This window comes from Ziziphus jujuba, chromosome 8 (genome assembly GCF_031755915.1).
Source record: "Ziziphus jujuba cultivar Dongzao chromosome 8, ASM3175591v1".
Classification (NCBI taxonomy): Eukaryota; Viridiplantae; Streptophyta; class Magnoliopsida; order Rosales; family Rhamnaceae; genus Ziziphus; species Ziziphus jujuba.
This window is the reverse complement of record NC_083386.1, coordinates 7,556,791-7,700,969: the sequence shown is the minus strand read 5'-3', so window position 1 is coordinate 7,700,969 and position 144,179 is coordinate 7,556,791. Positions and strand designations below refer to the sequence as shown.

Sequence of the window (144,179 nt, the reverse complement as noted above, 5' to 3'; positions counted from 1 at the left end):
AAAAAATTGTAATTCATTATTTTTTCTACATTGGCTGTGGTTTGTAACTGAAAACATATACCAAACCAAAACCAGTTCTTGTGGTACCTATTTTCTTGGGTTTGTGTGAGCCTTAATATTGCTCATCGGTTTGGTTATACTCAAAGTCGAACCCAACCGGCTGAAACCCAACTATTTATATGTAAGAATAAGAGAGAAGGAAGTTTCAATGTCTTGGTGATGTGGGACTCTTGGTGTTTTCCCTTCTAATTTATTAACATGAAAATTATATAAAATTCTCTTAAAAATAAAAATAAAAATCCAGTACCAGTTATTGTTTTCTAAACCTTAAGCAATGATTTTCCATTTAAAAAAAAAAAGAAGAAAAAAACTCAACAAAAAATCTTGAATTTAAATTTCTCTATCAAAATAAATAAAAAATATAAATTTTATTTGTATTTTTAACAAATAAATGTGCAGTTTGGTCGTGCGGGACTCGAGGTGTTTTCCCTTATAGTATATTAACATGTATATTATATAAAATTCTCTAAAAGAAAATTCAGCACCAATTATTGTTTTCTAAACCTTAAGTAATAATTTTGAATTTGAATTTCCCCATCAAAATAAATTAAAAAAACAAATAAATATAAAAATAAAAAAATATTTATATTTTTAACAAATAAATGCGCAGCCTGGAAGAAAAAGATCATGATACAGATTCTTTTGCACGTATCTGCAAAGGTTCTTACACATGATGTATTAATGAAATTGAAAGTGGGGTTCCATCATTTAGTCGTATTTTGCAACATTTATGTAGCTATCAAATGGTTATTTAAAAACGAATATGATCGAAATCTGGTGGTCCAAAATAAATTAACTAAAACAGTAAGCGAATTATTTGAATACTTTGAACCCTTTTTTTTTTTTTTTGTCTTTTCTTTTTATTTTTGTACTTCCGTGATTACTTTGAACTTTGAAATGATGCAGAAGCCGACAGTATATTAATTAATTAAAAGACTTGTCCACAAGATCAGACAGGGCACGGACATCATCAACTGGCTAGACAAGAAAGAGAAGTCGTCGACTGGGCACCACACTTGAGGATTTCTAAACCATTCAAGCATTGATGGGTTTTTGAGTCACTGTGGTTGGGGTTCATTAACCCTTACAACTAGATTGGCGATGATCCCAGATAGCATCAAATTTGGTGTTCCAATTATAGGCAACTCCAATGCAATCTGAACAGCCATGGAATGCTAATACTAATTGAGGAGTGTGGGATTGGTTTTGTAGGTTTAGGAGGAACATTAATGGTTATCAAACAGGTGGTGATGGAAAAAACAGGGGAAGATATTGAAGGAAAGCAAAAGCGTTGAGTGACAACATTAAAGAAAAGGCGACCAAGAGATTGATGAGATGTCAAGCTTTTGTGAATTTAAATCATTAGCTTAATGCAAAACTTTTTGAGAAACAAAATTAAATTTGTATTTACATTTTTATATAGCTCATATAATTGAGAATATTATGCTTAATTTTGTAGGATTCATATGTGGAACCCACATTATTGGGAACTGGAACTTAGGTAGTATAGAAATATTGTAAATTTAAGTGTCTATCATGTGGGAACCCCAAGTGTTCTCGGTTAAACAAGTACACATATATAATATCTATAAAATTTCCACATCTATTTTAACAAATTGTTATACATCTATGCAGCTTGGATCCTGACGCCCAGCTATCTAAAATATATTTTACCATCGCCCAAAAAAAAACAAAATTCTAAAATATATTTTATAATATGCTAGATTCGTGTGGGAAAACGTAATAATATTTTTTACCCTGTTTATTATAAGGCCTCTGGTTGGTACCCTCTTTATTATAAGGAATTTGTTAACTGGAATGATTCCCGCATTGGCCGGCCCTGTTCATGAGTCATGACAAAGAAAAAAGAAAACAAAAGAAAATGACATTTTATTTTTTTGGTTTTGTGAAATTAATCCTACTATCATCAAATTCACTCACACAACTACAAAGTATAAAATATCCAATTCAGCTTGTAAAGGTGGCAGCCTATACTTGGAAAGTTCAATATCCACCAAATAAAAAATAAAATATAGATGATTCAATATAATGAATTTTAAAATTGAGAACTTAAATTGCAATATCTTGAAACTAGAAGGTATCAATATAATTAACTAATATATATATATATATACTCGGTAATTGGTTTGTATTATACATAATTATTGACTGTTAAACAGTGATGTATAACCCATAGAAAACAGAATGTGTGACAATGGTCGAAAAATTAAATATGCATGATTGAACAACCAATTGTTGATTTACTTTCAACTTTGAAATGAACATATATATACTAATTTAAATTTCTCGTCGGCCACAAAAGAAACAACTCTGTACTGCCACAAAAGAAACAACTCTGTACTATCTTCTATTTGTTTCATATATGTGTACATAAACATATTAAATACTGCCAATTGTATATATATGTATATATTTTTACAATTTTTACAATTTCAACTTTCAATACCTTGGAATGAACAGAGAATATATTAATTTAATTTGCAAGCTGGCCATAAGAGAAAAACTTTTTCTACTATCTTCTATTGGTTTTATATAAACATCAACTAATACTAGAACTAAAACCAGCCTCTAATCTATTCTAAAGATAGAGAATCGAAGAGGGAGGGAGAGAGAGAGAGAGAGAGAGAGAGAGAGAGCATAATGGAAGATACAAGGCAGAGGAATAATATCAGAGTTCTAATATTTCCATGGTTGGCTCATGGTCACATAACACCATTCCTAGAGCTTGCCAAGAAGCTCACTCAGAGAAATTTCCACATCTATTTTTGTTCCACCACTGTAAATCTCAATTCCATTAAACCAAAGCTCGTCATTGATCCAAAGTACTCAACTTGTATAGAATTAGTGGAGCTCCATCTTCCTTCACTTCCTGAACTTCCTCCTCACCACCACACAACCAAAGGCCTCTCTCCACACCTCCTGTCCACCCTTCACAAATCTTTGGACATGTCAAGGCCTAATTTCTCCAATATCCTTGAAACCCTAAAACCAGATTTGCTCATTCATGATTTTTTCCCACCATGGGTACCCCTTGTAGCGTCTTCTATGAATATCCCATCTGTTGTTTTTATTAACAGTGGAGCCAACTTGATGTCTTGTTTCCTTCATGGCTGCAAGAAAAATGGTTACCATGACTATCCTTATCCACAAATCTTCCCTGATGATATGGAAACAAAGATTGCGAAAGTGCTTGAAAGTGCTTCAACTGACTATGAAACTATTTTTCGATTCTACGACACATGTGGTGATATCATGTTGGTAAAGTCTTTTAAAGAGCTCGATGGGAAATATATGGATCATGCTTCTCATCTTTTAGGCAAGAAGTTAGTCCCAATGGGAATCCTTGTTCCAGATCCCGAAGACAATGACGAAGAAGGCATGGACATCATCAACTGGCTTGACAGGAAAGAAAGGTTGTCTACCGTGTTCGTGTCATTTGGAAGTGAGTGTTATCTTTCTAAGGAAGATATTGAGGAGGTGGCTCACGGATTGGAGCTTAGCAAGGTGAATTTTATTTGGGTTATTAGGTTTCCAGAAGGAGAGAAATTGAAGCTTGAAGAAGCTCTTCCAAATGGGTTTTTAGAGAAGGTAAAAGAAAAGGGTTTGGTTGTTGAGAATTGGGCATCACAAATGAAGATTCTAAACCATTCAAGCATTGGTGGGTTTGTGAGTCACTGTGGATGGGGTTCACTCACCGAGAGCATCAAATTTGGTGTTCCAATCATAGCAACTCCTATGCAATTTGAACAGCCATGGAATGCTAGACTTATAGTGGAGTGTGGGATAGGTTTGGAGGTTAAGAGGAGCATAAATGGTGGTCTTCAAAGGGAAGATATAGCACAAGTTATCAAACATGTGATGGTGGAAAAAATTGGGGATGATATTCGAAGGAAAGTAAAAGAAATGAGTGATAACATACAAAGAAAAGGTGATGGAGAGATTATTGATGAGGTGGCGAAAGAACTTATACAACTATTATGAAATATTAATGTAATTTAATCCAACTTGTGAGAATCCAATAAAACTTCAATGGATATATAATTATTTTATATGAAATATTAATGATCATGATGGATATCCTTTATCATAACAAAATCAAGCCAATGGTCTAATGCTTTTTAGCAGGCGAAAGTGTCTTTTTATTTAATAAAGCTTTTTCCCCACTTTACAAGTTGTATTAAATTTTTTGAATTAAAGTCGACGCATAATCGTATGCTTGATCAATTTTGGAAGATTGTGCGAAGAAATAATTAATTATAGCATGAAATATTAAAAAAAAAAAATGCTTAGATTGATAGGGATATCCATAATTGATCGATATTTGGACATTTTTTTTGTTTTTTGGTTACATTGATAAGGATATCCATAATTGATCTATATATGGACTTTTTTTCGTTAGTTATGTTTTACCTTATTATTCGTACATTTTACACTCTACCCCCTAATTTATAGACTTTTATATTTCCCTTTGAATATTATTATATTATCAGATTAGTCCAATTATACTTTGTAAAATTTACAAATAAAATTAGTGAGACTATTCTTGAAAAAAAAAAAAAAAAGAAACTAGTGAGACTATCTATATGCCTTTAGAAACATTTTTATGCTATTCTATTTCATTATTCCTAAGCAATAGAAATACATGGCCAAATTTTTCAAAATTTAATAGCAGGTATCGTATAAATTAGAATCAACAAAAAGCTTTTTTCTTTAGTCGGCATTAATATATGCAAGGGTTTCCATAATTTTGAAGGTAAAAATACAAAATAAATAGTAATATTTTATTGCAAAAACCAACATTCAAATACCTAAGAGTAAAGTAAATGCAATTTTTATGAAGAAACCAAAAAATTGGTTGTTTTATAATTGAACATTTCTAAAGTTGAGCCAGGAATTTTTTTTTTTCTTTTTTCCCAAAGGGGGCACCATTAGATAATATTTTTTTGGGAAAAGATATTAGTTAAAATAATCAACCCAAAAAATAATTATTAATAAGATTCATAAAAACATTTTAAAAAAATCAATGTTTCTTTTGGAGGCATTTTTAGTTTTTATGTTGGCTTTCATTTTAAAATACTTTCAATTATTCATATAAAAAAAAAACATATTTCCAATGAAAGTATGAAATAATTCCATGTGACATAATAAAATTTATAAATTAAGATTAATTATAACCTAAAGTAAGGTTTAAAATATCTTATATTTCTTTAATATTTCTATTTTTTGAAAGGGTCAAAATAAAATTTAAGTTCGACATGTAAATTGATAGAATTTCCATAATATCCATTGAAATTTCTGAAATTTCGGCAAAATTTCCATGGAAATTTCTATAAAATATCTACATAAAATCCTTAGCGATTTGGTTAAAAAATCTATACTTTTCATGGAAATTTCCACTGAAATTTCAAAAATATCCAATATTTTTTTAATTTTTTTTAAAAATTTCATAAATATTATTGATATTTAGTAAAACTTTTTATCAAATTAACTTCATTGATAATTTTTTTATCCTTTAATTGCTTTTTAGACATTTAGTGATATAAACAAAATAAAATGAATTGAATAACATTAATAAATTCTATTTATTTATTGAATATCGATAAAACAAAAATACAAAAATTGTGGATTATATTTTTGAACCTTGGAAATCTTAATATTTGAAACTATAATAGAAGATGATGATGAAGAGGGCAATCAAATGTACCAATGGATAAATATGAAGGGAATCATGATTCAAAGATTGCTCAACAAGCTGAAAAAAATGGAATAAATGTTCAAAAGTGATTGCTGAAGAAGTAAACTTTAGTAGTGATAATTCATTTCAAAGGCTTATGAGAGAGCTAACTAAAACTACTAGTGCTTCAGCTTTATCAGGTGGTATACATTCACAATTTGAGACTCAGGGAATTCTAATCCAAAGATTGCTCAACAAGCTAAAAAAGACGGAATAAATGTTTAAAAAGTGATTGCTGAATAAGTAAATTCTAATAGTAGTGATTCATTTCAAAGGCTTATGAGAGAGCTAACTAGAATTACTAGTACTTCAGCTCTATTAGGTGGTATACATTCACAATTTAAGACTCTTAGTAGTCACTCTAGCTCCAGTGGTGATGAAGATAATTTCAATAAATTATCTAAATTAGAAGTTAGAAGAGGTAATAGCCAAAGAGAATCACCAAATTAAGAAGTTGGATTAAGCCCATTTACTGGTGAATAATATTACACACATGCAACACAAGATGAAGATCATGGGAGTAAAGATGCAGGTGAAGGATTCGGTGTTATTGGAAAAAACTATATATGTAAAGAAAAATTTATGATGGAGATGTTACAACAAGAACAAGATTTAATTTCTATGAATTTTGGATCTATAAGGGTTGGAAGTCATTTTCATAATCCTTATTCAATGGATATGTATAGAATGTCATCAAGTAGCAACTCATGATTACCATCTCAAACTCAACCATTAGAGAGTAATAGTTATGCACATAGTCAACCAATAATGCAAAATCCATATGGTTGACATATTAATAATTATATGCAAAATTATCAGGGAGATACATCTTTTCATAACTACTTCTCACATTTCACATCTCAAAATCAAAATGAGGAAAAAACCGATGATTTTCAACTATCCAGAAGTTCTATGTGGTATTAAGATGACATTTATGAACTATAATATAATTGTACTAATCATTTTATATATTTTAGTTAATAAATAATTTTATCATATATGTATTTTTTGATATATTTTTATTAATAATAATTCATCTATGATCATTAATGCTTATATAAATCAATTCACTAAGAATAATATAACATCCATTCAATATTTTAGAAAGTTTTATAATCAATTTGATAATCAATGGATCAAATAAGCTAATTCTAAAGTTTCCATAAAAATTTTCACTTTTTAAAACAAATTTTTTTCAATTTTTATAATTTTTTATCGATATTCGATATTTTTCGATATTTTTATGAAAATTTTCATATTTTAAATTCTTTATATTTACATCGATATTGATTTTTTGAACCTTGATTAGACATACTAGAAGGAAAACATTAGGGGCATAGTTATATACTCGGAAAAATGAGAGTAAATACACATTAAAAAGAAAAAAAGAAAAAATTGGAAACACAAAACTTGAAAGGGGGCACAGTTATAAACTTGGGAGCATAAAGGTAAGTACACATAAAATATTAAAAAATAGAAAGAAAAAACAAAAAAGCAAAAAACAAAAACAGAAACAAAAATTTAGTAGGTACGGGGAGGGGGCATGGCCGGCTGTGAGTCCGTCGGTGGCAGTAGAGCTATTAATTCCTCAAATAACGTCCTGAGTTTTAATTTCTCAAAAACGAAAACAAAAACAAAAAGACAAAAAACAAAAAACAAAAAACAAAACAAACAAAAACAAAATTTGTTAGCTAAGATGAATTGGATAATAAAATAATATTATGATTTCTTTTTATGAATAATAAATAATAATATGGTAGCAATTCACATCCAAATAAAATATTCTAATATTTTTTAAATTATTTAACTTCAGGTACTCCACAAATGAAAACGAAATTTTGCACTTCTAGGCAATTTGGAACTCAAGGTATATTTTCAGTTTTCAAATGTTTTAACATGAAAAATTAATCTATAAAACTTACACGTACGTCGTCTATTTAAGAAATTACGAACACGTTATAGCTTGACCAAGTCGAAAGATCTAAGATATTTTACTGCTTTGTGTAACAATGGGTGAGAAAATTAGGGAGGGAATTCGGGAGGCCAAAAAAAAAAAAAAAAAAAAGAAGAAGACAACATTGAAAGAAAAGAGGACGAAGAGAGGGTAAAATAAATTTTAATGCTCCTTTTTTTTGGGTTGTGAATAGAACTTAATTTTACTACTGTTTTGTGAAATGTAAAGTAATGGATTTGGGGTACCCAAATAAATAACATATGCAAGAATATACTCTTTTTTTTTTCTTTTTCATTTTCATTTTCTTTTTTATTTATTAATTCCGATTTGCGGTTCATTCTGTTGTCTATTTTTATATTTTTTGCCCAATAAAGAAAGAGAGCTTATTGACCAGGTTGCCTACTATTTATTTTTAATAGAACTAACAATGTTTGCTCGATCGTCCTAATCCAAACCGTTCATATACATTGAAAATAACACACACACACACACAAAAACATATATATATATATTTTGTGGTGTGAATATTCATATATTTTTATTATATGGATATCCATAACAACTACGGTTTATTAAAAAATTATCATATTTACGGACTTCCGTACTATAAAAATATATGTAAATCCACACCACACACAAACCTTATTGTTGGTGTAAATAAGGTTAGTGGTATACGAAATTCTATAAAGATACAGCAGATTCTATTTAAAATTATTTAAATCCAAAAACTAATTTCACATCTCAACATACCCGTAAAATAATCCAAGATGAATTCTCCTTAATTTAAATTGCCGGTTGGCCACTAGAGAAACAACCACTACTATCTTCTATTTGTTTTATATACACACACACACACACACATATAAACATTAACTAAAAGTTAGCCAGCCTCTATTATATAGGCTATAGAAATAGAAATAGAGAGAGAGAGAGAGATCACCATGGAAGATAATAAGCAGAGAAATATGATCGTCAGAGTTGTAATATTTCCATGGTTGGCTTATGGTCACATAACTCCATTGCTAGAGCTAGCCAAGAAGCTTACTCAAAGAAATTTCCACATCTATTTTTGTTCTACTCCTGTAAATCTCAATTCCATTAAACCTAAACTTTTCTCTGATCCAAAATACTCAACTTGTATAGAACTAGTGGAGCTTCATCTTCCATCGCTTCCTCAGCTTCCACCTCACCACCACACAACCAAAGGCCTCCCTCCACACCTCTTGTCATTCCTCCATAAAGCTTTGGACATGTCAAGGCCAAATTTCTCCAATATCCTTGAAACCCTAAAGCCTGATTTGCTTATCCATGATTTTTTCCCACCATGGGTACCCCTTGTAGCTTCTTCTATGAATATTCCATCTGTTCTTTTTGTTATTAGTGGAGCCAACTTGATCTCTTGTTTGATTCATCGTTGCAAGCACAAAGGTTATCATGACTACCCATATCCACAAATCTTCCCTGATTCTATGGAAAAAAAAAATCACCATAGCCCTTGAAAGTGCTTCAACAAGCTATGAAACTATTATGCGATTCTATGAAAGTTGCGGTGATATCATTTTGATGAAGTCTTTTAAAGAGCTCGACGGGAAATATATAGATTATCTCACTGCTCTTTTAGGCAAGAAGATTGTCCCAGTGGGAATCCTTGTTCCAGACCCCATCAATGATGATGAAGAAGGCATGGACATCATCAACTGGCTTGACAAGAAAGAAAAGTGGTCGACAGTGTTCGTGTCCTTTGGAAGTGAGTGTTATCTCTCTAAGGAAGACATGGAGGAGATGGCTCACGGATTGGAGCTTAGCAAGGCAAATTTTATATGGGCTATTAGGTTCCCAGAGGGAGAAAAAATGAAACTTGAAGAAGCTCTACCGAATGGGTTTTTAGAAAGTGTAGAAGACAAGGGATTGGTTGTTGAGAATTGGGCACCACAAATTAAGATTCTAAACCATTCAAGCATTGGTGGATTTGTGAGTCATTGTGGATGGGGTTCACTGACCGAGAGCATAAAATTTGGTGTTCCGATTATAGCAACTCCAATGCAATTTGAACAGCCATGGAATGCTAGACTTGTAGAGGAGTGTGGGATTGGTTTGGAGGTTAAGGCGAACATAAATGGTGGTCTTCAAAGGGAAAATATAGCACAAGTTATCAAACAAGTGGTGATGGAAAAAATTGGGGATGATATTCGAAGGAAAGTAAAAGAAATGAGTAATAATATAAAACGAAAAGCTGATGGAGAGATTATTGATGAGGTGGTGAAAGAACTTTTACACCTTTTGTGAATTATTAATGTAACTTAGTTGTGCAACTTGTGAGAGTCCAATAAAATTTGTCTGCATCAGATTATTATACTAAGTTTGGTAACATTATTGATGATTATTATTTTTATCATAATAAAATCAAGCCAACAGGATGGATATATTAATGATAATATGCTTAGCATAGTGTAAATGACATTTGAAGTAATAAAGCATTTTTTCACTTTTAAAACTTGTATTTAATTTTTTAATGTAAAGCCTAGTTACCTATCTGATCAGTTTTGTAAGATTGTGCGAGAGAAAACATTAACTAGTATGAAATATTAAAAGATTGACCAGGATGTGAATAATTGACCTATATGTGGACTTTTTTTGTTGTTGTTTGCATTGCTTTTGTATCTTCTTACTTGTTTTACATTTTACCATGTGCATGTAAATTATGAACCTCTTATTGCCCTTTGAAATGCTCGTTTCCTATCAAATAAGCAAAATTATACTTTTTATAATTTATAGATGAATTTAGTGAGATTAACCAAACAAAAGTTATTTATATAACTGTCTTTACAAATATTTTTGTGCAATTTTATTTCATTTTTTCAGCAATGTACATGGCCAAATTATTCAAAAAAAATTTGAGCGAGTATTACATAATTGGATTTTAATTAACAACAACTTTAGTTTGGTTGGCACTGTAAGAATTTTTTTTTCTTTGAATTTAAAAGAGTTTTTTTTCTTTCTATGAATTTAAAACGTAATTACATAATAAAGAACAATAATTTAGAGACATGGTGGTGTGCAAAAACCTATGTCCAAATGGCCAAACTTAACTAGTAAGGTCATAGATGCATAGTGTGATGGTATGCACCTTTGGAATGGTCTAATGACATTTTTGTAAATATTTGAAGGTAGGGATCTTCGATCCCGGGCCATGAGAATCTTTTAAGAATGTCACTAGGATGGTGCATGTCGAATAGCGAGCCAAGATATGAAGGTTTGCTAGAGAAAACCTCATTATGATTCCTCGCACAAAGTGACATCTGTTGTTGCCAAAAAGGAAATGACTAAATAAGCTATTTAGAGGGGTGATCCATGTCTAGCTCTCCACGGCCCCGACTCCGGCTTCGAGCTTGGGCTAAGCGAGCCTTCCATGGGGGATGGCAAGCTATGGGGCAGGCATAAAATGCCATGGAGGTGGGCTTATGTCTCCAAGGGACATGAAGTCCCAAGGACAGTACCAGTAGGGGCTATGAGCTGGTATTGCGTGTCACTCCTGTGCTAGAGGCTGAGTGTAGCATTTGCTATGCCATTTTCTATCGGCTATGCCACGAACACATGTAGGCCTTTGTTACAAGGTTGTGACAAATGTGCCATTGAGAGAGGGCTCGAGTTCTGCCTCGCTCAAAGGGGGGGGGGGGGGGGGGGGAGGGGTCGGAAGCTAAATAGGTACAAATGGGGTGACATCGTGCCATCGGGTGGCATTCATATGTGGGCTTCCGATCTTGTATTGCTACCTTGGGTGGCATGTTAGCACGATGCTGGCATGCATGTTCCAAGGTCATATGCTATTCAAGATGTGTATGGACCAAGGCCCGAATGGAGAGTTGGGTTGCTGGCTAGATCTTGGTACAAGGTCGAGCTGCAAGCTACTGAGTGGGCGTGAGGCCATCGGGGTTAGCTTGTTGGGCGGCATGAGCCTTGATGACTATGAGAACCTATAGATGAAGCAAGCGTCTAGGCTAATAGCTGTGATGCCGGGAAGCAATCATAGTCACCTATGTGTGAGACTCGCGAGAATAGTTCTCATTGGTGAACCTCAGGGGCGTACAATTGATATCAGATGGGTCATTATATGAACTCGGATAGTGAGAAGGCTGGCTTTGATTAGAGAGTTTTGGTGCCGCACGGTCTATTTCCGCTATAAAAAATGTAGGACCGTGACACACAATGATGTAACTACACTTTGGCTTGAGGGGCCACGACCACTGGACTTTTTTATTTTTATTTTTATCATATATATTTTATACGGTTATTTTGTATTTTACATATTTGACTCCCATATTTTATTTAGTTTTCATGACTATCATATAGAGTTTCTAATTATCTATTACGTATAATTAAAACAGTTGAAATAATAGAGTAATTATATAAAGGAAATTAAATGGTTACGTAGAGGTGACTAAATTATATATGTTATAATTGTTTAATCTAAATTAATTTTTTTATAGAATATACGACTGACTATTAAAGTATTTTATCATCACATTGACAAATAAGAAAGTAAAAATCTATTACTTTTTATACATGATTGCTAGCAACTTAGCATTTTATATTATGCTTTAAAAAAAAAAAAACTTACATTTTTATATTTTTTATGGTATTTTTCTCTTCTAACATATTTTTACTTATATCAATAAAATAAATAATTTAATTTTATGCTTGTTTTATTTATTTTCAAAGAAAATAAGATATATATATATATATATATATATATATATATATATACATATATATGAAGAACATTTAACTTTTTAAAATAACTTGATTTTAAATATTACTTTTTTTTATAAATGAAGATTATACACAGTATAAAATTATAAGATAATCATTATTTTATAATTAAATGTTTTAAAAATTATTATAGACTCGCATGGGAGCTCGGTGATCATAAAACCACAGTCAGGTCAATGGACGCTGGTTCGAGTCTTGGGGAGGGGAAGGCCTGGGGGCACAGCCAAAAACAAAAAATGTTTTAAAAATTATTTGATAATATGAAATCGGATGATAAGGCCTTAAAACTTTGGTTAATAACTACTCACAACCAATAACTACTCACAACCAACTAAAATATTGTAAAATTATTTAACTTCGGGTCCACAAATGAAGGAGGTATGGCTGTACAACTATATAAGTAGGGTGATTTTATATAATACTACAAATCATATTTGGTGCACTACGATAAATACATATCTACTACAAAATTTATTTTTGCTAGATGTTCTAATAATTTGTATCTATTTTACCGTGTATAATTTAAAATTTAACATGCATACATTACTACTCATAGTTTCCTTAATAACTTTAATGAAATAAGACAATAAAGTCAAGAAAATCAATTTTTTTCTTCTTATTCTTATATTAAGCATGTAAACTACACTGCTTGTTTTTAAAATTGTTTTTTTCTTTCTTCTTCTTCCTTTTCTGAAGCTACATTTGATTTATGGTTTCCAAAAAAAACTTAAAAGTAGAAAAAAAGAGATCGAACAAATTTTGAAGGAAAAAAAAAAAAAAAAAGAGTTTTCTTTTTTTTTTCTTTTTTTCTTTTTTTTTTGTGGGTCCAATCCCAAATTGCAAACCACGGTTTTCTTAGTTCCGGTAGCTGCTCTTTTAACTCCACCACTTGCAGAGACCCTCCATTCCATAAATCTTTGCAAGATCAGAAACCGCCTTCTCTCCGTCCTTTTCTCCACCAGCTCATCTCTTTTCTTTAATTTTTTATTTTTATTTTTATTTTCATTCACTCTACATATGGTCTGCATCTTATTTGTTTTTTTCTTTTCCAATTTATTTTTTTTCTCTTCTTTTGTTTTGAACAGATTAGAATCCTACCCACACATCACTTTCTGTATATCCGAGTTTGTAATATGGAAATAAAAGGAAGTAGAAAAAGCAGACCCATTGAAAAATAATTAAACATTACCCAAAAAATTACACATCATCATCGTTTAATTCCATTGTGAACAAAATTCATTGGAAAATAATTGTTAATAAACACTGTTTATTATATAGATAGGTTCTATATCACATCCTATATAAATTTTGATTGATAGAATTATTAGCCATATAAACAGCTTCTGTATCACATCCTATATAAATTTTGATTGATAGAATTATTAGCCATACTTTTACGATAGTCACTTAATTTATTTTATTTTTCCTAAATCATCAATATAGTTAGGCTTTATGTTTTTCCTAAATAGTAAAAAGATATTATAGCCTAATTGTAAAAATAAAAAATAAAAAATAAATATCCGGTTGCATTATATCTAGTAATTTCTACTTTTCCTCTTCTTTTCTTTTTATTTAATATTCAAGGCTATTTAACACTTTTATCTATGAGTATTATTGGAATACTAAAAAATCATTAAAATTATAGTACTAGCATATTTTGTAGTATAAACAGAATTACTTATATAAATATGATCATTTCATCTAAAAAAGGAACTATTTATTTATGATATTACCAAATGAAAACTATTTAAGTATGAGAGAACAAATTTTGCACTTCTAGGCGCCTTGGAACTGGAGGTATTGTCGGTTTTCAATATTTTAACATGTAAATATATAAAACTTATACGTCTCTTTTAACAATTGTCTCTTTTAACAATTATTAACATTTAGGTTGGCCAAGTCCAAGCTGTATATCTAAAATACTTTATAATATGCTCGGTTTTGGATTGGGAAACATAATGATAATATTCACCTTATTTAATTAATTGCCTTGACTTATTTTAGTCGTCTCTCAATTCCTGTATTAGCCGGCCAAAGAGAAAAAAAAAATTAAAAAAAATGACAAATTCTTGGGATATAAATCTACAAACGGTCTTTGTACATGGGACAAATTAATATGCTACTATCTATTTATATAAATTAAGTGCATGCGAAAAAGAAATTGAAGGTGGTTCCATCATTTTATTGGTCTTACTTAAGTAACATTAAAAAATTAATGACATTAATAATATTAAAGGGAAAAAAAAAAAGTAAATAAAAACATAAGTTTTACACGATTCGTGAAATTCTTGAGCGACATGTCCCAACATATTATAGCATATTATAGTGCGGTCCACTCTCATCACTCTCACCAAAGAAAGCTGAACACGTGACCCATGAAATAAATTAGATAAATATCATGTATGATGTGTCACTTTTAAATGAAAAATACCATGCCTTACTAAATGGAGTAGGAATAATATGCCATGATTCATTGAAAAAAAAAAAAAAAAAAGAATATGGCATGCAATAATTTAAATAATAGTTTTAAAAGGATTGACATTTTAATATTAAATTTTTAATTTAAAAAATCAATGTTCAATTGGATGCACCAAATTTATATTTAACATTTCAGCACGAATTTTATTTGTGCTATTACAAAGACCAAATTGAATTTCCTTTGAATTAGTTGAATGATAAAAATTCACTAAGTAATTCTACAACCATAACATTCAACAGTAAAACCAAACCTTCTTTTTTTGGGATGGGGATCTTCTTCCCCTCTTTCCCCCCCATTTTCTCCATCCGTTTTCTTCTCTCTTTTCTATTTTTTTTTTTTTTTTTTTTTGGTTGAAACCTGGCCTCCCAATTTCTGTAAATCAAAGAAAGAGGAATCAAAACCCCAGTTGAAAGAATCGAGAAGAAAATAAATATTACGTGGAATTTAAGAATAGACCCAAACCTATTTAAAAAAGATGGGTATTTATTATGTACCCTACCAAATTAAATGTTCGAGATTATTTCGCTTTTATATATATATATATATATATATATAAATAGAAAGGGGGTTTGTTTTCATGGAGTTTTGACCACTTTTGAAGAATAGCATTCTTGATTTTTCTAGTGGAAGAAGGCTTTGGTTTTTTTTTTTTTTCAAAAAAAAAAAAAAAAAAAGGGAAACTGTTCTTTGATCAGGTTGTGGACATTAGCACTGAAATTTTTGGAGTTGTTTGTGAGTTTTTTTGTTTCATTTGCTCTATGGGTTTTCAATATTCAACTCAATTGTGGCTTGTGATCTCTCAGGGACTTTGAATGAAATGTTTTTGAAATTTAATATAAACATCGAGGAGAAAGAGACTGTTCTAAGATAGACAACAACCAATGTTTCCAGAAGATGATTTTGGTTGTTTGCTTTACTTTCATCCCAATTTTTTCAACTGGATTTATTTTTTTTTTTTTTCATCTCATTTCTTGCAACTGGATTTTGATTTATTTTTCTATGATTCACAGAAATTAGGAGGCTTGCCATATTGGGCAAGCTTTAGTGTTTTACTGTGTGTTGGGATTTCAGGAGTCGTGAATTGTTCTGTTTTGTTCTATGTGGAGGCCAGGTTTGGAAAAAATAAAATTAATAATAATAATAATTTGTTTTTCGTGTTGTAGACATGGATTAGTGTGCACCTTGTTATATGACCGAGGGAGGAAACGTCGGTAAAAGAGAATAGCCAAATAGTTTTTTTAAGAAAAGAAAGCATGAAACTGGCATGAAAATAAAATAACAAATTGTTGAAACTTTTTATTTTTATATATATATTTTGGTCAAAAAAGAAATTGTAATTGGTTATGTACTTTTAACTTTGACAATAACATGAAGGCTGGCGCAAAAGTATATTAATTTAAATGAATCGTCGGTCACACATGAGGGAAAAGGGCAAAAACAAAAAAAAATAAAAAAATAAAAAAAATTGTGGCAACTCTTTGCCATTACCATCTTCTGTTTGTATTTTATACTAACACAAACTACTATACTCCCAAACAAAGCAAAAATTATACCATCCTCTATCTTGGCTAGCTTGACACAGAGAGTGAACACCATGGGAGATCCAAACCAACTGAGAAATAATCTCAGAGTTCTAATATTTCCATGGTTAGCTCATGGTCACATAACTCCATTGCTAGAGCTAGCCCAGAAGCTCACTCAAAAAAATTTCCACATATATTTCTGTTCTACTCCTGTAAATCTCAATTCCATCAAGCCCAAACTTGTTTCTGATCCAAAATTTCCAAATTCTATAGAACTAGTTGAGCTACATCTTCCATCACTTCCTGATCTCCCTCCTCACCACCACACAACCAAAGGCCTCCCACTCCATCTCTTGCCCACTCTTCACAGAGCTTTGGGCATGGCGAAGCCTAACTTATCCAACATCCTTGAAACCCTCAAACCAGATTTAGTCATCTATGAAGTTTTTTCACCATGGGTGCCTGATTTAACTTCTTCCTTGAATATTCCATCTGTTGCCTTTGTTAATACAGGAGCAACCTTTATCACTTGTTTGATTCATCGCGCCAAGAAAAAAAGTGATCATGAATATCCATATCCCCAAATCTTCCCAGATGATATGGATGCCAAGATTTCCACAATCCTTGAAATTTCTGTTACTGACTATGAAACTATTTTCCGATTGTATGAAAAATCTCGGGATATCATTTTGATAAAGTCCTTTGAAGAGCTTGAAGGGAAATACATAGATTATCTCTCTGCTCTTTTAGGCAAGAAGGTTGTCCCAACCGGTGTTCTTGTTCCAAACACCAGCAACGATGATGAAGAAGGCATGCACATCATCAACTGGCTCAACAAGAAAGAGAAGGCGTCGACGGTGTTCGTGTCGTTTGGAAGTGAGTGTTATCTCTCCAAGGAAGATTTGGAGGAGGTGGCTCATGGGTTGGAGCTTAGCAAGGTGAATTTTATTTGGGTTATTAGGTTTCCTGAGGGAGGAAAAGTGAAGCTTGAAGAAGCTCTTCCAAATGGATTTTTGGAAAGGGTAAAAGAAAATGGCTTGATCGTTGAGAATTGGGCACCACAATTGAAGATTCTAAACCATTCAAGCATTGGTGGGTTTGTGAGTCACTGTGGATGGGGTTCACTCACTGAGAGCATCAAATTTGGTGTTCCAATTATAGCAACTCCAATACAATATGAACAGCCATGGAATGCTAGACTAATAGAGGAGTGTGGGATTGGTTTGGAGGTTGAGAGGAACATTAATGGTGGTCTTCGAAGGGAAAATGTAGCAGAAGTCATCAAACATGTGTTGATTGACAAAACAGGCGAGGGTATTCTAAGGAAAGCAAAGGAAATGAGTGACGACATAAATAGAAAAGGTGAGCAATTGATTGAAGAGGTTGTAAAAGAACTTTTACAGATTGTATGAATTTATGTAACTTAATTGATATGAAACTTTATATTTTGAGAATCTAATAAACAAAATTTGTATGGATAGTAGATATAAATATATATATATATATATCTATGTTGCTCAGACTTGGGTGCGGGAGTCGGAAGATACGGAGACATATCTAAAAGTTCGATTTATAAATTTTTAAAATTTAAGATACGGGAATATGAATAATAAATATTCAAAATTTAAATATGGATGCGGAGTACGTTTGAAATGATATTTGTTTAGTGATATGGGCATTTTAATCCCTTTAAATATTATATTTTTTCACAGTTAATATGTAACATCCCACATCGGTTGGAAAGGGAACGAAGCATGGTTTATAAGTGTGTGGATACTTTTTCCTTCAAAAGGCATTTTCCTGTGACCCACCATTGTACTGGGGTCGGGAAGAGCAAAACCGTGCGGTCGGGCCCAAAGCGGACAATATCTTGATGCGCGTGGTCTGGGCTGTTACAGTGGTGTTACCAAAACCGTACTGGCCGGGCCCAAAGCGGACAATATCTTGATGCGCGTGGTCTGGGCTGTTACAGTGGTGTTACAGTGGTATCAGAGCAGGACTCGGACTCGGATCGGTGTGCCAGCGAGGACGCTGGGCCCTAAGGAGGGTAGATTGTAACATCCCACATCGGTTGGAAAGGGAAACGAAGCATGGCTTATAAGCGTGTGACATCCCACATCGGTTGGATAAGGGGGGCCCTAAGGAGGGTAGATTGTAACATCCCACATCGGTTGGGAAGAGCAAAACCGTGTGGACCGGGTCCAAAGCGGACAATATCTTGATGCGGGTGGTATGAGCTGTTACATATATAGTTATACAAAAGTTTCCATGGTTAATTTCGCTAAATTTGTCTTAATTTTTAGATTCCATGATTTTGAAAAACTATCATTAACCTCTTATGTATCAATTTTTACCAGTTAAATTATATTTTTACAATATAATTTAATCACAAAAGACAGTTTTTAAGTTAATGTTTGCCTTTAACTAAATGATACAAATTAATAAATAAGTCTATTTTGATAGATATAGAAAACTAAAAAGTTTAGAATCTAAATATAATTATAGCAAAAGTTTAGAATCTATCGAGATCCTTATAATCAAAGCAATTTTTTAATATTTCATCCTAATTATTGCTTTCTCGCACAATCTTACAAAATTGATCACAACAACTTTATTTCAAAATATTAATATAATTTATAAAGTGGAAAGAAGATTTATTAAAATTAATGTCACTTTAATAGTGTCAACTTCACCTGCTGCCGTCAGGTAGTGATGGAAGATGAAGCTCTGTTAGTTGAATAGAATTGGAAAAGTTTGGACCAGAAACAATTTTGGGTTGATGGAATTGAAATTTACAGGAAAAGAACAAAAAAGGATGTGGAAATTTCTGAGCGAGCTTCTTGGATAGCTCTAACAAATGAGTTATACAGGCATGGCCTCTGATATTATTCCTCCTCAGCTGATTTGGATTTCCATGGTTATCTCTCTCATTCTCTTTCTAGCTAGACAAGATGGAGGATGGTTTACTTTTAGCTTTGTATAGGAGTATATTAGTCTATGTTTATGGATATAAAAACAAATTGAAGATGGTAGAGAGTTGTTGTAGTGAACCATCTAAATTAATATAAACCCACTTTTTAATTTTAATATTCAAAGTACATATTACAAACAACAATTTTATTGAGCAAAACCATAAAAATAAAAAGTTTTGAATAAATTTTATTATTTTATTTTCCACCAGTTTCATGCCTTTAAAAAAAAAATAATAAAGGTATTGAGATTTTTGTGCAGTGTTTCCTTTTGATAAAATATAAAAAAACAAATAGATTATAATAACGAGATAGATATATATATATATATATATATATCTGTGATGCTCGGACTTGTCAAAATCACCTAAGCATCTGTGTCGACATGACACAACACGGATACGGGTGCAGAATCCGTTCCAGATATGCCATGGGAAAAATGGATGCGGCTGTTTCACAACAACCAACATCTACAGAACTTCCATGAAAAAAATAAGGAATCTATCCATGGAGGAGAAAAAAAAAAGAGAGAAAATCATTGATAAAGAGAAGAAAAAATAATAGAGACGGAAAAGAGATATAAAAAGAAAAGAAAAGAGATATTAAATAAAGGATTCGAGCATCCATGGCATAAAGAGAAAGAACAGAGTTTCCTGCCTGCTAAGTTTCCATGGTGGAACTGGAAAGAGAAAAGAGAGGAGAAAAGTTTGAAGAAAAGCATAGGGAAGAGAAGAAAAGCATTGGGCAGTGCAGAGATGTGCAGAGTCCAATCTATCTGCTATACATTTCCCAATGTGATTTTAAAAGAATTAAGAAGAAAACACAGATCTAAGCTATTAATAACTCTATTTTTACTATTATTTTATTAATTTTATATTAAATAAAAAATTGATGTTTTTAATTTTTTATTATTATTTTTTTATTATTAGGGTATTATGTAACAGTTCAGACCACCCGCATCAAGATATTGTCCGTTTTGGATCCAGCCGATACTGTTTTGCTCTTCCTGACCCCAGTACAACGGTAGATCACAGAAAAAGGCCTCTTGAAGGGAAAGATATACACACGCTTATAAGCCATGTTTCGTTCCCCTTTCCAACCGATGTGAGATGTTACAATATATCTTTATATAATTTTTTTACATTTCATTTCATTTTCAAGCAATTTATATGGCTAATTTTTTTTAAAATTTATTAGCTAGGATGGCATAAATTTTATTTTAATTAAGAAAAATTTAGTTCATAGACAAGGCAAGATTCTTAGGCAAAGTACAAAATAGATAATATTTTTTTAAGTATGCACATCTTCTTACCCAAAACCAAAATAAAATAAAATAAAATAAAAAAAGCTATGCACTTCCAGGTATTTTCAGTTGAACTAGGCAAAGTAATTCATTTTAGACTCTTTTAATTTTATTATAATTACATTTAGATCTCAAATTTTTGAAAAATTATCATTATTAATCTATCTTTAATTTTTTATATCAATCAAAATAAATTTATTTATCAGTTCCCATTTGTTATTTTAATAGTTAGAGACAAAGTTAAGAATCAATATTTTATGATAAAATTATATTGTTAAAATATAATTCTTGCCTTTAATTGGTAAAAATGACACATGGATATTGAAAATTAAAGCAAAACTGAAGAGCCCTAAATGAAATTTTCCCCTTCAAACCTTTACAGCCTTTTGAATATTCTTTTTATATTATATTAACACAATTATACTTTTCACATTAAGAGACGAATTTAGTGAAATTAACCACACGAAATTTTGTATAGCTATATATCTTTATAATTTTTTATAATTTATTTCATTTTCAGGCAATTTACAAGGCTAAATTTTTCGAAATTTATTAGCTAGGATGGCATAAATTTTATTTTAATTGACAAAACATTTAGTTCATAGACAAGGCAAGAGTCTAAGGCAAAGTACAAAATAGATAACGATATTTTAAGGATGCACTTCGTACCCCAAAAAAAAAAAAAAAAGCACTTCTGTCTTTTCTATTTTTAAAGCTTTAACATATGAATATATATATATATATAAGAGTTTTTTCTTAGAGAAATTTCTGTTTGGGACAGAATTCCTCCCCGGAACTCTAGACAAGCCCTGATCCCAGGGAAATACCATCGAACCTTCCAACGGAAAATCCGACAGCACCTCCCCTAAAGGTAGGACTTACCAAAAATTACTTGCACTGAAAACACACTTCTATATTCATCCCCTTATTCCTCCCACAATACTACAAATTGATACCACAATTTACAGCACTTCACAACAATAACAGCAATCCAGTACATAATTAAAACATAAGTGTCCAGAATAGTATACAGAGCTTCATGAAGTGCTATTCAATAGAAAATACAACAAAGATGAAAGAAATAATACAATTGAAATGGACGAGTACAAAAGTACTTCTCGAGACACGATAGCGGCGGAGAATTGGTTCGCTCCAGAAGGAAGTCTACCACCCCTTGCACCTAAGGAAACAGAATTTAAAAACGTGAGATGCTAATCATCTCAGTGAGGTACCTTAGCTACTGAACACCTTTAATATTAACAATAATAATAATACAAATAAGGGAATTTAAGTAATACCGGCAATTAAATAGGTAAATAAATAATAGCAGTTGGAAATAATAATTTCCCTTAAAACTCTCACTAACCACTCCGTTGGAAATGTTTCCTTTTTAAAACATTTTCACAAAACCCGATATTCGTATTTTCCGAAAACCAAGGGATCAAACAATTTAATACACAATAAATAAATAAATACCCCAATGTAATTAAAGTGTAAATAAATATAATAAATAACTTTTGAACACTTTGGGGTTTGGAACTTTATCTGAAAATTTACACTTGACGCACCACATCATATACCGGTGATGCCCTCTGATACCCAGCATCCTGACCACCGACTAACAGAGAGATTAAAGAGAGAAACTTGCAAACGGCACTTCGGCGTCCTGACAGTACCGCTGCTGAAACCGTCATCCCGGCCAAGGAGGGGGCGGCTGTGGCCAATATCAAACTTGCCTGCCCACAGTCCAATGGCAGCTCACGGAAGACATAATACTTGCGCGCTAACCACATATACATACACCAGAACACCAATACTGTATGAATGCGTCTAAAATAATTATTAAATCAATCGTACCGTTCTTTCCAAAATTACCGTGGAAAATATACCAAATTTTCACACTTACCATCCCACATATTTTCATTTAACAAACCGGTATGAAAACATCGATAACCAATAAAACCATAATTTTTCTCGTAATACGAGGTCCAACAAATAAAATACCATGGGCATAATTATAAAAATTAAACCACCACTTTAAACAAATATTTTCATAAAATATTTAAACCAATTATGCCCAAAAATAATATTTAAAACCACATACGATTTATTACTGAAAATACCTTACTCATGCATAATAATTAAAATTAAATCACCATAAAATAATAATTAAATCGCACCACTTGAGCATAATTCAAATATCAAATAAACACCAATTAAATATAATTAATTGCCCCAAAATATTTTTAAAGGTGGGCTCACCTTAAGCGCATATATCAACTAAGATCCTCCACAGGATCAACTCCACTACTCGCACGCGCACCTAAAACATCCACAGTACACCAACCAAATATATTAATATTTTGATTGGTTAACTCCCAAATGGGTACCCGGGGAGCGAACACAAACGACAACTAAAAATTACGAGTGATATACTGAATCGAAGCTTGAGTGATGAGGATCACGGATTCGGTCTCACTTTCCGGAAATCGGACCCGAGGTGGCCGGAATCTCGTCGGAAAGCTTTCGGGGTTCGACTCCTCAATTCTCCCAAACCGTCGCGAATTGGAGGAAAAGGATGCCAGATTTGGATTCAAGAGGTCGGAATCAGTGGACAGGGACCTGCGGTGCAACTGGGTACTCGCCGGAATAGTGACTTCCGGCGAGCCACCGCGGTCACCGGCAACCATCGCCAACGGTGGCGAGTGCGGTGGCCGTTGGCTGAGATTTTTGGCGGTTTTGTAGATCGAGGGGAGAGGATTCCAACGGGACCGGCGATGAGGCAAACGAAGGCCGGACGGCGGAGAGATCGGGTTTTGAAGATTTTCGCTGCCTCACCGGAAAACGCTCCGATCCTGAAATTTGGTGGGTAGGCCGGAATTTCCACGGGTGAGGGACCGGTCAGGCGCGTGTGGCTTAAAAGTGGCCGAAAACGGGTCAAACTGCGGTGGAGGGGAAAATCGCCGTCGAGCTTCGCCAGCTCAATCTGGGCGCGTCTGGCGATTGACGGTCGTGAGATTTTGGGGTTTGGCCAGAAATGGGAAGGCGCTCCCGTCTGGCCGGTGTGTGTAGCAAGGGTCGGCCGAAAAATTGGACGATTCCGGCGGCCGGTCGTCTCTCTTTCTCTCTCTCTCTCCTCTCTCTTTCTTTCTCTTCCCCGGCGTTTTTGCCAAATAAAAGCCACCGTGGGTGATACTGTTCATCCAAGTGGACCAATCAGGTGGTGACACAGATATAATAAAATATTATGGTATCCGACGAACTTCAAACGTCCATAACTTTTTAACCAGATGTCCAATTTAAGCATGCCGCTAGTCTATGAACTCGTATTGACGAGTACTTTACAACCATACAAGAGTCAAAACAAAATTACACAACAACAAAAAGTCAACTCCCGGCACCTTTTGGACATTTTGCACCTCGACTTGTTTTGCCCATAATTTTCAAACCGTAGCTCCGTTTTCGACGTGCTACTAGTCTACGAACTCCGGGCATCATGCACTTCGCCATGGTACCATGGTCAACTAAAAATTTCAACTGGAACAAAAAGTCAACTTTTGACCCACTTGGTCAACGGTCAACCTCGGTCAACATGCACGAATTCCAATGTGATTCGGGACGGGGTGTTACAACATTCCCCTCTCATAAGAATTTCGCCCTCGAAATTCTGCACGTCACTGGAACAGATAAGGATACTGATCACGCATCTGCGCTTCGGGCTCCCACGTTGCTTCCTCGACTAAATGGTTCCGCCATAAAACTTTAACTAGAGGAATAGTCTTGTTACGTAGCACCCGCTCCTCGCGATCCAAAATCTGCACTGGTTGCTCCACATACGAAAGGTCTTCCCTTAATTCTATGTCAGGACTCTCGAGTACGTGTGAGGGGTCTGCAATATACTTCCGTAGCATCGAAACATGAAACACGTTGTGCACTCGGGCTAGCTCTTCCGGTAATGCCAATCTATAAGCCACAGGGCCAATCCTCTCAGTAATCTCGTAAGGTCCAATATAACGAGGACCCAACTTACCTCATCGACCAAAGCATACGACTCCTTTCCATGGAGATAGCTTTAGGAATACCCAATCTCCTACTTCGAATTCTAAATCCTTCCTACGCACATCTGCGTAACTCTTTTGTCGATCTTGAGAAACCTTCAATCGGTCTTTAATGATCTTCACCTTGTCCAAGGTCAACCTTAAATATTCAGATCTAGCCGCATTATTCGTTGCAAGGAGTCTCTCTTCTCCTACCTCACTCCAACACAAAGGTGTCCGACACTGCCTCCCATATAAAGCTTCATACGGGGACATCCCAATACTCGCCTGATAACTGTTGTTGTAGACAAATTCTATTAATGGCAATTGTTCATCCCAGCTACCGCGAAATTGCATAACACAAGACCTTAGCATGTCTTCTAATGTCTGAATTGTGTGCTCAGCTTGTCCATCAGATTGCGGGTGAAAAGCGGTGCTGCAGTTAAGTCTTGCCCCTAGTGCATCAGCCAACTTTCGCCATAGTCGTGAAGTAAAACGCGGATCGCGATCAGATACGATGGCTAACGGTACTCCATGAAGACTTACAATACGTTGCACGAACAACTGGGCTAACTTCTCAGGTGAGAAGTGCTCTCTTACAGGTAGAAAGTGTGCTGACTTGGTAAGACGATCTATGATTACCCAAATGCCGTCGTACCTTCTAGGTGTGGAGGAAGCTTGAATACGAAGTCCATGTTGAGTTCTTCCCACTTCCACACGGGAATAGGTAGGGATTGGAGTAGTCCCGAAGGCTTCTGTCTTTCTGCCTTCACCTGTTGACAGATCAAACACTTTGATACAAAATCTGCCATTTCTTTCTTCATGCCAATCCACCAATAATACTTAACAAGCGTTCGGTACATTTTGGTACTTCCAGGATGCATCGCATACATCGAGCTATACGCCTCTTCTAAGATCTCCTTCTTGAGTTCTGGGATATCAGGAACGCAAAGTCGTCCTTTATACACGAGGGCTCCATCCCTCCTTATGGAAAACTCCGGATCAAGACCTTCTTTTACCTTGCCCTTAATTGTTCTCAATTTAGGATCTTCCATTTGAGTCTCCACTATACGATCCACCAACACCGGTCGCACCTGGAAACTAGCCATAAGAACTCCCGAAGGATGCATATGCATTAACACCCCTATCTTCTTCAACTCCACCATGAGAGGTAGTTGGATGGCTTGGATGTGAGAAAGAGATCCGATAGCCTTCCTACTCAAAGCATCTGCCACTACATTCGCCTTGCCTTGGTGATAATCAATCACACAGTCATAATCCTTCAATAACTCCATCCATCTCCTTTGTCTCATATTTAACTCCTTCTGAGTGAAAATGTACTTGAGGCTTTTGTGGTCGGTATAAATTTGGCATGTGGCCCCATACAAGTAGTGTCTCCATTTCTTTAAAGCAAAGACTACCGCCACCAATTCTAAGTCATGCGTAGGGTAATTCTGTTCGTGCTGCTTCAATTGCCGTGATGCGTATGCTACCACCCTTTGATTCTGCATTAGCACGCAACCCAAGCCTTGATGGGATGCATCACAATAGACTTTAAAACCTTCATTCCCATTAGGTAAAGTTAAGACAGGTGCGGATGTTAACCTTTGCTTCAACTCCTGAAAACTCTGTTCACACCTGTCTATCCAACTAAATTCAACCTTCTTTCGGGTTAAGTTATGAAGCGATCCAGCAATTCTCGAAAACCCTTCTATAAAACGACGGTAGTATCCCGCTAATCCAAGAAAACTTCGTACTTCCCTCACCGTGGTAGGGCGTTCCCAACTCAACACTGCCTTCACCTTATCGGGATCCACATAGATGCCTTCGGCTGACACGATATGTCCAAGAAAACCCACTTGATTCAACCAGAATTCACACTTGTCGAACTTAGCATATAACTGATGCTGCCTTAGAGTTTGGAGCACTCTCTTCAAATGCCTCACGTGCTCTTCTTGGCTCCTTGAATAGATCAGGATGTCATTTATAAATATAATGACAAAACGATCCAAGTACAGACGAAATACCCGGTTCATCAAATCCATAAAAGCTGCTGGGGCATTGGTGAGTCTGAACGACATCACTAGGAATTCATAATGTCCATACCTCGTCCTAAAGGCAGTCTTAGGAATGTCCGACTCTCGGATCCTTAACTGATGGTATACAGACCTCAAGTCGATCTTGGAAAACACCTTGGCACCTTGGAGTTGGTCAAATAGATCATCTATCCTTGGCAACGGATAGCGATTAGGGATGGTTACCCTATAAGTTGTCGGTAGTCGATGCACAGTCTTAGACTACCATCCTTCTTCTTCACAAACAAAACTGGAGCTCCCCATGGCGATATGCTTGGTCTAATAAACCCCTTATCTACCAAGTCTTGCAATTGGACCTTTAGCTCCCTTAACTCCGCTGGAGCCATCCGATACGGTGGTAGAGAAATAGGCATAGTACCCGGAATTAATTCAATGGGAAAGTCGACTTCCCTTTCCGGAGGCAATCTTGGTAACTCCTCAGGAAACACATCCGGAAAATCCCGCACAATGGGCATGTCTTCCAACCTGACCCCACTTACTCGAGTATCTATTACATGAGCCAAATACCCTTGGCAACCCTTATTCAGTAGCTTCTTGGCGGTAAGGGTAGATATCAACCTCAGCAAAAGCCTTCCAACTTCCCCACGGAATACCACTTCAGGCAAACATGGCCTCCTGAATGTAACTTCTTTGCTAAAGCAATCTACGGATGCATGGTTCCTTGCCAACCAATCCATGCCCAAGATTACATCAAGTCTGGATAGATCCAACAGGATCAAGTTCACTTCAATCACTTGATCTTCGATGCAGAAGAAACACTCCTTGATCAACTAGCTAGGCCACAAGGATTCTCCTGCAGGAATGGCTATTTCTAACAGACATTCTAAAGGAGTAGGGTTCATACCAACCCGAACGACAAATTCTCTTGAGATAAACGAATGTGTTGCTCCCGGATCTATAAGCACACGTGCGTCATTACCAAAAATATTCAAAGTACTTGTGACAACGTCAGGTGTGGTCCTGGCTTCCTGCTGCGTCATAGCAAACACCCGACCTTGACCTGTCTGCTGGGGTTTCCTTCCTCTACCTCGACTCGATCCTACAGACGGTTGAGCTGATCCCGAAGAAGCTCCTACTGCCTGAATCCCCTGGGAACTCTGACCCGGAAATACATCAGTATACTGTGTTCGTCGACTTGCTCCTAGCACACTGCCACTACCATAAGGGCACTCCCTCCTTATGTGGCCTGGCTGCCCACACTGAAAGCATAAACCATCCATCTGACACGGCCCAGAATGCTTCCTCCTACAGATGGACAAATCCGCGGAGAACCAAAGTGTGACTGCTGATACGAGCTTGTATCCCCACTGATCGAATGGCGAGCTGACTAGGGCATATGATAACTGCCTCTCCTCTGAAATCTGCCTCGTGGGCTCGGTCCACCACTACCCGATGAGCCTGAGCTATGGCTCTTCTTGGACGCTCCCTGGCTAGGTGCTCCACTGTATGAACCTTCGAATGATCTGCGCCTCGAGGGTTTGCGCATCTCCACCTGTCTCTCTAGCTCCAACGTTGCATCCCTGGCGGACTGATAGGTGGGGTGTACTGATCCAGCAAGGTTGAGGGCTATGTTTTCATTCAGACCATCTATGAACCTCACCTTCTTCGCATCGTCGGGAATCATGTGCATGCAGAATTCGGATAGTTCCCGAAATCTTCTCTCGTACTCGGACACTGTCATGTTCCCCTGTCGCAGTTCCTCGAACTCTCTCCTTCTTGCCTCATGGTAGGCAGGAGGACAATACTTAGTAGAGAAGGCAACCTTAAACTGATCCCACGTATGCCTTCTGTGAGTCTTTTCTACTTGCCACCATTTCCGGGCGTCTCCTTTTAGCAAGAAACCAGAGATTCTCACCATATCCTTGTCGGGGCACTGCATCCCCTCTTCCAGGATTTTCTCTATGTTGGATAGCCAATTTATGGCTGCAGCTGGGCCTTGGCTTCCATCGAAGTTCACGACTCCCAAACGTCGAGCCTGATCCACGGATCGATTACTAAAGCGTGAACCTCCTAAGGCTCGAGTTAGTTGAGAGACAAGTTGCCTAAGGCTCGTTCGACTCCCGGAACTCTCAGCTGAGCGTTCCTGAGTACTACGTGCGTCCCGCCTACGCATCGTAGCAGATTAACTGAGGAAACAAACAAGAGTTTAGAAACAAAGACACTTAAGCACGATTACAAAAGGAAGAAATTTACGGATGGGCTATACAGCAATGCACAGTCCCTTAGGATTACAAGAACCTATGCTCTGATACCAACTGTCAGGACCCTCTAGAATTCCTCCCCGGAACCCTAGACAAGCCCTGATCCCAGGTAAATACCACCGAACCTTCCAACGGAAAATCCGGCAGCACCTCCCCTAAGGGAAGGACTTACCAAAAATTACCTGAACTGAAAACACACTTCTATATTCATCCCCTTATTCCTCCCACAATACTACAAATTAATACCACAATTTACAGCACTTCACAACAGTAACAGCAATCCAGTGCATAATTAAAACATAAGTGTCCAGAATAGTATACAGAGCTTCATGAAGTGCTATTCAATAGAAAATACAACAAAGATGAAAGAAATAATACAACTGAAATTGACAAGTACAACAATACTTCTCGAGACACGATAGCGGCGGAGAATTGGTTCGCTCCGGAAGAACGTCTACAACCCCTTGCACCTAAGGGAACGAAATTTAAAAATGTGAGATGCTAATCATCTCAGTGAGCGACCCTAGCTACTGAACACATTTAATATTAACAATAATAATAATACAAATAAGGGAATTTAAGTAATACCGGCAATTAAATAGGTAAATAAATAATAGCAGTTGGAAATAATAATTTCCCTCAAAACTCTCACTAACCACTCCATTGGAAATGTTCCCTTTTTAAAACATTTTCACAAAACCCGATATTCGTATTTTCCGAAAACCAATAGATCAAATAATTTAATACACAATAAATAAATAAATACCCCAATGTAATTAAAGTGTAAATAAATATAATAAATAACTTTTGAACACTTTGGGGTTTGGAACTTCATTTGAAAATTTACACTTGACACACCACATCATATACCGATGATGCCCTCCGATAGCCAACGTCCTGAGCACCGACTGGCAGGGAGATTAAAGAGAGAAACTTGCAAACGGCACTTCGGCGTCCCGACAGTACCGCTGCTGAAACCGTCATCCCGGCCAAGGAGGGGGGCGGCTGTGGCCAATATCAAACTTGCCTGCCCACGGTCCAATGGCAGCTCACGGGAGACATAATACTTGCGCGCTAACCACATATATATACACCAGAACACAAATACTGTATGAATGCGTCTAAAATAATTATTAAATCAACCGTACCGTTCTTTCCAAAATTACCGTGGGAAATATACCAAATTTTCACACTTACCATCCCACATATTTTCATTTAACAAACCGGTACGAAAACATCGATAACCAATAAAACCATAATTTTTCTCGTAATACGAGGTCCAACAAATAAAATACCATGGGCATAATTATAAAAATTAAACCACCACTTTAAACAAATATTTTTATAAAATATTTAAACCAATTATGCCCAAAAATAATATTTAAAACCACATACGATTTATTACTGAAAATACCTTACTCATGCATAATAATTAAAATTAAATCACCATAAAATAATAATTAAATCGCTCCACATGAGTATAATTCAAATATCAAATAAACACCAATTAAATATAATTAATTGCCCCAAAATATTTTTAAAGGTGGGTCACTCACCTTAAGCGCGTATATCAACTAAGAGCCTCCACAGGATCAACTCCACTACTCGCACGCGCACCTAAAACATCCACAGTACACCAACCAAATATATTAATATTTTGATTGGTTAACTCCCAAATGGGTACCCGGGAAGCGAACACAAACGACAACTAAAAATTACAAGTGATATACCGAATCGAAGCTTGAGTGATGAGGATCACGGATTCGGTCTTACTTTCCGGAGATCGGACCCGAGGTGGTCGGAATCTCGCCGGAAAGCTTTCGGGGTTCGACTCCTTAATTCTCCCAAACCGTCGCGAATTGGAGGAAAAGGATGCCGGATTTGGATTCAGGAGGTCGAAATCAGTGGACAGGGACCGACGGTGCAACTGGGTACTCGCCGGAGCAGTGACTTCCGGCGAGCAGCCGCGGTCACCGGCAACCGTCGCCGGCGGCGGCACGTGCGGTGGCCGTTGGCTGAGATTTTTGGCGGTTTTGTAGATCGAGAGGAGAGGATTCCAACGGGACCGGCGATGAGGCAAACGGAGGCCGGACGGCGGAGAGATCGGGTTTTAAAGATTTTCGGTGCCTCACCGGAATTGCCACGGGTGAGGGACCGGTCAGGCGCGTGTGGCTTAAAAGTGGCCGGAAACGGGTCAAATGGCGGTGGAGGGGAAAATCGCCGTCAAGCTTCGCCGGCTCGATCTTGGCGCGTCCGGCGACCGGCGGTCGTGAGATTTTGGGGTTTGGCTGGAAATGGGAAGGCGCTCCCGTCTGGCCGGCGCGTGTAGCAAGGGTCGGCTGGAAAATTGGACGATTCCGACGGCCGGTCGTCTCTCTCTCTCCTCTCTCTCTTTCTCTCTCTTCCCCGGCGTTTTTGCCAAATAAAAGCCAACCTAGGTGACACTGTTCACCCACGTGGACCAATCAGGTGGCGACACATGGTATTACTGTGCACTTAAGCCAGATATAATAAAATATTACGGTATCCGACGAACTTCAAACGTCCATAACTTTTTAACCAGATGTCCAATTTAAGCGTGCCGCTAGTCTATGAACTCGTTATGACGAGTACTTTACAACCATACAAGAGTCAAAACAAAATTACACAACAACAAAAAGTCAACTCCCGGCACCTTTTGAATAGTTTGCACCTCGACTTGTTTTGCCCATAACTTTTAAACCGTAGCTCCGTTTTCGACGTACTATTAGTCTACAAATTCGGGGCATCATGCGCTTCGCCACGGTACCATGGTCAACTAGAAATTTCAACTGGAACAAAAAGTCAACTTTTGACCCACTCGGTCAACGGTCAACCTCGGTCAACGTGCACGAATTCCAATGTGATTCGGGACGGGATGTTACAAGTATATATATTTGGCTAGCGTTATTGCCACTGACCATTTGGCCACTTCTACAGTAAATAATTTTTATATTGTCTCTTTTACCCTTTATTCATCTTTGTTGATAAATAAATCCATGTCCAGAAAACCTTTTTTAATTTTGTTGTGTATCTTTTCCCCATCATTTCCTTCAATTCAATTAATTTCAATTTTCAATTCATACCCTTTCTTCAATTCATACGCATTACTTTTTCACTACCAGTCTTCAATTCATATCCATTAGTTTATCATTATGTTATTGCTATTCCCCACTACCTCCAGCTTAAATTCGGAAAACTTGCGTGTAAAGATCTTTGGAAATATTTCCTCAACCATTCAGGCATGATGCTAAAGATTTTTTGAAGCCATATTACCAATTGGACAACCCGTTGTTGCCAAAATGATTTCATGAGATTGAAAAGCAACATTTTGCTGAAGAATTAACACCAATAAAGAAGATGAGGAAATAGAATTTTTTTTCTATGAAGGAAAGTTTCACAAAAACAAAAAATGATCAAGAGAAATAATTCACCACCAGTGGTTGAATAGGGGAGTATTTGGGTTGAAGGAGATGATGAAGATAGGTATAATTTTTTTCTAAAAAAGTCGAAATTTGTACATTTCGGTAAAAAATTGAGTTTTGTTTGGAAGACAAAACAAAATGAATTTTTTTTTTTTTTTATCCAACAAAATGAAAACTTAAAAAGGTATAACAGAAAGTACAAAAATATTTAACGTTGCATAGACAACACAGCCCGTAACGCGACCCTATATATTTGATAAAACTTACGCGTACGGTCTATTTAAATTATGAACATGAAGCTTGGCCAAGTCCACACTTTATATATATATATACATATACATTTATATCTAAACTAAAGTATTTTGGGAAAGCTAATGGTATTATTTAACTTATTTAATATTTTTGACTTTTTTAGTTGTCCCAGTTCATGTATTAGCTAGCCGGCCTTGCCCATAAAAATAATAGGCATAATGAATATGATAAATTATTTCTGTCGTATATGAATCTAGAAAAGTTATTTGTAAATGGGGACAAAGTCATCGGAGAAAAAAATCATCTCCATATATATATATATATTTGTTTTGTTTTTGAGAATAGTTACATTTATCACTCTTGCATTTCGGATGAGTGTCCACTGGGTGCCGGCATTTAGTTTAAACAATGGACTTTTGGTACCATCAATCTTTGTAATTGCATCATTCATGACAAATTTCAAAGGATGTAGGTGCTGATTCTAGTAAGTATAAAAATGGTGAAATTACGAGGACATTTTATGCCAATAATATGCAACAGAACGAACATGACAAATTCTAGGTGGTTTTCTTTTCTTTTCTTGGTTTTTTTTTTTTTTTTATTATATATATAAAGGAACATGACAACTTGTTATAGTATATAATCCACAATAGGTCTATGTACATTGGACAAAATATACTGCTATCTAACTTATGGTGCAAGTGTATTAATATAATTAAATTTGAAGGCAGGTTTCATCATTTTGTTAGTCTAAGTTAATTAAATAACATTTAACAACTAATAATAGTAAAACATTAAAGAAAAAATATTATTTTATTTACGTGTATGTATATATATATATATATATATATATGTATGTATGCATGTGAACGTGGCATTCATAAGCCATATGTCCCGACACCTTGTAGTGGGGTCCACTCATCAGCGCTCCCACTTATGAAAGCTGGTCACTTGAAACAAATAAAAAAGGTTTTATATGCATCACCGACCAGCTCCAAATGTTTAAACGACTTTTAAATTGGCTGGATGATAAAAGTTTATTCGCCCATTCTCCTATCATAGTATTCTAATAATAAAATCATATTATATCTTCCTAAACTTTTGAATAGTTTTAAAAGACTAAAATTTAGAAATGTTTTGGTGAACTATAAATTTTACTTTTGTATAGAAGTTTAATTTAGCACATAGGATTTTGTTCTAAAAAGTCAGATTAAATTTCAATGTAAACAATTAATAATCCGTGATTACTCACTGTAGACTCCTTAGAGATGATTATTGATTAAAACTTAAAAAAGAAAAAATGAAACTGGTGGGAAAATAAAATAAACAAATTGTTGATTTGGTCAATAAAATTGCAGTTGGTAATATATACTTTGAATATTGAAATTAAAAACAGGGCGCACGCAAAGTATCTTACTTTGAATGGCTCATTGGTCAAAAGAACGTCTATACCATCTTCTATTTGTTTTATATATATATATCCATAAACATAAATTAATCTACTCTTAAACAAAGCTAACTATCTTGGCTAACTAGAGACACAGAGAGAGAGAAAGAGAAAGTTCACCATGGGAGATCCAAACCAGCTGAAGAATAATATCAAAGTTCTAATATTTCCATGGTTGGCTCATGGTCACATAACTCCATTGCTAGAGCTTGCCAAGAAGCTCACTCAAAGAAATTTCCACATCTATTTTTGTTCGACCCCTGTAAATCTCGATTCCATCAAGCCCAAAATTGTTTCTGATCCAAAGTTTTCCAATTCTATACAACTAGTAGAGCTTCATCTTCCATCACTACCTGAGCTTCCACCTCATCACCACACAACCAAAGGCCTCCCACCGCATCTCTTGCCCACACTCCATAGAGCTTTGAGGATGACAGAGCCAAACTTAGCCAATATCCTCGACACACTCAAACCAGATTTTGCCATTCATGATATTTTTCCTGGATTTGTACCCGATTTAACTTCTTCTCTGAATATTCCATCCTTTGTCTTTATCAATACAGGAGCAAACTTTATCTCTTGTTTGATTCATCGCGGAAAGAAAAAACAAGATCATGAATATCCATATCCACAAATCTTCCCAGATGATATGGATACCAAGATTTCCACAATGCTTGAAATTACTTCAGCTAACTATGAAGCTATTTCTCAATACTACGACAGGTGTGGTAATATCGTTTTGATAAAGTCTTTCGAAGAGCTTGAAGGCAAATACATAGATTATCTCTCTGCTCTTTTAGGCAAGAAGATTGTCATGACCGGTATTCTTGTTCCGGACCCCAGCAGTGATGATGAAGAAGGCATGGACATTATCAACTGGCTCGACAAGAAAGAGAAGGCGTCGACCGTGTTTGTGTCGTTTGGAAGTGAGTGTTATCTCTCCAAGGAAGATTTGGAGGAGGTGGCTCATGGATTGGAGCTTAGCAAGGTGAATTTCATTTGGGTTATTAGGTTTCCAGAGGGAGAGAAATTGAAGCTTGAAGATGCACTTCCAAATGGGTTCTTGGGAAAGGTGAAAGAAAAGGGTTTGGTTGTTGAGAATTGGGCACCACAAATGAAGATTCTAAAACATTCAAGCATTGGTGGGTTTGTGAGTCATTGTGGATGGGGTTCACTGACTGAGAGCATAAAATTTGGTGTTCCAGTTATAGCAACTCCAATACAGTATGAACAACCATGGAATGCTAGATTAATAGAGGAGTGTGGGATTGGTTTGGAGGTTGAGAGGAACAGCAAGGGTGGTCTTCCAAGGGAAAATATAGCAAAAATTATCAAACAGGTAGTGATTGAAAAAACAGGGGAGGATATTCGAAGGAAAGCGAAAGTGATGAGTGACAACGTTAAAAGAAAAGGTGACCGAGAGATTGATGAGGTTGTGAAAGAACTTTTACAGATTTTATGAATTAAAATGTAACTTACTTGATATGTAACTTTATATTTTGAGAATCCAATACATAAAATTTCTATGGATAATAGAAAGTTATGCATTTCTCTATCTTGTTATTGATCTATTTGTTATTTAGTTTATACATTTTTATATATTTTTTCACTTCTTATTAAGTTTTTTATTTTTTTATTTTTTGGCTCTCTTCGTACATTTTCCTATATTTTCTGTATGTTATAAGACTTTTTTTTTTTTTTCTCTCTCTCTCTAGAAAGAAGCTATATTGTTCAGTCAAAGCCAAAGCCTATGCTTGAATATTTGACCGATCATAGTGTTGCCTTGTTGGCCAGCTGGATGACATATAATTTTTTTTTTCCCCCTCAATATTGAAAATTTAGGAAGTATGTGGGATTTATTATACAGCTAAATAAGCAAACCTCTTATACATGTATATTATCTTCCGACTAAAAAAGAACTTTCCTGTACTTCTTTAACGCTTCTGAAACCCCATGCAGGATTTAATTTGCCACTGTGAACCACATCAATTTCATGTTCTAATATCTGAAATGCAATTATTACTATATAATGATAATAACAAAGTCTAATTGAATTAGAAAACGGATCAAAGTTTAAAGAATTAGGAAACGCAAGCCCATATATATTATATATCAAATTAATCCCAAACTAAAAGCGAAAACTCTTCTGTTCTATTGTGTTCTGTTTTTTTGGTTCTGTTTCTTATGGAACTGCTTTCTTAGCCAAATCCATGAAACTAAGACTTACTTCTAAACTTACTGCTATCAAATCCTTCATGATCGACAAGAGTTCCAAGTGTCTCCAAAAAGGAGTAAGGATTTGCAACACTTTTCCAATTACTAAGAGGATATAGCTCGTTGTTATGGTAATGAATTAAGCATCGAAAATGGCTACCCTAGTCTGCAATGTCCTTCTTGAATATGCCAATGGTGGCAACCTTTTCAACTTAATACACTCCAGTCTTTGCTATGATACAGAGAATAATTCGGACTTCCTCAGAAAAATATAACTTGCTGTTCAATGTAAACTTCCTGGAATTTTTATCCCAACAATTTGCCTAGGTATCACATACTTTCTAGCTATCATGTAATAAGTTCGTAAAGATAATCAATGTTATCATCACTCATATGTACTTAAGTATTTATTTTGTGCAAAACTATAGTTTTTTGTGTATGAAGATCAAAGGCTTGTTCTGAATTGCATCTGTTTTAGCTTAACATGGTACCAAATTTTCATATATTTGTCTTACCATTTTGTTAAATATTTTCCTTCCATCAATATGCCTTTGGTTTCAGGCTGGACACAAACAGGGGCAATTGATTCATTGATGTGGAAAGCAGATACAAATGGCACCATCACTGAGTTGCACCAGAAGCTTATTAGACTGCCCATTATCAGAGAACATTATACACCATGCACTACATTGACTAAGTTTCCTATGTCAGGGAAACCAGAGGTGCAGCTCCGTCTATTATTTGGGCTAAGCCTGGCAGCCATTGATCTTTCCAAGATGCGTTTTACTAACACCAGAAAGGTAGTTTGGTCTAAAAGCAAAACAGGAATATTGTTCACAAAGATCATCTGGGTTGGAATTGAATTTTCTATCCCATTACTGCTTGTGTATTGTTGTGGCCTGTTCATATCATTCTTCAAATTCATTTTGATTTTGAAGAAACAAACTAGAAACGCTGGTTGAACTAAGATTTTCTCTGTTTTTAGCTACCCAAAGCTGACGTTTTACACCTTCTTTGGGAAAAACACTACTCTTTATGTTAAGCTTGGCTCGTAATTGAATCATCCTGGGATGCTTATCTACCATTTAAGTTTTCATATTTCATACTAGCTGGCTGCAATTCATATTTCTCATCCTGTTGATATAATCTTTGACTGAGAGAAAGTAAAATTCTGCATGCTTACCTTCTAGGGAGTTATTCTAAGATGTCTACAAACTAAAATAATGTACTCAGTAAAATTTATATTTCTGACTTGAGCAGCCACTTTCTTATCAATTTGTGAATAAAATCTCAGGATTATTGAAAGCAATTGCTTGTTTATTTAAATAAGAAGAATTTTTAAGAGTTAAGACTAAGATGATAAATATTTTGGGGAAAATAAAAAATTGACTCTTTTTTTTTTTTTTTTTTTTCTTTTGGGGGGGGGGGGGGGGGGGTGAATGGAAAATAAAAAATTGCAAGACTAAAGAAAAACCAGCACTGAACTTCTGATTCGACAACATTTTATTATGGCCGAGTTTTGACACTGCCATCACAAATTTACAAGCTCTCGCCCATGTTAAGAGAATGGAGAGAACTACTAAAAAAAAAACAATTATGGCTACTAAAAATTAAAATTTTTTATTTAAAAAAAAAAAAAAAAAAAAACTATGGGAGATCAAGGCTGAAAAAGTGGAAATTAATATTTGTCTTCCAATATTGTTTTTTTCTTTTTTGGGGGTTAAACTGCCAAAACTCTTTTCTTTTCCTTTTTTTTTTTTTTGCTATTTCCAAAACTATTTTCATATATACAAAAATTTCCTTTTTCACATATTTTTTCATTCATACACATTAGCATTATCTATAAAGATGTTCGGATATTTTTATAAAAGCCTGAAGTGATTATTCAAAAGCTATACAGACACATTTGTAATTTTATCTTCTATCTCAAATTCATTACCATTTCTCTTGTAATTTTAAAATTCTGGGAATCCTATTTTTTGGTTAAGAGAATTTGTGCTAATATATGTTAGATGTATTTTTAATGGTTTTTATTATTAGGTCAAAGCCTATAGATACTATCAAATATATAACTTTTCTAATAATGAATCTACGATAGAATATCAATTATTGATTTAAATATATAATTTAAACAAAATAATTATATTTATTTGATCATTAATGCTAGAAACCAAATTTTTTATCAATTAATATAGCAATATTTGATTAGTAAATATATTTAGTTTATACAGAGTAAATTGTCTCATCTCGTTCTTTTGCTTTTTAAAACACAACTAAATATTATTGTGAACTCTTTTATTTCAATTTTATATTTTCATTACAAATAATTTCCCGAAATTTTTATCGAATTTGAAGCAAATTATATATATATTGCAAAGCCACATGTACAGTTCCCACTCATATAAATTCACGTGTCCAAATAGATTTCCGTAAATAAAATATTTGTAGCCAGTTACCCGTGACTGCGTCAGTAGTCCAATGGTCAAGACATCTGCAAATTGATCCAGGTTCGACTCCCGGCTGATGCAAAGTTTTTATTTAAGCCATTATTTTTATGGGTAAGATGTGATGTAGACAAGACTTTTGCTGGTCCTATCACTTTCAATGTGACAGCGTAAACCTTGTCTGTGGAAATAATGGTAATAGGTTTCTTTTTTTGTTTCTTTTGTTTCCCAATATCTAAGGAAACTTAGAATTAAATTAAGCTTGTAATGTAAATTAATCTTTATTGTTTTGGGGCCCCACATTAACCAAGAGGCACAGACCGAATGTATACCTGGCAATTTGGGTTGGTGGGTCGTGTTCGTGTCAATCCGTTTAATAATCGGATCAAAAATGCCTAATCCGAACACGACCCATTTATTAATCGTGTCAGGTACTTAAAACACTAACCCGACCTGTTTATAAACAGGTCAACACGACACGACCCGTTTAACACGATTATTTTAACGGGTCGTGTTGACCTATTAACCCGTTAACCTGAAATTGACCTATTAACCCGAAAACTAACCTATTAACCCGTTAATCCGAAAATTAACCTATTAACCCGAAATTTTTTTTTATTTTTTTTTATTTTTATGTTTTTGTTTTATTAAAGATGTATTTTTTGTTTTTAAAAAATTAGTAATAGAAAATTATTTTTATAAAAATTTTAATTTATAATATTTTTTAGTTATTAAATATTATATTAGTGATAAAATATTAATTTAAAATTAAATTTAAATGGGTTCTAATAGGTATATAATCGTGTTAAACAGGTCAACCCGAAAATGACACGATTAATAAATGGGTCGTAACGGGTCAATTTCGAGTTAAACAGGTCAACCCGAAAATGACACGATTAATAATCATGTTAAACGGGTTGACCCGATTATGACCCGAACCCATTTATAATAAACCCGAACCCATTTATAATAAACCCAAACCCATTTATAATAAACCCAAACCCATTTATTCCGTGTCGTTTTCGAGTCGTGTCGCCGTGTCATGATCCAAATTGCCAGGTCTACCCGAATGTTCATGTTAGGTTTGGTATTTATTTTGATTTTTGTTTTTTATAAGTTAGAGAGATGGATGGTTGGTTTACCAAAAATGGTTTTCGTATTTTTATGGTTCCGTGGAACTTTCTCTTCCACTCGATTCTTTTGTTTATTTTCTTTTATTATTTATTTTTTTGAGATTAAAAATGAATAAGAAGAAGATGGTAAAAGGATGTAATCTGTTATATTTTCCATATCTTGTATGTCTGTGAGATTGTATCTTCATTTTCCTTTTGTTGTTGTAGCTCAGATATAGTAGGAAATATTCTTATGATCTGATTCAGTTGTATATATATTCTTATTTTTCAAGTAATACAATTAAGCCTTTCACTTTTAGCCAAAAAATATATAAAATAAAATAAAAATACAATTAAGCCTTTCACACAGTTATATCTTTTAGACAGGTGTCGTTTCTTGGTCACCGACTCACAAGATTAGCTGTCCTTTGGATTTTTGTTCTTTTACCTAATTATGCGTGTGCGTGTGTATATATATATATATATCTCTCTCTCTCTCTCTCTCTATATATATATATATATAAATAGGTTATTGGTGGATTCATCCATATGCAGATATATATTATATATATATATATAAATAAAAACGGATTAAAATGCAGTCTGTTCATTTACGAATTTTTATTAAAATTTATATATTTTTTTTAAAAGTATCAGTTTTACTGTATATATATATATATATACAATAAAGCTAATATTTTTTAAAAAATGTAGATTACAATGCCGTTCGTCCCTATGCGGATTCACATCAAAACCTATATATTTATATTTTTTAAAAAGTATTCAATGTGTATCTATATACGGATGAACTGCACCGTACCATTTCTCTCTCTCTCTCTCTATATATATATATATATATATATATGAGATAAATTAAAAAGGAAAGAATTTCTCTTGTTTATGGTCCAATCGAAATTTGGAAAGTGTATTCTCAAGTGTTTTCATCACTAAACCAACTAAACTTATAAGTACTAACTATAATATGTTTATCTTAAATGTTTATTAATATTAATAATAGTAATTTATTCAGTAAAAATTTAAATAACAGCAAATTTTGACAAATTTAATGAAAATTTTATCCTTATGCAATAAATAATTTGACAATTTTACATTCACGATAGATTTATACTGTTTCATAAAATAAAGTTCAAAAGTGTTATTTAAAAAAAAAAATTCAGATTGACTAACAAGTAAATATTTGTTTGACCAATAAAAATGGTTAAATTAGAAAAACAAAATTCAAAAATTAAGGAGAGATATATTACAGTTTGAAAAATCAAAATAACATAATTGTAAAAACAATATAATACTATTTAATTGATTTTTATTTTATTTTATTTTATTTATCCATTTACAAGTTTACCATACCAATTCATAGTTAGATTATTATTGAATTTAAGCTTTAAAAAAAAAAGTTAGATTATTATTGAAACTTTTCCGATATAATATATTGCTTGTCACTTCGTACATTTCTTTGGGTAATCAATTTAATGCATCTGGTATTGGAAAACTAAAATTCTTCGAATTTGAAATTAACAGCGGAGGTGGGCATAAAGTACAAATGTCTACAATCTTTTCTATTTGTTCTATATAAATTCTAAACCAGCACCATATCCTTCCTCCATACAGAGAAATACAGAAAAAGATACATACACCATGGAAGATTCCAGGCAGAGGAACAATATCAGAGTTCTAATATTTCCATGGTTAGCTCATAACCAAATGACTCCGTTGCTAGAGCTAGCCAAGAAGCTTAGTCAAAGACATTTCCACACCTATTTTTGTTCTACTGCCGTAAATCTCAATTCCATCAAGCCGAAACTTGTTATTAGGTTTCTTGAAGGAGAGAAAATGAAGCTTGGAGAAGCTCTTCCAAATGGGTTTAATTAAGGGTAAAAGAGAAGGGATTGATTGCTGAGAATCGGGCACCACAAAAGAAGATTTTAAATATTCAAGTGTTGGTGGGTTTGTGAGTCATTGTGGATGGAGTTCATCACTGAGAGCATAAACTTTGGTGTTCCAATTATAGCAACTCCTATACAATATGAGCAGCCATGGAGTGCTAAATTAATAGTGGAATGTGGGATTGGTTTGGAGGTTGAGAGGAGCAGCAATGGCGGTCTTCAAGGGGAAAATATAGCAAAAGTTATCAAACAGGTGGTGATTGAAAAAACATGGGAAGGCATTCGAAGGAAAGCAAAAGAAATGAGTGACAACATTAAAAGGAATAGTGACCAAGAGATTGATGTGGCTGTAAAAGAACTTCTGCAGATTTTGTGAATTTATGTAAATTGATATGCAACTTTATATTTTGAGAATCCTCTACACAATTTCTATGGATGATATATCTATCTATCTACCTTCTTTTTATTTTTTATTTCTTATTTCATCTTGTACTTTCGCTTTTTAAAACACAATTAAATATTATTGTGAACTCTTTGATTTCAATTTTATATTTTCTTTACAAATAATTTCCCGCATTTTTTAATCCAATTTGAAGCGAATTATATATATTGCAATGCCACGTATGGTCCCCATTCATATAAAAGTGAAACAAATAGAAACAAATAAATAAAAACATATAGACAGTTATCATTAGCTGCGTCAGTATTCCAATGGTCAAGGTAACTGCGCCATGTGCAATTGTTCCGGGTTCTACTACACATTTTTATTCTGCTCAGTAGTTTCTGGGGTAAGATGTGATATTGACAAGACTTTTGCTGGTCCTATATATCTTGTGGCCATTATATACATTCTCTTAATATATATGGATGTGATGTATTTCACATATCTCACTTAAAGTGATGAAATTCTATTAAAGAAAAATGGACACTTTCAAGAGGTAGGACCAGAATGTTAGGTTTGAGTATAGACGGATGGTTGGTTACATAAATGGTTTTTCTACTCTTTTGGTTCCGTCGAACTTTCTCTTCCACTTGTTTCTTTTCTTTATTTTCTTTTATTATTTATTTTTTAAGATTTTTAAAAAGAAAAATCAGAGCATTCGATTGGGACTGCTCGAAATAAAATAAAAAACAGAGTGTCGGTTTTTGGTCACAACCCACGACATTAGGTGATGTTTGGTTTTTATTTTTATTTTTATTTCTTTACCTAATATATGTGTATATATATATATATATGAAATCATAATATATTGTAAACTTAAAAAGGAGAGAATTTCTTTCATTTATGATCCACGCAAAGCCTGAAGTGTATTCTCCAGTGTGTTTATCACTTAGATCAAACTTCCAAGTATTAATTACAACATGTTTATCTCAGATTTTTATCAAAACTAATAATAATAATAATAATTCATTTGGTAAAATTTTAAATAACAGTAAATTTGATAGATTTAATGAAAATTGTATCCCTCAGTAATAAATAATTTGACAATTTTTATTCACGTTAATTTTATACTGTTTCATAAAATAAGGCTCAAAAGTGTTATTTAAAAAAAATCAAAACTTTTATTTAAAAAATAAATACAGATCGACTAGCAAGTAAATATTTGTTTGACCAATAATAATGGTCAAATTAAAAAAAAATATATTCAAAAGTTAGGAGATTTATTATAATTTTAAAAATCAAAGTAACATATTTATAAAACAATAAAGCTAAGTTATCAAAATTTTGATCAAATGAAACGGTGAATAACATAATAATATTTAATTACTTTCATTAAAAATATATTATTTTTCATTGTTAACGATAGATTTATATACCAAATAACAATATTTATTTTTATAATTCTAAAATAAAAAATAATAAAATTAAATATTTCAATTAAAATTTATCATAAATAATAAAATTTATTTTTTTAATATATATATTTTACTTATCTATTTATAAATTTTAGTACCAAATTTAAGTTATATTAAAATTTTACCAATAATATATTCCTTGTCATTTTGTGAATTCTTTGGGTAATCAATTGAATGCGTCTAGCATTGAAAAACTAAATCTTGGAATTTCAAATTAACAGCAGAGGCGAGCAAAAGTACAAATCTCTACCATTTTCTATTTGTTCTACATATATAAACACATAATACTTAACTAATAGTAACACCATTCACCAAAAAGCTACTAAACCAATACCATATCCTTTCTTTATACAGAGAATTAGAGATAGAGATATATCCGCCATGGGAGATTCTAAGCAGAGGAATAATATCAGAGTTCTAATATTTCCATGGTTAGCTCATGGCCACTTAACTCCGTTGCTAGAGCTAGCCAAGAAGCTTAATCTAAAAAATTTCCACATCTATTTTTGTTCTACTCCAGCAAATCTCAATTCCCTCAAGCCCAAACTTGTTTCCAATTCTATAGAACCGGTGGAGCTTCATCTTCCATCACTTCCTGATCTCCCTCCTCACCACCACACAACCAAAGGCCTCCCACCCCATCTCTTGCCCACCCTTCACAGAGCTTTGGACATGGCCAAGCCTAACTTAGCCGATATCCTTGAAACCCTGAAACCAGATCTGATCATCCATGAATTTTTCCCACCATGGATGCCAGATTTAACTTCTTCTTTGCACATTCCATCTGTTTCCTTCGTTAATGTTGGAGTCACCTTGATATCTTGTGTGGTTCATCGCGCCAAGAAAAAGAATGATCGTGAATATCCATATCCACAAATCTTCCCTGATGATATGGATACCAAGATCACAACGATCCTTGAAGTTTCTGTAACTGACTATGAAAATATTCTGCAATTCTACGAAAGATGCGGCCGTATCATGTTTGTTAAATCTTTTGAAGAGCTCAAAGGGAAATATATGGATTATCTCTCCGTTCTTCTAGGCAAGAAGATTGTTCCGGCCGGTCCACTTGTTCCTGACCTCATGGACGACGATGCAGAAGGCATGGACATCATCAACTGGCTCGACAAGAAAGAGAAGGCGTCGACCGTGTTCGTGTCGTTTGGAAGTGAGTGTTATCTCTCCATTGAAGATATGGAGGAGATGGCTCATGGGTTGGAGCTTAGCAAGGTGAATTTCATATGGGTTGTCAGGTTTCCTGAAGGAGAGAAAATGAAGCTTGGAAAAGCTCTTCCAAATGGGTTTTTAGAAAGGGTAAAAGAGAAGGGATTGGTTGTTGAGAATTGGGCACCACAAATGAAGATTTTAAATCATTCAAGTGTTGGTGGGTTTGTGAGTCATTGTGGATGGGGTTCACTCACTGAGAGCATAAAATTTGGTGTTCCAATTATAGCAACTCCTATACAATATGAGCAGCCATGGAGTGCTAAATTAATAGTGGAATGTGGGATTGGTTTGGAGGTTGAGAGGAGCAGCAATGGCGGTCTTCAACGGGAAAATATAGCAAAAGTTATCAAACAGGTAGTGATTGATAAAACAGGGGAATGTATTCGAAGGAAAGCAAAAGAAATGAGTGACAACATCAAAAGGAAAGGTGACCAAGAGATTGATGTGGTTGTAGAAGAACTTCTGCAGATTTTATGAATTATGTAACTTAATTGATATGCAACTTTATATTTTGAGAATCCAATACACAATTTCTATGGATGATATATTTACTTTATTAGATTTTATGGATCTAAATATACATAATAAATTCCATTAATCATAAATCACTAATCTCCAAACACAGTCATTAATAAATTAAATCTTTAATCATGCAAAATAGAAAACAATATAAAGTAGTGTCTATGGATACACTACTCTCAAATCACTCACAGATTTCTGAAAACCCTAATATCAAAATATCATATGGCATTCTTTGTTTGCTTGCTCTAGACCTTTTATAGTCTTTGCAAGTCACACTTACCAATTAATTTTAACACACACAAAATACTAATAATTTAATAATATAATAATACTAGAAAAAATATGGGTAAGTCATTGGGCTTTTAAAGAGAGTTGGTCCTCCAGTCTAATGGGCCAACTGGAGTCTTATAGAGAGTATGTGATCAAGGGCCCTACTACAAAATAATAAAATAAGCCAGTCCCATTAATGTGGATTAACTCAAAAACATCTTCACACCTAGCTAACTTATCCTTTCTTACATTGGCAGTTAACTTCCCTTTCACACATTCAACAGATCAGAAAAATCAATATTAGGAAGTATCCCATCCTTCACTAACCTTTCCATTCTGTGCCTAGAAATATGTCCCAAGCATTTATGCCATAACATTGAGGAATTGTCATTAACTCTTGGGCGTTTGGAAGCAACAATAGGAGCAACAATAGAATTAACAGAGAAATTGAGACTATTGTTAAATAAATCAAGCTTATATAAATTGCCACATAAAGTTCCAAAACCAACAACTTTACCATCCTTAAATAATTCAACTTTGTTATTTCCAAACAAAAAACTATAACCTTAACTATCCAAAAAAGAAATAGACAACAAGTTTCTTCTTATTGAAGGTACATAAGAAACTTCTTGCAACTCCAAAGCATATCCAGTGACAAACTTCAACTTGATTGTTCCCACAATGTTCACCTTCACTCTTGAGCTATCTCCCATATAAACATGCTACTCAAGATTGGTTGGGCCCCTTCAGCTTATCATCTCCTGCAACGAATTAGTAACATGAATTGTTGCTCCAGTATCTAATCACCAAGAATTCATAGGCACATCAATAATATTGGTCTCAATCATTAAAATATTACATTTCTTCTCTTGCTTTCCCTTTAAGGTCTAACAGTCTATCTTCTTATGTCCAACTTTATTGCAGTATCCACACCTTCCATTGAAGTACTCTTTTCTTTCTCTAATCTGAAAAACACCATCCCTCGGCCCTTTAGGCTTCAAACCAGAAAACTTTTTCCTATTGGGGTTAAAACCCTGCCCAGGCTTGAAACCTTGTCCTGGCTTGAATCCTTATCCCTTCTTTTGGAAAAACTTCTTGAACTTATCTACCTGATGTGAAACCATAGCAACAGACCTAGACTTACTTAATTTAATATCATCCTCTTCTTTGACAAGGATAGCAGTCAATTCCTCCAAGCTACAACCTTCTTTCTTAGTATTCAAACTCGACCTTATATTATCAAACTGTGATGGAAGACTCCTCATTATAGAATAGGTCAAGAACTCCTCTCCAATGTCCATCTTAAGGTCCTTCAGCTTATTATAATAGGAGGAAAGTAGCATAATATGGTCCCTTACTCCTTTAATACCATCATACTTGGTATTATTCAATAGGTCCAAATAATGATGCTTCTCATTCATATCAAATTTGATAAACTTCTTTCCTATCTCCTCAAGAAGTCCCTTTGCAGTATCCACTTTAGAAATACTAGCATATATGGCCTCATCCTTGTAATTCTCCATCATCATCATACAGCACTTATTAGAGTGCTTCCAATCCTCATAAAGTTTCTTAGCTGCTGCAGTACTCTCATCAGTCGGTATCTCTGGTGGATCTATCTGCAAAGCCAAATCCAATTTCATGAAGGTCAAATTCATAACTAAGGTTTTCTTCCATTTCTGATAATTTGTCCCATCCAATTTTCATCATGGCAGTCATGGGCAGAAGGTTTGGGGTGTTACTAGCTGTAAAAATAGTAAACAACAAGACATTCAAAAATTTAAGACAATTCAATTACTATTTTCCAGCCCCTCAACACAAAAATACAAATATAAATATCGCTTAGGGTCTTTGTAGCACTAAAGATACCCTTACGCTGGCCAGGGACAGTCAACCAAATAACCACAATTAAATGCATTGAACTGAATCACTGACAGGGCAACTCAGAACCTGCAATATATGGCATTTAATTAATTTCCAATGCTATTTCAGGCGTCATACAAAGCAACTAAAACTACCGACAGGGTAGCCTAGTTACCTGTATAAACCCTGGTTAATAAGTGGGAGAAAAATAACATATTGGCAATTTCATGATATAGGTAAATAAAAGATAACCCATCCATTATGCCAACACACATTACATTGGTACACATAATGCAGACAAAATAAGTCTCACGACAGATGAGTGCCTAAAATCCCACACTACTATACCAACTAGGCACAAAGCCTTTTTGGGTAAGCTCACACAATCCAATTTTCTAATCACAAATATTTAATTTAATTTAATAAAATTGGAATGTGATAATTAAACAAATAAATAAACAATAAATAAATAAATTGAACAATTGAATCATTAAATTAATTAATAAATAAACAACAAATAAATCAATAATAAAATATAAAATATAAAAAAAATAAAAGAGAATAAAAATAAATAAGGTTTTTTTTTTTTTGCCTGCTGATGTCAGCAAATGACACATCGTGCTGACATCAGCACAAGGCTCCAAACGACATGCCGTTTCTCTCCTCTTCTTCACCCAACCGGGTCACAGATGATTCGGTTCTAGTCCAAACGGGTCACGCTGTAACACCCCGTCCCAAATCGCACCGGAATCCGTGCACGTTGACCGAGGTTGACCGTTGACCGTTGACCGTTGATCGAAGGGGGTCAAAAGTTGACTTTTTGACTCGGTGAGAATTTTGAGTTGACTAGGATACCGTGGCGAAGTGCACGATGCCACGAGTTCGTAGACTGGTAGCACGTCGAAAACGGAGCTACGGTTTGAAAGTTATGGACGAAACAAGTTGCGGTCCAAACTGTCCAGGGGTGCCGGAGTTGACTTTTTATTTTTGGGGAAATGAGCTTTGACTCGTACATGGTTGTGAAGTGCTCGTCGATACGAGTTCACAGACTAGCGGCACGCTCAAAACGGACATCCGGTTAAAAAGTTATGGGCGTTTGAAGTTTACCGGATACCGTAATATTTTAATGTTTTTGGGTCGGTGAACAGTGAAATGCCACTTGTCAGCTTCTGATTGGTCCACGTGGCATGAACAGTGTCACGCAGGGGTTTTATTTGTTAAAACACTCGGGGAAGAGAGAGAAAGAGAGAGAGGAGAGAGAAAGAGAGGAGAGAGAGAGAGAGTCACCGGCCGCCGGTCATTTTCACGTTTTCCGGCCTAGTTACTGTACACGCGCCGGCCAGCCAGATTGCCCACCTCATTTCCGGCAAAACCTCCAAATTTCACGGCGAACGGCCGCCGAACGCGCCCGGATTGGACGTCCGAAGTTTGGCGACGATTTTTCCCCCTCCACCGCCGGCCACCGCGAATCGGCACTGTTCCGGCCATTTTCCGGCCACACGCGCCGTACACCCATCATCCTCTCCTAAAGTCCGGCCTACCCACCAAAAATCACGGCCATCGGACCACCGACGTGCCGGGATCGGAGCGTTTTCCGGCGAGGGGTCGGAAATCTTCAAACGGTGATTTCTCCGCCGTCCGACCTCCGTTTTGCTCACCGTCGGTCCCGTTGGATTGCTCTCCTCACGATCTACAAGTCTGCAAAATTTCACAGCCAACGGCCACCGTACGCACGCGCCGCCGGCGACGGTTGCCGGTGACCGCGGCGGCCCGCCGGAAAATACTGTTCCGGCGAGTACCCGAAATTCCGGCCGGCTCCAGTCCGCTGTGTTCGACCTCCTGAATCCGAATCCGGCTTCCGTTTCCACCAATTTGCTACGGTTTGGGAGAATTGCAGAGCCGAAACTCGAAAAGCTTTCCGGCGAGATTCCAACCCCGTCGGGTCCGATCACCGGGAAGTAAAACCGAATCTGTGATCAGCATCACTCGAGCTTCGATTCGGTATATAACTCGTAAATTCTAGATATCGTTTGTGTTTTGACCCCCCGGGTACCGGGTATTATTTACCCGAATAAAATATTAATTTTTTTGACTATCTGTGAAATTTGTTCTAGGAGCACCGGTGAGTCGTAGAATTGATCCCGTAGTGGATCGTGGGTTAATTGCGTGCTCCAGGTGAGTGACCCACCTTCAATTTAATTTTGGGAAATTTAATTGGTGAATATATTATGTGTGATTTAAATATTTGGAATTTAATTTCTATGTGCCAAATATTATTCAATTTATTGTGGAATTATTTATGAATTTATTGGATTTAAGAACATGTGCATTTTACAAATTTATGCCATGTGAAATTATGCTATGGTTTTGAGGATTTTGAAATTGGTGTGATTTTAATGGTAAATTGGGCACGATTTGATTTTCAAATATTTCAAGGAAAATATTTGGTTATGTTGGTGATTTCAATTTTTATAAAATATGCCCATGGAATATTATGAGATTTGATTATGATATTTCGAGAAATTATTTATGCTTGGAAAAAAAATATGGATATTTGAATTGATGGATTTGGAAGTTGGTGGATTTGAAAATCGTGGAATTTATGGTATGGATTATAAGGAAATTGTGGAGAATTTCCCGGTTCAAGCGGATGGATTATGCCCGCTATGCTTATGAAAAATGTGAAATTTGTTTTATAATTTAAATTTGCGGATTTTATAATTTTTAGATGCACCGTGCACGTACTGGTGTTCTGATTTTGTGATATGGTATATGTGATATGGATATTGTGCACACGGATATGATTAGCGCGTAGGTGGGTGTGAGTAGCGCGCAGGTGATATTGTGAGGGTGTTCTGTGGATGCCATCGGAGAGGGTGGCCACCCCCCTTTGGCCGGGACACCAGGTTAGCAGCGGCGCAGTGGGACGCCACGCGACCGTATGCCGGTTTCTCTCTATAACCTCCTGTCTGGCGGTACCTTGGGACGCTGGGTACTGTTGGCGCCACTGGTATATAGTGGGTGCATCAAATGATTTTCAGAACTGTGTTTTAAAAATAAAATGTTTGGAAACTGTATTGGAATTAAAATTATAATTATTACTGTTCTGGTATTTATTTGATGTCTTGGTTTTTGGGAATACGAACAAGAGGTTTTGTGAAAAGGTTTTAAAAGGGGAACCTTTCCAACTGAGAGACTTGTAAGGGTTTTGAGAGAAATTATTATTTTCCAATTAATTATTATCTATCTACTGTATTACCGTGGTATTATTGTATAGTAGATAGGGTCACTCACTGAGATGATTAGCATCTCACACTCTTAAATTTCGTTCCTCTAGGTACCAGGTTGTCGGTGTTCATCCGGAGCGGACTTGATCTTCATCGCTGTTTTACGGCGTGAAGTACCCTGTTCTTCTTTATTGCAGTTGTACTATTTCTTTCACTCTTGTTGTATTTATTTTGCACTGGATTACTGTTTTTATTTTGAAGTGCTGAAATTTGTGGAACCAATTTGTAGTACTGTGGGAGGAATAAGGGGACAATTATAGAAGTGTGTTTTCAGTGCAGGTAAATTTGTGGTAAGTAAATCCCTTAGGGGAGGCTCTGCCGGATTTTCCGTTGGAGGGTTCGGTAGGGTTTCCCTGGGATCAGGGCTGTCTAGGGTTCCGGGGAAGGAATTTTGGACGGGTCCTGACACACGCGACCCGCTAATTCGACCCACCTAGAAATTTCTTTTCCGGCAATGTTTTTCTACAATTTTGGTGCCGTTTGATTCCTTTTTTCTTGGGCAATGTTTTCCACAAATCAATTTCAATGTTTTAGCAACCAAAATCAATGCCCAAGAAAACTTATTCGTTCGACCAAAACGGGGTTTCTCAATTTTTTTTTTTATTCAAAAAACAAAAAAGGTTTCCAGTCCAATTAAAGATGTTAAATAATACAATTCATAACAACAACCTATTTTTCCACCGTGCCCAGATCTTAATTCAAACTAAAACAAAAAATTCACATAATTTGCACAAACTCAATATAAATCCGATATGCGCAAGAGAAAAGAAATTAATCAATAAAATTCAAAATTAAAATTTGGATCTCCAGACAATCAATAGCCGCCAACACAAATGAATATCACATATTGGATTTCAGGAAACAAGCATGTAATAATACAATCACGAGGACGAGAGAACAATTATAAAATAAATATCATGACATCAATATACACGATGAAAGTTCAATGGCCGCATATCAATATAACAACAAATTTCAAAATAATTTATTATGCATATTAACCATGTGCTCTGATACCAATTGTTAGATTTTATGGATCTAAATATACTTAATAAATTCCATTAATCATAAATCACTAACCTCCACACGCAGCCATTGATAAATTAAATCTTTAATTCTGCAAAATAGAAAACAATATAAAGTAGTGCCTATGGACACTACTCTCAAATCACTTTCAGATCTCTGAACACCCTAATATCAAAATATCGTATAGCATTCTTTGTTTGCTTGCCCTAGACCTTTTATAGTCTCTGCAAGTCACACTTACCCATTAATTTTAACACACACAAAATACTAATAATTTAATAATATAATAATACTAGAAAAAATATGGGTAAGTCATTGGGCTTTTAAAGAGAATTGGTCCTCCAGTCTAATGGGTCAACTGGAGTCTTATAGAGAGTGTGTGACCAAGGACCCTACTACAAAATAATAAAATAAGCCAATCACATTAATGGCATAAATAGACCCTGTAAGTGAGTAATTGATTATGCCAAGTCCACAAATATTAATTTATTCAACATATTTATCTACCTTCTTGTTCATCTGTTAGAGTTTATACATGTTTATTTCCGATTTCACTTCTTTTTAAGTTTTTACTTTTCGGTCTCTTCTTGGTATGGCATTTTCTTATATTTTTTGTATATTTGTACTATTAGACTTTTTTACTTGAAACAAGCTATATCGGTTGGTCCTATTTTGGATTAAAAATTGCAGAGTCTCGGAGCATAATGGTTTTTCTAAATGCAAAAATTATCACATCATGTAGATCTCATATATGACCCCGTATATTTTTGTGTCGAGAAACCACCAAGTCCCGGTCCCATCTTTTGCTCCTGTTTTGTGCTTTAATGCAGAAATACATAACAAAAAGAAGCTATATCGGTCGATCGAAGCCAAAGCCAGTGCTTGAATGTTTGACCAATAATGGTGTCGGTCAACCAGATGACCCTTTTTTTTTCATATACTTTTAGTAAAATCCACTTATCCAGTTGCAAAAATTAGCCCAATTAATGTTCTTTTATTATTATTTTTTTCTTTTAATTTGTTTCTTTTGAGTCTCAATATTTATCTTTCAAAAAAAAAGAAAAACTCTCAATGTTTAGGTGATATTTCTGTTTTGGATATATGTGGGAATTATTATACAACTAGATGACTGAACTTCCTCTCTCTCTATATATATACATATATATATATATATATGAAGATTAATTCCTCAAAAAAGAATTTTCCTATACTTCTTATTCTACCTTTTGTAAACTCATACATGATTCTAAAATTCAATTATTAATATATAATAATAACAAAGTCAAATTGAATTAGAGAGCCGACCAAAACTTTAAATAAATTGTTTCGGAATATTAACAAGACCCACTTGAATCAGAATTAGGAAGCTCAAGTGAATTAGAATTAGGAAACCCAAGTCTATATATATATATATATTATATATCAAATCAATTCGAAATTATAAGTGAAAATTGTTCTGTTGTGTTCTGTTCTGTTCTGTTTTTCCACACCCTAGTAATCATGTGTTCAGTGGAACCTTTGGTTACTTGCTCCTCAAGAAACCGGAAAAGGCTGAAGGTTCTTGGTTCTGGTTCTTATGGAACTGTTTCCTTATCCATATCCATGAACCCAAGAATTTCTCCCAAACTTATTGCTATCAAATCCGCCACGATCTACGACTCCAAGTCTCTCCAAAAAGAGAAAAGGATTTTGCAACACTTTTCCAATTGCTCAGAGAATATAGTTCGTTGTTATGGTAATGAACTGAGCACCGAAAATGGCTACCTAGTCTACAATCTCCTTCTTGAATATGCTAATGGTGGTAACCTTTTTGACTTAATACGCTCCAATCCAGAAGGTAGATTACCAGAATACGAAGTACAGAATTACACAAGGATGATACTCAAAGGTCTTCATTGTTAAATAAATTAATAATTGTGGACTTAGCATAATCAATTACTCACTTACAGAACCTATTTATACAATTAATAGGACTGGCTTATTTTAATATTTTGTAATACGGCTCTTGGTCACACACTCTCTATAAGACTCCAGTTGGCCCATTGGACTGGAGGACCAACTCTCTTTATAAGCCTATTGACTTACCCATATTTTTTCTAGTATTATTATATTATTAAATTATTAGTATTTTATGTGTGTTAAAATTAATGGGTAAGTGTGACTTGCAGAGACTATAAAAGGTCTAAGACAAGTAAACAAATATATGCCATACGGTATTTTGATATTAGGGTTTTCAGAGATCTGAGAGTGGTTTGAGAGTAGTGTGTGCATAGGCACTACTTTACATTGTTTTCTATTTTACAGAATTAAAGATTTAATTTATCAATGGCTGCGTTTGGAGGTTAGTAATTTATGATTTATGAAATTTATTATGTATGTTTAAATCCAAAAATTCTAACAATTGGTATCAGAGCGTATGGTTAATATGCATAATAAATTTCATTGTGATTTGTCTCATGACTATGTTTCAAATATTACAGTATCGTATTGACGTTGACTATGTTTCGAATATTACAGTATGCATATTGATTTTCTGTATGATCAAATATATTTTTCTTTATTTTATTTTCCCTTCCTGCGTACATGGTTTTGTGAAGCTATTATCTTATTGACAAAGAAACTTAATATATGCCTGACTTTTGTTTTTTGACTTGATCTGAATATTACGGGCTTGTGTTTTCTGTATTGAATGGAATATTTTGGAACCCCAATTATGTATTGAAACACCTAATTTTTCCTTAAAAAAAAAAAAAAAATCTGGAAACCCTTGGCCGTATGTCATTCTCGCATTGGTGTTTAAATTTTTTAGGTCTTTGGATCAAATTGATTTGGGGAAAAGTTTCCCAAGAAGAGATGAATCAATAGGCACCATATTGCCCGAAAAGTGCCTGGAATTTTATGGAATTTCATGCGTGTTTTGTTTTTTAGTTTTGGCTGAATATAATCTTGGGTTTGGGTGTTTGTTTTAAGCTCTCCTTTAGCCAAATTGATCCCTTAAAATTGTTGCCCACACCGAAAGGAGAACAATGGCATCGGTATTGTAGAAAACGGTGACCGGAATTGTCTTTTATAGGCGAGTTTGTCAAGCGGGTTGGGCGACTTGTTAACCAGAAAACCGGGTCGACCTGCAACCCGGCCGAGGGAAGGAGAAAGCTGACGTCAACATCCTCTTGCTAACGTCAGCAGCCGAAATTTCAAAAAAAATAAATAAATAAAATAAATATATATATATATATATATATATATATATATATTGTTTTATTTATTTGTTTGTATGCTTATTTATTTATCTATTGTTCAATATTATCAAAAAAAAAAAAGATGTTATTTATTTATTGTTTATTTATTTATTTGTTTAATTATTCTATTCCAATTTGCTTGAATTAAAATTAAATATATATGTTTAGAATTTGAACAAGTTAGCTTTCCCTAAAGAGGCTTTGTGCCTAGTTGATATAGTAGTGTAGAATTTTAGGTACTCACCTGTCGTGAGACTTATTTTGTCTGCATTATGTGTACCAATGTAATGTATGTTGGCATAGTGGATGGAATGTTTTATATTTACCTATTTCATGAAATTACCAATATGTTATTTTCTCCCACTTATTAATCAGGGTCTATACGGGTAACTAAACTACCCTGTCGGTGGTTTAGTTGCTTTGTATGACGCCTGGAATGGCAGTAGAAGTCAATTAAATGCCATGTATTGTAGGTTCTGAGTTGCCCTATCGATGATTCAATTCAATGCATTTGATTGTAGTTATTTGGTTGACTGTTCCTAGCCCACGAAAGGGTATCTTTAGTGCTACAAAAACCCTAGCGATATTGATATTTTATGTTTTGTGTTGAGGAACTGGAAAATAGTTATTCTTTTATATATATATATATTAAATGCTCTATTGTTTTACTATTTTCACAGTTAGTAGCACCTCGAATATTCTGCCTATGACTGCCATAATGAAATTGGATGGGAGAAACTATCAGAAGTGGAAGAAGACTTTAGTTATGAATTTGACATTTATGAAATTGGATTTGGCTTTAGAGATAGATCCACCAGAGATACCAACTGATAAGAGTAGTGCAGCAGATAGGAAACTTTATGAGGATTGGAGATATTCTAATAAGTGCTGCATGATGATGATGGAGAATTATATGGACGAATCAATTTATGCAAGTATTCAAAAGGTGGAAACTACAAAGGAACTTCTTGAAGAGATAGGAAAGAAATTTATCAAGTTTGATATGAATGAGAAATATCATTATTTGGACCTTTTGAATAATATCAAATATGATGGAATTAAAGGAGTAAGGGGCCACATTATGTTACTTTCTTCTTATTATAATAAGTTAAAGGACCTTAAGATGGACATTGGAGAGGAGTTCTTGACCTATTCGATAATGAAGAGTCTTCCATCTCAGTTTGATAATATAAAGTCTAGTTTGAATACTAAGAAAGAAAGATGTAGTTTGGAGGAATTAACTGCTATTCTTATAAAAGAAGAATATGATATTAAGCTAAGTAGGTCAAGATCTGTTGCTATAGTTTCACATCAGGTAGATAAGTCCAAGAGGGTTTTCCAAAAGAAGGGACAAGGATTTAAGCCTGGACAAGAATTTAAACCCAACAAGAGGAAGTTTTCTGGTATGAAGCCAAAAGGGCCTAAGGATGGAGCTCATCACATAGAGGAAAGGAAAGCCTACATCAATGGAAAGTGTGGCTACTGCAATAAAGTTGGACACAAGAAGATAGATTGTTGGCATTTGAAGGGAAAGCAAGAAAAGAAATGTAATATTTTAATGATTGAGACCAATATTGTTGATGTGCCTATGAATACTTGGTGGTTTGATACTGGAGCAACAATTAATGTTACTAATTCATTGCAGGGGATGATAAGGCAAAAGAGACCAACCAATCTTGAGCAGCATGTTTATATGGGAGATAACTTAAAAGTGAAGGTGGATATCATGGGAACAATTAAGTTGAAGCTTGCCACTGGATATGTTTTAGAATTACAAGAAGTTTCATATGTACCCTCAATTAGAAGGAATTTGTTATCTATTTCACTTTTGGATAGTCAAGGTTTTAGTTTTTTGTTTGGGAATAATAAAGTTGAGATGTATAAAGATGATAAAGTTATTGGTTTTGGAACTTTTTGTGGCAATTTATATAGACTTGATTTATTTAATAATAGTCCTAATTATTCTGTTAATTTTATTGTTGCCCCTATTGTTGCTTCTAAACGTCCAAAAGTTAATGATAATTCTTCAATGTTATGGCATAAGCATTTGGGACATATTCCTAGGCACAGAATGGAAAGATTAGTGAAGGATGGAATACTTCCTAATCTTGCTTTTTCGGACTTATCAACTTGTGTTGAATATGTGAAGGAGAAATCAACTTCTAAGGTAGAAAGGATAAGATAGCAAGGTGTGGATATGTTTTGGAATTAATTCATACTGACATTTGTGGACCTTTTACAGCAACTGCTTTGGGTGGTTATAGGTATTTTATTACCTTTATTAATGATTTTTCTCGTTATGGACATGTTGAGCTTTTCCGTGAGAAGTCAGATTCTTTAGTTGCTTTTAAGGAGTTTAAAGTAAAGATGGAGCTTCAAAAGAATAAGAAGATAAAGGCTGTAAGGTCTGATAGAGGTGATGAATTTTATGGCAGATATGATGAGACTGGACGGAACCCAAAGCTATTCGCAATTTATTTACGTGAGTGTGGTATTGATGCACAATATACAATGCCTTTTACACCTTAGTAAAATGGCATAGCTGAGAGGAGAAATCGTACTTTGTTGGACATGGTGCGATCTATGTTGGCAAATTCTAGCTTGTCAGATTACTTGTAGGGAAAGGCTTTAAGGACGGCTGCTTATATTTTGAATCAAGTTCCAAGTAAATCCATTTCTAAGACTCTTTTTGAGTTATAGTCAGGAAGAAAGCCTAATTTGCATCATTTTCGAGTATAGGATTGCAAAGTTGAAGTAAGGATTTATAATCCCTAAATTAAGAAGTTGGATCCCAAAACTATAAGTGGGTATTTTGTTGGCTATTGTATAGGATCTAAGGGTTCAAGATTTTTTTGTCCATCTCATACCACGAGAATTGTTGAATCAGACACGGCTGTTTATTTTGAAGATGATTTTGGATTTGATGATAGTAATGGTCCGAGGAACCTCAATTTAGAGAAGAAAATGTATTCATTCCCAATGTTGTAGTTCCTGATAGAGATATTATTAATCCGGTAGTTGATGAACCAGTAGTTGATCAGGATGAACGCATCATTAAGGAGCAGAATATCTCAGTTATTGTAGATGCTGATGTGCCTTTGAGAAGATCACAAAGGACTAAGAGGTCAACTATTCCTGATGACTATAAGGTTTATTTGCAGGCATGATTTTGACATAAGTGATGATTCAGATCCAGTCACTTATGAGGAAGCCATAAGCATTTCGCACTCAAATTTTTGGTTGGATGCAATGGAAGATGAAATGAAATCCATGGCATCAAATGGTGTTTGGGATTTGGTTGAGTTACCATTGGGTAGCAAGCCTGTAGGGTGCAAATGGGTCTTTAAGACTAGAAGAGACTCTAATGGTCAAGTAGAGAGGTATAAGGCTAGACTTGTAACTAAAGGGTTTAGCCAGAAGGAAGGAATTGATTACACAGAGACATTCTCTCCTGTATCCACAAAGGATTCTTTTAGAATCATTATGGCAATTGTGGCACATTATGATCTAGAGTTGCATCAGATGGATGTCAGAACTGCTTTTCTGAATGGTGATTTATTTGAAGATGTGTATATGGTTCAACCAGTTGGCTTCCAGCAAACAGGGAATGGTAATTTGGTTTGTAAACTTAAGAAGTCAATTTATGGTCTTAAGTAGGCTTCGAGGCAATGGTATCTTAAGTTTAATGAGGTCGTCATCAAAAATGGCTTTAAGAAGAATGTTGTTGATAGATGTATATATATAAAGGTCAGTGGGAGCAGTTTTATATTTCTGGTGTTGTATGTTGATGACATACTTCTGGCTACTAATGACACTGACCTGTTGGCTGAGACAAAACAGATGTTGTGCAACCATTTTGATATGAAAGATCTTGGAGAGGCTTCTTTTGTTTTAGGCATCAAGATTGTTCGAGATAGGACTAATTATGTGTTGCAATTGTCTCAAAGAACCTATATTGATAGAATCCTTAAGAGATTTGATATGCATAATTATTCTCCTGGAAGTGTACCGGTCACAAAGGGTGAAAGATTTTCTAAAGATCAATGTCCCAAGAATGATAAAGAGAGGATGGCGATGAGAAATGTTTGCTATTCTTCAGTAGTGGGCAGTTTGATGTATGCTCAAGTATGTACACAGCCTGATATAGCTTTTGCTGTGGGTGTTCTTGGTAGATTTATGAGCAATCCTAGTCCGATTCATTACCAAGAAGTTAAGAAAGTCTTTAGGTATCTTCAGAGTACTAAAGATCATATGTTAACATATCGACGTACCAACTCCCTAGATGTTGTCGATTATAGTGATGCAGATTATAAAAGCTGTGTGGATGATAAGAAATCTACCACTGAGTATATATTTATCATGGCAAGAGGTGCTGTATCTTGGCGCAGTGCCAAACAGTCAGTGACAGCATCCTCGACTATGGAGGCAGAGTATGTGGCGTGTTATGAGGCTACTCGTCATGAAGTTTGGCTTTGGAATTTTATTCATGATTTGGAAGTGGTTGACTCCATTAAGAGACTTATTATGATGTATTGTGACAATACTGCAGCAGTATCTTTCTCCAATAATTTAAAAAGTACCCCTGGTGCAAGGTACATTGATGTTAAGTATTTTGTGGTTAAGGAGAAAGTTGAAGAAGGCCTCATTACTGTTGTTCATACACCTATTTACAGCATGGTGGCAGATCCACTGACCAAGGCCTTACCTGTAGGCATATTTGAGGAGCATGTGTCCCGTATGAGATTGTTAGACAGCTGAGACTACTGTGGGTCAGTGGGAGTTTGTTATAATATCTGCAGTAATATCCATGTTGAGTATTATTTATTTATTTGAGTATTTTGATACATTGATGTATGTGGATCATTATTTATTTATGAGATGATTTATTATACATATTACTGCTCCTATATTTACAGGCCTATTGAGACTATTAGTCTATGTATATGTGTATGTTGATCCACAGGTGCCATGGTGAGTCCTTACTACCTAGTTTGGGTATATTGATGTATCCTATCGATACATAATGTGCTTGGATGAAATGGTATTTGTGTGTTGGGGGATTGCACGTGGTTAGGTAAATCTTTACTATCTAGACTGAGTTTATGGCATGTAAAGTGCTCAATTGAAATGGTATCATGTTTTGAGAGATTTACTGAGAGAATCTCTACTGTCTAGTCTAGTATATTGTTATGCCCTATCGGTATGCTATATATTTAGATGAAATGGTACGATAATTCAGGGGATTATGTAGCAAGTAAGTTTGGATTATATATATGATGATGATTATGTAGTCCAAGTGGAAAAATATTAAATAAATTAATAATTGTGGACTTAGCATAATCAATTACTCACTTACAGGGCTTATTTATGCCATTAATGTGACTGGCTTATTTTATTATTTTGTAGTACTGTCCTTAGTCACACACTCTCTATAAGACTCCAGTTGGCCCATTGGACTGAAGGACCAACTCTTTTTATAAGCCCATTGACTTACCCATATTTTTTCTAGTTTTATTATATTATTAAATTATTAGTGTTTTGTGTGTATTAAAAATTAATGGGTAAATGTGACTTGCAGATACTATAAAAAGTCTAGGGTAAGTAAACAAATATATGTAATACGGTATTTTGATATTAGGATTTTCAGAGATCTGAGAGTGGTTTGAGAGTAGTGTGTCCATAGGTACTACTTTACATTGTTTTCTATTTTGCAGGATTAAAGATTTAATTTATCAATGGCTGCATTTGAAGGTTAGTAATTTATGATATATGGAATTTATTATGTATGTTTAGATCCACAAATTCTAACATTCATTGCATTCACAAAAAGGGATACGTTCATTGCTACTTGAAGCCCCAAAACATCCTCGTCTTTCGTTCCAAATACGGTATACAACTTAAGATTTCATATTTCAGATTGGCTAAAGAACCTGGGAAAGAAGATGATTAGTTTATGAATAATAGTAATGAGTTAGGTTTCGAGGAACTGCAATGTACATGTCATCGGAATCTGTAGCACTTGGAGAGATAATCGAACCTCCGTTGGATATATGGTCACTCGATTGTATTGTGATTGATATGATGAGCGGAAAGTGTGCATGGCCAAGTTTGATGAAGCAAGATTTGATTCGTTTTCTTGCTTTTAGCACTAAAGAACCGGAATCGCCAAACCATATGTCTAGCAAAGGGAAAGATTTCTTGAGGAAGTGCTTCATAAGGGATCCAAATAAAGGATGGACGGCCAAGATGTTGTTGAATCATCCATTTGTTGCTGAACAAAACCCATATAAGATGGTGACCAAAATCATATTTGCAATAATATCCATCACATTATTTCAGTTTTTGTTTAATTTTAGCATCCAAAAATTTAAGATTGGGTCGACATCATAATTGGTGCCAATGCTTAAAATTTCTACTACTGACTATCAAACTATACGTATTCTGGATTTCTATAAAAGATGTTGGTACAGGATTTTGAAAAAGTCTTTCGAAGAGTATCTGTCTAGGTTTCCAGAGGGCGAGAAAGTGAAAATTGAAGATGCTCTTCCAAATGGGTTTTTAGAGAATGTAAAGGAAAAGGGATTGGTTGTTGAGCATTGGGCACTGCAAATGAAGATTCTCAAACATACAAACATTGGTGGGTTAATGAGTCACGGTCGATGGGGTTCATTAACAGAGAGCATCAATTTTGGTGTTTCCAATTATATAGCAGCTACTGTGCAATATGAACAGCCGTGCAATGCTAGCAACTCCTATGCAACTCCTATCGAATATTGCAACTTCTCTAAACAACCCTGTTTCTCAGAACCATTGGTTTCTCTCAAAAATTAATATGGGAAAAAAAAAAAAAAATTATATATATATATATATATCTGATTACATTATTCAAAATATATGATTTTTTTTTTTTTATTCAGAGAACTTTTTTTATGTAAATAATTACATTATTCGAAATAGAGCAAATTGATTTTTTTTTTTTTACTCATGTATTTCTTTCAAATAATTTAGGGTATTTATGATATATTACGTTGAGTTTTCTTACCATGCATTATAATAATTACATAATCTAAAGTTGTATAATGTTGAGATAATTTTTAATTAAAAATTTAACATTGAAAAATAAATATTACTAATATTTGAATTATTTTTTTTTCAAAAAGTGAATGTCTGCTTCCAACTTGGCAAAGCGCCGGGGGGGGGGGATGGGGGGCGCGAAGGCATGTTATTTAAATATATATATATATATATATATACGGCATAAATTTATTTTGTTTCCAATGTTAGCAAAGTAATAATAATAATAATAATAAGACAAATCTTATTTTATAAAATAAAAATAAAAAATAAAAAATAAAAAACATGTCACATATCTGTTGGACAATGTTGGCTAAAAAAAAAAAAAAAAAAAAAAGAGCACACACAGAGACAATTTCATAACCTCCACGTGCATTGCAGGTGGACCAAGCGTAATATTTACGAACTTCCCTAAATAGCCCACTAGGAATAGAATTAGCAAAGAGTTAAGAGACCCAGTTGAGTTCGGATTAGTAGACCATCAGCCTATATATATCTAAATTAATGCCATCTTAGAATTGAAAAAGTTAGTGTTTCTTTTTCAGTGTCTCTACTACCAACTATGTATTCATCAGGTGCGTCTTTACTTTCTTGCTCCTCGCGGAACTGGAAGAAGGTGAAAGTTCTTGGTTCTGGTTCTTATGGAATTGTTTGCTTAGCCATACCCATGAACCTAAGACTTTCTTCTAAACTCACCGCTATCAAATCCTCCATCATCCAACACTCCAAGTCTCTTCAGAAGGAGGAAAGGATTCTTCAACACTTTTCCAATTGCTCAGAGAGCATAGTTCATTGTTACGGCAACGAACTAAGCATCGAAAACGGCTATCGACTCTACAATCTCATTCTTGAATATGCCAACGGAGGCGATCTTTTCGACTTGATACACTCCCATCCAGCTGGCAGATTACCAGAACATGATGTCCAGAACTACACCCGTATGATTCTCAAAGGTCTTCACTGCATTCATGAACAAGGCTATGTTCATTGTGATCTTAAGCCCGAAAACATCCTCGTATTTCGTACCCAATACGGTACACAACTTAAGATTTCAGACTTCGGATTGGCCAAAGAACCAGGGAAAGAAGATGAGTCTATGAAGGAGTATAGTAATGAGTTTAGGTTTCGAGGGACACCGCTTTATATGTCCCCAGAATCTGTGGCGTTTGGGGAGATGATCGAGGCTCCGCTGGATATATGGTCGTTGGGTTGCATAGTGATCAATATGATGACAGGGAAGTATGCTTGGCCAAGCAAGATGAAGATGGATTTGGTTCGTTTGCTTGCTTTTAGCAACAAAGAACCGGAATTGCCACGCCATATGTCCGCCAAAGGCAAAGATTTCTTGAGGAAGTGCTTCATTAGGGATCCAAGAAAAAGATGGACGGCTAAGATGTTGTTAAATCATCCATTCGTTGCTGATCAAAACCCATATAACAAGATGAACGCCATGAATTGCTCTCAATCACAAATTGCCAGGTTTTCTCTTCAAGTTGAAAGCGGTAGCAGATGTGGATTTGCTTGAAGAGTTCAAGAAATTCAGAGAAATCAAAAAGAAGTGAAATATCAAAGTCTTTATTAAAATTTGGGTTGTACATTATTATTGAATATTTTTACTGATAGACTATGGTACTTTTTTTGGGTTGTTGATACTGGAATTAATGGACTGTGGTACTCTTTTTCCTTTGTTGATTTTCCCCATTGGGGTTTTTACTTCAAAGGTTTTAAGGAGGCCAAGTCACAAGGTTTTTGTAAGGATTTTATTCGTGGATGGTGGTATTTGTATACTTTTATTTTCTTATAATTAAAGAGTTTTTAGGAGGTGCCAACCTAGTTGGGATGTTCTAATTACTCTTTTCCATTTAGTAATCTTTTCATTGAATATTTTGTTGATTAGCATAATTTTTTTTTTTTTTTTTGGGAATGCTTATTGTGTATCTATTGTAATCAGTCTTACACTAATAATAATATTCATCTAGTATTTCAGTTTTTGTTTAATTTTAGAATCCAAAAATTTAAGCCGAAACATAAGATTGGGTCCACATCACAATTTTTGCTTAAAATTTTCAACTTTGTTTGAATATTTTGTTTTGTAATATATGATAGTAAAGAGCAAAGAAAACACCTAATTGAAATATGATAAGTAATATACGATAGATGATATAACAAGTAATATTTGGAAAACACCATAAGCGTCCCCGCAACTTCTCAATATCAGTATTAGAAAAAGTGCGCTAATGGACCATGAATACAATTTTTTTTTTTTTTTCCTCAAAAGGAGCCAGAAAGAAAAGGTACATTTGGTTCATCATCTAAAGGGTTGCTTTCTTTTTAAGTTTTCTGATAGATTTTCAGTCTACCAAAAAAATCAAATAACCACTAGTCGGATATAGATATTCAATCCCATATTTTATTTATGTACCCAGCTCGTTCTTGTTTGATGATCAGCAATAGAATGTCAAGAAAAAGTGTAAAAGTACTCTAGCTAATCAGTTCCGTAAGAATGTAAAGAAAGCATTCATTATCGTATGATTATTCCTTCAAACGATGAAAAAGAAAATTCACAGATAGATCAATCATATTACTTTAGATTGCAATGAATGATCAATTAATATTCCACCGATTCAAACCTTTTTTAAGTCCAACAATTAGTCGATATCCATATTGTCAACCTTTCTAAAACAAAAGAAAAGAAAAATAAATAATAATATATATAAAAAATAAACAAAAAAAATAAATTATATATCCACATTTTTAATTTTCTCTTAACTCAGATCTTAATTCTTGATTTCTTTCTGAAAATCCAATGATATAACAATATGTTGACAAGTCCAAAATAATAAAATATATATAATAATTGCGATGGGATTGAAAACCCCAGCAAAATAAAAATAAATAAACAAAAAATTGCTCTAGGCATTGAAAAAAATGTGCAAAATATCATTATATATTATATATATGTTTAACTCTCGATTGGAAGTAATGGAGAAGAAATTAGGAGGAAAGCAAAAGAAGTGAGTGATAACATAAAACGAAATTTTACAGCGTTGTCAAAAGTAATTAGCCTAGAAAATTAATGTTCCCTGTGGTCATCCAATAAACTTGCCATTTTATTATCTTTGTATGTAATTTTTTATATATATATCAAAATTCTCCTATCAAGATATTTTTGAAACAATTAAATGGCTAATAATATTCTGATAAAAAAAAAATGATTACATATATAACGTTGGGGATAAGCTTCTTTTGAAGCAAGAATGGTCATTCTCAAGTTTGTTAAAGATACTGAAAACGAATAATTATTATACTTTAATTGATATATCTTTTGGTTATATGTCTAATGTGTTTACTTAGTGTACATGCAATGTTGAACGTAAAGATGCTTTACACTTTTTAAATATTATGCTGCCACACACAACGAGTCCAAGCTTCATAAATAAAATGCCAATTTTATTTAGTCAATTATTTTATTTTATTTTTTACATCACAGCCTCACGTTTAATTTTCCTCCACTTTTGTATTTGTCTTTTTCTTTCTTCGTCACATTATAATAACCTCTGGAATTTATAAAAAATATTGTAACTCTATAGTCGATACAATCTCGTAGCGTTTGTTATGTTCATATATATCTCTCATTTATTAGGATATATCATATAATATATAACTTAAACATTAATGTGATTTTAAAATAAAATAAATAAAACAGGTTGATCGTTGCAAAGCAACTTTACAGTTTTTCTTCAAAAAGATTTCAACTCTTCATCCCCATAATAAATAAATAAAAGTTGAGACATTAATTTTTTTTTTTTTTTTTTTGGTCAAACAAGTTGAAGCGTAATTGGTATGCTTAGCTGACAAATAAAATTAAAATTTAGGTACAATGACAATACATATCACTTGCATAACGGTCTATAATCATACACAATTTAAATTCAGTAGCCCATAATCACAAATAAAGAATGATCCTGCAAAATATTTATTGAATATATATATAGTCTACTACACCATTTTACCCGTAAAAACAGTTGCATACAAATTCTTTTCTCTTTCTAAGGGTGGTATATGAAGAAGGTCCATCTAAATATTACCTTAATTTCTATATATATATCAAGCTAAAAACTGAATCGAACCAGAGAGACAAAGATTAATGAAAGAGAGAGAAAGCAGAGTAGTATCAGAGTTGTAATGCTTCCCTGGTTAGCTCATGGCCATATTTCTCCATTAAATGCTAGCCAAGAAGCTCACTCTTACACACACAAAAATTTTCACGTATTTTTTAATGCTATAAATACGTTTACATCTAGTTGTTTGTTTGTTTTTTTTTTTTTTTTTTTTTTTTTGGTTGAAATTATGATTGCATCTAGTTGGTTGGATATAGGATTTATATTTTTCGGTTGATCCTGAAATGTATTGAACATTTAAACAATGTTTGATAATCTAAAACTAAAACTTGTATCTTAAATGAAAAGTGGTATTTATGATGTAAAATACAGTGGAATGAAGAAAAAAAATTGTCGTGCAAAAAAATACTCCAATCTTTAACATAAACTCTATATTTATATATTTCTTTTCGAACAAAAAACAAAAAAAAAATTATATTTATATATACCTAATGTGAAAATAATTACATATATGTGAAAATGGTTACATACATAGAATAATTTTACAAAAATAATTTTACAATGAGAATCGAATACATCTAAATCAATATTTTTTGAAAAAAAAAAATACCAACTTTATTATGTATATATACATACATAATAAAAATCCACATTTAAATGTAATATACATGCAAATCAATTTATACAGTAAAATTTCCCTACACACTTTTGGCACCCAATTTGTTTTGGAAGACAATGTACTCTGGACAATAAATTTTTTTGTTCCTTACCATTTAACTCTACATGGGGATTTTTCTAGAAATGGTACATAGAGAAAGACTTTTGGACCCCTCTTGAATGTGACTAATTTTGGATAATCTAAAATATCTGAACCTTACACGTTGAACTCATCCCTTGAATCTAACGGGCCAAAACGAGGGACCGGAACAGTAACAATATGTCTGATGCTGCTTCTAGAAGGTCTCCAGAAGTTCATTGCATTGGACTGCAAAATTTTTTGTATTTTTTAATTACAGAGCTGAATGGCTCCATGTACATAAAACAAATTAACGTGACCACAAAAACAGGAGTAGCAAATATATATATATATATATTATATAAATATAAATTCAATCTGATTGGCCACAAGAGGAGACCTTTATCTACAATCTTCAATTTAATTTCTTTTATATACATCATTAGCCGTCCACAGACACAAAGTAGATCTCAAAAGTGTTTCAGCAAAATCCGAAAAAAAAGTAGATCTCGAAGTGAAAGAGAGAAAGTGAAAGTCATGGTGGATGCTACGCAGAGGAGTAGTATCAAAGTTTTAATGCTTCCATGGTTAGCTCATGGCCATATATCTCCATTCCTGGAGCTAGCCAAGAAGCTCACTCAAAGAAATTTCCACATATTTTTGTGTTCTTCTCCTGTAAATCTCAATTCCATCAAACCAAAACTTCTATCTCATCCAACTTTCTCCATTTCTATACAACTAGTGGAGCTTCATCTTCCATCCCTTCCTGATCTTCCTCCTCAAAAACACACAACCAAAGGCCTCCCACCACATCTCATGCACACTCTCATGAAAGCCATGGACATGGCAAGCTCTGACTTCTCCAAAATCCTTGAGACCCTCAAACCAGATTTGGTCATTCATGATTTTTACCCTCTTTGGGTACCTGATTTAGCCTCTTCTCTAAATATCCCACATATTGCTTTTCTTACCAATGGGGCAACCATGATGTGCTTTGGAACTCATCATGTGAAGAACATCAACAAAGATGATGAATTCCCATTTCCAGAAATCTGTTCAGATGCTTATATAAAAAAGTTTACACAAATGATTCAGACTGCCACGAAAGATGGTGGTAGTAAAGCTCTTCGATTATACGAAACATCTTGTAATATCATTTTGATAAAGTCTTTCAGAGAGCTTGAGGGAAAATATATGGATTTTCTCTCTGATTCTTTTGGCAAGAAAGTTTTACCAGTTGGTCCTCTTGTTCCAGAATCTGTCCATGATGATGAAGGCATGGACATCATCAACTGGCTAGACAAGAAAGAAAAATCTTCGACCGTGTTCGTGTCGTTTGGAAGTGAGAGTTACCTCTCTAAGGAAGATATGGAGGAGGTAGCTCATGGTTTAGAGCTTAGCAATGTGAATTTCATATGGGTGGTTAGGTTTCCAGAGGGAGAGAAAATTAAGCTAGAAGATGCTCTGCCTCGAGGGTTTTTGGAAAGGGTAAGAGAAAGAGGAATGGTTGTTGAAAATTGGGCACCCCAAATGAAAATTCTTGAGCATTCAAGCATTGGTGGGTTTGTGAGTCATTGTGGATGGAGTTCATTCATGGAGAGCATGAAATTTGGTGTTCCAATAATTGCAGTGCCTATACAGTTTGATCAGCCATTCAATGCTAGACTAGCAGCAGTTTCTGGGGTTGGTTTGGAGGTTAAGAGGGACGAAAATTGGAAGCTCGAAAGGGAAAATATAGCAAAAGTGATCAAAGATGTGGTGGTGGAAAAAACAGGGCAAGATATTCGAAGAAAAGTGGAAGAAATGAGCCAACACATAAAAACGAAAGCTGATGAAGATGTTGAGTTTGTTGTAAAACAACTTTTACAAGTTTGTGGAATGTGAATCTTAAGCTTCTTATGCTTTGTTATGATCATCAATTACCTAGTACTATTGGTGATAAAAAATAAAAATTAAAAATTACTATTGATAATAATAAGGAAAATAATGTTGATCTTAATCAATAAATCTTCCAATGTCTTAGCCAATCAATTAATACTGATGTGTCGTTTCATCATTTAATGTTTCACAGCGTGAAATAGTTTGTTTTCATAAACTAGTTGAGCATTCAACTGAAGCCATCGGAAGTCTAACCAATATTATTGCAATAATGGCTACCCACCCCCTTGAAGAGGAGGGCAGTTGGCAGATGTGGATGATGATTTGGAGTTTATTATCTCCATTTTTCTGAAACTAAGTAGGGAAAAAAAAAGGATTTAAGTAACTTTTGAACAAAATGAGGACAAATCACTAATCGTACAAGAAAATCCCCTACCGATAGAATTTCTACATTTTTTCGTTCAACCTTTATTCATAGAGCTTCACCATATAGTGTACTACAACTCGCTACAAAAAAATTCAATTCAATTAGATTACATTTCTCTTTGTAATAGTTGATTAGGGCATTTACCCCCTTCCCAAAAAAAAGAAAAAAGAAAAAAATTGTTTAGGGGCCAGTGCAATTTAGTCTCTGTTTCACCACCATGGAATTTTTCCATCTTTTGTGGAACTTACGGCTTGTATCCCTTCTTTTTTACTTTAAGAAAGTCCCAGAAATACTTCTCAGCTCAAGTCCCTTCCGGTTTCCAGACGTTATACAGTTAAGGAACTTGGTTATCATGAACTATATTCTTTTCCTTTTTAAAAAAGATGAAAAATTAAAACTCTATACCATTTTGAATTCTCTAAAACCCAAAATTCATGGACTTCACTTGAGAATTTCATCATCACAGCGACCTAAACCTAATTTTCAATATTACAAATAACAGGAATGATAAAAAAATTATTTAAATTAATTTATACGAGAAAACAAGAAAAGGGAAAAAGAAAATTCTCACCATAAGAGTTTATTAATAATTAATATTCAATAACCTTGAGGCAGCATAAAAGAAAATCAACAGTCTACCAACACCACATCAGTTGCAGTGAAGAAAAAAGAGATCGAGATCATTCAAATTTTAAATAATGAAATGCGAATCTAAAATTTACAAACGAATCGAAGAACTGAAAATTTTAAAAAATTTTAAAAAAATAAAAAAATTCAGTGCCTGATGCATCCCGACACACCGGAAAGGAACAAGCATAGAAGCTTTTGTTTGAGAGAGATACATAACCGTTTTCCTTTTTTATGATACAAATAGCAGAGTACACAGAACAGAGTGAATAGCACATTTATCGCCAAAACAGAAATCTATGGCCTACATGTACTAGTACAAAGCATAAACGTTCCTTACACTAGATAGAGAGAGATTGATACAAAATTGTGAAAACTTATGCTGGCAGTGCGACCATAATTTTCCCTTAAAAAGAAACAAAAGTAAAAGAAAAAGCCCAAAAAAAAAAAAATTAAGAGAAATATTTAGGAGGAGAAAACAGAATCGTCTGACCTTCTGGACTTTATAGAAGCTGATCACGTTCAAATAATTCAGGATGACCAACATAACCAGCAACCTCCTGCTGGCGGGGTATTGCAATGGTAAAAATTGTTTTGCACAATCGCAATTCACTACGAAATTTGATGAGGAAACACCAACACTGCCAGTGCAATTACTTCTTCCGCTGCTTACCTTTAATCTTGTAAAATTTTCTATTAGACTTGTCACCACCACCACCACCACCACTTCCCATGGAGAAGTTACTCCCTTCAGGAAGTAATCCCATACTACTGGAGACTGGAAATGGAGAAGGGTTCTGAGGGGCTGGCACATTCAATTGGCTTCCGAATTGAAATGGAGTACTTGCCGATGGACCCGCTGAACCGAATTGAAATGGAGATGGAGAGGGTGAAGGCAAGACTGGTTGTTGACCAAATACTGGGACCGAAGGTACTGATGCTACAGTGTCCTCAGCCATGCTGTCTTCCATATTCATTTGATCATTATTAGCTGGGGCAGAAGAACTAAATGAGAAAGCAGAACTAGGGTTACCAAACGAAGGCTGTGTTGAGGCACTAACGGAGGGTGAACTGAATGAAAAAATGGAACTTGTTGATGCACCATTGGATGATCCAAAAAATGCAGGTGCACTATTTGTGGCAGCAACAGAACTTGTCGTTGCCCCAAAAACCATGGGTCCACTGTTTGTGGTAGCAGCAGAACCTGTGGACGCCCCAAAAACCATAGGTGGATTGATCGTTGTAGCACCAGAAGCTGTGGATGGTCCAAAGGAAAATCCAGAAGATGGTGATGCAGAACTGAATGTGGAACCAAATATGGAAGATTTTGCAGGTTGCCAACTGGTACCCAACAAGCCTGCAGGAGTACCGCTACTGGAGCTAATGGGGTTGGTATCTGATGCCGAAGCAGAGGAACCAAGTCCAGTAGTTCCTGAACCAAACACTTTAGCAGCAGTAGTAGAACCAAAGATAGAACTGCCAGTAGAGATGCTATTCCCAGCCAAACCTGAGGATGGAGAAGATGAGGTTGAACCAAATTGAATAGGTATACTAGTGGAGGATGCATTCCCAGTCCCAACAGACAATGCCTGACTATTAGGCATAGATCCACTGCCAGCACCGAAAGTAGAACTCTTAGATTGGTTATCAGCAGTTGAAGTAGCAGTTGCACCAAACCCAAAAATGCTACTGCCAGTGCTTGCAGTGGCAGGAGCTGTGACACTAAATGGTGTGCCACTTATACCAAAACCTGTGTCCTTGGCCATGCTTTCTGTGGATGGCAAGTCCGACGTGGCTGAAACTGGTGCAACCGCAGTTGAAGCTGTAGAACCAAATTTAAAAACTGATACAGCTGGAAATGAAGATGCAGGAGTCGAGGTCAAGAGACTGCCACTGGAGGCAAGGATGGTGGAAGCAGTACTGACACTAGGGGTGGAAATACGGCTAACAACACTGGTGATTGTTGAACTACTGGATGAATTTTGACTTTTCAAGCTATTGAAATCTACAGGGGTAGCAGAAGTTGAAGCTAAAGATCCATTATTAAGAATAGAACTATTAGGATGGTTGCCAAAGGAGAATGTACTAGGAGTTGGCGTTGGCGTTGGCGTTGGCGTTGGTGTTGGTGTTGGTGTTGGTGTTGGTGTTGGTGTTGGTGTTGAGAAAGGAGAAGGAAGTCCAGTTTCAGGTATATTAGAAAACACCCCATAATCTGAAACGTCATTAATACCAACTTTCGATGGCTTGGGCACTTTAAGTACAGAATCTGTTGCATTGGCTGGCACCGTCGGAAAGCTGTACATGAAGCAAGCAGAAGAAAAACAATAAATTTAGACATACAAGTTCTAAAATGAGAATGCCACCAGGTAACATAATTTTAGATGTTACTACCAAAGAAATATTCTCAGTAATTCTCACTGCGCTGCATATTGCTATAAATAGCCATCCAGTACTCATTTTTACCAAATATATCTCAAGGAGATGGATCACACAGACACAATCAGCCAACCCAGTTACACTTACACCAGACCCAAAACATGCACCAACCATACATCATTTTCACATCTAATATGTCATACAATCTACATCCATATTTCTGCATCAAGCAACATGGCACATTGTTTCATATTGCAATATAGAACACCTACCCCACCCTCCCCTTTAAAAAATAAATAAAGCAACTCACACACCTAGCATAAAATAAAAGAGTGAAATTTATAATATCCAGCAAAAACAACAGATAAACATTAAAACGATCTAAATCTAAGAAAAGAAAAACAAGCCTTGAAAAGGATAACCAAAGCCTACAAACATCTAATTAGGAAAATGAAATTGTTGCAAAGATATCTTCTTATCACAAACCCAAAAGCATGGAATAGCAGCAAACGCCCATCATTGCAGCCAATTCAACCTATGTTCTATAAATAATGACGCATGTTTCTGCAGAAACTGACTTAACTACATAACAGGAATTCTGCATCTTTTTAAAAAGAGGTGCTTTTTAATGAGAATCTTTAATATACAAAACCATTAGATAAATTAGGAGTGAGATGGATCTAGAAGTATAATTTCTCAGTTTGAGATAGATCTAGAAGTATAATTTCTCAGTTTCACAAATACAACACACTCTTAATCTTGTATATACTAGACCAAAACTAGACCTATTAGCCTTGGATAGACTGACGCATGTTTCTGCAGAAACCGACTTAACTACATAACAGGAATTCTGCATCTTTTTAAAAAGAAGTGCTTTTTAACGAGAATCTTTAATATACAAAACCATTAGATAAATTAGGAGTGAGATGGATCTAGAAGTATAATTTCTCAGTTTCACAAATACAACACACTCTTAATCTTTTATATACTAGACCAAAACTAGACCTATTAGCCTTGGATAGACTGACGCATGTTTCTGCAGAAACCGACTTAACTACATAACAGGAATTCTGCATCTTTTTAAAAAGAAGTGCTTTTTAATGAGAATCTTTAATATACAAAACCATTAGATAAATTAGGAGTGAGATGGATCTAGAAGTATAATTTCTCAGTTTCACAAATACAACACACTCTTCATCTTGTATATACCAGACCAAAACTAGACCTATTAGCCTTGGATAGACTGACGCATGTTTCTGCAGAAACCGACTTAACTACATAACAGGAATTCTGCATCTTTTTAAAAAGAAGTGCTTTTTAATGAGAATCTTTAATATACAAAACCATTAGATAAATTAGGAGTGAGATGGATCTAGAAGTATAATTTCTCAGTTTCACAAATACAACACACTCTTAATCTTGTATATACTAGACCAAAACTAGACCTATTAGCCTTGGATAGACTGCGATGAATATTAAACTATACCAGTTTATTTTCTCGAATGAAATATGTTTTTAGATAGTCAATCATTGCATCGGTGTGCATCTCCGTTAATGTGTATGTGTATGATATCACAGTTGATATCTTTCCTCTGCTTTTTGTTCTCATTATCTAATAAAACTCTAATTACTTATCAAAAAATTGGAAAAACAAAAATGAAAACCATCATCAATATCTCAATATATATATATATATATATATAAATATAAAAATGCAAGTGCAGTATTTAAAAACCAATGAAGCTTCTGAAACAGTTGCAAAGACAACAAATTACAATCTCCCATCATCTACGAGCCAAGAAGATTAACCTGCTTGAGGTTTCAGGCTTTGGGTCTGAAAAAGAACCAAATACTGTGGCTGCTGATTCAGTAACAACTGCTGGGGTGGAAGCAAATGTTGTAAATGTCTCTGGAACTTTGTCAACAGATTTAGAGCCAAAAGCATATATGGAAGAAGCAGCATTTGAATCTTTCATCGATGCAACTTTATCCCCAAGATTAAATATGGGTTGAGCAACATTTGACACCTTGGGTGGAGAAGCCACATCAGATGTCAAGGAAGACTGAGCTGCAGCCTCAGTGCGCAAAACAGACATGCTAGGGGAAGATGCACCAGTAATGACAACGCTGCTATTTTTCTCAGCACATACAGATCCATCAGAGGTTTGTGGATCAGTTTTTCTATTCACTGCAGATATAGAAGGTTTGCATTCCACAAAAGCAGGGGGCTTCTCCAATCTAACAGCTTCGGTATTGTGGCTCTTCCTCTCTGCCGACAATGTATCCACCTTTTGTCTCCCATCGGTCAATGAATGAGATATGGCACCACCATTAGCATATACATCATCATCCAGCTCCAAAAAATCCTACAAGGAATATCCATAACAAAATTTTGAAGTTTCAATCTCACACAGGGGAAAAAAAAAAAAAAAATCAATAAATATTAAAGAGGACATTCACAGGAGAGAGAGAGAGAGAGAGAGAAAGCACTATTTCACAGTGAAAAACCTTTTTGGAAGACCATTCTAATGTGGAATTCATAAGAAATATTTTAACCAAACTATCACACAGCACATTTAGCTTACTGTAAGGACATTCTATGATCAGACAGATTCTGTATGCAGTAACTTCAAATATGATATAACAGCAGAAAAACCAGGAAACATAGAAAAGATGCAGTACAAATTACATACAAACACACAACAACAGAGTCAACAACCATATAAATGTCTCTGTTGGAGGGAAGCATTCCAGTGAAAGTAATCATCTAAGCCCTTGAACAAATCCAACAATGTATAAATCACTGTATTAAATTCCCATAACTTCTTAATGTTTATGAACTGTTGGATATATTTAGACAAAGGATGAGGTCATTTGTCAAAATGACTGTCAGATATCATGTCTATGGACCACTACACTATATGTAAGGTTAAATATAGATATATGGAAACTACAAAAACAAAATACCTCATGTGCACTCATACGAAAAGCGCACTTCTTTTGTGGAGGAGAGGCAACAAAGATTGGTGTAGTGGAAACTGTAGTTTCAATGCACATCGATGTATTCTTCTTTGGCACTGCAGAATCTACACCATTCACCATAGCAGTAGACTTTTCACAAGAAGCAACAATCTTTAACGGACCATTTTCTTTAACCATGTCTTGTTTAGGAGAAGTAGACTCTCGAGCATCGGGTATTGTCTTGTCAAGTGAACCATCCAACTTATTGTCTTGTACATCAACAAAAAATTTTGATGAATCAACAGCCTCAAGACTTTTCAGAGCCTTTCCATGAAGCATGGATGGTGACAGCTTGGTAGGTGATTTATCCATTAAAGTAAGTAGCTTTGGTCCACAAGATTTGTCTTTTGGTGAGACCAACTTATCAAGTTGCTGCAATATTTTAGAAGCCATCTCACTTGACTTTGTTGGAACAGAGGAGAAACTTGTACTAGGCAAAGTGCCTTCCTCATTTTCAGTTGAAGCTTTCCTGTAATCATTCTTAAGTTCACCAAATGAATTCAGCTTCTGTATTGAAGATGATGGTTTTTGAGCAGCCACAGAACTAAGTCCAGTACCAGAAATAGAAAGGCTACCAGAAACAGGTGGACTCAAGCCTCTAGAAGATAGAAGGCTTTGTTTTTGACGAATTCTACGTATTGAACCAACCGATCCAATGTCATTGTCTAACACAGAACTCCGGCGCTTCAAAGACTGAAAATAAAAAAACAGCCCACATGATTATCTTGGTGTGAATCCCAAAATATAAAGAAGCATTCAATAACCAATAGATATCTTACCCCTTGTTTAGATGAAGAAAATAGGCTTTGCTCCCTGGCAAATTGAGATGATAATGGTCCGCCATAAGCACTAACTGCAGACCCAACACCCTGGAATATGATCAGACAGAAATAAGAACATTATCTCTAAACAAATTTCAAAATTAAAAACAATAATAATAGAAGTTATTGTTCCAAGCATAGAAACCTTCAAGGAAGTTGTTTGGTGCACTCGAGAATATGGCGTTCTAGCCATAGTATATATAGCAGTTCTGCCACGAGATCTTGGGGTAATAAAACCATTTGCTGAAGCATCTGCATGGCCAGAAGTTCTTGGTGCAAGTGGTGTAATGGGTAATTTTGAAGGAAAAGGTAGACTGCTCAAAGCAGCTGAATTTTCCCTGAATGCTTGACTTCGAAAGCTTAGTGTTGACGGGGACACTTTTGAAGGCCTACTGCCCATGTAAGCTTTTGCAAGCTCCGCAGGCGAAGCAACATCCTCATCAAGGACCTGAACACATGTTTAACCACTAAAAGTGAACAGAGTGCCAGAGAGTGCAATATTCAACTTGTTCCCTCGTAAAAAAAATATATATTATACAACCACAAAAAACCCTCAACAAGCATAAGAACCAAAAGTAAATTTAATAAAAGTATCATACACTGGAGCCCACAGCCGGTGTAGAAACAAGATGGGTCTCTATTCCATTTGCTCGTGCATGCATTTTAGGAAAAGCATCCTGTTTGTGATGAGACATAAATGATTTCAAAGGGATCGCTTCAGAACTTTTTTCTCCATTCTCAATTGATGTATCAATTGTTTTCGAATGCAGAAGGGCAGTCAAACGATCAATCTCAGATCTGCATAGTGATTGAAAATGGTTAGTTAGAGAATCATTTATGAAGAGGAAGATAAAAAAATAAATAAATAAAAAGAAGCTAATGCGAATATCAGAATTCGCTGAGAATATGAAATCATAACAAAGAATTGTCGGTAGGTCCTTGCTTTCATTGATTAGAATAGAAAGGCCATGCAATGGACTATATGATACAGGAACTAGACTGTAAAGTGGCCCTAAATGCATTCAGTTCATTACATTCACTAAAAACCCCCCATTATTTTCGGCCCCTTTTTTAACATGCAGTAACTGTTCATGAAGGAAATAATTGAAACCAAACTCTGAAGCTGTTCATGAAGGAAATAATTGAAACCAAAGTTGTATTCTACATCATCATCATCATCATCATGATGTATACAAAACAGACATCACTTATCAACAAAACTGATGCTAGCATAACATTTTCAACTCCATACTCCCCCCCCCCCTCCCCTCTTCTCTTTTTGTGTAATAACTCTCAACTCCATATGTTCAGAAAACCCATAATATACCAATTACATGAATCTATTTTCTAGAAGTTCCATGGAGAGTCTAATAATTCTTTAACTGCAATAATAAGGGATACATAAACTTGCCTGTTAAAGGTTTTCCGCTTTAAAATTTGTTCAAGCTCATTCAACCCGCCTCCATTAGAACTCTTACTTGGAGCATCACTTTGGTCAACAGCTCCTAGCCGCCCACCAGGATTGTCCTTTCACAAAAGTAACAATTGCACGGAACACAGAGATATGAACAAGATATACCAAGAATATTGTAATATTGGAAAATACAAAAAATATAATTTGGAAAAACACAGACGAACAAGCTATGATACATAAGATGGGTGGAATATATCTTGACTTATAAAAACACTTCCTTAACTAAACTATCTACCAAAAAAACCCTATAATGTTCTGCCACTCACCAAAAATGGTAGTCCTAATGAGGCCTATAGACAGTAAAAAACAAAAATAACTTGATCTTGGGTTCTATTCAAACTCACAAGCCACAGCTTAAATTATAAAGGAAGGAAAGAAGAGGAGAGAGGGAGGGAGGAGGGGGGGAGAGAGAGAGAGAGAGAGAAACCGACATCTTATAGAACAAAAATCATAGAAAGATGGAAAGAAATATAATATATAACCATAGAAACTTACTGTGGTAATTGCTTCTTGTTGCCTATTACTTGCTTCAGAATTTGCCTCTGATAAAACAATTAAAATTTTAGGACATGGAACAAGTTAAAAAATAACCGAAGACCACGACCATCCGTTCAACTTGACCATAAAATGGAAGAAAGGGGAAGCAAATACAAACTTCAACTATGTGTCAAAAGGCGTCGCTCAAACTCAAACAGTAACAAGCCATTAACTGGTTCTGAAGAACCAATTTCAACCATCATCTCAAAAAAATTTAAAAACCAACAATAATAAGAAGGGGGAAAAAAAAAGAGCAAATCGTAAATGACCAAGTGCACTTTCATAACACAGAAAACACATATATAATCGCAAATGTATCTATGCAAGATTTGTTTCATGGAAGTGAAAGTCATATAGCTACAGTTCACATATTTCGCTACTCCAATGCATCTCCGGGAAATTTGTTTCAAGTATACAAGATTACGGCCAATGAATCACTTTCGCCTTTCTCATTGTGCACTTCAGAGGACCCACTAACTCAGCAATATTTTCATGAAGAATTTCCAGAACGTAACTAAAAATTTCTTTACACAGAGCGAGGAGAAAAACACACAATTGCAACATGCACAAACTACAGAAACCCAAAATCACAAAAAAGAAACACACGAAACCCTAAAAGACTCTACAACCAGTAACCCACCCAAAAAAAAAAAAAAAAAAAAAAGACCAAAATTTTCAGAAAAAATATACAAGATGGGAACAAAAAGCAAAAAAACGAATTTTAAAAAAAAAAAAGGATAAAAGAAAAAACAAACCCGTGGACGGTGGCTGAGGCGGAGGGAGGCGTTTTCTGAAAAAGGTGGAGAAAAATCTGTGGGCGCTAGAGGTGATGAGGCGGTGCGCCGGATCGACCAGCTTCGAGAGCCAACCGCCGGTAGGGTTCCGGAGAGCCGTCGGCGGCCGATCGTATGGAGTCGAATGCGTCGTCCTCCTGAAGGGCTTCTTCCGGAACTTCCCTCCTGCACCCAATCCCGCTCCTTCATACGACTGCCTCGCTTCCCGCGCCGTCTCCATTAGAGAGAGAGAAGAATGAAAGAGAGAGAAACAGATTGTTAGGGTTTGAATTTTGGGGGGGGGTTAGAGAGAGAGAAAACGGTGGAGAAAGAAAGTGCAGCTAAGCGACTTAGGGTTTTAATTGCAGAGAGACAAAGAAAGAGAAAAAGAGAGAACAGAGAAAAAAAATTATATAATATTTCGCAAAATAATATATGTGAGGGAGCGGATATATATATTGGGTTGTACGTATTTATTTATGGACATTGTATTTTATTTTTGGTATTTTTCTTTATTTTGCTAATACTTTTAAGAAAAGTGACGGACATGCCTGATATGACGAAAATAGGCAAGGTGATGGGTGTTTTTTACATCGCCGAATCTATTGAAGGTGTTGATTTTGTGTTTGGGTTGAAGGGCATTATTGGCATCGGTAAAATGGTCTTTTTTCTTTCCTTTTTTTCCCATTATATTTTTGGCTAAGAGCAAAAGGTGGTTTTTATTATTATTTTACGATTATTTCAAATTCTATATAAAGGAAACGTATAAATTCTTAAGGATATATACCCAGAAAAAGAAAAAATGCTTATGATAATAAGGTTTGTAACTTTTTTATGGTAATATATTTAAACTTATTGCAAATAAATATAGCAAAAACAAAAACTTTACATCAATAAATATTGAATTAACAAAATATAGAAATGCAATGATTGAAAAAGGAATCAATATTCTCTAGAGGTAAGGAATTGATCCAGAGAAAAATAAAGAACTTTTAAGCTACAAAATTTAATTGTTGATTGAAAAAAAGTTCCTATTTATAATCTTTTAATTAGAACTTGAAGGAAGATATATATATATATTAATTAAGGTAGGATAGGATTTTTTTTTTTTCTCTTTTCCAAGAATAAAAAAAGAAGGCTACATAGTTTGATAAATGTATAAATACTATTTTATTACTTAAGAATTAATCAATACGTAAATTGAAAATGCAATTCCTACTTGACATGGTAATTGAATTTCAATTAGGATCTATTAAAAACAAAAGTTAGGACATATACAAGAATTTGTATTTTGTTACCAAAATATATATATATATATGTATTTGATTATTTTTCTGTGTATATTGTATAAATTATATTTGGTTGAATATTCAGAAAAGTAATAAAAAAAAATTTAAAAAAAATTGTAGGAGAGTGGGATATGCTTGTTCCCTTGGGATGGGAATCCCCACAAAGTTAGATGGTGACTACTTTTTGTTCGACATACTTGACTTAACAGTAGATGGTACTTTTTGTATTTTAGTTTTGTGTTTTCTCAAAGTGTCCTTTTTCACTCAACCTCAACTCAAAACTAGTTCAGAGTTCAGTCCCAAACTTTGACAAAGTGTGACATTATTTACATTAGATTTTTTATATTTGAATAATATACATAAATTAATAAAAACAATGTGCCGTTGAATTTAGTGCTAGCGGTAATAGATATAATGAAATAAGGATTACAACCTTTAGACCTCCAAGCTACACCAACAAAATCACTCCCTTGCAAATCAATTTGCAGTAAATATTGTCCGTATAAGATAATATTCTAAATGATCATTTAAAGAAAAATAATAATAATAATAATAATATGAAAAGCATAGGAAGAAAGGAAAAAAGGAGGGGAGGCTACAGAGAATAATTAAATCTCAAATCCAATTATGAAATAAACCGAAGGTTCTTCTTTCCAACATATATTTGAGTTTCATAGAAGGATTAAAAAAAAAAAAAAATTAAATGGTGTATAAGATAGTAAGCCTGGTTTTCACTGTAAAAACATTATCAAAAAGAGATTGCTTGCTCAATGAATCGAAAGAGCATAATAACCAAGAAAGATTATCTCCGATGAGCATTTTACACTCCTTGCTATACAATCTTAATCCCTCCAAACAAAAAGAAATAAAGAAACAAGGAACTGTAACAATAAAAACAATAACAATAATAATAATAGGAAGTGAGCTTCCATTGGATTGTAATTTTTATTTTATGCAAATACTAGTATCATTATTAAAGAAAATTAGAAATACTTACATTATCCTGATCAACTTCTTGGATCATTTCTTCTAAGCGGGAATATTCTATGCCAAACTACTCGCAAGCTTGTTGAAGCTCATCTTGAGTGATATAGCCCCTTATCAAAGTAGGAAAATATGGCAAATAGAAGATCTTCTCTCTCAATTATTAATTTATTATCAAAGTAAGATGCAATGTTGCAGCTACAAACTCCCCATAATCAATAGTTCCACTGTTATCTACATCTGCATGTAAAATCCAAAAATTTAAGTCAATTTACGACAATCCCATGCATTGTTCTCAAAAAACTTCTCTATTCCTAAAGTTAAACAAAGCTTAACCTATATGTGTATAAGATTCTTTGGGGTGATTTCAAGATGTAAAGAGAAAAGAATACAAACAAAAAATAAATAAAAGAGCATTACAAATATTAGGATATTTGTCAAATGGATTGTACCACTATAATATCTTAAACATTAGTAAAATCCTACAATGAATAACCCAGAAAATGAATACCGATTGCATTATTTCACTCAGGAAAATACTTCATATCCTACTTTTATATGCTAGTTTCTAGATTTTTTGCTTTTTTCCCATTTACTCTTTGTGTGTTTATTACCTTACATCCAAGTACTTGATGAAAATTCTAAGATATTAAAAAATGTAGTAATATACACATATGTTATATACAGCTTGAAAAAGGCAAACTTATATTAATTTTAATTTAAGACATTCAATCTTTTCCCTGATACCTACTGCTTGCATTAGATCAAAATTTTTGGATTGTTTAATATTAACTCCATGTCTTTTCAATCCAGCCTTAAGTTCTTCAAAAGTGATTTGCCCACTGTTGTCTATGTCTATCATCTCGAACATTTCTTTTAGGCCAGCTATTTCTTCTCCATATAAGCTTTCTGCAATTACTTGCCAAAAAAGGAAAAAAGGAATTCATTCTTGTATGATATTAAAAAATGAAGCCAAGTAGTAAGACAATCAGGGTAAGGATATTTATAAGTTTTTGTGTTGACTACAGAAGTCTGATCCAAAGAAATAGCAAACAGAAATAGAAATTCCAGCAACCACCTCACAGAGAAATGTGAGAGGCCGGTGGAGGCAAGTTTTACTCAAGATTTCAGTCCATTGTATATTCAATAGCAACCAGCAAAAGAAGATCCCCTTCTATCCAAGAAGAACGGCTCTTTTATATAGAAGAAAACAAAATTTAACTAACTTATTACCTAAAGCAAGATTAGCCAACTATTAACAGCAAAACGAATTAAATGGTTTAATGAAACGGTGTGGATTGATAAAGACTTTCTAGGAGGTTGTCAAAACAGCTACGACGTCGTTTTTACAAAAAATGTAATGGTAGCAATTTTAAGCCTTCTGCTAAAGCAATTCTTCTCCTCCCTGAGAGAACTCGTCCTCAAGTTTATTGCTAGCCGTTGAAGCTGAATTTAGTGGATAATATGGATGGAGGTATGCAACATTGAAAGTGGAAGAAATTTTGAATTCTGGAGGTAAATCAATGACATAGGCATTGTCACCAAGCAGCTTAAGCATGGTAAAAGGACCTATCTTCTTCAGTTTCAGCTTGTGATAAGTGCCAGTGGGGAAACATTCTTTACATAGGAAAACCATCACGAGATCACCTTCTTGATAAAGTGTAGTCCTGCGATGTCGATCAACTACTTCTTTATATTTGCATTGGAAGCTGCAATGCATTGCTAGATTTCTTTGTGGAAAACAACATATTGCTCTGCAAATGTGTTGGCTTTATTGTATGATTAGCCCTTAACAATGTGCAAATCAGTGGTGTGATTTGGAGGTTTAGCATACATAATGGAGAATGGAGTGAGATTGGTGGTTCGATTTAGCATGCTATTGTAAGCAAACTTAGCTTGTGGCAGAACCAAATCCCATTACTTTGGCTTGTCATGAGCGAGACTTCGGAGCATATTTCCCAATGTTCTGTTCACAACCTCTGTCTGGCCATCAGTTTAGGAATAGTAGGCACTGCTGTACTGAAGTTAAGTACCAACTTGGAACCACAAGACCTTCCAAAAATGGCTTATAAACTTAATATCCTGGTCAAAAGTGATGGTTTTAGGAACTCCATGTAAGCGCACAATTTCTTTGAAGAACAGATTGGCAATGTTACTTGCATCAGCGATGTTTTTGTAAGGAATGAAATGGCCCATTTTGGAAAACCTGTCAACCACTACATATATGGAATCCACTCAGCCTTGTGTGATGGGCAGACCAAGTATAAAGTCCATTAAGTGATCTTCCCATATAGTGGTAGGGACTAGAAGAGTGGAGTAAAGTCTAGTGTTTTGGAGGTTTCCTTTAGCTTGTTGACAAGTAACACATCTTTGGACAAAACGAGTGATATCCCATTTTATATGGGGCTACAAGAATCTAGAAGTGACTGTAGCGATGGTTTTATCTCTACCAAGGTGTGCTGCCAACCCACCAGCATGCAATTCTCCAATTAGATGTGTGCGTAGAGATGTTGGGGGATGCACAATTGATTTCCTTTGAAGAGAAACCTTCAGTAATGTGATAATCTACTGCACATTCATGTTTTTAACATTTTTCCCAGATATCACCAAATTCAATGTCAAAGGGATAGAGTTCTTTGATAGAAGTAAACTCGTGGAGAGAAATTTGGAGAGTGGCAAGTAACATGGGTTTCCTGCTTAGAGCATCAGCCACGGTGTTGAGTTTCCCAGCATGATGCTGAAAAGAATAATGGAATTTTTGATGAAATTGCTACCAACATGCATGGAGGTTATTTAATTTCTTTTGGGAGTTGAGGTACTTCAATGGTTGATGATCACTCCTTAAAATAAAGTCGTGTTGAATCAAATAATGCTCCCAATGGTCAAATACATGTACCACTGCATATAGCTCTTGTTCATAAGTGCTCCAATTCTGTATAGCCTCACACAATTTTTCATTGAAAATTTCAATTGGTTTGCTTTCTTGCATCAACACAACTCCTATGCCAAATTGAGAAGCATTGGTTTCCACCTTGAAGACCTTGTCAAAATTGGGTAATGCAAGGACCAGTGCTTGTGTTAGTTTATGCTAAAGAACATTGAAGCTATTTTCTTGCTCATCTCCTCAATGGAAATTTCCTTTCTTTAAATAGTTGGTCAAGGAGCAGCTATGGTGCTAAAATTTTTAATAAATCTTCTATAAAAAGTTACCAATCCATGAAAACTTTGAAGCTTAGAGACATTGGCAGGGAATTTCCAATCCAAGATGGCTTTTATTTTTTGAGAATTAATATGGATTCCATTCTTGCTGATAATGAATCCTAAAAATAATTTGTTAACTCTAGAGCTTGAAAATCATCCTTAAATGAGCCAAATGCTGCTGTGTATCCATGATAAAAATCAGAATGTCGTCGAAGTAGATGACGACCAAGGGAAACGACTTCAAGACATAGTTCATGAGCCTTACGAAGGTGCGTAGCACATTGCACAAACTGAATGGCATCAGTAGATACTCATATAGCCCATCTTTAGTTTTACATGCCATTTTCCATTCATCTCCAGGTCTAATACGAATCTAATGGTATCCACTCTTTAGGTCCAGCTTTGAGAAAATTTGAAAGCCTTCAAGCTTGTCCAACATATCTTTAAGTCTCGGTATGAGAGAGCTGTATTTGATAGTTATCTTGTTAATTGCCCTACTGTCCACACACATTCGCCACTTCCCATCCTTTTTAGGAACAATCAAGACAGGTACGGCACACGGGCGTAGGCTCTCTCTAATAAGCTTATTCTCCAGCAGGTCATCTACAATACCTTGCAATATCTCATGCTCCTCGAGACTCATTCTATAATGAGGTAGGTTTGGAATTTTAGATCCCAGGACTAAGTCGATGATATGCTGAATGTCTTTCATAGGACGAAATCTAGCTGGTAGCTCAGTAGGTGAAATGTCTTGAAATTCTTGTAGAAGGGATTGTATTGGTCCTGGAACGGTTAAATTCTTAGGTTTTGGATTGGAAAGGACTAAAGCCACGAGGAAAGAAGGTTTGGTAAGCTATGGGACATTTTGTGAGGTCGGGTTAGAGTGTTTTGGTGGATGTGTGTGTTTGTTAGGAGTGGAAACTTGTTCTGGAGTAAAACGTAATAAAACCACCTTCTTACCCTTCCATTGGAAAGAATACGAATTGGCCTTCCCACTATGTTGAACATCTCTATCAAACTACCAAGGCCTTCCTAGTAACAAATGACATGCATCCATTTTTACAATATCATATTCTACCTCATCTAGATAGTGGTTTCCAATAAAGAATTGTACACGACAGATTTCATCAACCATTTTCAGATTATTTTTTGAGACCTAACCTATTTTATAAGGTTTAGGGTGTTTAGAAGCTGGAAGTTATAGAGCCTTAACAAGGGATTTTGAAACCACATTCTTACAACTTCCACTGTCTACAATCAACTCACAGACATGTCCATTGATAGTACACCTGGTTCGGAAAATTGCTTTCCTCTGTGTTTGGTTGGGGAGTTTAGCAAATAATAGTAACTTCTTAAAGATGCAGACAATAGGGTCTCCAGGGTCTCCCATAAGCTCTTTGATTTCCTCTTGGTCTTCTTCTTTCTCATAATTCTCTTCATCAAAGTTTCCATTTTCTTCCTCCTCTTGAATGTTCAACATTTTTCTTTAGGGGCATTCATTAGATTAATGCCCAATTTCACTGCATCTATAGCACTTGATTTGTGCCGGTCTGGCATAGGGATTGTTCAGTTTAGGTTGGAAAGAAGCTTGTTTGGTAGGGAGTTTATTGTCGTAGTCGTGAGTATTTCTGGAGTTATTTTTACGAAAATCTGATGTGTTTCTGGCATTGTTGTTTGTGATGTTTGGAGTGGAGGTGGCAGTGTTTGTGTATGTGGAAAGAGCAGTTTTATGTTTATTCTGAGGAGTATCAGTTATAGGTCTCTTTTTGTTAGGGGGTTTGGTTCTATTATACTACTTGTCCACAATGTTTGCTCAATTAATGGCATCATTTAAAGACCATACTGAACTCATTTCAAGTTTTTCTTGAATGCCTCCTTTCAATCCTGAGATGAAACGAACCATTTGCTGCCTTTCTATCTCAGGTAAGTTATTTCTGGAGCTCAACCAATAAAACTCTTCAGCATATTCATTCACAGTCCTATTTCTTTGTTGACAATAATGATATTGTTGATACAAGACTTTGTCATAATCGGTGGGCAAGAACCTGGCCTTCAATAATTGTTTCATTTGATGCCAAGTCTTAATTCTCGCCTTCCCCTTTCTCCCAGTATTCATTTGTAATTGGTCTCACCAAGCAGCAGCACCTCCCCTCAATTTATATGTAACTAATTTCACTTGCTGAGGCTATGAAATATTCATATAATCCAGAAAACTTTCAATAGAATGTAACCAGTCCAGAAATTTTTCAATATCCATATAATCATCAAAATAGGAAATATCAATCTTAATCTTATAGTTAGAGGATTCTTGGTTTCGGGTATACCTATCTTGATTGCCTAAACAAGGCTTGCCGAAAATGGGTTGAAAACGAGGCCTAGTTTTCCCCAACAATGAAACTTCAATCTCATCATATGAATCTTCACAATCAATGGAATATCAGGATGGAAAAGGGGGAGTGAATTGAGGGGTCAAATCTGTTAAAATGGGAGGCTTAGATCTAGGTAAATGTTATGGAAGAGATGAGAAAGTGGTGCGGGTAAGTTTTGGTGGTAGACGAGCTATGTCTCGTTCTATCGGACCAGAAGCACCAAGACCGGAAGGTGCGACAGGGGCGCGGAAGTTCGATGGTGTGGCACGATTCAGTGGGGACAGAGCTTGATGAATCTCCTTGGAAAAACTGTCAAACTTCTACTCCAGGCTTCGAATTGCAGCCCTGATGGCTTTCATTTCCTGTTCGTCACTTGTATTTCTGCTGGTTCCTTCATCTATAGCAGTTATGGTGAGCTTGGAAAGAACCTTCTTTGATACTAATTTGATGCAGAGAAATAGCAAACAGAAATAGAAATTCCAGCAACCAGTCACAGAGAAATGTGAGAGGCTGGTGGAGGCAAGTTTTACTCAAGATTTCAATCCATTGTATATTCAACAGCAACCAGCAAAAGAAGAACCCCTTCTATCTGAGAAGAACGACTCTTTTATACGGAAGGAAACAAAACTTAACTAACTTATTATCTAAAGCAAGATTAGCTAACTATTAACAGCAAAAAGAATTAAATGGTTTAATTAAACGGTGTGGATTGATAAAGACTTTCCAGGAGGTTGTCAAAACAGCTACAACGTCGTTTTTATAGATAATGCTACGGTAGCAATTTTAAGCTTCCGCTACAGCAAAGTCAAGCCATTGAATCATCTAATATTCATGTTTAACAAATTGAGACATACCCTGACAGCCATTTTCTTGAGCTTGTTAACGGCAGAGTATTGGTTCAAGCGGCTTAGAATAGCAAAATCAAAAAGTTTACCAGGAACCACACCATCAACTTGAAGCCAAAGTGGCCTGCAAGGATGTTAAACTCCATATTTATCAACAAATCAGATTGGTGCTAAACGCAATAATCAAGTTAAAAATAAATAAAAAAGATAATTCCAGCACTCCAACACATCTGCTTCTGGACCATAAGGCTTATGTAAAACTTCTGGTGCAACATAATATGGGATGCCAAGAACATCAATAAATTTTTCTCCCGTAAAGAGAAAACCATCAATTCTTTTGATAAAAGCCACAAGACATTAAGAATCCACGCTGGTTATACAAATTGTCAAATAAGCATAAAATAGCACCACAGAGCAAAAAGAAGCAAGCAGGCTACAACTAAAAATAGCCAAGTAGTGGCAAGCAAGCACATTCAAATTGTTTGAAAGCTAAAGCAGTAACATATTTTTACATTAATGATCATTAATCACATTTAATTTAAGTCCATATTGGTTCCTTACCATGATAGGCATTATTTAAATATTTTGCCAAATAAATTATTGAAACATTGTGGCTTAATCTTTGGCTATAATTAACAAATTGCTAACATAATAATCGAAAAAGGTTCATAGGCACCTTGATATATTTTTTATACAACATATCACATTTATCCTTTTATTTTTTATTTAATACACATTGATTCAATAATAATAAAATTCTTTAATATAAATTACCAAAAAAAAATATGTTGAGGATGATCAACATAACTCGATAAAATGTAAAACATATAATTCAGTGTGTAAGGTTGCAACTCATATTCTATAATTCAATTAGAAGATAAAAAAACCACAACTACTAAGCTTATTTTTACCCAAAAAATATAATTATCGCAACAAGTTCAATGTGCACTAACTAAAAAAATAGATGACTCAATGCAGTGAGTTTTAAACTCGAAAAAAAACTATAGTGGGTCTAAAAAAATATATATAGTGAATTTTAAACCCTACTTTATAATTTTTTAACTTTCAATTTTGAGTGAAAAATTTGTCCAAAAAATTGAGTGAAAAATAATAATATAACATAATATATATATGTTTGTGTTACCAAATAATTTGTTCTTATTATAATTGTTATTAGACTATATTGTTATTATTAAAGCAATTTGTTATCTCGTTTAATTAGCAGTGATACACCAAGAAAAATAGATAGAGGTTTTGATAAAGAAAAAATAAAAAATATATATAATGTATAACAGTGACCAAGTCAGCAAGGCTTTTAGAATTACAAGAGTGCACGTGGCGAGTTATAAAAGAAGCCTATTTCTTCCGTATGTATAAGACCATCTAGTTTCCTAAGTCGATCAGAATTCCTGAGCCGCTTAAACTTTTCCTAATTCGAAGGAGCCAATCAAGTACATATGTACATATATATATATATATATATATATATATATATATATATATATATCTTTTTCCTCTCACTCTCATCTAGCTACCTCTCCTTCAATGATGACGCAGAAAAGGAAGAACGTGACAGCCATGGCAGAGGGAGACGGAGAACATACATTGAAGAAGAAGATGAAACTCCACGACGAAGAAACCAACGATAGAATCTCAGACCTGCCAGAACCCATCATCCACCACATCATGTCTTTCCTTCCTTCCACTCTCGATGCAACCCACATGAGCAGCTTGTCCAAGAAATTCTTTTCCACATGGAGATCTTTCCCTGAGCTCGTTTTCGATTTCGGGTCGTTTGCAAATCTAAGAAGGGTAAAGAAAACAAGCAACATTAAAATCCACATGTTTCTTAACTGGGTTTATGATTCCATTCAAAGTCGGTTGCTTAATGATACCACTACACCTTGTTGCTTTGAAAGGTTGACTTTTTGGGGTCCTCTTGATGGTTTTAAATCAGAGGATTACAGAGTTGAGAAATTGCTAGACTTTGCCGTGGAGAAAAAAGTTAAAGATTTGGATCTCAGTGGGGAGCTAAAATATTATGACTATGTTCGCGAATCAAAACCATATTCTTTTCCAGTAGATCATGCTATCTTCTCTGCTAGTTCGGTCAGGAATTTGAAGCTACAAGGGTTCAGATTGAAGCAAAAAGATCTTACTTTTAATTTTCCTTCTGTTGAGAGTTTTAGTTTGAAAAACTGCTGTGGTTTTAAGAGCATTAAGTTGTCAGGAACCAAACTCAGAGAAGTAAAATTGGAGTCTTGTGAAGGATTGAGAAAGATTGATATTGATGCCACAGAGACTTTGGAGTCTTTCTGTTTTGGTGGGGTTAAAGAGAAGTGTGTGATCGGTCTTTCTTCTGCTAAGTTCCATAAATCATTGGAACTGAGGACTGAGAATTTCGTGGATGAATTTTGGGTTGGTAATGAAAAATCCAACTTGTACGGGGATAGATGGTTTGATAATTGGAAGATAATAACAAAATGTAAGTATTTGGCGCAGAAAGTTCCAATATATTTGTTTTGAGAATCTAAAATATGTGGAATTCGTTGATTGTTTGTTTGAACAGTCTCATCTTTATTTTGGCTCAACTAGAATTATGGCCTAAGCGCCATGTACGAATCTTTGTTTTGATTAATTAGGGAGTGTTTCTGTATAATTTTTTTCAATATAGTGACAATCTTTGGCTCAAAGAAGCCCTTTTGAGTTTGAAATTTGGTTTGGAATGTCCATAAATTTTTTTATTATGATTATTTTTGCAAATAGATGCAGATAATTATACTTTTCTTTTTATATAAAAATAAAATAAAATAAAATAAAAAAACACAAAAGTTTTTTATAACTTAAAATTGAAAACATGTGGTTAAATTGTTCTGCATAATTAAACCGAAATAAAGCTGACTGTTAGCATGGAATATTTATGGCTGTTTCATTTGTTTACTCTTCATCCCAATTAACAGTGACTCGACACTGTCATAACAAACTCCCGAATAAAAAAAATTATTACAGCAAAAATTGACAGTAAAATCAACATCTTAAACTTTTATTTTTTCACCCAAAAAAAAAAAAAAAACATAAACTTTTATTTGATATCATATTAATATTTTTTCATACAAGTATATTTTTCTTTGTTCCTCCTTGATGGGATGATCATAGTGACAGGGGGCACCCTCTTTGTTCATGTAAATCACACACATATCACTTCCCATCTACCCCTTTACCAAACATCACAAGTGATGCAACACACAATAATCCTGTGTAATTGAAGCTATTTGCATCTAAAATCCCAAAAAAAAATTTAAAAAAAAAAAATTCTAAAACAAGAGAGCTGTTCTTCCCATGCAACTTAATCATGGAATATTTCACAGCAGAAAGAAAAAAAATAAAAATACAAATAAACCATGCACCAAATACCCAAATGCTTATTCCTCTTCAGTTCTAAGTTTCCATTTTGCTATCATCCTTGGCTGCTCGTTCTAGCTCCATTTGATCCTAATCCTCTTGCAAAAAATAAACATTTAATGTCTTCCTTCTTTTCTTTTCTTTTTTTCTTTTTTTTTCCTTTTCTTTTTACAGTGTTTGATTCACCTGCATCATATTAGAAAATTATACGGGGATTAGTATCACACACTTTTTCATTGCATTGCTCATGATTTTCAACTATGCTATATCTTTTTCAGCCATTCTAATAGATAAACGAAACAGATACATAATATGTTAAATTGCTCGAAAATGTGTTTGTGTTCCAACAGATATAGACATATTCAAATAAAATAGAAAATTATCAAAAACAAACTGTCCTTAAATCAATTATGTAAATGTCACTGCACAAGTTTTAAAATGATTAATTTACATTGACAGAGCATTACCTTTTTGTACTTTCTTACCTCTCTTATCTATTTTGGATTCTTCAATGGTAGTGACTTATTTTCTTTTCAAATATATATGATACTATAATATATATATATATATTGATATTGAATACGACATTTTGTTGGCAACCATATGTCTTCTCTGCCTTTTATTTTGAACTCTATACTTTAATCTAACTAATGATGGATGGAAACTTAATCCAGGCACAAAAACTTTTTCTTAAAGTTTTTGTAAGATTTTTTTTTTTTTTTTTTTTTTTTGGGTGGGGTGAATGAAGCTTTTGTCAGATTGAGATTATAAAATCAGAAAAAACCACCAACTCATCATTTGGAGATAACATAAATAATACTGTCAACATCAAGGCGTTAAGAAAGTTAAAGATCAAGAATCAGAAACTGTAGAACTTTTACCTTTTTCCTTCTTTCAAGTTTTCTCTTTAGAAATTAGGAGAGCTGGGGTTATTTTTTTAGTGGCATGTATTGAAATAGGAATCTTGTCCAATGGCCCCGAGCATCCAGCATGTTGCTTCAAGCAACTTCCCTGCAGAATATTAGACAGTAAAGAGTGTCAATCCTCTAGCCCCCCAGAATAGACAAATGTAAGCCAGTCCACACTCATTTTCTTCCTTGCTCGAAAACAAATTATCAAACGAAAACGACTTGTTAACTTCGATCGATTAGGTTAGAGAGAGCTACTTTCCAACGATTCAGAAATTATTAAAATGCAAAATGAACATATCAATCATCACCAGTCCTTAATAATATCTTATTATATATAAAGTATATAAAATCCAAAAACAGAAGCAGTATTAAATTTGTAAATCATCTACGGAAGTCATGGGGAACATCTGCACCAGGAAGTTCAGTGACAACAAATTTGCCAACTCAGACGGCCAGAAATGCAGATCTAAACAAAATGTGAGATTGCAACTCGATAGCTCAGACACAAATTAGATAGAGCAATAAGTGCAATATTGCAGGTCATTAAAATGTAGTCCCCTTGTGGTCCCTTTGTGGCATAATAATTTTTGCCTTTTTAATATAGTCAAACATATATACATATTTATATAATAGAAGCAAGCAAAAGAAACAGAACAAATTCATGAATATAATTGGTTCAGAAGTGGGAAGTCTTCCATAGCGAGAGAGAGGGAAAAAAAAAAATAATAATAATAATAAAGAAAAAAAAAAAAAAAGAGGTAGGCGTCAGTCAAGATTCCAAAACCAAAATTTTAATTCCAAATGGGTTCTACTTATACCTGGCAATTCGGGTTGGTGGGTTGTGTTCGTGTCAACCCGTTTAATAATCGGGTCAAAAATACCTAACCCGAACATGACCCATTTATTAATCGTGTCAGGTACCTAAAACACTAACCCGACCTGTTTATAAACAGGTCAACACGACACGACCCGTTTAACACGATTATTTTAACGGGTCGTGTTGACCTATTAACCCGTTAACCTGAAATTGACCTATTAACCCGAAAACTAACCTATTAACCCGTTAACCCGAAAATTAACCTATTAACCCGAAATTTTTTTTATTTTTTTTTATTTTTATGTTTTTGTTTTATTAAAGATGTATTTTTTGTTTTTAAAAAATTAGTAATAGAAAATTATTTTTATAAAATTTTTAATTTATAATATTTTTTAGTTATTAAATATTATATTAGTGATAAAATATTAATTTAAAATTAAATTTAAATGGGTTGTAATAGGTATATAATCGTGTTAAACAGGTCAACCCAAAAATGACACGATTAATAAATGGGTCGTAACGGATCAATTTCGAGTTAAACAGGTCAACCCGAAAATGACACGATTAATAATCGTGTTAAACGGGTTGACCCGATTATGACCCGAACCCATTTATAATAAACCCAAACCCATTTATTTCGTGTCGTTTTCGAGTCGTGTCGCCGTGTCATGATCCAAATTGCCAGGTCTAGTTCTACTTCATATTGTCTATTTCCCAAATCATGCATCATTATCTCATTGAATCCCAAAAACAAACAATTTGCAACTAAAAGGAACAACAACATAAAAATAGAAACATAGTTGCTGTAAAAATTAGTTACTCTGCACCGACAGTCTTTTTCAGTGATTTTCAATATCTTAGCTAACTTTCAAGTTGGTTTTGCAGTCAGGTTGGGCAAATTACAAATAACCAGTTAGGCCATGAAATGGAATGGAAAGGGCAACAATATATTCCCCCTACTCTAATTGTCAACCATTCATTGGATTAGGGAAAAGAAAAAGTAAATAAGCTGGTGTGATTCTGGCTCACGCATAATTACTTTCAGTGGTGGCAAAGATCCCTTTCTCTTGTGACCAAAATAATTATATGCACATTATCAATGTTACTAACTTTCTTAATTTCTTATTCATTAAGATTAAGGCATGCAACTCCATAAATCAATTATTATCACTATCTAAAAGAATATAAATATTAGAAGAAGGTTTGGTAACCCAATTTAAGAAATATAATTATATGGATTTTCCTTCCAAGTGGAGTCCACTTTAACAATATGAACTTTTCTTTTAATCACACTAACACATAACCAATAAAAAAAAAAAAAAAAAAAAGGGTTTCTCTGTATCGTTCTTTTTTAAACTTTTTTTTTTTTTTTCAATTTTTCTTCTTTTGGGTCTTCAAAATTTTCTGGCACAAAAAAAAGTTGGCTAGAAGTTTTTGTCTTCTTTTGGAGCATAATAGCTTTAGAACCATAAAATAGTCAAATTCCAAACCTCTAATCCAAGGCACAAAGGCTTAGCTTTATGAGAGTTTAGATTTTAGAAGAAGAAAGTAAAAAACTGGCAAAAATGATCAAACAGCTAAAAAGAACAAAGAAAGAAAACCACCACTGACCAACAACCAACCCAAACCCCACAAGAGACCCATTGGAAAAACCAGAATGAAAAAGAAAAACCAAAAAGACGATTGTACCCCCAATTACCATCTCTGAGCCACCGACAGAACCCCGGTACGATCCGACAAACAAAGATTCCGAAAACAAAAATATCGGTCGGAAAACAAAAACAACAATTTTCAAATTCAGTAAAAAATAAAAGAAATAAAAATTAAGCCGCCAAGTTTGAAACATACCTCTCCTGTTGGGCTTCGTTACAACTTTAACGTGCGAAACGGTTTTCGTTTTCGTCTCGGTCTCCTTCTCCTCCGGCGGGAACAGAACACCGTCTATCCCCTGAACTGAAATCCGACCGTCAGTGTAAATATCCGGGTCGAATAGATAAGCCGACCCGTCCCCATTTCCGAATTTGACGGACCCATCGGCCTCTTGAGCCACCACATGGTGCGGCACTCTCAGTGTATCGTATCGGATTTTGCCGAATCTCCTCACGGCATTGTACATGCTCTCCTCCGTTTGATACTCGGGGATAACATGGTAATATATAATCTGCTCCGGAGCACCCGGCTCGCTCAGCTGGTCGGTGGTCAGCTTAGCCATGGCTTCGTCATTTGGAGCCAAAACGGTGAGCACGTAGCCCTCCGATACCAGCCTTCCCATCTCGGTTGCTAGGGAGGTCAAATTGACCAGAATGTCGGCCATCTCGTTGTAGCCTCCGTACTGGAGGAGTGTCTGAATGAAATCCTTGACCTGCCTCTCTCCGTCGAAATGATGGTGGGGTCCACCGGGACCCGGTGCCGGAGCCGGAGCAAGTGATGGTCCGGGAGCCATGGCGTAGTATATAGGAAGAGCAGGTGACGAACCGGGTTTTGCCGGCGGTGCAGGTTTCTTCAACCGGTTCGTTCTCGGGTCAACCTCCGGAGCACCTTCCGGTTTTACGGCGGAGATCGACCGGAGACTACGCCGGTTATTGAACTCCATCTGTACGGACCGGGGGATCAACAGCCGTTCGATTCCGTGGATCAACCCGTCGGGACGGTCCACGGCGTGCGGGTCGATAACCCTCGCGTTGCCAAACATCTTCTGGCCGGAATCCGACGTCGTGAGCTCCACGCGGTCAGTACACAGCGTCGGATGCTGCTGCCGCTGTTGCGTAACCTCGGCGTTTTCCGGCCGCGGCCAATCGCCGGCACCGATCCTCTTGGGAACAATGTGGAAGAGCAAAAGGCTCTGCAAAGACCTTAGATTACCAGGCTCGAGAAGAAACCTCTTGAATTCAGGATCAAGATCGCGTTCCAGAGCTTCATTCTTGGGAGCGAAGATGGTGACATTATGTTTCCCAACAGCGTCTTCAAGAGTATGCAAAAGCAGAGCCTTCTCTACGAGCTCGGCGAGCTCCGTATAACGAGAATCGATAAGAGCAACCAAGACGGAGTTGGAGTTGACGGAGGTAGTAGAATTCGCCGGTAATGCACAACCAAAATACGCTACAAGAAGAAGAAGAAGAAACGGCACGGAAATTCTAGCAAATAAGAAGTTGTTCATCGTCTCGGTTGGAGGAAGCAAAGCAGGACAACAATGGCGGATTCCGAAACTCAGTTTGTAACATAAAGAGGATGTGTGTTGTCTACGTTGGAGTTTGGTGAAAAGATGAGAGTATTAAGTAAAGTGAGAAAAAATAAAAATAAATAAAAAAAGATCGGCGAATGAAAGAGATAGCGTAAGACAGCGTTAGGCTGGGTCCCGGACGGTGAAAAATTTACATAATATATATATATTTAGCGTCGGTTAAGGGTAACGAAATCACACAGGGAATTGAAAGCAACAACACGTGGGGTTTTATGCTTTTACTTTATTGTGCTTGCGTGGGCCATTACCCCAATAGAAGATGAACACGTGGAATTATTTTTTATTATTTTTATTATTTTTTTGGTATTGTAATTTAAGTTTTGTGAGTATTACTGGCAATAGGAGGTTGTAAAATACTGAAAATGTAAAAAAATAATAATAATAATAATAATAAAAAGATCCTAATAAAGAAATGGTGGGTTATTTTCCCCCAAAAAAAAAAAAAAAAAAAAAAAAAAAGGTGGGTTAGGGTGTTGTTTGGGGTTTGGGGAAAAAAAATGTGATTGCTTTTGGGAAATGGAATTACCGGATGATTGGCCATATGGCCTACTTTTGTTGTTTTAAGCTTCCAAATTGAGGCTTTGCCATCTGTCAAGATGAATGGCTTTGATTTGTTTGTATGTATGGCCCACTTCATCATTCGTACATATGAATCATGTTTCATGCCTGCCATTAATCACTGCTACAGTGCCACATATGCAGCTTTTTTTTCTTTTTTTTTTTTCAATTTTAGCATGAATATTCTTTAGTTTATTTTATCAATATATACTTTTTTGTTAAAAATCAATTAGTTGAAATCTTTTAACCTAGTTTTTTTTCAAAATGCAACATATAATGGACAAACTTTTGTAACCGTAATTAACGATTATAATATTATTTAATATCAAATATTAGTTTTGTTTAATTTTGTTTTGTATTGTTAATATAGTACCATGTTTTTATATTATTTTGTTAATAATATTTTTATCATATAAAATGTATGTTATTTTTGTGCTATTTTGTTAATAATATTTTTACCGCATAAACATATTCATTTTAGAAAGTATCAAAATTTGGATCATTTTAAAAAATATCCAGAAGGAAATTGATTTTTAAGATTTAATTTTTTAGAAATTAATTTTTTGAAATTAATTTTTTTTATTATGTTTAATGAATAATATAAAATTTGAGACTTATAAGTAATTAAATTTAATATTATATAATAAATTAAAAATAAATATGTATTTTTAAAAAATTCCTAAAGTATTTTTTCTAATATTCTCAAAATAAAATCTTATAGATAGAACAATTTTTTCACATTTTTTTCTACATTAGTGGAAATTTAATTTCTGGATCTGCACTATTTCATTTCAAAGTAAAAATCCAAATAAAATATAATTATTATTTTTTTTAAAAAGTTAGATTCATATTAACTTTATTGTTATCAACATACCAATAATTACAAATTATTCCACTGTCTTATATACAGTACTATTTCTATTTTTTTAAGCATTTTAACTTTGGTTTTAATTTTATGAGTGTTAAGAGTTATTTTATCTTTCATGTAGTCATATGGTCGAATTACTGTAGTGTATTTTAAGCAATGAAATGCTTCTGATTAATTAATGAAATCAGAGAGAATGGCTTTTGAGTTAGTCTATTATACCCTCTTTTTACATTCAATAATTGACAATTCCTATCTCTCACGCTTAATTAATTTGTTTGTATCTTTGATTTGTTAGTAAACTATAAAATCAAAATAGAATTAGTAAACTTTCACACCGAAAAAATTATTTTATTTTTCTTTAAAAAAAAATAGAAGTTAAAGTTTATGTATCGGCTTATCAATATTGAGAAAAAGATATTCGTGGATTTTATACCATTCGAAAAGCATTGAAAGTTCACTTAATTTAGCAGCTGTTAATTATTCTTTTGTTTTTTCTTTTTAATTTTAGGAACATTTAGAATTTTCTTAATTACAAATTTCTGCTTTTAATTTTGGTTTTATACTCTTCAATGGAAACATCTTTCATGATTCTATACACACCAGAAATTTAACTGTATAGACCCACTTTTTAGATTACTAAAAACGACATTAAAAATAAAAAATCATGTGCAAATAATTTCTCATACTTTATAAATTCTTAATTCTTTCACGCACCAAACTCATCTTCTTCTTTTTAAGTAGAAACCCCAAAATAACCTTCTCAACGTTACTTTAGTGAAAAATTATTTGGTTAATAGAAAAAGAAATTGTGGTACAAAACAAAACCGAAAAAAGAGATGATTTTTCCATAAGTTTATTTAGTAGTCATTTACTTTTCTTTTAAAATATATATATATATATATATTGAAGTGAGAAGATTCCAAGTCTGATTCTTTGCAAGAAAAAATAGTGAGGTTGACCCTAAACTGTCCCATTGGGACGAGTCATAGATTACAACAGTCACATTTTGATTTTATGCCAAAGTATAAGAGTACAAACAAAAGAAGCAAAACAGTGGAGGCTCAAATTCTACCAATGCCAGCAAAAGCATTACCTTTGCCATTCATGGAAGTGAAAAACCTGGAGAAAGCTCCACTTTCAAGGGTGGCTTAACAGTACACTCAAAAGTTTAAAAAAAAAAAAAAAAAGAACCAGAGAGACAGAGAAATGTGTATAAGATAATAATAATATTGATAGATGTAACTCTGATTACATAATGAAAATTTGGTCATCACCCATTGCTTTTCCCCTCTTTCATTATGTGGCTTATGTAAGGGGTAAATACCTGGATCCGTAGCTTCCATCGAACATTTTTTTGTATGAAGTGACCGTGCTCAAGAATCAACATAAGCTCTTCAGCTGAGAGAAAAAATAACCAATAGCATTTCCTACATTTACTTGGCAGAGAGAACATCATATAAATTGACAAGCCACAAAAAGAGATAATAGTAATCTCATCTATGTTGCTAACTTACAATAGCAAGCCAAAATTTAAAGGTAACTTTACATCTGAACCGTCCATGAGGTTGATTAATCTGAAGATTTTGGTACAGTGTTGGCGGATCCTGGGAAAAGGTGTCCTCTCAACTTATTAATTGTCAAATCTCTGTGGATGAGAGGTTCGGAGCTTCGACTAACATTAGGTATGGTTACCAAAGCTTCTTTCTTTTCTTTATAAGATGCCCAAGTGACCACATAAAGACCGGCAATAATTAGAAATCCCCCGAAAACACTGTGTCCATACGTTTAAAGGCATCAAGTTAGAATAACTCTGTATTTCTACAATATGATATTTTATGAAAGAAAGTGAACATAGTCTTTCAGCTAAAGCCAAATTGTATACAAGATAATAATATGTAGGTGTCGTTTATTAGTTAAAAAAACTAGGCATCTTATATTATATTTGTATTACTGAAGGTGTATGGTAAACCAATAAAATAATGTAATGCACAAAAATGTAACGAAAGTATTAGGAGGAGCAAAACCTTCCCAAATAGATAGGACTTCCCAGGAAGATTCTTGATAATAAGGCAGATGCAGCAGGCTGAAGTGGATTATAGAGGGCAACCAAAGCAGGGCCCATGATCTTATTGCACCATGTTAGGAGTCCATAATTAAGTGCAGATGCAATAATTCCCTGAAAGTGTATCATAACACAACTTGTTTTCATTTTATGTTCTATTCTAGTAACAAATACAAGAAAAAATAAATAAATAAATAAAAAGAGGGCAAATTAAAATATTTCCATCTGTGTTAAACATAATATGTTGATCCTACATGTGAGGCAAGTCTTAATTTAAACTCTGTTCCACAAGCCTTTTAGCTTTCTTTTGTCAACAGATTTCAACATGTATGAAGAATTAGAAGTGATAAAAACATGTTGTCTCACATTTGAGTCCGGCTAACCGTCATTTCTGTTCCATGTGTAAGCCCTACACCTCAGAGGGAGTATTAGATATAATATTTTTTGTGTTAGCTCAATAAAAACAGTTTGGCCCACTTCGCCTGCTCGTGAGGCAAGTGTTAATTTAATGTCTGTTCCAATAGCTTTACACTTCAAGTTACCCAAACAAGACAGATCCCAGATTATCTTGCAAACCTTAGTTATGAATCTAAACTGGTAAAAGGGAACACCTATACATGGCCAGTGAAGGTCAAAACCATTACAGTAACACCATCTACCTGAAGAAAGAAGGAACTTCTCATCCAATAACAAATATATAACTTCCAATATTTAAGAGCATTAGAACAACAGGTTAAAGAGCCACAGGAAAGTCTTTGATGTCAGATTAACTAATAAACGTAGCCAATATTGGCATGGCAAACATCAGATCCAAAGCAAAGACATATGATACTAATAATAAGGAACTTACAGCATAAATGACAGCAAACACCTCAGACTGTGTTAAACTCCACTCCGTTGTTTCATTGGTCATAAAGAATGCTGTCACTACCATCAATATGGCACCAAAGAAGTATGAATATGCAATGACTGATATGTTTGCAGGATACCTTTTTAAAACTGGAGCCTGAAAGTTTTGCAAAATAATAAATTGAGCTGCCATAGATCAAATATGAGAAATAAAAAAATATATGAAAAATGAACTTATTAAATCCTTCAACATCAAGGTTTACACACTGAACAAATTTACACACAAAATGCATTCAATAAAAAGAATTAGCATTTCTTCAACACACTTTCGCCAAAAAGAACTAGAACTAAGTGTTCGTGGATATATTGAGGCAAACACATATGTATAAATATGTGCTATTATAAACTCTTGTGGATATTATTCAATCCTAGAAGGCCAAAGGATGCAAAATACACCCAGTTCGAATAGCTTAACCTTTGAGACTGATACTAACTTAACATATCTTAAACAGTAGAAAAGTCTTGTTGGCATTACATCCGTTCTCCCAACATTTATAATGTGAAATAACAGGTAGCGAAACTCATAGTTCTTTGCTTAAAAGAAACTTTGCTCAGCCTAGCCAGAAAAATAATATTACTTTTAAGTCTTACTAGATTCATAAGTTCAAATCAAATGGGAAAATTCAAGGTTGAAACTGAAACTAACAGACAAACCCTAAGAAACCATCTATGAATCCAAATACAAATAAATCCCTTTTTTTGGCACACCAAGGTGTCCTTTGTTATGTCCAGAAAATTGTTACCTAATAGCCCTGGTCACCTTGACACCGACTATTTTACCCTAAAAATATTGATATTTCATTAAGTTTGTGTATCAAAGTGCAAGTAGGCCTTCATGAATAACAAAATGGGACTCCTTTTACATTTTAGATTGCGTAGAAATTCAACACTAAAGGTCTTTAAAGAGAAAAAAATAATAAGTAATTAATTTTTTAGCTCACATACATGTAGATAGCAGTAGATTGAGCTAATAGAGCATGTACAGAGCCTTGCTTAACTAAAGGAATATTTTCATTCCTGTCTCCTTATTTAATTTCCAGTGATTAATTATATGAATATGTACCTGAATGGCCAGAAAAGCAGCCATGCATATACAATTCCCTATTAAGCATAACACTCCAAGGTGAAAATCATCCAGCCCGTACTCTGCAAAATTCGACATTAACCATCCAGCAGGTTCTGGTTGACTTCTAGCAATAATTTCACTCTGTGCTGAAAATTCTAGCTCTGAATTTCCTAATAACGTTGGGCCACGATAGAGAACCATTAGCACAGCACCAGAAACGCATACGACTGTACCTCCAACCTTTGCCTGACCTTCAGTCGTGAGCACGTTCACTTTTTCTGTACTGTGTTGACAAGATTGACATTTGATATTGGACAAGGCACGCATTAAACAAGAAACAGGAAGCTTCTTTGTTTTTTATAAATAGAAAGACACCGTCACAGCAGGTGAACAAACTAGAGGAGAGTAAAACACTGTCAAACTTACCCCATTAGCATTGCCAGGATGAATGTAAAAACTGGAATAGCAGGTTGTATGGCAGCAGCATATGTTGGGTTTGTGTAGCCAAGACCAATAAGAAACAAAAGCTGGTTGCCGAATATCCTGATTTATAAACAAATACATAACCGGATCAAATGAGATGCTGCATTAATTAAACCAAGGAACCATACTAGAGCATATCGACTTACCCAGTTAACCCAAGAAAGAAGAACGACAAGAGGAGACGTTTATTCATTGGTGGTCGAATTCGTCTACAAATAGGAGACAAAATGTCACATAATGCTGTATTTTATCTATTTAAACAATCATAAATCATAAGAACAAGAAAGCAAGGAAGAAGGTCTGATGAAACCATGGGGAAACGATTCAGAACCCATCTCTGGCTATTGAACACAAGCACATGGTTTTGATTCCTAGGAGCAGCCATTACATGCAAAAATGATAAAGGGAAGCCAGAAGGCTAGGACCTAGGACCATATCCAGAGCTCCCATTCAAAGACTGCAATATAATTAGGGCGACACTGGACAATGTTCCTTAAAACTGAACTGCTAATCATTTTCTGCAGTACATCTTCTTAAAAGGACCGTATAGAAGAACCAATGAGGTCCTAAAAAATACACCTAAAGCTGCAATATAAAAAATAATAACAGAACTGAGCAAACAAATGGTTCCAGCATCCAATTTGTAGATTGATCATCAAAAATCTAAGTATCAAAGTATGTTTGTGTGTGTATATATACAAATCCAAAAATAAATACTTTTTTACTTGAATTGCTATAATCTGAAAGGAGTATCCGATATTAACAAATCATAATTAAATCAACTATCTGATATTAAGCCTGCTAATCAAGATTAAGAACAAATAAGCTAAAATGATGGAAAAAAGAGCAAAAGTCAACTAAAATATGAGAAATGAAAAATGAACAAAAGAAGATAATAAAGATGATAAAGTCAACCAAAATATGAGAAATGAAAAATGAACAAAAGAAGATAATAAAGATGATTACTTTTCCCTGTAATAGGCGATGGGGGCGAGGATAGAAAGGGCGATGAGGTCCCGGAAGACGCAGAAAACAATTTGATTGATCCCAACATTGAGGGCTACTTTGGTAATTACATGGTACCCGCCATTGAAGAGTTGCACCAAGGCCATGGCCGCATGGGCCTTCCACACTTCTACTCCAATTCCATTCCCTGCCGTCGCCACCACCGCCGCGGCCATCTCTCTCTCACAGTCGAGGTTGCTGAAGAGAGAGAGAGAGAGAGAATGGGAGACAAAGAAAAATTGGAAATTGGAAATGGGTTTTTATTTGGGTTTGTTGAAAGGTCTGTGTTTGTTGGGGTTGGGAGTTTCAGAGGATTGCTTTGGAGTTGGGTTTGTGTGTTAAAGACTGAAAAAACAAAAAGTCTATCTTTTCAAAGACCATTCAAGCAAACACACACTTCACTTTTTCTCTCTGTTTCTCAGGAAACAAATTATAATAACGCTCCCTTCCATTTGTTGCTGGTTTATGGAGATTCAATTATTAATTTTATCAAATTTTTTTTCCTTTTTTATTATTATTATTTTTTGTTTTTTAATAATTTGCTGTGGTGGATTAGTGGCATTCCACCACTTTAAATTATTTTTATGGCCCTTAAAACTATTCAAAATGACCAAAAAAAAAAAAAAAAAAAAACAAAAGGATTGATGTTTAGTCCTTTTGACATAAACGAATCAGGGCAGAAATGTCAATTCATAACCTTGAACATATTGAATTTTTCCATTTTTTATATTGTCCCTTTTTTAAAAAAAATTACGAAGAAATAATTATGGAGAAGATGGGTGGATCAGTTGTAGCGATTTCATTTTCATCATCATAATAATAATAATAATAATTATTGTCATTTATTGTTGCTTTCCATTTTGTTCTTACTAATAATTGCTGGTACCTTGATTTTTTAATTTGTAAAATAAAAATATTATTATTTTAGATATGTCACACAAACATCTTTTCCTTTTCTTTTTTTTCTTTCCCCTGAAATCATAACTATGGAAACTATGGACTACGTGGCTGATAATAAAGCTATTTTTGTAATCTAAAAAGTTAAAAAAAAAAACACAGTTAAAAAGTTTTTACTTTGACTATCAAACTTAGGTTAAAAATATATTAATGAAACGAATTTTGAATGTATACGTATAATTCCCAATCCCAATATTCTTGTTTCCTAGAAATATTATGTGATGCTTCCCTAATTGTCACTGGATCTGACATATCATCCACTTTATACCGATATTTGACTGTGTATATATATATATATTTGCTATATTAGAAATATAAAAATTCATTTAAAAAAAACATTTTTAATGGTTGGTGGCTTTGTTAAGTTAATGCAGCAAAAAAGAAAAAAGAAATAAATAAATAGATATTGTATCAAACTTTGTAAATTAGTCAAATATTTTTTATCAAGAATATACTTTTGTAAAGTGAAAAATAGATAAATACATCATCATCCATTATTATTATTTTTTAAAAAATAAATACAAACTTTATTAATTAATTTAGATTTAGATGGAATTATTAAAAATTGATATTTTGATTGAGTCTTTAAAAATATATGCATATCATATAAACTACAAAGAACTTTACTATTTATTACCATTAGTTATAATTGACATACAGCAAAATTTAATTGGAGTATTTTGTTTTATTATTATTTATTTTAAAATTAGAAAAATAAATTATTTAATAATAATAATTTAAATTATCGTTTGGCATGTAAATCTCATTCATTATTATTTATCAATAATTAAAAATAATATTTTTTAACTGTAAATTTTTCAAATTTTTATATCACAATGATAGTAATTTACAGATTACATAGTCATTAAAAATGTTTTTATTGTCATTTCCACTAACCCTGTTAAAGGTGCATTAATCTCGAACATGAGATTAATTCTCTTCATTTTTCAGTACACTCATATAATTTTTGTTATTCTTAATAGCATACATGTATATTTTATATACATAGCAACAATATTAATTTTGCACATAATTTACCGTGGTGTGGTTATTGCTGTAATGAATTTCTCAACTGGAACATGAACAAGTAGATTAAGTACTTTGATCAAATAATACAGAAATTGGGGATTCCCATTAAATGGTAAAATAAATATTATGTTTTTTTTTTTTGGGCTAAATAAAATATATACATATATACAGTCCGTTTATGATGCGGACGGTCCTTATACGGATCACAATATTGATGACGGTTTTTCATAGTATTGGTGACGATTTTTTAAAAAACCGTCGTTAATATTATGAAAAACCGTCACTAATATTGCAGTATTTGTGCTGACCGTCCTCATCATAGAATTTCCATACATATATATATATATATTAAGTAAATCATGTACAAAATTTTCACAAACTAATTAGTACTATTCACAAAAAAAGTCTTTCAGAAGTCCCCTTCTACAACGTCATCTCCTTCTAATTTCTTTTCTCTGTTTGGAAAAGCATGCAATTAAACCATGGACAAGTACTAGCCATGGTGTACTGAAAAATGAAGTGCTTTTACAAGGTTAGGTAAGGTTGACCTATTTATTGAAGAAAAGAATATCTTTGAATTATGCTTCTAAAAGTATTAATTAGTTTGATTCAAATATTAATTTCAACTTCAACGCATTTTTGCGCTTGGGACATGGATTTCAAATCTAAAATATTGATTAATTTGTTTCAATGCACAGAAACAAATAAAGCTTTTCCTAGGAAGGTGGGGTTTTGCAAGGGCTAGAATCTAAGTCTATTCTTCTTGACTTCAATGAAAGATATATCTTTTCAAAACAATGGTAATAATGCCCCTGAACCTACATACCTTAAATTTTTTTTTTCCCTAATATTTTACTCCCTATGCTTTGAAATCTTACACCATTAGTCTTTTTAACATTTTCCATTCAATCTATTAACAGATAGCATGAGTTTAAAACAAGGATTTATGTCTTTCCACCCTTTTCCTTCCTTGTTTGATTGAAAATTGGCGATTGCAATTGCAATTTACAGATTTAACAAGAGAGGTAGGGAAAGTGCAAAATTTTGTCGGCAAGGGCATGATAGGAAATTATCTTAAGCAAATAAGGTTTAATATATTTTTGGAGTAATTATGATCTGGTGTTTAATATTTTACTGAATTTTGTGTGATTTTGGTCATTTCTTGAATGGTGTAGTTCATGTTGGCGTTTGTGAGATCTTGTGCGATGCTTGATGCATTGAAATTCAGCCCTGTTTTGACCATAGCAATTTTTATTATGCAATATTATTTTAAGATTATTTTTTTAAAATTAATTAATTATTCTTTTTTTTTTTTTAAGATTTTGGAGTTTTACATTATATGCTTTTTGTTTATTGAAATTATATAATCCAAAACTTCCAAATGATATGTTTGGAATTTATTGACAATAGATATGGCACTTTGAATTTATTTGATTATAGAACTAAACGATTCCGATAAAATGCAAGTGCTACGGCTAAATTTTTCCATTCTCTTTCCATTTTTAATCGTTACTTTTATCTTAAGTGTAATTTTAATTTTAATTTTTTTCCTTTTCGTAACTTGAAGTAATTATGAGTTTGATATATAACATTTATTCCTTATTTTATTTTTTTGCAACAGGCTTAATGTTTACATTCTTTATTATTTCTTGAAAGAAAATTGCAGAAGCTGTAATCCCTAAATCAATCGTGAAAGAAAAAATGAAAAGGACACAGAAGACCTTTGCTTAAAGTTCACATGCTGTGCACATGCTCAACATGTTATGGATTTGATGGAAAATGTTAAAAAGATCAATAGCTCTTAACGTTTAAGGTATATAATAAATGTCCACAAACCTAATTTTTCCTTTACAGTGCTTCTTAAAAGGATTACTTCTATTTTTTCTTCATTCTTTTATTTAAGAATTATGAATGCATGAAATTGATTAATGTTTCTCTCTAGGAGTAAAGATTTATGAATTTTGCTAAAAAGTTTTAGCTATAAATGTAATTAGGTTGAATGCTATCAAATGTATTTTTTTGATGGCACAAAATGAAACTACATCAAAATTTGTTAAATATGTTATTGGAATTTACAAAACAGGCAATTCTTAAAGAAATCCGAAGATATTTTGTTAAGGGACAGAAAAAATAATTGAAGAAAGATACCTGAGAGATAATCTGCTTCACCCAAAAACCATATATTATACATAAATATGTTGAATTTTGACCCCCACAAGAAGTAAATATGTAATTTGATTCCCCCCTAATAATCTCCTTTTGAACTGTTTGCAATTACAAATAAACTTTGCTTTTGTTGTCTCAATTCTTACATTCTGTATCCATATATATACAGAATAGTCATTATATACATCCATACATATATATAGGAAAGCTGCATAATTATAGAGAAATTAAATGATTGTTAAGGAAATGGAGAAGCAAGAAGGAAAAATGCTTGGCAAGCACTTGGCGCTTATGTTATATCCCCTCCAAGGCCACATAAACCCCCTGCTTGAGCTAGCCACAATCTTTCACTCCATCCCCAGCTAGTTGCAAGACCAGGGAATTTCGCAGCTATGGTGGCTGCTCTAACAAAAATTTAGAACAACCATTCCGCCGACGCATGGAAGAGATGGTTGCGGCGGAGGATGCAGTTGATGATGAAGTTGCTTGTATCATACATGATGGGATGTTGTATCTTGCTCAAAGTGTTGCTGACCGTTTGAAGTTGCTAGGGATTAGTGTTTGTACAAGTGCAGCTATTATTCTCATTGCTTTTGTTGCTCTTCCTCATCTTTAACATCAAGGATGTTACATATATATATATATATAAGGTTTTTATTGGTGTTCTTTTCTAATTTATATTGGATATCTCACGTCCAATTATATATAATTTATGAGATATATTATTCCAATTACATGTAATTGATCAAATATAATCATACGAAAATTCTATGTTATTTAACTTTCTGTTTTTTTTTTTTTTTCCTCAGTTTTATCTTTCTTTGGAATATCATTTTAATTGTTTTTTTATAATTTGTTTGACTACTAATTTTGCTGTTTTAATGTTACAGAAATTATGTCCTCAGATTTAGGACCTAATCTTTGAGACCCATGACATTCCACATTTCAACAGATGCCTTATTAGAACTTAGAGCTAACATAACAAAATCAACAAACTCCTCTAAAGCAATAATTGTCAACACATTGCATTTCCTTGAACAAAAAATACTAGAAAAAGTCGAAGAATATTTTCAAGCCCCCATTTTCACCATTGGACCTTTCCACAAATTAGCTCCAACTTTCTCTTCCTCTTCTTTCCTAAAAGAAGAGAGTGGTTGTCTTTCTTGGCTACACAAACAACCTCCCAAATCTGTCATCTATACTAGTTTTGGCAGCATGTCTAGTATGGATGAGAAAGAGTTTAGTGAACTGGCTTGCGGCTTAGCCAATAGCCAGCAGCCCTGCTTGTGGGCTATTAGACCCGGTTTGATACGTGGTTCGATAGGGCACGAGCCCGTGTTGTCGGAGGGGTTCGAGAAAAGAGCAAGAGAGAGGTTGCATTGTGAAATTTGCACTCCATCCTTTAAACTACAAATAATTCTTGCATTGTTTCCTAAATGATTACTTTCTTATAAATAAGGCTTACTTCAATCATGTATTTATGACAAAACCTTAAATGATTAAAAATATCATTAACAGACTTTTTTTCTTCAATATTAGAGGATACGGTGGATTCAAACTTAGATTTTTTGCCAATCATTGTGGTGTCGCCAAAAGGACAAGTATCACTAGTTGTTAGTAAAGGCTTTTGTTAGTGTTATAAAAAAAAAAAAAAAAATTATATCCAAGTAAAATTTAAAATACACAGCTTACTAAGTAAAATTTTAATTTCTAATGCATATATGAAAATGCGGATGAGGATGAGAAAGTGAATTAGGCAGTATTTTTATTTGTGCCTATGAAAGCACCAATTTGATTAATAAGATAGATTAGAAATTTGGATAGTATGTAATTTAGATAATATATTTAAAAAAAAATATATATATATATATATATATATATGAAAATGCGAATAATCCAACAATAATACACAAACGGCTTCGTTTAGGCCGTTGTCTTCTCCTTTAGTTCTAAACGCTTTCACGCATTCTCTACAATGGCTCTCAACCTTCTTCCTTACCCTCCCTGTACCCTTTCCTCACCCCCACAATCATATTCCTCTTCTTCTGCGACTTCTTCTGTACCTTTTACCCGCTACGCTTCGCCCTCTAATTCCCTCCTATTTACGCTCACTGCCACTCGCCCCCTCCCTTTCCGCACGAACCATGCTCGCCGGCATCTCACTCCCCTCAGCGCCAGCCTCTCCACCTTCGACTCTCCCTCAACTTCCGGTAGTCATGGCAAGAAGAAGCTCCTGCTTGAAGTCAAAGATCTCACGGCCGTGATTGCGGAATCCGGGAAGGAGATTCTCAAGGGCGTCAATCTCTCTGTCTATGAAGGAGAGGTATTGTAAATTGTCTTCCATCGTTGTTTCATATCTCTAGAAATTTACTTCCACATTTTCCCATTTGGTAAAAGGGTTTCTTTTTAGGGGATTTTTTGAGCTTGCCCAGATAAAAATTTTACTAAATTTAGTGTCTTTTTTTATTTTATTTATTTTTTCGTTGTTGTTGTTTTAAAGGTTCATGCTGTGATGGGAAAGAATGGTTCTGGGAAAAGCACGTTTGCCAAGGTTTGTAATTTCTTGAGAAAGTAATTGGGTTTGCGTTTATTTGTTTTTTGGGTTTACTTTTTAAGCTTGTGGTGTAGAGTAAGAAAGTGGATAAGTGGGCTAATGCGTAATTACATTTTTGGTAGGTTCTTGTTGGGCATCCAGATTATGAGGTAACAGGAGGGAGTGTTGTATTCAAAGGAGAGAACTTGCTGGAAATGGAAGCAGAGGAGCGTTCACTTGCTGGACTTTTCATGAGTTTTCAATCCCCTATTGAGATTCCAGGTGTGAGCAATATAGACTTTCTTAATATGGCTTACAATGCTCGGAGGCGGAAACTTAACCTGCCGGAGCTTGGACCTATTGAGGTATGTGATTGAATTTTATCACCCTCTTTGTCTTTTGTTTCTCAGGTTTGAATAATTTGATAAGCCTTTACATGGGTCTGAGTTTCCTTTTTGCGTGTCATGGATGTTGTGTTATTGCATTTATATCTTATCTATCCCTCATATGCACTAGACTTAAAACTGGCGATTGCATATTCAAGCTTGCGAAGAACATAGAGTACTTTATTCTGTGAGCTGGAAATTGGAAATGATTAGCTATAGAGTATCCGTATGTTCATTCAGGTCTAGCTAATTGCACAACTGGGATCTATACATGATGGTCTTATTGTTAAGACATAAGTTAGAAGCTATAAAAATAGCAATTGTCATGATTGGTGTTTGTTCCATTTTCTCAATATTTTGCTTGGTGGAACTTTTTAAACAGTAAAATCAGTGATTATGTCATTGATTCATGTCTGGTTGATTAACTCTTAACAACTGTTTATCTTTTCTCTGATAAACTTAACTTGATATGATACATACATTTGTATGTCAAATAAGGAACCTCCTTTTTTTTTTTTTCGTGTTATTAATTAGCTACCGTATATTATGCTCAATTCAATTTGGTTGATGGCTACTGGCTTACTGATTCTTTGATGTTGTTTTGTGCTTGCAGTTCTATGCGTACATCTTTCCTAAACTTGATCTTGTGAACATGAAGACAGACTTTCTTAATAGAAATGTCAATGAAGGATTTAGTGGTGGTGAAAGGAAGCGAAATGAGATTTTACAACTTGCGGTATGGTCATAGACAAGCAATAAAAGTACTAATACTCTGGAACTTGGGATTTCGTTTCTTCCCATGTACTTATTGAAATTATGGACTTTTAAATTTTAGAATGGCCAAGTTATAAGTAAAAGTTGTATGTGAATCCTCTAATTAATCATACTATTCAAATGGGTTTTTCCTGACAAATGTGCGAACTTATACAACTCCATGCCTTTTCTGTAATCAAAATTTATTCATGCTCTCTCTTGGTGGTTGCTACTTAAAATTAATAAATACAACAATGAAAAATACTGAATTGGCGACGTGTTTACAATAATTATTTTGCTTATGTTATACATAGTCCTCCTTTTGTGTTTTCATATACCAGCTTTCCTTTCTATTTCATAAGAGATATGGTTCTGCATGATTGCAGGTTCTGGGGGCAGACTTGTCTATATTGGATGAAATTGATTCTGGATTGGATGTTGATGCACTTCGTGATGTAGCAAAGGCAGTCAATAGTCTATTGACTACACAAAATTCTGTACTGATGATTACTCATTATCAACGACTTATTGAATTTATAAAGCCTGCATATATACATATTATGGTAAGTCATTTGGAAGATTTTGAAATACTTATAGGAATGAAATTTAAATTAGCATGTGCATTTGTGTCTCATGACAAAGTGGAAAAAATGGTAGTTAATAATGTTTAATTTCTTTAGCAATTTTTATGAGAGGGCATGAATGGCATCATATCAGGCTTTTGATTTCTTTGTTGTAATGCCTGTTTAAAGTTTAAAGCACTGTGTTTCTGTGGATACTGTCTTCATGTAACTAACATCAATATAGAAGCCCATATTTCTAAGGCAGAGGGATTGTTTCTCATTTGGGAGTTGGTTCTCCTTTCTCGTTGGTTGCAGTAAAGGTCAAGTTGTTTGATCATGGTTGTCTCTAGATGCAAATAGGTTTGAAAGATAGTTTTCTATACAATTTATAGCATGTTAAATGGGCAAGACTTCGATGGAACAGGCTGTTCATTTGACATTTGACTTTGTAACGTCTGCTAGATTAACTTTCTAAGGTTCTGAAGGTAGAGAAACAGGACTTTGTATGTTGTCAAATGTCAGTGGTTGCCTTCTTTCAGTCCAGCTAGTTTTAGAATTTGCTGGTAAATTAGCAGATGTAGATATATATATATATAGAGAGAGAGAGACAGAGAGAGAGAAGAAAAAAAGAAAAAGTGTTCTACATTCTGTTATCTTAGAGACCACAGTGGATTCTCTAACTAACAATACTTCATCATGTTGCAACTTAACTTTATTAATGGAGTAGTTTTGTTTGGCAGAATGTTCTTAATTGTCAAAAGTAGTAGCAATAAAAAAGTTATTAGAATTGTGTTACATTCGTCTTTATTGTTATTTAAATATTTAAATGCACTGATTATATTTTTTGAAAATCTGGATTATAGGAGGATGGGAAAATTGTGAAGACTGGAGACATCTCGATAGCAAAAATTCTTGAAAAAGGAGGGTTCAAAGCAATTTCTTAAGCATAGCTTCCTCCAAATAGGTATTCACTCTCTCTCTCTCTTTCTCTCTCACAGGAATTGGGCTTTTGGGAATCTTTCTTAGTCTTTTACTTTAATGTAGTGGTTCCTACTTTGTAATTTATTCATGTTTGAAAGGTTATTCGGGGCTTTTAGTTTCAAGATTGGTTGTGAAATTTTTGGATGCTTCTGATTTTTTGAGCACAGATGAAAAAACTGAATTTTCTTTTGATAGTTTGTATAAAAAAATGGAGTTTCTATTTTATTTTATACAAGTTCTATATCTTATTTTGTAACCATGTGATTTGTGCAGGAGCAAAATTATATGCTACGGTCATTTTACGGACTGGCGACTACAATTGTCTACTGCATGAGGCTTCATATGTCCTACCCTTTCCACTCCAACCATGGTTCCATTGATGATAACTTGTAATTTGAGTGTAATACATTTCTTAAGAAGGCAAGGCATTTGTCATCGTTGACCCTTTCTATGGGCCTCAAATTTTGATTTGTGAAAATTCTGCCATAATGCATACTCAAATTTTGATTTGTGAAAATTCTGCCATAATGCATACTTTATGATCTTCAAATAAAATTGAAATAAGATTGTTGGTCTAGTTATTATAAATTTTGGTTATTATATTTGACTGTAATTTTTATGTTATGCTTTTATTACTATTATTATTATTATTAACAAAAAAATAATAAAAACAATAAAGGCTTATCAAAGTTATTTTAATGGCATATTGATATGATTAGAAGGTTTATTTTCTCAATAGGAATGTTAGGATGTGATTTATAAATTGATAATTATGTGAAAGTTGTTGTTGGAAGCTGCCAATCAAACGCAGCGTTTTGAAGCCATACCGTTTGTTATTTGTGGTCTATAAAGTAGTCTTTGCACCTTTTTCTTTTGGTTGGTGACAGAGTTTCCACCTGAGAAAATCCTAGCTACGGACAACAAGTGTTTTATGTTAATTAATCTGTCTTAAAGGTATTACTTATCTTTTGACTTTTGTGGTTCAATTTGATAGACAAAGTATATTTTTTGCTCATATTATAACAATTTCTTTTTTCTGCTTTGAAATTAAAGTTTACAACATTCTCTAGAATTCGTTTGGTATTTCTTTTCCTAGTTTCTTTAATTGAAATCTAGTTTTAAACCTTAAGGTTCTCAGTTAATGTTTTTGTTTTTGTTTTTTTTTAAATTTTTTTAAATTTTTTATTTTTTATTGGTCTCTTTCTTCCTCTAACTTCATTGGCTCGTACAATTGTTGTTCCAATTCATTTGAATGTGCTTTTTGTAATTAGAATGGTAAAAGATTTAAAAAAAAAAAAAAAAAGTAAACTTGGGCATAGTTTATATCACTCACTAGTTCACATGTAACATAGGCTCTGGTGATCAGTTAAATTTTTTTTTGTAACGGTTTCAATCTTTTATTTATATAAAAGTATGGAATATAACTTTTTGAGTTCTGGTTAGAAATGTTTTACGTGACTAGTATGAGAATTTAAAATCTATACCAATTTCTGTCCATGCAAAATTCATATGTATTCTAAGGTTTTTTTTTGTTTTTTTTCTTGATAATAATATGTGCTCTAATAATTCATTTGGCCACAGGTCAACTTCCATATTCAATTTTTCACTACTTTTAGGTTAATTTCTGTTCTAATAGATTTTAATTGTGTTATATATATATATATGTTTGTCTAATTCATATAAATTAGTTTTGTTAAATAGATGTCTGATAAGTTGAGAAAACTATATTTTGTTTAGTTTAATCTACAATATAACACGTGTTGCGTTACAATATAATATAGATATTATCATCTAATCCATAATATATTTTGTTTGATCAAACATCTAATCCATAATCCATATTATTGAAAGATAAAAATTCCATGTCCAAACCAATAATAATAATTAAAAAAAAAGCCCACGGGGCATTTCATAACCATGCTCAAATAACAAATTTTTTTTTTCTAATTTAATAGTTAACTATATCAAATTATAATGTAAAAAATATAAAAGAACCAACACAATTATACATGTAAAACCTACCTAATTCAAATCATTAAATAATAAATAGTTAGATATATATAATTTTGAGTTATTTTTTATATATTAATTTTTAACTAAAACAAATTAAATTCTTATTTAAAATTTTGAACCAAATTTTTAGTCAAAAATAACAATAAGAGTATGATATCGATATTTGTGATAAAAAAATGTGCTTCCAAAGTATGAAAAAGATTAATGCCAATAATTTGAGCTAATTATAAATTTAATTATTTTTTTAACCGCGTAACGGAAAAAAAACGAAAAAGAAAAATAAAAAGAGAACAAGGATAACAATAAATAATGGGTTTGGGCCGGGTCTCGGACATGGCACGGTCAAGTTTTTCTCTTCTTCTCCTTCATGATTTAGTAAAATTCCCACACTGTCCCTTTCTCGAACTAAACCCAGCAACCCCCCTTTTCTTCTTCACATCCATCGCCTTAAACTTGCAGACTCTCTCTCTTTCGCTCTCTCTCTTACTTTCTCTCTCTCGTGTCGCTCAATCTCAGCTACAGCTTTGGTCTGATTCGACGATCGGACGGCAACCAATCCCCGACCCATGACTCTGATGACTCCTCCACCGCTTGATGTAATTACCAAAAAAGAAATCCCTTTCTAACTGAAGCGTTTTGCTATACTCTTATCTCATTCCAATTTCAATTGGGATCCCTCAAAACGATTCGTTTTGGATTCGTCGCTGTTTTCCTAGGGTTTCGATTAGCAGATCCGACTGCTCATATATATGGCTATGGAAATTTGATTTGCTTTTGGTTTGGTTTTTTGCAGCAGCAGCAACAGCAGGAGGACGATGAGATGCTGGTCCCACACACCGACTTTCCCCATGGTCCACAGCCAATGGAAGGTGAATATTTATTTATTTATTTATTTTTGGAGTTAAGTCTGAGAAGACAATGAAGGAATTTTTTAATCTTTGCTGAAGCTTAATTCGTTGACGACATAATTGTTGGGCACAGTTTAGTAGATCTTTTTTTTGCTTTTTTTAATTGATTTTTTGAGAAAATTAAAATGCTTGTATGATTTATTGTCCCTGCAATGGTCAGCATCAAAGTTTAGGTTTTTTAGGTTTTTTTTTGGCTGTTTGGTTACTGAGAAAAGTTATGAGAATGGAAGTTTTGGATTTAATGGAAGTTTTGGATTTGGTGATACTACTTAAGGTATTCTGCTTGGAAGAGTATGAATCTAGCTTGATTAAGCGGCTTCTTGGTGCATGGCTCACATCTAGGTTTCAATTCTTCTATCTCCAAAACAAGAAGAAGAGTAGGGTGGGAGGGGTTGGTGTCGGGTGCATATGGTCATTATGAGGATTGGGTCATTCCTAATAAGGCTATAATTGTGTTGATATTTGTTTATTTTGATATCTTTTTCTTTCATGCTCTTTTGTTTATAATTGAAGGAAAATATAGTAGAGTTTTGATTTCTTGTTAACTGTTTTTAGTAGCTCAAGCAGAAACGGCAAATCCTGTGGATGCTCAGCCAGTGGAGGATCCACCATCAGCGAGGTTCACATGGACAATTGAGAACTTTTCAAGGCTTAATACCAAGAAGCTTTATTCTGATGTTTTCTTTGTTGGAGGCTACAAATGGTACTTGGTTCTCCTCTCATTTGTTACTTATTATCCAGGTGTAAAACATATTTGATTTTATCAGTTTTTTGGATGTTCATTGTAATCTGCATTCAATTGCAAATGTGCAGGAGGATACTCATCTTCCCGAAAGGAAACAATGTAGATCATTTGTCTATGTATCTAGATGTTGCAGATTCGCCAACCTTGCCTTATGGGTGGAGTAGATATGCCCAATTCAGCTTGTCTGTTGTCAATCAAATTCATAGTAAATTCTCGGTTAGAAAAGGTATTCTCTATGCTACTTATGTTCCTATGATCAAATAATTTGGTGTTTTGTAGTGTAGCAAAATTGGACAGCAACCCACCTTGTACTTTTACAAGCTGAATTGCATGTGTCTATGCTTAAAGTTTCATGGATTATTTAATGACTTTGGTCCACACTGGGGAGGAATAAGGAATTGATTGATTTTGTTTTCCTCTTTTGTACGGACAATTCACATCTTAGTGGAGAATTTTCTTTAAAGTGTTTTGCAGCAAGCCCAAATTTTGTTAATAAGAATTTTTATGCAGAATGCATAATTTATTTATTTAATTTTTTATTAACTGTTTAATTATGTCATTACTCTCTTGTAGTTTGGGGTGTTCTGCTATTAATTTTATTTGGTATACGGCTTTTCAAATGTTTTTCGGCACATAATGAGTGTCATGACTGATATCATATAGTGCACACTTGTTGGTTGTATCTGAATTGCTTAGACGGTGGCTCCCTTCATCCATGAGTTTTTAAATGCTGGGTTGGTGAACAGAAATGGGATTGATAGGATAATGTTACGTGGTTAAGGAGTGCTTGTGTTGTGTTTATGTTTGTTTTAGTTGCCGTCATGTCATTTCGCTAGAAAAGAATGTTTCTCTTTGTAGGTTAGAGGTCTCTATGTGTACGTAGTTATATTTATAAATATATTATCAAATATTCCTTATTTCCTATTTATCATGGTTCGTTGTTTGGAACTCCAATAAAGATTTATCGGTTTGTAGATAAATTGTGTGGTAGGTTGTAGAGAAGGCTTTTTGGGCCTCTAAGTTTCTGGGCAAGTCTGTGGTAACTATACTGAAACCAAAAGATGGACATGGGGTTACGAATTAAAAAGGGAGCTATCTTTGCTAGGAAAATGGTGTCAAAATTCTCTTCGGAAAGCTATTCTTTATGGTGTAGGGGTGTTAATAACATTCATGGCCATCATTAGAATGTCCTGGATTCTATTATACTGACGGGAGGATTGTGTTCTGAAGTCTGGGTTTTTATATATCTTTTCCGGAGTTGTATCAATTCTAAAGTGAGGAACGGGGGTTCAGAATGATGAGTGGGTAGGAGAACATTTATTGTTCTTATTGTTCAAAGAATCTATTGACTATTATTGGCCAAATTTTGTTTTCTAATACTGTGTTTCTTGTGATGTACCATATTCCTCTTCCTCTAGAAGTTTATTTATTAATTTATTTTTTCTAAAATTAAACAACAGAGAAAATTTTGATTTGTTCCCTTTGATAGAGCTAATTGAAGAGGTTACTCTTATCCAGTTATCCCTAGATTTCCTGTTAAAGATTGTGGATTCTTGATTCCATAAGCATTTTTTTTCTTACCAAATCCTAGTACTGACTTTTTTGATAAATGGCACTTGATGGAGTTCCCAATAGTAAAAGAAAAGACATGAGAAGTAGTGGAAAAAATAACAATTGCCTGGAAAAAGAACAAATGCCTGACTGTTTGCAAGGAGGTGTGCTTAATGTGTAGGAAGGGTGGTGATCCATGGATCATCTTTTCCTACCCTGTGAAGTGGCAGTATAACTATGGCTTTGTTTGGTTAATGGATAGCTTTTACTAAATCATGCTCATCCCTTCTGATTTCTAACGTAAAGGGTTCTAGAGGAACTAAAAGAGGGAAACATTTCGTAGATATTGTGCAGTATTGGCTTTGTTTTAAACAATGTGGTTGGAAACAAAAGGTAAGCTACTGAAGACAAGGTTCAAGATGTCTTAATGCCTTATTTTTTCCTTTTCATTGGAGATAGTTCACAAAGATGGAGTATGAAAATTTCCTGCACGATGAAGTATAGATAAAGTCACATGTAATATTTGCTTGATGAAATTGGCAAATACCACCAGTGTGGTAATGTGCCTTTCATTATGTATTCCACCATCTTATCTCTAGTTATAATTGTATTGTGGTTTGCAGAAACACAGCACCAGTTTAATGCACGTGAGAGTGATTGGGGCTTCACTTCTTTCATGCCCCTTGGAGAATTGTATGATCCTTGTAGAGGTTATCTTGTGAACGATACATGCATAGTTGAAGCTGATGTTGCTGTACGTAGGGTTATTGATTACTGGTCACATGACTCAAAGAAAGAAACTGGTTATGTTGGACTTAAGAACCAAGGAGCGACATGCTATATGAACTCACTCCTCCAAACCTTGTACCATATTCCTTACTTTAGAAAGGTGAGCATATTTACACTGGAACTTGTCTTGTTGGTATTCTTAGTTGAAACCTCATACCTTGAAATTTTATTTCAGGCTGTCTATCATATGCCAACGACTGAGAATGATAATCCATCAGGGAGTATCCCTCTGGCTTTGCAGAGTTTGTTTTACAAGCTTCAGTACAGTGATACCAGTGTGGCAACAAAAGAGTTGACAAAATCTTTTGGATGGGATACATACGATTCATTCATGCAGCATGATGTTCAAGAACTCAATAGGGTTCTTTGTGAAAAACTTGAAGACAAGATGAAGGTATAAAGGTCTTATGGTGTCAGTTTCATAATTCTGCACATTATTCTTGCAAATACGTTTTTGGGCATTGCAGTAATAATTTTTGCATTGTTGGTGCAGGGAACTGTTGTGGAGGGTACAATACAGCAGTTATTTGAAGGGCATCATATGAACTATATTGAATGCATCAATGTGGACTATAAATCAACTAGAAAAGAGTCATTTTATGGTAAATTATCAAACTTGAAGTATATACTTAATTATCACATGTGAATTTTGTGGGCCTAATGGTGCTATGTATATTTGAGTGCAGATCTTCAGCTTGATGTCAAGGGCTGTCGGGATGTTTATGCTTCTTTTGACAAGTATGTGGAAGTGGAACGCCTAGAAGGTGATAATAAATATCACGCTGAACAATATGGTTTACAGGTAAATTGATGCCTGGAATGACTCTTTTTTTCTTTTCTTTCTTTTTTTTTTTTTTTTTTTAATGTATTGTTGGAATTTAGGCAAATTGTCTCCATATTAAATCTGCCGCTTGCCTTTTTTCCCCCACTCCCTGTTGTGATATTTTTTCCCCCCATATTGTGATGGGTATATGTCCATTTATCTGTTTTAAAAAAAAATAAAAAAATATTGCAGATTGGTCTATAAAATTATCTGAACAAGTATATACTTGCTGTTATTGACATCTCAGGATGCTAGGAAAGGTGTTCTCTTCATTGATTTTCCACCTGTGCTTCAGCTTCAATTAAAGCGCTTTGAATATGATTTTGTACGGGATACTATGGTGAAGGTAAATAAGATAGATTGAGTTCTTTATACTTACACATCTGTTGCTTGTGTTTCATTTTGGCATTTGTTCAAGTTTTATAATATGTTTATCAAGCAAACACAAACACAAATTTTAACACATACAATATGGAGTATTTTAGGGAGTAACAATTTGAGTAATTTGGCGACTACTCTTTTTCTTTTTGTTTTGTTTTGGTTTTGGTATTTTTGTTGGAATAACATGGACATCTCTTAAGAGTTGTAGAGCATTTATTTTTAGAGGTTTAGATGATTAATGTGCTTGTGGGATCTTTGTAATTTGTTTCTTAGATTTATTGACTTCTCCATCCTGAACTTTTGTCATTAATCTCCAATTTGTTAGCAATTTCTTATGTCATTAATCATTTAATTCTGTTCTTGTATTTCTTGCCTTTAATGTCTATACTTTGAATCACCTGTTCCACTGATTTTCAACAGATAAATGACCGCTATGAGTTCCCTTTGCAACTTGATCTTGATAGGGAGAATGGGAAATATCTTTCACCTGATGCTGACAGAAGTGTCCGCAACCTGTACACGCTTCATAGGTATTTATGATCTTTATTAATGAATTTATACCCTATATTTGTTTGGTTATGTGCCAACTTCCTATAATAAGATAGGGTAAGCTGAATGCCCATGACCCGCCTACTCTTTTATATGTATATATGACATTCTCCTAAATGATATCTAAGATTTCTTTTGAAGGCCGTGTTGGATCTGCCTTATATTAAATGTAATGTATGGCATTATACTGAAGTTTCTTTTAAGAATACTGCTAAATCAACTAATAAAAGTGGGAAGGTATTATTCACTTAGAATAGTTCTTACTATATCTACTTCACAAAAATATTTTCTTGGATAAAAATTACCATCTGAAGCAAAGACCTAGAAAGGATATTGCCCAAACACTGAAATATTGATATTTTGAATTACAAGTTCTGGTTGATTTTTCTGTATAAGATTAGTTAGAGGATCATCAGACTATATGCTGTATCTATTTTGTCATTCTGAATTGTACAAAAAATTTGATTCGGAGTGGACAGGCATTGTGCATGGTCCTTTTGGTTGTATTTTGTTGTACCCGTTATATTATAGCATGATGGTTTATTCTTTTCAACTATATACACACATTTAGTATATATGGCAGCAAATGAGTTATGGTATTTTCACTTTCATAAAATCCAAACTTTTTTATGCCATTACATGAAATTATACATGTCTTATTTTAGTGATTGCTATTCATAGCATTTATTTTTTAGATGTAGATGTGTATTTGTGCAGGTCAGTAGGCTGGTAGATAGATTTTTATTTTCATTTATTTTTGTTTTATGTACCATGTGCAATGTTTGACTTGTCCTGCACAACTGGCTTCTTTACTAGAATACTCTGTTTGCAGCTCTTGATCTGGTTCGATATTTTTTGTTTTTCCATTGTTGTTGCTAGTCAAGTGGAAATTTTTTATATTGTTTTTATTTGCAGTGTCTTGGTGCACAGTGGTGGGGTACATGGTGGGCACTACTATGCTTATATCAGGCCAACTCTATCTGACCAGTGGTATGTGTAACGTGCTTTATTGTTCTTATTTTAACTGGTCCTTCAATATCTGATATTAATTATTATTATCAAACATCTGGGATATTTTTAATTGTTATTTGAATCCTGTATGAAGGATAAGTAATTCATGCTTCATGAGTTTTGGTTTTTGTGTGTAAAATTTTCTTTACTGATTTTTTGTTGATATTTCCAATCAGTTAGGCTTCCAAGCAAAATAATATTAAATTGTTTTGAGCTGATTCGCTTCAGAACAATCTTCTGAACTAATGTGAATTTTACCGCATTAATGATATTTGTTATAGTTTTCCATTGCTGCGACTCAGCTGTGGGTTTGGGTTGGGGGTTTGTGTCTAGGTTGACAGGATCTGTTTAGTTTTTAAATTTTTTCCCTCATTTTTGGAGTGTCCAACAGCCATATCCTCACCAGTGTCCAAGCGTTGGACATGGATGCCTTGGGATAAGTGAAGAGTCCCAAGTAATGTAGGTCTAGTTAAAGCAGCACTAGTTGTATTTTGATATCTAATATGCCTGAATCAGGCCCTTGGGATTGGACAATTGTGAATTTGTAATTCCATTTACATTTTTTCGAAAACCACTGAAATAATGCCTTGAAAGCATGTTGTTTTGTTCTTTTTCATTTTGGTTGTCTTCAATTCAATATTCTAGTAAGATGACTGAACAGCATGCCCAAAATCAGGCTCCAAAAACAAGATTTCACAGGAGAACATATGTTGACATGATATAGCTACAGGATATGCTTATGTCTTCAAAACTGATTTCATGAAATTCCTGTTTTCAACTCACTATTTTGGCTAAGCTCCTTGAAACGGCATAACCAAACTTGTGTTTTGGAAACAGGATTTTCATGAAATCATGTCTTGAAGATGTAAGCTGAGCTGCAGCTTTAAAGGTATGAAGACATGAACAAGGGAAAGAAACCAGAAAGAGAAATACTATGTCAACAATTTTAGAAACATAAAATCTAAAATAAACTCCATCTGTTTTACTCAATCAGAAATATGAAAGATGTCACCTTCTTTTTAACTTTAGATGCTGCAGAAATTAAAATAAATTAAAATATTAGTCTTTGTTCTTTGCAGCAAGTGCCCGTACTACAGTAAAAATACTAAATATAACCACAGAAGCACACTTCTTTTCTCAGAAGATTTCAGTAGAAATATCAATTTAGATCCAGATTGACCTATAGTGCATTGATGAGAAAAAGCATGTGGGAGATAATAATTTAGAAAACAAGTTCATATTTATGCTTAATGGATTGTATTAGATCCACTTATATCTCTCAAGACCTGCATTTATGACTTGACTTGGTCGATGTCAACACTCAAATGTGAAGGGATTCTTGTTGCAGTGGTGCATATATTATAGAAAACCACAAATTTGGAGAACTCGTTTGGAAGGGCATCATATTGTAGAAGATAGTTATTGAAACTGCATTTTTGCTAAAAATCCTTATCTGTATACTTGCAGTTTCTCATGCATTTGTACAGTGGTAGACTTCAAGGTCATTCGTGCATATGATGACAAGTGCTTAAGTAGCTTTTGGATCCTGTTATTTAAAATAACTCCCAGATTATCACATATGTTGTTGGATGTTATTGTTTTTTATTATTTATTTATTTTCTTCCTCCCTTGGGTTTTGACATTGTGATTTTGTTGTCTTAAGGTTTAAATTTGATGATGAACGAGTAACAAAAGAAGATATTAAGAGGGCATTAGAGGAGCAGTATGGTGGTGAGGAAGAGGTAAAAGTTTTCTGGTTGCTTTCTATAATTTCTACTATTTATATATTTGCCAATTTTATGTTGAACCAGTTTCCTTTCAACAGTTGCCACAGACAAATCCTGGATTCAACAATGCTCCATTCAAGTTTACAAAATATTCAAATGCATATATGCTTGTTTATATACGTGAAAGTGACAAGGAGAAAATAATTTGCAATGTTGATGAGAAGGACATTGCAGAACACCTTAGGGTAAGATGACTAATATATATTATGTGGACTTAATTTTCACTTTCTCTTGCAACAAAGCAATATTTTTGCATTTTGTATATTACCTTCCAGATAAGGTTGAAGAAAGAACAAGAAGAAAAGGAGCAAAAGAGAAAGGAAAAAGCTGAGGCACACCTTTACACTATCATTAAGGTTACAAATTTGAGATTTTTTTTTTTCCACCTTCCCCCTCCTCGTTTCCCTCTCATCATTGGTTAATCTTGTTTCTGGTGTACAAATTTTGACCTGTGGGACATGATTTAATTATGAATCCTTTCTGCAATAGGTTGCACGTAATGAGGACCTACTTGAACAGATAGGAAGGGATATATATTTTGATCTGGTGGATCATGACAAAGTTCGAAGTTTTCGTATCCAGAAACAGATGCCTTTTAACTTATTTAAGGTATGTTCCTTTTTAAACAAATTTTTTTCACATTTGATCGTGGCATACATCTGGAGCTGTTAAATTTTACTGCACCTTTGATTTTTGGCTTGCACACTTTAATTTTTATGGAAGTTGGCAATAAATTTGAGTTACCTTATGTATGATTTACATTGATAAATTATGGATGTAGTTAAATGAGCCCTATGGGGTTACTTTTAAACCAAACTCTTTTTCTGCCAGTTCTCTGATGGAACATTGTGTCTCAAGTTTTTGTTAAATGTAAAGTACATTAACAATGTTGAACTACTAAGAATCCCTATTGCTTCAACATCTAGAAGCAGAGCTCTGATTGATATAAAAGAAGCTTAAAACTTTTGCAGTTTCGCTTGAATCTGTTGCCCTTATGAACTATTTTCTGTTTCTTATTTTGCAACTTTTTAGTTTTTAATGTTACATTTCAATTGTAGGACTATCGATGTGTGTTTATGTGTGGAAGCCTCTGTAAAAATGCACCTGTGCTCCAAGATTTAATAACTTGTGTAAAATTAAAGAGGGATTGAACCTGAAATTATGTTCTAGAAGAGGATGAAGGGGGGAGAGATGAATAGAATCGTTCTAAACTTTCTTGTATATTTATAGCTTGAGGTTCTCTCAATCGATATGCTTCCTCATTTGATATTTGTTTAGTGAAATCTAACTCAAGTTCTCAATCTACGTTCAAGGGTAAGGTACTTAATGGATTGGTTATACTCTTTTATGCTCACAAAAAAGTTTACCAATATCTATGTCGAGGTCACTATACTCTTGGATTTTTCCCACTATTAAAATTAGGTATAATGTCAATCAAATGAGCATGACATGGCAGTATGGTAAAAAAAAAAAAAAAAAATCAATCAATTTCTCTTGAATGAAAGCTATAAGGGGTAAGTTTGGTCCAGTATTCCACATGAAGTAGTTCAGCTTCAACAATCCTACATCTGTTACCTACTCTTTTGTTATGATTTTTCCTACAAGGCAACATACTGACAATCTTAGGGTTGCGGTTAATACAAAAACCTTACGGGCGAGGTTTATATGTTCAAGTCTCTCTCTTCAAGCAACCCAAATCTAATGTTGATTTGTTACAAAATGAACCCCGCATATAATCAGATACACTTTCTAAAGTCTCTTTTCTCTCTGCCTTTTCTCTCTCCCTTTCCCTCTCATTCTCCTTTGCTCTCTCAGTCTCTTACTGTCCTGCTACATTTTGATTTTGTATTTGCTTTTTTTTTTTTTGGTTTTTTCCTTGTTTTTTGTTTTGTTTGTTTGTTTGTTATTATTTATTTATTTCTGGTGTGCTTGATTTTTCTTAAACTGATTATTAAGCATTTTCTTAGGAAGAGGTTGCCAAAGAGTTCGGCGTACCAGTGCAATTTCAACGTTTCTGGTTGTGGGCAAAGCGCCAGAACCATACATACCGTCCAAATCGGCCACTGACACCTTTGGAGGAAGCACAATCGGTAAGTACCTTTTGATTCATATGTCAAAGATTCCGAAGTTATGATACAGCTTTTGAGGCATTAGTTTCACAGTTTGAACTCACCTCTTGATTTACCCTTTTATCTTTGGCTGGATCCACACTGATACCTGATTAATGGCTTAATGTTTATTTAGTTTCTTGTAATTCTATTATTGGTTGGTAAAAATCTTATGCAACACTCAGTTGTTTTCTATGTTGGATTCAAATAAGTCCTGAGGTAAATTTGTATGCACAAGAATGGATTGATAATGACACATTGGATCTAATGAGATTGTGCTTGAAGAAGTATGACCTTGAGCCGTGGTAAAGGTGATGTGTGTGGAAATTGATGATCAGTAGATTCATTGACTGATTGAAGTCTGTACATATATATGTGTTTTGCCCCCTCAAAACAAAACAATAGTGGGTTCTTTCTACTTTACGTGCAATTCCTCTGGGTTTTTCTGCACAATAAATAGGTTATGTAATAGTAGATTCTTGGCAGTGTTATGTTCATATGATTTATATATGATTTATCTAAAGTTTCTAAGGAGAATATACTTCTGAGGTTGTCATGCATGTGATTCTCAATAAAGCGCTCATGTTGCAAAATTCTGATGCATTGTAGGTTGGACAGCTGAGAGAAGTTTCCAATAAGGCAAATAATGCAGAGCTAAAGCTGTTTTTGGAAGTAGAACTTGGCTTGGTAATGTTTTCTCAACTATTCAGTTAATTTCTATATTCTGAACCCTTAAGTTTGATTGGATTTTTGAGTTTCTTCATTATACTGTTGCCTATCTTTACAATCATTATAGGATTCACGGCCTGTTGCACCTCCTGACAAGACTAAAGAGGATATTCTTCTGTTCTTTAAACTCTATGATCCTTTGAAAGAGGAACTGCGGTATTCTCTCTTATTTATTAAATTGGAGTTGCATGTGTGCTTGGTCTTTCCTTTACATGTGTACTCATGTCTTTTTCCCTATAACTTCAGGTATGTAGGAAGGCTGTTTGTGAAGGGAAGTGGGAAGCCTGCGGAGATATTGACCAAGTTAAATGAAATGGCTGGCTTCAATTCTGATGATGAAATTGAACTTTTTGAGGTTATTCAGATTCCGTCATCTAGTTTACTATGTTTTAGCATTACGAAGTGCTTAGCCTACATTTACTTTTGATAATCAGGAAATAAAGTTTGAGCCTAATGTTATGTGCGAACACATAGACAAGAAGGTCACTTTCCGTGCTAGTCAGGTATATATTATTAATGATCTAAACTACATTTATTATTGGCTCCAGTTATTGTTAACTACTTTCTTGTTCTTCCATTTTTTCTTATGAGGGTAGAAGAAGGGGGTGGGGGTGGGGGTTAGTCATATTCTCATCTTCTTTTGCTTTCTCTTTTATATATTTTTTAATGTTGACTTACAACAATTTTTTCTGTCTCAAGCTTGAAGATGGGGACATCATTTGCTTTCAGAAAACTCAAGTTGGAAGTACTGAACAATGCCGCTATCCGGATGTTCCTTCATTCTTAGAATATGTTCGCAACCGTCAGGTATATGGTGCTCCCATTTCATTGGAAATGCATTTTGCAAACTTGTTTGTTGCTTAGTTTTTCTCCCTGGTATGGACTTTGCTTGGAATTTGAATTTCTGAAGAGTGAAGAATTATGAAACAAGCACTACATGGCTTGTGGATGATTATTCTAGCTGAATTCTACTTGATCTGTGGTTGAAAATTTTCATTTATGATAATGTTGTAAAGTGAGCCTTTTAATCTGGTAATTGTGCTGGTGTGAAAACTCAAAATGAGGGAGGAATAAGAAATTTTGGTTCATAGAAATGTCTGTCTTCTGCCATTTTCTTTTGGTTATTTGAACTCATATTGGGGCATCAATCTAGTTTATTTATTTATTTATTTATTTATTTTTAAGTTAAGAATATTCCTGCATTGGAGGATATGTGACACTTGCTTTAGAGGGGCGATTCTTATGTGTAGTTTTCAAGGGTACTTTGAATCTGCTGGGGAAAACATCCATTGATTACAATATATGGGGATGTCATTTTCAAAGCTTCATGCTTTATGTGCTGACTGACACTATTATTTAGTTGGTTCTGGTTTAATTTATTTATTTTTTAATAATTTTAGGTTGTTCGCTTCCGATCATTGGAGAAACCAAAGGAAGATGAGTTCTGTCTTGAGTTGTAAGTTTTTCTATGGCATCTGTTACTTGTTTTTCCTATTGGTGGACCAGTTTTACTTTTTTTTTTTTTTAAATTATATTTTTGTTGATATTCTCTCCCCATATTCTTTTAGGTCAAAGCTTCACACTTATGATGATGTTGTGGAAAGAGTTGCTCAGCATCTTGGGCTGGATGATCCTTCAAAAATCAGGCTCACTTCTCATAATTGTTATTCCCAGCAACCCAAACCACAACCTGTCAAGTACCGAGGTGTGGAACATTTGTCTGACATGCTGGTGCACTACAATCAGGTTTTGTTTTTTCTGTTCTTTGTTTTTGTTTTTTCGTTTATCATCAAGTGGTTTTGTGTGAACAGCTGTGTCCTAGTTTCTGAAAAAAATGCATTGTTTACTCTTTTAGACTTCGGATATTCTCTACTATGAAATATTGGACATTCCTCTCCCAGAACTGCAAGGCTTGAAAACTTTAAAAGTTGCTTTTCATCATGCTACCAAGGATGAAGTGAGTACAATAACAGTAAATTCTATAATTCTATTCTTTTTAAAGTTGGTGTAGTTTTTGGCATCTCAAACATAAGCATTTTATGTTTGCAGGTAGTGATTCATACAATTAGATTGCCTAAACAGAGCACTGTTGGGGATGTGATCAATGACCTCAAGACAAAGGTAGTTGCAGCTTTTATCTTCAGAAACTGGAGTTTATTTCTAATTATTAGGATATATCCAAAATTTGAGCTATTGCAAAATGGCCTTGACTCTTGAAATTGTCAGGAGAGCACTCTCTTTAATTTATTTAAATTTAGATTTAAATGGTATTCTCGTGGCAGTATGTGTTGCATAGATGAATTAAGATAATATTATCTTTTTCTTCTCAAACTTGGAACAGGTGGAGTTGTCTCATCCAAATGCAGAGATCAGATTGCTTGAAGTTTTCTATCACAAGATCTACAAGGTATTAGATACTACTTGAATAATTCATTGTTCTATGTATACATGTGGCAGAAGCAAGAACTATGCTATTCAGCTCACCTATATTATGATTGGTTTCTTGGGTGGCTCTAGGCTTGCCTAGTATCACTGTAACCTTTTTTTTTTCTTCCCCCAGTTTTTCCCTTTTAATTTTTCAATTCTTCAAATGTTTGTCTGCAGATTTTTCCTCCGACTGAAAAAATTGAGAATATAAATGATCAATACTGGACATTACGTGCAGAAGAGGTAAGTTTGCTTTTCTGCTATGCTGGTGAATAGTGAGTGACTCAGTTATTCTGTTATCAGTTTTCAATTGTATGGATGTGTTTTCCCATCTATTTAAATATATAAAAAATAAATATAAATGAATAAGAGGCTATTTTCAGAAGTTGCTGACCTGTTTGATTTTCAAATAAGGTTGTTAAATGCTTTAATTCATCATATTTGTACCTTCTGTATTATTTTCTTTTTTCTTCTGTTTTGGTTTATTTTTTATGTTTTATTCTTTTCCTTCGTTCAATCTCTTTAAATCATGGTTCTATTAAGTTTTACTTTTTGTTGCACAGATCCCTGAAGAGGAGAAAAACTTTGGTCCTCATGATCGTTTGATTCATGTTTATCATTTTATGAAGGACACAGCGCAGAATCAGGTGATAGGCATAAATGATAATCACGTTTTTCCTATCTATTTATGTAGCATTGGTTTAATTGTGGTGTTTATTGTTGTAAATGAATCTGATTTTCTTGGGATTTGTTAGCAGGTTCAAAATTTTGGTGAACCATTTTTCTTGGTAATTCGTGAGGATGAGACTTTAGCTGAAGTTAAAGTAAGAATACAGAAAAAACTACAAGTTCCTGACGAGGAGTTTACAAAGGTGACTTTCTATATACAGTTATTCCTATCAGATGAACAGAAGTTCTTGACTTTTTTTGTCATTTTGTTTTCATTTGGTAAAATATCAGAAGTTTTCTTCATTTATTGATGTAATGTTACTTTATTTTTTACTTTGCACTTTGTTGTTTTTGCACAGTGGAAGTTTGCATTTTTGTCACTTGGTCGTCCAGAATACCTTCAGGACAATGACATTGTAGCCAGTCGATTTCAGGTTTGTTATTCATTTTCTTCTTGTTCTTCCTCTCTCTCTCTCTCTCTCTATGACACATGCACAATCCTTTGTTGGTCCACATATCCTCTGGTGTCTCACCTTGAATTTGTTTTCTTCAAATCTCACTTTTAGAGAAGGGACGTCTATGGTGCTTGGGAACAGTATCTTGGATTGGAGCACACCGACAATGCACCTAAGAGGTCATATACAGCTAATCAGGTATGAAAGAATCAATATCCTTTGTAGCTTAATTGTGCTTAGCTGTCAAGATAAATTTGGATGAGAAACCAGTTGATATACTATTAGACTGATAGGTGCATCAAGCATGGTCTGGGTGGTATTCATTTTAATGCCTGATCAAGATTGCTTTGCGACTGCTGTTGATGGTTTTGAATAGCAAAATACAACATTGGCAATATCTATTCTACTTGCCTAAATAATAATATGATGCCTCATGGTATTAGATATCACCCTAGTTTTAGTTGTTTTAGCCATTGAAGTGTGATAATGTAATAAACAAATTTTCCTAGTTGCCTAGAACTTTGAGTGGTTAAAATCCTCTTAACATACTTAAATCTCTGAATTAGTTTGCATGTCAAGAGACCAAAAAATAGAAACTACACTAGCAAAATCTGGTATTAATTTGGTCCCATTCTCCTTGTCAGGTATTATTATTACCGATGTTAGGGTTATATATACCTTTGAAATTTATTTCATTACAGTTCTTAGAATATGCAAGTAAGATTATACAATTCTTGGGGGTGGTAAACTGTATGGAACTTAAAAAGGAAAACATCATGTTTTAGATACAATCTAATTAAATGTCATTTAGGCAAAAAAAATTGTCGATCAAGTACTTTTATGAAGTGGTCAGTTATAATTCAAGACAAGCATCCTTAATGTTTGTACTGCTACCTACCCCTTCCATCATAGCTTCATTAACGAATAGACTCCCCATTACTGCCACCACCATTCTGGTGCCTGGTTGCTGTCACTTCTATCTGCATCACTATGATCGCATTTCTCCTAATTTCTTTTGTCCCACAACCACTTCAGCCCTACCATTTACACCTTTTAGCGGTCATCTTTGTGTCTTTTTTTTGAGTCTAAAGTAAAAATATTAATGTTACAAACCATTCTAGTTGAACTATATTGTTGATAAAAGATGGTCGCATGTCATACTTGAGCCATTGCCAATGTCACTTTAGTCAATTGGCAAATGGTATGTGCTACATTAATTTTAAAATGGTATGGGAGTTAGATTTTATAAGGCAGCTTTTGCCTTAATTGGCTGCTTGGGTTTTATGTCCAGGACAAGGATGTTGACATTATCATAGTCATTAAGACTAGTAATAGAAAAATTACTGTGAGAAAATTATGTTTAGTGGGACTAAAAATGATGACATGCTTCTATTCTGCAGAATCGCCACACATTTGAGAAGCCAGTAAAAATCTACAATTAGAGTGAAAAGGAAAAATGAAATCAGATGACACCAGTTCATTTCACGGAGTCGATTCTATTTATGTGCGGTTTTGTGAAAAGAGTCCAAGAGGCAGAAAAAGGAAGCTTGCTGAGTTTGGCCATTGAAAGTACTGATCCTACTGGGTGTAATTACTTCGTCATAGAGGGGTGATGGATTCAAATATTAGTCTAAAATTGTGTATCCTTGATAGTTCAGACTTTTCTTTCCCCCCCAACCATCGTGCACCCATTATTGAGGTGACGTAGATTGCATCTCCCATTTAATTCCTTTGTAATTTAGTACATAAGATTTTGAATTAGGGATGTATAGAGGGTATAGGTATTTGTTTCAATGTTGCTTCCTTCTTTATCTGGTTTCTCCGTTCTTGTCTTTGTTATAAGAATTAGGGCATGGAGGGCTGTGTATAATGTTTTAACCGGGCCTTCCTGGTTGTTTGTAAGTTTTATTTTCATCTTCTCTGTGGGAGGGATGGTGTTTCACGATTTTGCCAAAAAGAAATCAGCCATATGATCTGCCGTTTCATTTGGCCTCAGTCCGCCCCAATGGGTTTTCTCTTATTAAATGACTAACTATCTTTGATTGTTAATGGTTTTTCTGTTGAAATTTCTCTCTTTCTGTGCCTGCATCGAGTGGTTGCACATGTTTTCTAGGGGATTTTGGTAACTGTTTTGCATCGCTAATCTACCTTCTGATAAACTGGATACTCGGCAACCTAAGAAGTTGCGGCTCGATATTTGGGACTGTTTGTTGAGATACCTAAAATTACTGCTGGAGGGTGTCCAAGAACCCTGAAAAGGAGTTTTTCCATTTGGAGGATTGGCAGCTTCATGCTAAATGCATAGCATAAGAGAATGACATGAAAACTCCCGTAGTCTGAAAAATTGGGTTATTGCTTTCTGATCCATTGAGTGGGACAAGAGAACAGAGATTGAGGAAGAAAAACTAAACATGAGAGAACATGAAGAGAAGACTGAAGACGAAGTTGGGTTACATATGCTTTTTGAGTGATGAATTCCATTATTACGATGCTTATATTGACATGCCTCAAAAGAGAGAGAGAACGATAAAATTAGTTTATATCCCTCTTGGGAAAAGAGATTAAATTAATACGAAATTATTTGAACAAGAAGCATAGGCAAAAATGATGAAAATGTTGGAAATATGTGAAGCATCCCATCTCAATTTTGGATTTTATGCAATGCTTGTGGGATTAAAATCGAAGAAGCAATAAATTTGCACGGCGCTCTGGCATTGAAACAACTTTTTATAAACAATATGCATTGAAATCCGCTAGTGGAAAAATTTTATAAGAAAAATATGGTAGCAAAATTATCTTCAAGACTATAAATGCACTAGTTCACCCTTCGATAATCTACATGAGAGAATATCCCAAAATCCCTTACGATCTAAGATAGCAGATACCATTAGAAAGCAGCATGCCTGTTTTATCTTTTCAGTGTCAAAACTGCATTTGGGATTCTATCACAAACAAATAGGTACCCTATGGCAGCTGTACATTTATGAGGAAATTGGCAAAACCAAAGCAAAACCAGTTTCTATGGATGCACACTTGATAGGAATTGTTTATCCTGTGCTCTTCAAACCTTGGATTTTGTTATATGTTAAACAGTAGCAGTGCTTTCGCAGTTTAATGTAATGATAAAAGGGTATTCTCAGAAGTTCAACACAGAGGAATAAATAAGCTGAATCTGTTTATACCTATTCCATGAACTATTGTTGCAATGCCAGACCAACTTGGTCCTCCCAAAGCTGTCTTATGGTGGTATTAACGTCACCCTCTACTAACTCCTTTATGCGCTTATGGCTGTCTGCCTTATCATCAATGATTATGTGATCTCTTTCTGGCAATTTAATTTCATTATTATTAGTGTAAAATTCTCCATCTTCCCACTTTTCATCGAGCAGTGTCAATTTGTCTAGTTGTGGAGAGCTTATGACTCCATGAGAGAAACTCCTCATCTCAGGGCAGTAACTGATGCCCACATATTTCAACTTTGGAAATCTCATCATAAAATTACCTGAGCAGAAGCTTGTGAGGCTAGATAGGCATTGAACATGCAATGCAACCAATTGTTTGAAAATGATTTTAACTCCTATTTCACTTCCGTCATTTGCGATTGTTTTCTTCATGCGTTTGCATTCTCTAATATCCATCCCTTTCGGTTGTGTCATTCTTTTTAGCTGTTGAGGAAGTCAGTAAATTTACCATTCTATTGCAGTTTGATACTCGCAGTACTATCAAATTTTGGAAAGGTATCCAGGACGGTGCTAGGTCATTTTACCACTTGAAGAACCTCCAAATTCTGGAAGTCTCTGTCTGCATGATAGCTCTCATCCCTTATGTGTATCAACTTGGGCAGTTTGGACAGTGTCAGTCCTCTCAAACTGGAAAATACATATGTAGGTTCTTCATGACCAAAGAGGCTTTCAGATTCACCATTTGATTAACTTGGGAAATGCGACCTGGTAAAACAATTATGTAGCATTAAAAGAATTGAATGAATTCTCTCAACTGGTCTGGGAAAGGGGGGGGTGGGGTTCTGGGGAACAAAATATGCTCAAAAATTCATGGCAAAGCTCATTTGTTCCTTACTAGAGAGATACTCTTTTGCAAGTCAATAACAAAACTCACATTATATAACAATCTGGTTAGCCTACTTTAAGATTGATGCTCTTGAAGTCTGAAAATGTAACTTCTTTTATGGTCATATAATGCATTGTAAATAAAGTATTTCTCCATCTAAAATGCACATTAAATTGAAAATAACGGGGAAAACTTATGAGACAGGTGATCGAGCCTGTATAGCAACCATGCCAAGTCCTACAAGCAAAAGTTCCTACTCCAACAGCTTACATAAAGCCTGGATGGGCTGGTCACTTTCCACGAATGGCCACCCCATTAGCCATGTCAAACAGTTAGTAATGCAATCATTAAAGACCAAAAACAATATTTAAAAGTGATCTCAATAAACCGTACCTTTTCATTAAAAAAGGACTTGCCAAATTTTGCAACCAGCTGCTCATCTTTCCTTTGGTTTTTGCAGTTTGTGTCAACTTGGGAGTAAAAGTGCACGGGGTTTGGTAGACAAAACAGCTTCAAGGTGCGCAATTGAGGAAATTGAATCTTTTGGAATGTTTCATTACTAATGTTTTGACATTCATCTTCTCTTTCACCAATGTTATAAAATCTCTTAATGTTGAGGAATCATCCTATCTATTCTGCTAAGCCAGTTGCGAACATCATCTTTAATATCTTCTTCTAAGTTTTTCTTAGCCTCATCAATGGAATGGTGAAGCTCATCTTTTGCATCCTACAAATGCTGAATTTTGGTTCTGAGATTTTCAATATTGCTTTGATAGTAAAAGAGGTAACCCAGTTGGCGGGCAATAGGTTCAACTGTGTACTCACTAATCTTTGCCTCTACGCTAATAATTATCTCCATGGTTTGCCCTTTCTTGCAATTTGAGAATAAAAGCAGAAAAATGGTAAATAATAGTAAATTGACATATAGTTCAATTAATTGAACACAATGAGATCCAAAGGGAATTCACAAAATCAAATGAAGCAAAGTAAAACAAAATTAAACACAAAAGGGGAAATTAAGTAAAAGCAAGTTTGTGTAGCTGGGGCTAGCTTTAGCTTGAAGAAACTGCAAGGAAACAAGAGATCCAAGTGCTAAAAATCTGTGCTTTGATATGGAAAAATTATGTAAGCAGAACAGAAGGGACTGGGATCGCTGATTAAAGTGGACCATCACTGCCACGTGGACGACAATTATCAGAGGTTGATGTGAGTCAACGGGTCAAGAGTTTACTTAATTTTCATTTCTTATTGAATACATGTCATAATTGGTAAATCCATTTAATTATTGACACTTATTGTATTGATTAATTAATTATCAATAGTTCCCAACTGAGTATTTCAGGATAACAGATATAATTTTGGGTAGATGTAGAAATTCATTGTGAAAGAGTGAGTCTTTTATAGGAATAATTTTCATATAGAGATATGCAACGATCTGTTTGCCTCTTTTATTATTATTATTTATTAAATTTGGTAATAATATATTTGGAACTGCATGATGATATACTTCATTTAATTCAAATAACAAAACAGGACAGTTCTATTCGTAAATATTTTTTTACGGTGCAAGAGGAACGTTGTTGTTGGTTTTTATTTTTATTTTTTATATTTTATTTTTTTCAATATAGAATAATAAAGTTACAGCCCGAAAATGATTTTTTTTTTTTTTTTTTTTTTTTGGTCCCCTGTTTGTTTGTTTGCTCCAAAACGGTCCCAAGACATTTTATCAAGGCATCAGCGTGGAGTAATGACCTTGACCTTCCATTTTCCAACCAAGGAGCTGTTTTTGGGCTTCTTCTTTTCGGTCACAGTTTCATGGTTTTGGGGGTGACATAATGAGTATGGACTTAAACAAGGTATAGATACATCTTCTGAATCAAGAATTTGATGAAAACTTGTGGAAAAGAGTTCGTTTGATCGACTTTCACTCACTAATTTATAATTATTTAACCAATATTGCAATTTAAGTACCTAGAAATGCCTATAAAAATGGTAATTAACAAGTACTATATTCACCCATCAAAAAAAAAAAAAAAAAAAAAAATGATACTTAGCCGAGTCAATGTTCCACACATCAGCCACAGAATGAGTCTTAAGCCACTCCAAATTTGCGGGTTCTCTGTTTTGGGCTTGCAACAGTATGCACAGAACCCCACAAGTGGAATAATCGTCTAAGAAGTACCAAAACATCTTCAACATGACACATACATTCACCTCACCACCCAAGAATCTCTACACTAGACAATATCCCAAACTTCCTTCACAAATCACATTAAGATATCAACCAAAAATACCCACAAATCATCCTGATGCATATAAATACAGTGTGCTTGTTATATCTTACAGTTTCAAAATGCATTATGCATTTGATGAGAAGCAAAAGACTACCGTATATAAGTACATTCATCAGGAAAAGCATAAAAGCAAAAGGAGTTTGGGACCGATGCATACTTCACAGGGATGGAATATCTTGTGCTCTCCAAACCTTCATAGTCTTCTTCATAATCTAGTATACATAGATTTCGTTATATTAGACAATAAGAGTGTTGTTGCAGTTGTATGCAATGCAAAACTCTTAAAAATTTCAAGACAAAATGAAAAGTGAAAATATTTTACCTATTCTGTGAACAATTGTTGTAATACCAAACCAATTTGGTCCTTCTCCCAAAGATGTCTTAGGGTTGTATTAATGTCGCCTTCTATCGACTCGTGTTGTATTCTATTATCATTGTCCACCTCGTCATCACTGATTATCAACTCGTCAAAATCCAATGCTGTGTTAAATCCGTCTGGCAATTCCACGTCATCGTCACTATCAAATACTACATTTTCCAACTGTGTGTAACGTAGCGTTAATTTGTCTAGTTGTGGAGTGCTTACGAATCCATGAGAGAAACTCCTCATCTCAGGGCAGAGACCAATGCGTACACGTTTCAATTTCGGGAATTTCATCACAAGGTTTCCGGAGTAGAAGCTTGTGAGGCTTGGTAAACCACAAACTTCGAGCTCTACCAGTTCATTGAAAACAATTTCACCTCCTGTTTCACTTCCTTCATTTGCAATTATTTCATTCATGCTTCTGCATCCACTAATGTTCATTATTCTCAGCTGTGACATACTTTTCGCTGTCGAGGAAGTAAACAAATTTACCATTCCATGGCAATTCAACACCACCAAAAATATTAAATTTTGGAAAGATATCCAGGATGGTGCTAAGTTCTTTAACCTGTCACATCTGGATACTTCTAGAGCCATCAAATTCAAGAAGGCTGTGTCTGTATGGTAGTTCTCATCCCACAAGTGCATCAAGTCGGGCAGTCTGGATAGTTTCAATGAGGCCAAACCGGAAAATACAGATGTAGGCAGACCTTCAGATTGACCATGCCATATCTCCTTCAGGAAACCAACCTCTTTCAGTGTCAAATTTTTCAACTTAGGAAATGTGACCTGGGAAAACAATAATGAAAGCAATGCAAAATTTTTCCCAATATATTAAAATCCTTCAATGAACTAAATTCATGGCATAGCTCAGAATCCAACAATACTAATGCAATGCCAAAAACCAAAAAACCATATTATAGTTTGAACTCAAAACCTTACCTTTTCGTGGAAGAAGGGTCTGGCAAAGTCTGCAATCAATTGCTCGTCTTTCCTTTGATTTCTGCAATTTGTCTCCACTTGAGAGTAATACTGTATAAGGTTTCGTAGAGAACACAGCTTCAAGGTTTTCAATTTAGGAAATGGAATCTTTTGGAAAGTTTCATTACTTATGCTTTGAGAATCATCCTCTCTTTCATAAATAACTTCCTCCATCGTTTCGCATCTATCCACTTCAATCTTTTCAAGGTGCAAAAGGCCGATTGCAATGGAAAATGAGAAAAGGTTCTTCAATTTATCACAGTTGTACACTTCTATAACTCTTAATTTTCCAAAGCAATTTTCTGTAAGTTTTCCATGGCATATCTTTTCGAGACTCTCTAAACCACGAAGTCTCAATATATCCAAACTTACAAAGGCACTGCAAGCATGAATCTTTTCCACCGAGTTGATAATGTATTGAATTCCAACAATCCATTCTAGTTGGAGATGCTTCAGTTGTGGAAACCCTTCCGCATCCAATTCATAAACAACATTGTTGAAGCCCGATGATCCACTTAAATACAATACTTCAGACTTTTTCAGTAACATTTCAAGACCATGATCATTGAATATGTCTCTTCTATTGATCTTGAGGTACAACTGTTTTGAAGATCTAGAATCAGAAAGTACAACATCAACATCTCCGATTACTATGCTATATCTTTCCAATTTTTCACCAAAACATTCTTTTGGTAGGAGTGCGGCATTTGGTATCCGCAAATATAAAGTGGTAAGTCGATGCAAGTCCTTTAACTCCAAAAGACTGGCATTCCTTATTTTACCTTCATTTCCATTAACATGCCAGTTTCTGAAACTGTTTTCCATATTCAACTCTTCTAATCTTGTTAAGCTTGATATGATATTTGGTTGAACCACTTTCAGCTTGTAACAATCTTTCAAATCTAACATTCGTAGCTGAGTTAGTTGTCCAATTTGTTTCGGTAGCTCTTCTATGCTAGATCCTCTGAGGTCAAGAATTTTTAAATTTTTTAACTCTCCAATCATACCTACTTCTCCGATGTCACAGAACTGCAAACATAGCGTTTGAAGATTTTGAATGGAAAAAATGGATGAAGGTAATGGTCTCAAACGAATAGAGATCAACTCCAAAACTCTAAGCTCCTTCATTTCTTCAAAAAAGTGGTTTGGAATTTTCAAACCTTTTCCGTACTTTTCATAGGAAAGAAAGTACGTGTTAAATCCGAAAGGTTTACTTGTGCTACTCAGGCAAAATAACTGAACTTTTGGAAATTCTAACTTTTCAGGAAGCTGATAAATGTGATCAATTTCTGGCAGTGAAACTGCAATTGAATCCTCGAGTTTTCTACTACTGAAGCATTCTTCCAACTCAGCAACATTTCGAAGATTATACATGTGTCTATCATTAGATCCAATTGATAAAGTAACATCCCGAATGACATCATGCATTTTAGCACAACCATCATAATCACCATCCAACAACAAGCAACAAGCCTTGAGATCTTCAACCAACGTAACCACCTTGTTTCTTGCCTCCTCCAATTTAGTTATGCCTTGAAATAGGCCCCAACCTGTAGCTTGTTTCAACAAGTGTTCGATCTCTATGTTTGCATCCTCATGAAACCAACTACAAAGCAACAACAATGACTTTGCTTCCTCACTTCTCAAAGAATCATAACTCAACTTTATACCAGAATAGACTTTTTCATGCATTCCTTTGATGTTAGTTGGGGTGGAAATGCTTAGCTCTTGCAATGCATTTTTCCAAACTTGATGACTTTTATTTCTTAATGCATTTGCAACGGTTGCAATTGCAATTGGTAAACCTGCACATTCTTTAACAATCTCACTTGCTAAAGGTTGGATGCTAAGTTTTCTAACTGTATCACCCACTATTTTGTCGAACAAATTAGTTGCTTCACTCTCTGATAAAACTCCAACCAAAAAATTAAGCTCGACACCCATATCATTATATAAAACTTCTTGAGATCTAGAGGTTAGCAGTATCTTGTATCCCTCATTATCATCTCCAAATGATATTCCAATATCCTCCAACTCAAGTTTCTCCCAAATGTCATCTAGAATTACAAGCAAACTTTTTTCTTTTCTCAATTTATATCTTAGTCGATCTGCTCTCCAGCGTATGCTTTTCTCTTCCAACTTTAGTCCTAACTTCTCCGCAAATTCTTGTTGAATGCTTTCAAGACTTGGAGTCTGGGATACAGTAACCATGACGGCCTTAGCGAACAACGTTTGTTCTTTGACCTGTTTAGCAACCTCTTTGCAAAGCATAGTTTTTCCGACACCGCCCATGCCATAAACCCCAATCTTGTCAACATCCGGATCTCTTAGTGCCTCCATAATTCTGTTCAAGGTTGACATTCTTGAGCGAAAAGCCATGTAGCCTTTGACTTCGAAAACAGTTGTTATAGTTGGAAGGTAAGACACCTTGTGGAATCCCCCTGCAGCTTGGATTTCACTTGCAACATCCAGTGCCATCTTCTTCGCCTTCCTGCTCATCCAATGTCGGGACACCAAATTCGGAAAATTCCCACTCAAACATTTCATATTTGCCTGGCCTTCATTTGTTAGAAAGTTCTCTGTATGTTCAGAAATCATCCTGTCTACTCTGCTAAGCCAGTTGACAACATCAGTTTCAATTTCTTCAGCGTTTTCCTTTGCCTCATCAATGGAATGGTGAAGCCTATCTTTTGCATCCTTCAAATGCTGAACTTGGGTTCTGAGGTTCTCTACATTTCTTTGATAGTAAAAGAGGTAGCCCAGTTGGCGGGCAATAGGTTTAACTGCGTACTCACTAATCTTTGCCCCTATGCTAATAATTATCTCCATGGGTTTGCTTTACTTGCAATCTAAGAGTATTTTCTATTTTCTACCCAATAAAAAGAAAAATAGTAAGGATGATAAACAGCCAAAAATAGTTCAATTAGATTCACACAATAAAATAAAGAGATGATCATCAAAATCATATGCAGCCGAACAAATGGAATTAAGCCAAAAATATTAAAAAAAAAAAAAAAAAAAAGTAAAGCAAGTTTGCGTACCTGGTGTGGTCAAATTACAGGACAGAGTAAGTTTTGCTTGAAGAAACTACAAGGTGAAAAGCAAAGAAGAAAACTGAGAGTGCTGCTTAATCTGTGTTTCTGGTACAGAGAAAAAGATATAAAAAGAAAAAGATGCTTTGCAGGAGCTGGGGCTATAAGACCGGTGACCAAAGTGGACAATATTGCATGTAGACGTTGCGTCAACGAGGCAAAGTAATTTTTGAATTATCTTTCAAAGTAATGTACTCCAGCTGTCACACAGAAACTCAAAGTTTTTTATTATTTATTTATTTATTTATTTTTTTTTTTTTTTTAAGGAAATGGGTTTCTAAGAATATCCATAATAAGTATGTGCTAAGCTTTTGCAGTTTTATTTTATTTTTTCAAATGGTAAATGAGATTCAAATTATATAGCAAAATTCTTTCAAATTTTATAATCTTAATAAATATATATTATAGATATGTCATCGTTTGCTCCTCTAATTCAATACCATGGTATACTTCATTTATTTGTCATATATAACAATCAAAGATTATCCAATTTTCTTCATTAATTATGGAAGAGGAAAATGGTATACTCTTTAACTGAAACATAAAAAAAAGAAAAAAGAAAAAAGAAGGAAGTTTTATTCAGAGGAGAAAAATAATAAGGTGACAGAAACTCTTTAACATGAACATATATAATACAAAAATAATTGCTATACTATTTTAACATCATAACCTCCCCTTTAATTTTTCCATATAATCTCATAGCGTTTGTTACGTTATATCTCTCGTTTATCATTATTAATATTCATAAGAAAAACAAATTATTATTACTATTAATAAAAATCATTATTAATAGTAATAATAAATAATAAAAGTAATAAAAAATATTATTCCTATTAATAAGAAAAAAAAAATGTTGATAGTAATCAATAAATCTCCCCATATTCTAAGTCAATCACTCAATTCTAATGATGTATGGTTCTCATGAAATGTGAGCTTGTTCATTTAACGTTTCACGGCACGAAATAAGTTGCTTTAGAAAGTGGTTTCCAAAGTAGAGCATACTTGGCTTCACGTGTTTAGAACAAACTGTTTGAGCCATAAATAATATCTCTGAAAATAAGCATGGAATTTGAGAATTATTTAGATAGAGATAAAATCATAGTATCATAATTAAAAGTTATCATTCACCGAATGATTACCCGAACTAATTAGACGTTAAAAATATATTAGTGCTTGACGCGAGAAAGGCTTTTTCATAAGGGATTATCCATTTTTTATGAGTCCTACCTATTAGGTACTCTCCATCATGAGGTGGAGATAAATGTGCTTTCGGACTAATAGGTTTCATGTTACGTCAATTTGAACTTGCTCGATCTATTCAATTATGACCTTATAATGCAATCGCATTCTCCGATCCAATTGTGGTTTTTGTTTTTGTATTCTTGATTTATCTGCTAGCTCAGTCTGGTTGGTTTTTTGCGCTAAGTTTTGGTGTAGCGGCTATATTTCGATTCATCCTCTTTTTCCAAGGATTTCATAATTGGACATTAAACCCATTTCATATGATGGGAGTTGCTGGGGTATTCATTCTTTATTCGACTTCGGCATAAATCTTTTTTATTTCTGCCTCATATTTATCGAATAAAGAATGAATACGGAGCTGTAGCGCCTTGTTTTGGTCATTGGAGATTATATAAAAGGGTAGAAGTTATCGCCATTTACAAATTCATTAACTCTTCCTTTTTTTGAGATGATTCAGTCCAATTTTCTTTAGTCATAAGTAAGTTATTCTCTGACTTTCATTTAACTGTTATTTACATTTTATTTTTCCATTCTTTTATTATTGCCAATTCCTTTTTGGTAGTTAAATTTCTTCTATTTATAAATCCAATTTTGTTCTCTGTTTCTATTACTGGTAGTTTTGTTATTCATTTTATTTTTTCTTAAGTTAACATTTACTCACCTTGCAATCACTGAAACTGCTAAATATTGTAAGACATACCGACAGTATTTCTACATTTCTTTTGTTCAACCTTTATAGATTGAGCTTTATTATATCGTATACTACAGGTCGTTTCACAGTTCAATTCAATTAGACTATTTTGTAATCGTTGTTTAGGGGCTAGTACCATTGAATCCTTGTAGTTTCACAACCATGGAATATTTCTATCTTTTATAGAACTCAAAAAGTTTATATCCCTTTATAATTTAAGAAAGTCCCAGAAATACTTCTCTGCTCAAGTCCATTTTAGTTTCCCGATTCGATAGGGACGGCAAGGGACTTAGTTGTCATGAACTAATTTTTTTCCTCGTGATAAAAATAAAATAAAAATTCCACACATTTTGAATTTTGATGGAACCCAATGCTTAGGGATTGATGCATAACACTTCCCTTGAGAACATTCTATGACTAACAATTGTCCAAAACAACTCTTGATTAATTTCATCATATTTAAAATGACCATTTTTAAGTTTCAAAACGTCTAGAAGAAAGAGTCCATGAAATTAACCAAAAAACAATTTCATTTAAAATAAACCTAAACCTAATCCTAATTTTTTTCAATATTACAGATTTACCAATAATAGGATTGGAAAAAAAATTATTTAAAAAAGTATTTAAATCTCTATATGTATGAGAAAACAAGAAAAAGAAAAAGAAAAAGAAAATTCTTTTCATAGAGTTTGCTAATTACCAATTAATATTCAATATAACCTTGCAAATCAATATGCCATGGATCAACATCCAGCAAGCAAAAATGAAAACTATATGCAAGCCAATAAAGTAATGATAACTCTATTGTACCAATGTTGACCTCTAATCACCTCCAGCTTTCGGTGTAATGAGGATATAAAATGTCCGTCTGTCTATTTCTTTGTGGAGTTTGAATATGAAAAGTCTGCAGCAGCCATGGAAGATAGATAGATTCTCAAACTTAGAAGAAGGTTCTGCTCTGCTTTTCCGCTGCTTCCCAATAATCAACTTTGCATTCAATCATCATCCCTTCTTTGTTTGAGGTTTTTTGCTGGTAGAGATTCCCATCATTTAAGGAGTGCCATGTACAGCAACGCAGTAAGTTGCAGGGGTCTCTGTAAATTCAAGGAGATCAAGGTATCATCTTGAATATCTAAATGCTTTGGAGTTGGATTTTTAAGATTTGACCAAAGTTGAGATTGAAGCTCCAAGTCTTGTTTCCTTGACTTATCGATTGCTTAAACAGTTAGTATCGGTTGGACCTCCCGAGATTAGCATAAGCAGCCGCTCTACAAAACTGACACTAAACAGAGAGATTGATACAAACTTGGCATGGCGACCATAGTGTTCGCTTAAAAAAAATAAAATTTTAAAACTAGACAACATGATCATTAGACCTTCCGGGCCTCAGAGAAGCTGAGGATGGCCAACATAACCAGCATTGCAATGGTATAAATCGTTTTGCACAATTGCAATTCACTACGAATATTGATGAGGAAATTTATCTGGGAATTACATCCTCCGCTGCTTACCATTAACCTAGTAAAATTTTCTATTACACTTGTGAACACCACCACCACTATCACTTCCCATGAAGAAGTTACTACCATAGATGAATTGTTTGTGGTAGAACCAGAAGCTGTGCACATGAATTGTTTGTGGTAGCAGCAGAAGCTGTGGGTAGTCAGAAGGAAAATCCAGGTGATGAAGATTTAGAACAGAATGTGGAACTAAATATGGAAGATTTTGCAGGTTGCCAACGAGTACCACCTCCGGAGTTTAGGAGGAGCAGTAGAACCAAAGATAGAACTGCCAGTAGCAGTTGCACCAAACCCAAAAATGCTACTTCCAGTGCTTGGAGTGGCAGCAGCTGTGACACCGAATGGTGCCCCACTTATACAAAAACCTGTGTCCTTCTTGGCCATGCTTTCTGAGGATGGCAAGTCTAACGTGGCTGAAACTGGTGCAACTGCAGTTTAAGCTGTAGAACCAATTTTAAAAACTGATACAGCTGGAAATGAAGATG

The 144,179-nt window shown here is 34.3% G+C and overlaps 13 protein-coding genes and 2 pseudogenes across 23 annotated transcripts; 10 read left to right on the top strand and 5 right to left on the bottom strand.

Annotated features, from left to right (window-relative positions):
- Positions 1-2,521: 2,521 nt before the first annotated feature.
- Positions 2,522-4,137, top strand: LOC107412976 (UDP-glucosyltransferase 29-like). Its single transcript, XM_016020823.4, has one exon. The coding sequence runs from the start codon at positions 2,722-2,724 to the stop codon at positions 4,060-4,062; it is 1,341 nt and encodes a 446-aa protein (XP_015876309.3). The 5' UTR covers positions 2,522-2,721; the 3' UTR covers positions 4,063-4,137.
- A 4,567-nt stretch (positions 4,138-8,704) lies between these two features.
- LOC107412977 (UDP-glucosyltransferase 29-like) lies at positions 8,705-10,055 on the top strand (annotated as a pseudogene).
- Positions 10,056-16,428: 6,373 nt separating this feature from the next.
- Positions 16,429-18,019, top strand: LOC107412986 (UDP-glucosyltransferase 29-like). The gene has a single exon (XM_048470349.2). The coding sequence runs from the start codon at positions 16,613-16,615 to the stop codon at positions 17,951-17,953; it is 1,341 nt and encodes a 446-aa protein (XP_048326306.2). The 5' UTR covers positions 16,429-16,612; the 3' UTR covers positions 17,954-18,019.
- Positions 18,020-34,362: 16,343 nt separating this feature from the next.
- Positions 34,363-35,793, top strand: LOC107412987 (beta-D-glucosyl crocetin beta-1,6-glucosyltransferase-like). Its single transcript, XM_016020834.4, has one exon. The coding sequence runs from the start codon at positions 34,411-34,413 to the stop codon at positions 35,749-35,751; it is 1,341 nt and encodes a 446-aa protein (XP_015876320.2). The 5' UTR covers positions 34,363-34,410; the 3' UTR covers positions 35,752-35,793.
- Positions 35,794-44,056: 8,263 nt separating this feature from the next.
- On the top strand, positions 44,057-45,608 carry LOC107413004 (UDP-glucosyltransferase 29-like). The gene has a single exon (XM_016020849.4). It carries the CDS (start codon positions 44,202-44,204, stop codon positions 45,522-45,524), a length of 1,323 nt encoding a protein of 440 aa, XP_015876335.2. The 5' UTR covers positions 44,057-44,201; the 3' UTR covers positions 45,525-45,608.
- Positions 45,609-62,890: 17,282 nt separating this feature from the next.
- LOC132805039 (mitogen-activated protein kinase kinase kinase 20-like) lies at positions 62,891-63,853 on the top strand. Its single transcript, XM_060819790.1, has one exon. The coding sequence runs from the start codon at positions 62,891-62,893 to the stop codon at positions 63,851-63,853; it is 963 nt and encodes a 320-aa protein (XP_060675773.1).
- A 3,764-nt stretch (positions 63,854-67,617) lies between these two features.
- LOC107413005 (UDP-glucosyltransferase 29-like) lies at positions 67,618-70,569 on the top strand. Its single transcript, XM_016020850.4, has one exon. The coding sequence runs from the start codon at positions 67,723-67,725 to the stop codon at positions 69,067-69,069; it is 1,347 nt and encodes a 448-aa protein (XP_015876336.3). The 5' UTR covers positions 67,618-67,722; the 3' UTR covers positions 69,070-70,569.
- Positions 70,256-79,550, bottom strand: LOC107413010 (nuclear pore complex protein NUP1). Its single transcript, XM_048470620.2, has 9 exons — positions 79,102-79,550; positions 78,305-78,351; positions 77,747-77,862; positions 76,935-77,133; positions 76,481-76,783; positions 76,294-76,383; positions 75,461-76,207; positions 74,303-74,859; positions 70,256-72,412 (listed from the first exon to the last, which is right to left on the bottom strand). Exons 1-9 carry the CDS (start codon positions 79,358-79,360, stop codon positions 70,771-70,773), a joined length of 3,960 nt encoding a protein of 1,319 aa, XP_048326577.2. The 5' UTR covers positions 79,361-79,550; the 3' UTR covers positions 70,256-70,770.
- Positions 79,551-81,107: 1,557 nt separating this feature from the next.
- LOC107412988 (calcium-dependent protein kinase 1-like) lies at positions 81,108-88,052 on the bottom strand (annotated as a pseudogene).
- A 1,303-nt stretch (positions 88,053-89,355) lies between these two features.
- Positions 89,356-90,333, top strand: LOC107412989 (F-box/LRR-repeat protein 25). The gene has a single exon (XM_016020835.3). The coding sequence runs from the start codon at positions 89,356-89,358 to the stop codon at positions 90,331-90,333; it is 978 nt and encodes a 325-aa protein (XP_015876321.3).
- A 540-nt stretch (positions 90,334-90,873) lies between these two features.
- Positions 90,874-96,283, bottom strand: LOC107412984 (fasciclin-like arabinogalactan protein 17). Its single transcript, XM_016020829.4, has 3 exons — positions 94,786-96,283; positions 92,091-92,220; positions 90,874-91,395 (listed from the first exon to the last, which is right to left on the bottom strand). The coding sequence occupies exons 1-2, from the start codon at positions 96,092-96,094 to the stop codon at positions 92,147-92,149; spliced, it is 1,383 nt and encodes a 460-aa protein (XP_015876315.3). The 5' UTR covers positions 96,095-96,283; the 3' UTR covers positions 90,874-91,395; positions 92,091-92,146.
- A 2,528-nt stretch (positions 96,284-98,811) lies between these two features.
- On the bottom strand, positions 98,812-103,586 carry LOC107413000 (WAT1-related protein At3g45870). Of its 3 annotated transcripts, none has more exons than XR_001581019.4 (8): positions 103,091-103,586; positions 102,271-102,333; positions 102,068-102,184; positions 101,639-101,924; positions 100,517-100,672; positions 99,629-99,780; positions 99,119-99,375; positions 98,812-99,031 (listed from the first exon to the last, which is right to left on the bottom strand). XR_001581019.4 is itself a non-coding variant. In XM_016020844.4 (7 exons), the coding sequence occupies exons 1-7, from the start codon at positions 103,303-103,305 to the stop codon at positions 99,174-99,176; spliced, it is 1,191 nt and encodes a 396-aa protein (XP_015876330.2). In that variant the 5' UTR covers positions 103,306-103,585; the 3' UTR covers positions 98,812-99,173. The 3 variants fall into 3 exon arrangements, 1 of the variants encoding a protein (XP_015876330.2); XR_001581020.4 differs by having other exon boundaries at positions 98,812-99,002; XM_016020844.4 differs by having other exon boundaries at positions 98,812-99,375; positions 103,091-103,585.
- Positions 103,587-109,181: 5,595 nt separating this feature from the next.
- On the top strand, positions 109,182-113,097 carry LOC107413001 (ABC transporter I family member 6, chloroplastic). The gene is made up of 7 exons (XM_016020845.4): positions 109,182-109,604; positions 109,782-109,832; positions 109,958-110,179; positions 110,814-110,936; positions 111,340-111,516; positions 112,380-112,480; positions 112,771-113,097. Exons 1-6 carry the CDS (start codon positions 109,257-109,259, stop codon positions 112,458-112,460), a joined length of 1,002 nt encoding a protein of 333 aa, XP_015876331.3. The 5' UTR covers positions 109,182-109,256; the 3' UTR covers positions 112,461-112,480; positions 112,771-113,097.
- Positions 113,098-114,942: 1,845 nt separating this feature from the next.
- LOC107413011 (ubiquitin C-terminal hydrolase 12) lies at positions 114,943-134,169 on the top strand. Of its 7 annotated transcripts, none has more exons than XM_025071495.3 (32): positions 114,943-115,106; positions 115,304-115,379; positions 115,974-116,121; positions 116,232-116,389; positions 118,338-118,603; positions 118,679-118,897; positions 118,997-119,105; positions 119,190-119,305; positions 119,574-119,672; positions 120,128-120,237; positions 121,172-121,246; positions 122,931-123,009; positions 123,093-123,239; positions 123,330-123,410; positions 123,544-123,663; positions 125,022-125,144; positions 125,772-125,849; positions 125,959-126,047; positions 126,138-126,246; positions 126,326-126,394; positions 126,591-126,698; positions 127,292-127,347; positions 127,460-127,637; positions 127,747-127,848; positions 127,941-128,012; positions 128,233-128,298; positions 128,496-128,561; positions 128,882-128,965; positions 129,074-129,190; positions 129,347-129,421; positions 129,554-129,640; positions 133,971-134,169. In XM_025071495.3, exons 1-32 carry the CDS (start codon positions 115,077-115,079, stop codon positions 133,989-133,991), a joined length of 3,333 nt encoding a protein of 1,110 aa, XP_024927263.2. In that variant the 5' UTR covers positions 114,943-115,076; the 3' UTR covers positions 133,992-134,169. The 7 variants fall into 7 exon arrangements, with proteins under 7 accessions (XP_024927263.2, XP_024927267.1, XP_024927265.1 ...); XM_025071499.3 differs by lacking the exon at positions 133,971-134,169 and adding an exon at positions 130,843-131,427 and having other exon boundaries at positions 115,307-115,379; positions 115,986-116,121; XM_025071497.3 differs by lacking the exon at positions 133,971-134,169 and adding an exon at positions 130,843-131,427 and having other exon boundaries at positions 115,307-115,379; positions 115,977-116,121.
- Positions 134,170-135,523: 1,354 nt separating this feature from the next.
- On the bottom strand, positions 135,524-140,459 carry LOC125421245 (disease resistance protein At4g27190-like). 3 transcript variants are annotated; one of them, XM_060819364.1, is made up of 4 exons: positions 140,191-140,457; positions 137,111-140,011; positions 136,127-136,957; positions 135,524-136,016 (listed from the first exon to the last, which is right to left on the bottom strand). In XM_060819364.1, the coding sequence occupies exons 2-3, from the start codon at positions 139,976-139,978 to the stop codon at positions 136,127-136,129; spliced, it is 3,699 nt and encodes a 1,232-aa protein (XP_060675347.1). In that variant the 5' UTR covers positions 139,979-140,011; positions 140,191-140,457; the 3' UTR covers positions 135,524-136,016. The 3 variants fall into 3 exon arrangements, with proteins under 3 accessions (XP_060675347.1, XP_048325487.2, XP_060675348.1); XM_048469530.2 differs by having other exon boundaries at positions 137,111-140,018; positions 140,191-140,456; XM_060819365.1 differs by lacking the exon at positions 135,524-136,016 and having other exon boundaries at positions 136,449-136,635; positions 136,737-136,957; positions 137,111-140,018; positions 140,191-140,459.
- Positions 140,460-144,179: the final 3,720 nt, after the last annotated feature.

Bases quoted from the DNA above. Each gene is read 5' to 3' on its own strand.
- LOC107413000 (XM_016020844.4), bottom strand. From the start codon at position 103,305: ATGGCCGCGGCGGTGGTGGCGACGGCAGGGAATGGAATTGGAGTAGAA. The intron at 100,673-101,638 runs GTACATATTCAT...CAAAACTTTCAG, and splicing joins CTGCTTTTCTGGCCATTCAG to GCTCCAGTTTTAAAAAGGTA. The intron at 99,781-100,516 runs GTAAGTTCCTTA...ATACACTTTCAG, and splicing joins TGTTTGCTGTCATTTATGCT to GGAATTATTGCATCTGCACT.
- LOC107412976 (XM_016020823.4), top strand. From the start codon at position 2,722: ATGGAAGATACAAGGCAGAGGAATAATATCAGAGTTCTAATATTTCCA.
- LOC132805039 (XM_060819790.1), top strand. From the start codon at position 62,891: ATGTATTCATCAGGTGCGTCTTTACTTTCTTGCTCCTCGCGGAACTGG.
- LOC107412984 (XM_016020829.4), bottom strand. From the start codon at position 96,094: ATGAACAACTTCTTATTTGCTAGAATTTCCGTGCCGTTTCTTCTTCTT. The intron at 92,221-94,785 runs GTATGTTTCAAA...AATATTCTGCAG, and splicing joins AACGAAGCCCAACAGGAGAG to GGAAGTTGCTTGAAGCAACA.
- LOC107412986 (XM_048470349.2), top strand. From the start codon at position 16,613: ATGGGAGATCCAAACCAACTGAGAAATAATCTCAGAGTTCTAATATTT.
- LOC107413004 (XM_016020849.4), top strand. From the start codon at position 44,202: ATGGGAGATTCTAAGCAGAGGAATAATATCAGAGTTCTAATATTTCCA.
- LOC107413005 (XM_016020850.4), top strand. From the start codon at position 67,723: ATGGTGGATGCTACGCAGAGGAGTAGTATCAAAGTTTTAATGCTTCCA.
- LOC107412987 (XM_016020834.4), top strand. From the start codon at position 34,411: ATGGGAGATCCAAACCAGCTGAAGAATAATATCAAAGTTCTAATATTT.
- LOC107413011 (XM_016020855.4), top strand. From the start codon at position 115,077: ATGACTCTGATGACTCCTCCACCGCTTGAT. The intron at 123,411-123,543 runs GTTACAAATTTG...TTTCTGCAATAG, and splicing joins ACCTTTACACTATCATTAAG to GTTGCACGTAATGAGGACCT. The intron at 126,395-126,590 runs GTATATATTATT...TTCTGTCTCAAG, and splicing joins TCACTTTCCGTGCTAGTCAG to CTTGAAGATGGGGACATCAT.
- LOC107413001 (XM_016020845.4), top strand. From the start codon at position 109,257: ATGGCTCTCAACCTTCTTCCTTACCCTCCCTGTACCCTTTCCTCACCC. The intron at 109,605-109,781 runs GTATTGTAAATT...GTTGTTTTAAAG, and splicing joins TCTCTGTCTATGAAGGAGAG to GTTCATGCTGTGATGGGAAA. The intron at 111,517-112,379 runs GTAAGTCATTTG...TCTGGATTATAG, and splicing joins CTGCATATATACATATTATG to GAGGATGGGAAAATTGTGAA.
- LOC125421245 (XM_060819364.1), bottom strand. From the start codon at position 139,978: ATGGAGATAATTATTAGCATAGGGGCAAAGATTAGTGAGTACGCAGTT. The intron at 136,958-137,110 runs GTAAGGTTTTGA...TTGTTTTCCCAG, and splicing joins GACCCTTCTTCCACGAAAAG to GTCACATTTCCTAAGTTGAA.
- LOC107412989 (XM_016020835.3), top strand. From the start codon at position 89,356: ATGACGCAGAAAAGGAAGAACGTGACAGCCATGGCAGAGGGAGACGGA.
- LOC107413010 (XM_048470620.2), bottom strand. From the start codon at position 79,360: ATGGAGACGGCGCGGGAAGCGAGGCAGTCGTATGAAGGAGCGGGATTG. The intron at 78,352-79,101 runs GTTTGTTTTTTC...TTGTTTTATCAG, and splicing joins GCCTCAGCCACCGTCCACGG to AGGCAAATTCTGAAGCAAGT. The intron at 76,208-76,293 runs GTAAGATATCTA...TTTTATTTTCAG, and splicing joins TTTCTTCATCTAAACAAGGG to TCTTTGAAGCGCCGGAGTTC.